This window comes from Gavia stellata, chromosome 8 (genome assembly GCF_030936135.1).
Source record: "Gavia stellata isolate bGavSte3 chromosome 8, bGavSte3.hap2, whole genome shotgun sequence".
In the NCBI taxonomy this organism is placed as follows: Eukaryota; Metazoa; Chordata; class Aves; order Gaviiformes; family Gaviidae; genus Gavia; species Gavia stellata.
Genome location: NC_082601.1, coordinates 23,395,669 through 23,522,224, shown reverse-complemented (window position 1 = coordinate 23,522,224; position 126,556 = coordinate 23,395,669). Strand labels below are relative to the sequence as shown.

At 39.7% G+C, this 126,556-nt stretch overlaps 2 protein-coding genes across 2 annotated transcripts; one reads left to right on the top strand and one right to left on the bottom strand.

Moving 5' to 3' along the window:
* Positions 1-9,903: 9,903 nt before the first annotated feature.
* Positions 9,904-81,991, top strand: TLK1 (tousled like kinase 1). Its single transcript, XM_059820827.1, has 21 exons — positions 9,904-10,054; positions 35,453-35,571; positions 40,821-40,892; positions 47,179-47,254; positions 49,842-49,888; positions 50,254-50,340; positions 51,247-51,336; positions 52,190-52,282; positions 53,505-53,615; positions 55,373-55,509; positions 56,730-56,918; positions 64,154-64,220; positions 67,859-67,956; positions 71,306-71,387; positions 71,673-71,764; positions 71,851-71,940; positions 72,667-72,836; positions 73,984-74,119; positions 76,640-76,751; positions 77,042-77,149; positions 80,264-81,991. Exons 1-21 carry the CDS (start codon positions 9,904-9,906, stop codon positions 80,438-80,440), a joined length of 2,304 nt encoding a protein of 767 aa, XP_059676810.1. The 3' UTR covers positions 80,441-81,991.
* A 20,108-nt stretch (positions 81,992-102,099) lies between these two features.
* On the bottom strand, positions 102,100-118,232 carry GORASP2 (golgi reassembly stacking protein 2). Its single transcript, XM_059820383.1, has 10 exons — positions 118,145-118,232; positions 109,686-109,766; positions 108,656-108,859; positions 108,153-108,239; positions 107,550-107,680; positions 106,807-106,939; positions 106,557-106,680; positions 106,109-106,195; positions 103,949-104,044; positions 102,100-103,149 (listed from the first exon to the last, which is right to left on the bottom strand). The coding sequence occupies exons 1-10, from the start codon at positions 118,205-118,207 to the stop codon at positions 102,830-102,832; spliced, it is 1,326 nt and encodes a 441-aa protein (XP_059676366.1). The 5' UTR covers positions 118,208-118,232; the 3' UTR covers positions 102,100-102,829.
* Positions 118,233-126,556: the final 8,324 nt, after the last annotated feature.

Below are 126,556 nucleotides of genomic sequence, written 5' to 3'. Positions count from 1 at the left end.
GTTGAAATTGTTCTTGGAGTGCATTGCTCAAAATTGCACAGAATGCTCCAGCTGAGGCCTCAGTGGCACTGAAGATTGCAAAATAATTAGGTTCTGCATCTCACATAGTGCACACTTCCTAATACATCCTGGAATGCGAAATGCCTTTCTGCAACATCATCATGTTGTTGACTCATAATTAGTTTGAAATCCACTCAAACCTTCCTATCCTTTTCTGCAATCTTGTTGCCTTGTTAAAGCGTCTTCATATTATATTGAAACACTCTGTTTTATTTTTGTCATGGGTAGTACTTAGTTTCTCTATATACAAAATGAGCTTGTTGCAGTTACACTGTTTCTCATGTTATCTAGATATTTTGAATTCTGATCTGGTTTCCTATGTGCTTGCAACCCCCTTCCAGATTTTTTGCAAATTTTACAAGTTTATTCCCTGTTCTATTATCCAAGCTGTTCAATGAAAAATTGAATAGAATAAGAGGGATGAGAAATCGCTGAAGGATGTTACTGCAGTGCCATCCTGCTTTGTCAGGAAACTGTTGATAAATACTGTTTGGGAGAAATATTTAACTACTTGTGTGTCAACTGTTACTTGATTTCATCTACCCCGTATTTTGTATGTTAGGCAAAATTAGAGAGGATCCAACTAAAAGCTTTGTTAAAGCGCGGATATCACATTTACTGTTTCCTTCTTATTCAATAGGCTTGCTGCCCTTTCTAAGAAGGAAATTAGAGAGGTTTGGCACAATAATAATCCTAATAATAATAATAATCTTCATGCCTATACACTAACTGCCTAATAACCTGTGATAGTATCCTTCAGAGATGGATGAAGTATTTATGAAAGTTAGGTCAATTGAACGCTAATTCCTAAGACAGGCAGTATTTTCATCCTTTCTAGTCTTCTAGGACCTCCCTTGTATTCCACAAATTCTCAAAAAAAAACCAAAAAAAACCCCCACAAACCACAAAACCCACCCCAGAATAGTCATGCAGAGATTATTTTATCTTTTTAAGTGCTCCAGGGTAATTTTTAGCACATTTGCCTATGGAAACACAGTTTATATGATCACACTGTATGACCGCTCAGACCATACCATGCCTTTTGAACTTCTTGCTTACTTTCCAACTGAACTGAGTAGTGGTGGTCTCAAAGGTGCCACATTTCTACAGTTTTTGTGAAAATGAGCAGGTAAATACAAAGTCCTCCATGGCAACAAGGAATTCAGTGTAAATGAAACCATGATATCAGGCATTGGAAAACTCACAGATGAACGTTATGAATATTCCAGCCATAAATTCCAGTCAGAGCTTTTGCTGTGGGCTAATCTAAACAGGAGACAGAAGGCTACAGGGAGGCAGGCATTATCCACTGCTTTCTGAACTACACTTTTGAGTCAGCCGGATTGGAAACTGGCATGTCTTAATATCACTTAACCCATTCACTCCCTTTTCTGGTCTGTGCTTCTTGGACCTTTGTTAAAATTAATTGCTTTGCATATCTGATGCTAAGATTTTTGTAGACACATTAGGCAAAACAGTGCATTGAATATTTTAGTCTTCTCCAAGTAACCTTATTTGCTATCTTTCTTGTTAGATGTTGGATTTGAACCTTCCTTTGTCTCCCTTACTTTGTGCACGCGTGTGCGTAACCTTTTATTGGCTTTTAGGTCCTTTCCTAGTTTAACTCATTTTGCTTCTTAGCCTTCCCAATTTGTTCCCTGTGTGGGCGTGCTGTCCTTTTAAACTAATTTTTAGTCATCTGTTCTTGTTTCCATTTTTTTCTGTGATTCCTTCTTGGTTTTTAAGTTAATCAAATAGCTCCTGATGAAGCCTTGCTGTTCTCTTTCAGTGCTTTCTTTGCATCAGGGTAGTCTGCTGTTAAGCCTTTAATACGCTTCTTTCAGTAACTGTTGGCTCTTGTATGCTCCCATTTCCTTCTGAATTTCTTCCAAAAGATCTATGTACCCATTCATTCCCTAAGCCAACTAAAATATGCTTTTGGAAGTCCATTCTCTTTCTGCCACTCCATGCTTTCTTTGGCATCATTAATTTTTTTGTTTTGTGATCAGTTTTATATGTATACCTTCCACCTTTGTCTTAATCAGGAAGTATTAACTGGGAAGCTAAATAATATGCAAAACAGCCTTTCCTCTGTCTGAAATCACAAGTAGTTGTTCTCAGTACACTTCTGCGTGCGTGTGTCTGTGCGTGCGTGTGTGCATGTGTAGGGGTGGTGGGTGAGAAGGAAAGGTCATCCCAAATCCCCATAGACAGAACCAGGGATAGGACACTACATTAGATCAGACAGAGCAAAGCAGCTCCCCTGTTCCCAGCACAGGGGGCATTCCAGATTGAGGCAGCAGACCAGCTCACCTGGAGCTGGAAGGAGAGAGAGGTGGGGAATCTGTAAATTATAATACTGTCGCTTAAACATCTAATATTTCATCATCTATCAGGCTTATTGTTGATGCCATTTGGCCAAACTTTGAAGGCCTTATTCAACAATTACAAAAACAACCCAACAACCCTAAACTGGTATGACTTTTGCCTGAAAAAGCATCAAGACATGCCCCATTGCTATTAGAAACCACATACAGACATGGCTCTTTGCAAACACTGTCTGTCTCTAATGGCTTAAAATCAAAGGCAACAAAATAAGCTCCAGGCAAGATAGATACTTCAGGAAAGAAAATATAAGGTGTAAAGAGTGAGACAGAAGTATGAAAGATGTGTGGAAAAGCATAAGCTTAAAAAAAGATGGAGAGGAAGCCTGACAGATAAGAGAGGCCTGTTTACCTGAGAGCAGCGTTATAAAAGGAATAGTCTGAGTGTAGGAAAAAATTGCAGGGAATAGCAGAGAAGTAGGTTGCAAGGGACACGGGAAGAAAAGCAATAGAATAAAATGAAAACAGACAGGTGGGGAAAAAGAAAGCATCCATCAGGATGGGGTTTTTCATTTCTTCACCAGGGAACGTTTAAAACCAAATTTTTTTTTATTAAAATGACATACACAAGAAGGGATTATAAAACCGTCCTTGATTCTGACTGGAATGTAGCTAATAACCTTAGTAGTTAGAGCAGGGAGACTGGAGTCGAGAGGAATGTTTCTTGGGTAAAAAACCCCCACTGTTTAATTTTTGTGTTTGGTTTGTAGGGAAGCCATTTGCAGGCTTCTTAGAGATTTGAAGTACAAATAATCATAGCAGAGGTGGATCACTGGGTCTGATTGATGGTGATGGTATCAAAGGTATGATAAATGCAGTTTATGACAATTACATGGATTACAAAAATAGATCTGAGCTTACATGGCGTTTGTGTCTATTTCTCGAATGTAGGCTTAATGTGATACTATTTTTTTCATTTTGGCTTCTCTGCATCTTGATATGCTGGTATATTTAGGGAAGATATTTTTGCTAGTGTATTATTTATGTATGTTTTTGTTACCTTGCAACGCAGAGTTGCTAGCAAGTGCTATATTAAAAAAATTATAAAGCATGTAGTGCTGTATATGGTTCAGGGAGACAGCTCTAATTCAGTAAGCCTCAAAATTGATTTAACCAAGATCTAAGTAACTTTTTCCTATAAAAATATTATTGCTCGAAATCAGTTTTAGAAAACTTCAACTGAACTTGAAAATTAATGTTAGTACAATTGCAACATTCCTATTTGCTCATAAATAGAAATGCTATGTGAAAATCAGGCGTAGAAGCTGTCACAATCTGACAGGCACTTGCTGTCACAGTCACTTGGCATTTTACCTTGTACTCGTGCCAAAACTGCATTTTGAATCTTTTGAGCTACATGACACAGACTGGAAGATTCTAGTCGTCATTCCAGCCCAGGCTGGCCAGAAGCGCATTGGTCTGATACAGGGAGGTTCCATGCATGTGCTCAGCTGTGTCAGGAGAAGGAAGGACAGTGTTTGAGCTACAAACTTCCAGCATTCACCAAGACAGTATTTTCTTCTCCCAAGTTATGTTTTCCCAGCATACTACATTCCATCTAACCTAGAAATGTCATGAATACATCATTCTGATGATGAAATAATTCAGGCATTTTCTACTCAAGCTGCTGTAGCAGCATGTCTATTTAGTTACAAGAATATTTTTCTACTATGATAGTTAAATCAGATTGGCTGCTGGTGTTGGCATAGTTATAGGGTGTGTGTATGTCCTTCTATATATGGGGTAGGTGAGTGCATGTGTACATGTATGTATACATATATCTATGTATAAAATTAATATATATTGGCAAATAAACAGTGTGGCATACTGTAATAGTTTATGCTTTAAGAAAATACTGCTACAGGTCTATTATCCAAAGTACTGGGATGACAGAGAACTAACAAAGAATTTGAAGCCTTCTTAACAAACAAAACCTCAGTTTCACTGGCATTGCGAATAATTACACAGAATCACAGAATCACTAAGGTTGGAAAATTGATGAGCTAAATCAAAGGACTTGACTATTACTTACGGAAGAGAATTGCTTGTTTGAGAAAAGGATAGAAACAAGGCTCTACTGTCTGTCGAAGAAGATAACTTGCTCCAAGTCCAAGAATATAGAAGAAGGCTACATATTAAATATTTCTGATTATATATATGAAAAGGTAAAAAGGAAAGATGTAAAACCCTTGTTGGACGTATTTTAGAGCTCTTAATCAAAAGAAGCAAGTGAAGGAAATAGATACCAAAAGCATCCAAAGTAAAGAGACTAATGATCTCTGATTCCTAACATTTTCCTGATCTCTAGCTGATAGACTGATTTAAGTTTGGAAGCATATAGTTTAATACTTTTTTCCAGGGATGGTGTCATTTATCGTAATTCTGGAAACTCTTGACTTCCATTCCTAGAAGTACAAGCCTGCTAAATTGAGTTCCTTTTCTACCTCTGCTTCTTCCGATTGTCCTGTGAATTTGAGGCCTTTCTTCTAATGACTGACATAATTAAAAAATGATCTTATTTAGAACCTATATGTAAACATATGTTATTCATATAATTGGTTACCTGACCTGATCAGTCACTACTCCCAGATATTGCAGTATCTGCTGCTTGCATGAAACCTAAGCCAGTGAATATCAAATTGATTTTGCTGGGAAAAAGAGAGATAAGACATACTCAGTTATTAAGAACATGTATTATTTGATGTTAATAAATACATATTTTTCATGAGGACACCAAAATGTATTTGCTGCCTGGGAGCAGTGAAGGTGAAGGTCTCAGAATAGGGAAGAAACTATAATTTCTCTGTAATTGGTCCCACAATCATAGCGTATTCTTCCTCAAGAACATCTGTGATGAACTCTAGATTTTACTACATGTAATGTTTGAAATGATGTCTCTTTGTTCTGTAAAGGATATATGTAAAAGTTTTGAAACTGACATTTGACCTGAGTGCACAGTTATCTTTATAGATGCAATGCAGATGTCTCCAGAAACACATTTGTGCTGTAATCTTCCTTATTCTCACTATGCAGCCCATCAGTTCTTTTCTTTAAACCCTTTTCTTCACTATCTGCCAGTTAACTTCTCTTACTTTTCTGAAGATTTAGGGGTAGACTGTGAATTTACTGTGATAAAAGTTGTTGCACAAATAATTCCAGTGGCAAAGTTGAAAGCTCTCACAATTTTATTTTTTTTTCAGGGTTTTTGTTGCTTGGCTTTTTTATCTTTGGAATAATGAAATTTCATGCTGCTTTTCTGTTCTTCAAGTGTCCTTGATTCGAGGGTTACTACTGTGATATACCTTGCTAACTTCCATTTGACACATTCTCACGAGAAAAGTAGCACAGGCGTTTCACTCCTCTCCATTGTGATCTGAATTTTGCGGTCCTCTTCCTTAGCAGTTAGCAAAACTAAATGAGCTTTCTTGGGCTTCGCCTGGAGTCAAGCTTTCCCTTGTAGGTAGGTGTGTGGCACCTTCTTCATATTCTTCCCATATCTACTACCTCAAGTTATGGCTGATGTTTACATAGGAAACCTTGATAGCACACTATTCTGTTCCTGAAAACTAGAAGGAAAGAAAAAGATCTAATATTTATTATTTTTAAAAAAGAATGAGTAATACTTATTCAGTACTATTTGAGTTGGATTTAGTTTTTAACATTTTGGGTGGGTGACACTGACCCGACTGCTCACCACTGTGAGAGAGGTTATTCCATCTGGTCACTGGACCATAAAGTTTTTTTGCAAAATGAAGGCAGGCCATTCAAGGAAAACCATTATGTACATTTATGATGATATGTAATAAGGGAAGTCTTTTAGAATATGTTTGGAAATTTCTAAAAGGTATTAATGAAGATTATGTTCTCTCCTGCTGTGGTACTAGTAAACTGGTAACACTGAAGCAATGTCGCTTTACAAATAAAGGGATACCTTAAAATCAGTGTCACCTCTAACACATGAAGAAAGTAGGTTTTCTATGAACTACAGAGGGGAAATACACCAGCTCCATGTATTTTTAAAGTTATATAGATTGTCTCATCTGGAGATGATCTATATAATTCACACTCTACATCAACAGCTCACAAAAACAAGAGATACAGCTCTAATGTATTACGAAAAGTAGACCCCAACCTGTATCTTGCAGCAGGTACCCATTTCTGCCAAGCAGCAGGCGCTGTGTTTAATGTGTGCTCTGGTGGGGAGTCCTGCAGTACATGCCCACTCACTCCTGGTCCCTCAGTGAGGTGTGTAGTGACCAACAACCCCCTCCCACTTTCCTCTTTTCGCAGAAAAATGCAAACAGTGCTGGTATAAACACAGTTACCCCTAAGTACCCAGTACAGAAGGTGCCTGATCAGAAGAAAGACCCAATGGTGACGTTTGCAGAAAAGCCAGTTGGCCTGTGGTTTTTGTGGTTTGATTTTGGATCATAGCTGCAAGTAATTGCACGTAGGTTAAACAACCTCTCTACAAAAGCTGAACTCGGGATAGAACTAGCCGGGGATCTCACTAGCACGGTGATATCCTCCCGGCCAAGGACGCTTGACTGTATGACACTGCCAGTCGCCGTAATTGCAATTGTATATCTGATTTGTATTGTTATAATTTCAATTTTGATATTTGTATATCTTTACCAATGAGTATCTGGATGGAGTTGCATCTTTCATAGTTTCTATTTGTGAATATATAGATGCTGAATAAATTGTATGTAAATTGGCAATCCCAATGTTTGGTTGGATTACTTCTCTTTCTCTGGGGGCCTGGTGGACACTTTTATCTCTTAATTTCAAACATTGTTTTGTGGACACTAGTTTGGTATTGCACATACACCCATTTTAGAGTGTTAGACAGAAGTAAGGCAGCCGAGGAGTCCGGGTTATAGACCTTGGTTATAGACTATCACCTGGATCTGTCTCTGCAGCAGCCTGAACCTTAACCAACGCATAACCCCTCAGAATAGTGGGGTTATGACAAGGTGCCTTCTAACACACGATGAGATACTGTGAAGATCTGATTATTTTTCATAGTGTTAATTTATGACAGTTTAAAAGACATGTCAGCATTTTTGTAATATTTAAACTGCATGTCTGATAGAAGTAATGAATGGGATCTTCCTCTTCATATCCTGTTCCTCTAGTCAAAGCAACTGATGCTTTATTTAAACAAGGAGTCCCAACCATATCAGTGGAATGACTTGTAGGCAAGAGTTTGGAAGCAAAAGTGGCAGAAAGAATGCTTGTTTATGTATGTTTTTGTAAAGGCAGCAGGAGTTTGTATTAAGTGGATGCAAATGAGTATAAACAAAGAGACTGAATTTCTTTAACTTACTGCTTCTTACTTGGCGGATTTTAAAACCAGCATGCTGCAGCAGGATATACTCATCAGGAAATGAGGTGCACGTTCACTTGTGCTATCATATGGATTATGGGATTATGTTTTGGTTTTAATCTTGCAAGAAGTTTCTACACCAGCTGCTAAATATTAATGTTGCAGTCAGAGTGAACCAGCTCTGTTTTACTGCATGCCTAAGTACTAGCAACTTCTTAGTGTAATTTGCTTAGGTAAAGCCTGAGAAGTCTTCTCTAGGATCAAGTCCTTAAAAACACGTAAGACTTGGTTGAAGTATCAGATCCCTTCTCACTGCCAAAAAAATTTATAGCTGTTACTAAATATATGTCCTGGAACAGACCTATTTAGCAAGCAAACACACTAATTTTTACTTCAAGTTAATACCGAATTGCTAAGAAACTTGCAGCTATGCTGTATACTTGTGGGAGGTGAAGATCTTAGATAATTTGACAGATGTCACTTTAAAAGGAAGAGACAGAATATCTGTGTTGTGCACAGATCTGCAACCCAACATTAGTTATCTATTCCTGCCATTCTCAGAGGGGAAAGTAGGTTAGTAAATGGCCAGGATGTCTCCACCCAGCAAGCACAAAATAAGCGCCATGCCTGGCTAATGAATTTACTTCTTTATATATGCCGAATGTAATATATCTGCAAACCATGATTTTTTTTTAAGTAGCCATTGTCATACGTAAGTTGCACTCATAAATTAAAAGGCTTTGTTCCAGAACCGACTTTGCCATGTGTCTCACATTCTCAGTGAAGATGATGTTAGTTTTAAGGAAAAACTGAAAATTGGGTTTGAATTCCACTACGTCTGCACTTCAGTCTCACTCAAGGCGGAGAGGTAGGTTCTGACAGATGCCCGGGTCAGGGCTGGTGCCCAGCTGGCAGCCTCAGCCTGTTGGGTGAGGCAGGTGAGCGCCGGCGGGGCCCGGCACATGGCTCCTGCCCGAGTTTCAGCTCCTCTGGTGGAAGCCGCCGCTTTGCAGCGAGGCAGTTTACGGCTGGCGAGCAACACCTCCTCCCTCCGGACCGCGGCTTCTCTCGGGTCCCCCCGCGTCTCCACCGCCACACCGTCCTGTTCGGGAAAAGAAAACCACTTGAAATGCGGCAGACCCCCACCAGCGCCTGGAGGAAAAGGTGCAAGAACCACGTTCCCCTAGACCCTGCTGCCAAGTGCCCCGTTTAGCCCCGCTGTTACCGCCCCTACTTACGGCAGCCACCGGCTGGGCTCGCCCCGCGCGGTTCCACGCCGGGGTGGTGCCGGGTGGCGCGGCCCCGGCCCCGGCAGCGCGGCGCACGGGCTCCGCTCCCGCCCCCGGGGCGGCCGCCGCGCCCCGCCACCACGGCCGTGGTGGCGGGGCGCGGAGGAAGGCGCGGCGGGGCCTCCGACGCGGGCGAACCGGGCCGCCCAGGAGACCTGGACGGAAGGAAGCGCCGCGGCCTCGGGGAGGCCCCCTCCGGCCCCGCCGCGGCGGCGGGCGTAGCGCTGCCCGCCGCGCGGAAGGTGCGGGCGGTGGTAGAGAGGGAGGTCCCCGCCGCGGGACGGGCTTGCGCGGCGGGGCCGGGGGGGGCGTCAGCCGGCGGGCGGCTGCGGGCCGGCCCAGGGCAGGGGCTGACCGGCGCGCCCAGGCTGCGCCGCGCCGAGCGGCGGGACCGCAGGGCAGGTGCGCGCGCGGCGAGCGCCGCTCTCCGCCCGCCGCCCCTGGGCGGCTCCGGCACGGCACGGCACGGCTCGGCTGGGCGCCGGCTGAGCGCCGCGCTCGCTCGGCTCGCGATCGTGTTTGCGCATGACCCCTCCCCGCCTGCGCCCTCCCCTCCCCTCCCCGGCGGCAGCGGCGGCGGTGGGGAAGGTTAGCCTCAGACACAGGCGGCTGCTCGGCGGCGGCGGCGGCGACGCAGTGCAGAGGTGCGGGCAGGTTGCGCTGGCCCCGCGCCCCGTCTCTCCCGCGCCCCGCCTGCCTCCGGAGCCCGCTCCCCGCCGGCGGCCTCCCCGCGCCCGTGTCGGGCCGGCCCCCCGGCCATGAGCGCGGCGCTGGGTGTCCCCCCGCCGCGCCGCCTCCCCCGCCGCCCCCGGCGGCTGCCGGGCTCCAGGAAAGTAGCTTGATGAGTGTCCAAAGTAGCAGTGGAAGTTTGGAGGGGCCGCCATCTTGGTCCCGGCTCTCCACGTCCCCACCGAGCCTGCAGGGCTGCTCCGCGGCGGCGGCGGCGGCCTCCCAGCTCCACGGCGCGCCGCCCGGCAAGCCGCCCAAGGAAGGTAACCAGCGCGCCGCGGGGCTGCGCGGGGGGCCCGGCCCTCGGGGAGGGGCCCGGCAGCCGCCGCCGGAGGCCGGTCCCGGGCTGGCGGGGAACGGCGGCGGGGAGAGGCTGGCGCCCGCGGCGGCGGCGGCGCGGGGTCAGCGCTGGGCCCGGTGGCGGCGCGGGGAGCCTCGGGCGCTGGGCGAGCGGAGCCCCGCCGCCCCCGCCCGCGGCTCCCGCCGCCGCTCGTCAGCGCGGCGGCGCCTCGTTGTTCCCCCCTGCCGCCGGGCCGCGGAGGGGCATCGGCCGCGCTCCCTCCGCTCCCGGGCCGTTCCCCCCGCCGCCGCCGCTCGCGTCTCCTCCCGCGCGGCTCTCCTCGGGCAGCCGCTCGCCGCGTCCTCCCCGAAATCGGTTCCCCTCCGCCACCGGCAAAGTGAAAGTGCTGCGCCGGAGGATGCGGCCGTTGTTGCTGGATGGAGGGAGTCGGGCACTTTTGGCATCATGGAGGTGGGGAGGCGAGAGGGGCCGACACCGGAGGGTTCGTCGCCGGGGGGAAGGCGCCCTCGGGGGCGGCCGGTTTTACGGCCAGAAGTGACAGGGCGCCTCACGGCCACCACGGAATGACTGCAACTTTCTCCTGTCCTCCATCACGCCTTAGATGATAATATTTTTCTCCTCCCTCCCCTGCTCCTCCCCTCTTGTGTTACACCGACAGCGGCAGCAGGGTGTTGTGGGTGTTCGCAGGGAATATCTGTATGAAGGTTATGAGCAAACAAGTCCCTTCGCTCTTCCCTTTCGGGTATTGTCTGGTTTTCCTCCGTGCGTTGAAATGTGTTGCCACAAGATGTAGCAGTTACACAGCTAGTGAATTGCGCGGTGCTTTTCGCTAAAATAACTACTTGCTGAACGCCGGGTAGTGGCGGAGGAGAACTTTTATGCACGGGTACTTGCATACTGAGCAGTTGTATAATTTTACTTGATTTGCCCCAGTTTAATGAACACCATGTTGTGTTTCTTGTAGCATCTGCGAAACGTCATCGCCCAAGCAGGAAACTTGCAAACTTAAGATAGAAATAATAGTGAAAATGGGGAGTCTTTGTTTTTCAGTTCTTCCTGTAGCTGCTTGCTTGCTTGCTTGCCTTTTTTTTTCCTTTTTTTTTTTTTTTGGTTGATAAGCGATGTAAGGACTTGGTAACAGGGATTCAACATCCTGAAAATATGTAACGCCGTCCGTGTTTCTCCATTTTCCACGCCAGTAGTTGTCAGACTTGTATCACTCTGTGTCACTTTTGCACATGCTCCTGCAGGTAGATTGACATGAAAAGCTCTAGAAAATACCTGGAAAGGAATTATGGTATATGTTAAAGATGCTGAGTAAAGTGGCAGGCATTTTGTGCTCATCTTATCTGGGAAACTGAAGCTCTTAGAAAAAACAACCACCGGCCACATATGTAGTTTAAGCTTATCACGAGTAGGTTTCTTCAGTGTTGCAACGCTTGTTATGAATATGCGTGCATATAATACTCACGTAGAGTGTATACGTGAGGAATTTTTGCATGTATTTCAGATACCTGGCGTACAAGCCTGAAATGATTATTGCAACACAACTTATATATCTATTTATTTTAAAGAAGAACGGTGTTACTTGAGTACCTCTGTTTAGACAAGGAAAAACACTGTTAGGAAATTAATTTTTAACATGATGATGATAATGCTTTTCACTTTTTTCTTTCTTACAACTCATGCTGTCAGATTTTTCTGGGTACTGTATTTTACATTCCCTAATACAGATTCAGGGGTTACAGAGTAGTCAAAACCCTGGTGTTTGCTTGGCACTGTAATGTACTGTATTTGCATCGTGGTCCTGAGTCGTGGTAATTGTACATCCTTGCTAGGTAGTTCTGTTTGAAAATCAGCATAAGCTGCCAGCCATGCTTGGGTTTATATTTTGCATTCGTGTTCGTGGGATGTTACCGGCACACCTTACTTTATGTATGTACATTTTACAATCAAGTATCTTGCCTGAAATCAATAGGCCCCAAAAGAGAAACATGTCAGTATGCTCATAGACATTGGCTTATATATGTGAAAGAATGATGTCAGATCAAACTAATAAGCATGCAGTATTTGCAGTGCAGTCTATTTGTAGGAGTTTGTGCTCTCATTGATTCTGAACTTGTGATACCTTGTGATGTTAACGGAGGTTATGGGCTTTGGTGCAGTGCACGGGACTGCTGGCCCATTCTGGGTCAGAGCTGCATCGCTGCTAATGCCTGTGCCGGTTTTAAGGGGGTAATATTTCCAGATAGGGTGCATTTGGCGCTTGGGCCAAGCTTGTGGCCCGGCCTGGTCTTCTCATTTGTGGATTCAAATCCCTTTGGTTGGCTTCTGTGACAGTTATGCCCATGTTGCCTTTGAATGCACAGGCCTTCACTGAGTGCACCACGTCTGCTGTGGTTTATCCGACCTCACCTGTGATTCACTGTGAAAGTTTGGCATGAGCCCACATCTCTCATACGGGCTTTTAAAGGTTCTGATTTATTAAGAACAGAAGCCCTCAGCACCCTGATTTAGGAAGTCCTAAAAATATTCTCTGAAGCTCTAATATGGAGAAAGCAAAAAGAAAAGCTCTGGCATATATGACTGTCGCACAGAGTTATTTAAAAAAAAAAAAATGCAGTGCCTTCTCAGTATCAAAAAGGGACTACTTGGGAAATACAGGTGAAATTTAAGAAAATAATCTTTTTTGAAATGCACTACAACATTACAGCAACATTTTTCATTGGAATTTATCTTCTATATCTTGACTTACAGGGGCATTGTGGCTTAGCTGTAGAGATTTGAATTTATGTTTTAGGGTTTTAAAATGAAAGGTCTGGGGTGGACTTGAATACAATTGCATCGGTACACTTTTATTGTACCAGAACTGTCTCTTGTTTGCATTTCAGTATAGCTTGTAAATGTCTCTATTTCTGTCAGTTGTTTTATATGCCAGTAACCTACGTGTGGGATATGTGGTCACTTATTCGAGATCCCTGTAGTAGATGCTGTCAGGAATTTAGGAGGACTGTTATGCAGTATTATTTTACAGACAGTATGTGATTGTGTGGCTAGATCTTGTGCTACAGCTCAAATAATTGCAATCACGCAACTTGGTGTTTGAAGTTTCTTGACTTTTGACTACTTTGCGTGTGTAACTAAAAAGACCAAAGCGTGTAGCTGGAAAGTGCTGTTTTGTACATGGGGGATGTTCAGGCTGTTGCTGACAAGGCAGAGAGAACAGATTTTGGGAGATACATATGAGTGTCTTGGAATAGCTTCGCTTTTGAGGTTGGGGGCAGTGCCACAGTGTCTGGTAGTCAAGCATGATGCTTTGCAAGTTATTTTTTGTGTGTGCTGTTGACTTTGAATGCTTTACTAAAAGCAAACCAGAATGCCAAATACAACTTTGAATTATGACAGGAATGTGAATTTCAGTTTTCAAATTTGAGCCCAAATTAACGTATGATGACAAAATGGTAAATAAACTCATGACATGCATTCGGTGCTCTTTGAAGAGCTAATGCTGTAGGTGTAGCAAATTTTGTTGGTGACCTTTTTTTTTCAATTCGATAAATATATATTATTTGTGTTTATTGTTACCTAAAATGTGATGGCAGTTGTCCGTCTGAGCATAAAGGTACAGTTTATTTCCTCCTGAAGTTTCCAGTCTAGAAAATGTTTCTAGATGCCAGGTTGTGTCACATATGCTACATACAGTATATTAGTCCATGAACATGAAATCTACCTGATCTTATTAAAACTTCCAGGGTTGGTTTTTTTTCCTGTTGTTTGCTTGTAGTGTAAAAACTCAGCTGTTTTATTTGCTTCACCAGTAAGTTCTCAGTAAGTTTGTTGGTTTTTATCATTCAGCTGTAGATTGAGAAATTTCTGGATTTGGCCAGTTTACATGGGAGCAGAGAAGAATGGGAACACTTCATGTTTAAAGGCAATGGGGTATTTTTACTTAGGATGAGCACAGCAATCATAAAAGATTATTTAGGTTGGCTGTAGCATGAGCAGGTGTTGTGTAAGACTTTATGTTGTTCCACTGATATGCACAGATTTCTAGCTTGTGATATTATTGCTGGTTTTGTTGCAGATGTGTTTCTCATAGTGAGCTGATGCTTAGGAGATTTTATATCGTGCCCAAATGAAAAATGAGAAAAGATGACCTTTTTTTTTAATATGGGCCCTTGTTTGAATCTGGTTTTCTAAAAGGCGAGTGCTGCAGAGAATAGAGCAAATTAGTACTTGCGTGATTGTTTTGTTTTAATTCTGTTTTAACTTGCCTAGAATGGAGTTTCCCATTAACCTATTCCATTTTAAATGGAGAGAGAATCAATATCTTTAAGGACAGGCTGTATGTACTTATTATTGTCTCCATTCAGATAAAAAGCTTGTTATTTCTCTCATATTTTTCCTCTATATGTTTTTTTCTTGTTTGCTTTCTTTCAGCAAGTTAATTTTTTTCTTCAGCAAGCTGAAGTAAACTTGCTTATTAGTAATAACTCTGATCTGCAATTAGTCTTGACATTTCCTTGGATTTTCTTAGAGCTGGTAATCCTAAATGAGTGCAAAATTCTGTTGGGACTCCTGGGAAAGGCTACTGTTTATATGTGCATCACAGTCAAAGTTAGGTCTGTAGAATTTTGCTACCTGAAGAATGGAGATTATGGAAATAGGACAGGCTTAAAATAATCCTTTACTCTTTCTGTGTTCTTGATATAAGATAGTGTTTTGAAATAGCACTTGCTCCCAATCCAGATTACTTCCATACTAAATTTCTTGCCCCCGTGCTGAGTTTTTTTACACAAGAAAATGTTGAAGTTAGTAAATTGTGTTTATGCAGTAGAGTATTTCCTGAACTGTAGCTCCCCTAAAACGTAAAAGCACACAAGGGAGAGGAAGAAAAGCTTTGTCTTTATGAACTTTATGAACTTCTTTCTGTTTGACATGGTGTGTTTCAGCTGTAAAAGAGGAAAAAGGAAATTTGGTTTGCCAAATTTCTGAGTGGCGGTGAAGGTAGATAGAGGAAGAAGAGTGGTCAGGGTTGCTGTTGAGAATGCCGGTGCTTCAGTTTTGGTTGCTGGAGAGCAGTTAAACAGAAGCTGGCCACCATAATACAACCCAGGTTCTCAGGTGGGCTTGCAAGTGGAAAACGTCTAATGGTTGCTGAAGATAACAAGGGACAAGTACTTAAGTACTTGTTCAGTACTTAAGGATCGAGTTTGGTAGAAGTAGAGAAGGGTTAGTGAGCATGAGAAGGTATTTTGGATCCTGTATTTCCCTTCATCTTGACTCCATCCTTATTGAGAATGCAGTGTTTGGGATAGAAACTAAGGGTTTGCTTCCTCCCCAGGCACCTTCTCTCTGGAGGTCTTACTCCTTTCTTTCATTCCTGAGCAGAGTGCTGGGATATGCCAGCAGAAAAATCCTGGGAACCAGCCTTTCCCTGGGGAGGATGCGGTAGGTGGCGGGAACATGAATGCTTGTAAGCTTTAATTGACCTCAGTCAAACTTAGTCCCAGAAGAGGGGAACAGAAGGGCTTAAGTGCGGTTGGACGTGCTGAAGATTGACAGGGGAAGGCTGGGGCTGGGCGAGCCTTTGGGAGCGAGTCCGTGCTGGAGGGATTGACTGAAATAAGAGTGATTATATTACTAATTTTAATCATGACTAAAATCAGCGAGCAGGAAATCCTGATTAAATAATTGTTTTTAATTTTATTTTGCATTTGTGCTTAATTATTTTTCCGAAAGAAAAGTTGATTCCAATTGGTCTAATTTGATCATGCCTCTTGCTAGGCAGGAGGGTACGCATCTATATGCATTTATTTAAGTAGTTACGCAGCTTAGATTCTTAATGTTTAAGAAACATAATTCCCCATGCTTTAGACAGCTTTTAGGTGACTTTATTAGCTAAATAAACTGAATCCTAATTGTGCTAGATACATAAGAAGAAACAAATATATCCAAATGTGTTTTGCCTTTAAACCAGATTAAGTAGAATTGTCTGTAGTCTGTGAAATAAGTCAGTTATTTCTGGTCTCGGCACCTTGTGAGATTCGGAGTTAATAGAGTAAATCCAGTCACCGTTCCTTCTTGTTCATCATTTGGAAAAGAAAGGCAGGCTTCCTTGCTTTCCGAGTTGTCAGTTGCTCTTCAGCAGTTCCAAGTGAACCAACTGTTGAAGTAGTTGAACAAACAAAAATGGCTGAAGCGGTTCCTGGCGAAAGCCGCTCAAGTGCTTCAGCGCTCCGATTCAGGCGTCTCACTGGCAGCTTCCAGCCATGTGATGGTTTGGCTGCCAGCAGAGCATTAAAGTTTATATTGTTTGAATGTATTTTTCCCCTGTATGAATTTAATAGATCATAAACTTTAAACCTCACCATAGATTCTTATCACTCCAAGTTTAGCTTAAATGTTTAATGCTGGAGTGTATTTTTTAAATAGCAAATAAGAAAAATTATCCACCCTGTGCTCAAAAGTCCTTTTTAGCTTTAGCTGGAGAGGCTCTGAGGCTGACAAGTGCCCTCCAAGGTTTTAGAGGAAAGCTAGGGATTGTTGGATGATTACACAACTGTGATGGGAATCTGGTCGCTTTGGAATGGGAAACTTAATTTACTGGAGCTTTTACGTGAAACTGAACGTCACAGAGAAGGTCGGTATTCCCTGGGACCGCCTCTGCTTGCTGAGAGGTGGCAGCAGGAGCATTAAGCAGTGTATCTTGCCTCATCATATCTGCGCAGTTTTAAGTGGATGGAAACTTAAAGGCCATGGTGCTTTCTTTATAATGTCCTCAAGAACAAAGCACTCTGCACTTCAGATTTTGAGAGATGAGGATGGTGGTGAGAAACTCCCGAGTGCCTTTTACAGGAAATGAAGCCCGACCATAATTGCTTGGAGATTGGCAAGCACTGGATTCCCTTTCTTTGGACTTCTAATACAGCTGTATCTATAAGAGAAAAGGAAGAAAAATATCTTTTTTGAGGAATAACAGGAAATCTTTATGCTTTTAGAAAAATCCATTGTATGATGTCACATACTCCCCACCATTCAGATATTTAATTTTATGACTGTACCTTGAGCTCAAAGCATATAGGTGCTTTAAGCACTGTGACCTGCAGCTGTAGCTGCTGGTGGATTGCAAATTTTTATTTTCTTGGTAAGTAATAGAACCTCTGAACTGTATGTGTGAAGGCAACAAATTGGAAAGTAATGTTAAATATATAAATAAATATTTAAGTTGCTTTTCATAACTCCTCTAAGTCTGAAAGAATATAATTTAGATCCTGGTCTTCACTCGTTGGGTCTCTGATGCCCTTCGGATCGTGCAGCTTTAACAGCAGAGGTGTTTCCCGTTTCTCTTTTCCACCACTGAACTCTTGGACCTCTTGATTCTATGGAGACAAACTCAGATGATGCTACAAGTAGGATTTCTAACACTTCCTTCTTTCACTCCTGTGGCTTAGGCTAATCAGGCCTGTACACTGCATAGCTGTATTTGTTAAGTATTGTTTTTTCTAGTTAATGCTGTGTTCTCATAGGTTCCACAGTTTTGTCCTATATTTTGCAGCTGTGCTTCAGACAATGCTTTTTTGTGTGTGTGTGTGCCCTAATACCCTCTTTTTAGCTATTTTGGTCCTCAGGGAGGTTGCAGTCTTTGCTATTTCTTAGCTTATTCCTAGTGAAAGTGATGACAGAAGTAGTATCCTTGAAGTTGATATTGTCATTATAAAGCAATTGAAAATTAAATCCACACATTATTAATAATATTTTCTTTAACATCAGTAGAAACATGTATTTTTAAATATATGCAAAATTGTAATTGAAAATAAGTTTATTTGTTTAGACAGGACAAACTTTTTTGGTTGACTCTGGTGACTTAGAGCAAGCTTTATATTTTTCTAAGTGATATCATTGTAAAGACCAACTGTATTTGCACATACAAGATTGTAATGAAACCAGTTCTAATAAATATGTTGTTTGTATGGTGAAAAATAGAGTAACTTTGAAATAGCTTTGGTTTTTTATCTTTTACAAGTATTATGTTACTTTATGTAGGAAAACATTTTGCAGATGTTATGCTGGAGGTCTTAATTCATTGGCAAATTCTTTTAGTCTTGATGAGTAATTATCTGTTTTTAACAGTTCTGTTAAAAGTTGTATTAAAAGATGTATCAGAAGTTTTGAAACTTTTCAAAGTAAAAGTCCCAATACCTTATTGCTAAGGTATATCCAGGAAAATTGTCCTGCCCTGCTTCCCTTTCCCGGCTTTCCCCCCTGGGTGTGTTCCCTTCACCAGTCAGGTGAGAACTTACACTGTGGTGAGAAAAGTGGTGGTGGTCTAGGTGGTGTGATTATTTTCATAAAGTAATTTTTTTGTTTTAGTTGTGGCAGTGGTGATTATAGATTATTAGCAGTATTAGTCACTAGGGTTTTTGTTTGGTTTTTGTTGCTTTTGCAAGTCAGTTATTCCTTGAGTTGACTGGTTTTTGGGAGTGGTTGCTATGTCTTTGATACATGTTTTAGAAACTTTTCGATTATTAGTGTTGCATTTTAGTTTCAGTAGTTTTATTCACAGTACTGAACTATGGTAAAAGGCTGTATCTTGCAAGTTTCCTACAAGCTTTAACTCTGAATAAAGTGGAGTAATTCTTTGTATTTAGTATTATGAAGGGCCATTATGAGGAATGGGATTTTCATATTTTAAAGTTACTATAGGATACAAATAGATGTAATTCCTGAAGATGCGGGTTTAGAACTTTTAAATGAGATACAAAAAGCACTTTTTGCTGTGCATGTTATTGCCTCAGTATGTGATTGTTTTTTGTGAAGTTCATTGCCTATTTAATTTACCTCTACTTATATAATCAGACTGCATATTACTTCTTTCTAATTAAATTGTATTATTAAATGATTGTGATACTAATAATGCCTAAGAGAGGTAACACCAGTATTCAAACTATGAAAGGCAAATATCATGGTCTTTGCTTCCTTGTTAGTTGGTATTTTGTATTCTGCATCCGTAGAATCTTTTTTTTTTTTCCAGTCCCTTGCTTGATACATGCTGTCATGTCCAGAACATCCAAGTGGTTAGTATTAATGAAGAGGCAATTTTATATATTGTGTATGTACACACTTTTATATATACACAAAATGTGTGTGTGAAGTCTTGATGAGCTGTCTGTTTAGTCATTAGGAATACTAATGTTGTTGTTAGGACCCCCTACCCCCATAGTAGTCTAATAAACAAGCTAAGCTTACCAGCTTACACAAAAACTTCAGCAGCTTTTTAGTAAAAAGGTTCTAAATTCCTGTTGTCTCTTACTACGTACTTCTCAAAAACTTGTTTCATTTTTTCAAATGTGTAGTTTTGTTAAACCTGCTGATGAGTATTGCAGATGATACAAAATTTGGCTGCTAGATTAATTGTGCTAGTTTTGCCATATCTTGAGTTTTAGCTTTCTATATTGCTGTTTGCTTTTAAACAGAAGAATAGAAATATGTAGTTCACAAACAAGCAGAGTCTGCTTGTGTATTAGATTATATATAAATATTATATATCTTCTATTTTTCTTCCTATTTGTTATAGTTGCAACATATCATAATTTGGGAATGAAATATTGAAGCTATGACAACAAAATAATTTCCAGTAAATGACCTTAATAATGATCCCCCCCATGTCGTGTGATTGAAAGTTGACCTGATTTGTTCTCCTGGCTAAATCGCAATGTGCTGTTCTCTCCAAGCCTTTCACTTGTTTTTCTCTTCTAGAGAAGTGCAAACAACAGGCACCAGTCTCTGCCAGCGTCTCACACTACGTTCCTGCTGTTTTCCTTAAATCTCTCTTTTTCTTCAAGTTTGTTCATACAAAAAAAAAAAAGAGAGAACCTGCTATTTTTACTTTTTTTTGCTGTTCTCGCGGCTTTGAAATCCCATCTTTTGAAAGGAAGTGAGCGATGAGGCAGCAGTACCAGTGACTGTGAGAAGTTGCAGAATTTGGCGGTGCACGACCATCCCTATGGCTCTCCAGGTGGGGTGTGTGCTTTCTTCTAGACCAGGTCCCTCGGCCTGCCTTCTCCCACCACCGGTTTCCCTTCCTGACCGGTGCTGGGCCACAAGGGTGACCTCGAGTCTCGTCCTGCTCCCCCTGTGCCACTCTAATCTGTCATTTTCCTCCTCAAATCGTTGTCCCCCTTCTCAGCTTTCATTTATGCATGCTGTTGGTTTTGCTGGAGGGAGGGTAGTCTTTGCTAAAGGGAGTGGGTCGATGCAGTAGAAGCAGGAACCTTCCAAACGTTCAAGCATTGACTGCCCACGCTCAGCCGGAGATGCGCTTGGTGACGCGGTTTTGCAAGGATGTAGCCGGGAGTCTCTCCTCTCGTGTCCCATGGCGCGTCACTGCGCGGGAGCTCTCCCGCTGTAGAGCTGGCAGCAATGGTGGGGCTTTGTGCAGTTAGGAGCTCACAGCTGCAGGTGCCTGTGTCTAGAAAGACCGGAGAGGAATGTTGGTTTATCTTTGGTGTCAAAATTCTGCTTGACCACCAGTTACCACTTGAGAAAAGGTGAAATCCAATTTTAAGATTGTTGTGGATAAAGGTCCAAATGAGGGATTTTTGGGAAATAACAGATTTTGTTAGTATTTTTTCAGTTTTTAACAACGGAAATTTGTCATGTTTTTTAGGTTTAAGTCAAGACAGGTCATTACAATTGCTTTTTGTTACATCCATTGAGTCATTGAATCTGTTGGGTTTGTTGTGTGAATGATCCAAAGATATAGTGCAGAAGAGTTTATTTCTGGCAAAATAAGACATTTTTAGTATAAGTTCTCTCATGTGGTAAATAATCATGTTAGCATGTAGTACTTGCAGAACAATATTTTGTTATGTGAAAGCAGTAAATGAAAATAGTGAATTAGTGTTTCGTGTGACTACCAAAATAGGTAGTGTGACTAGCTGTTAAGCATGTAAAATGGTTTCATTAGAGACTAAACTGATTTTTTTTCTAGCAGTTATACCAAAACCTGCATGGTGTACTCAGCCATTTGTGTTTGCATCTGCCACCTTATATTCACAAGTTTTACCTGTGCGTAGACTTCATCCTAAGGGCATGTTAACTGTGGCAACGCGGTATCTGCAACAGCCGCGGCTGCCGCCCCTGGGGGCACGTAGTGCGCATCGGCCGCGGCGGCGGCTCCCGCTGGGCACGGGCAGGGCGAGGAGAGCGGCCTCCAACTCGACCTTCTTTTTTCTCTGCCTGGGAACTGCTGTTGGTGAAACTTTCTCCTTGATGTCTTTTTATTCAGTTGCTTTTACTAGTTCTGAAATTTCAGTTGTCCCTTTGTCAGGGAGATGGCCCGCTGAAGCAGCGGGCTGTGGGGAGGGCCCATGTGGAAGGTATCCCCGTGCGTCTGGAGACTTGTCAGGGCTTTAGCTTTGTCTGACTGGACAGGCACTGGTCTCATTTGGACTGTCTGCCTTTTCTAACTGATGGAGGTAAGCCTGGCTCGGTTCTGGATCCTAAGTCCATCATAGATTTGTTGATAGAATTACTCAGTTTTAAAAAATCTCCCTTGTGGTTAGCTTAGCGTTTCGTTACCCCCAAAGTCAGGAGTGTGGAAGCAGCCATGTTAAATGTACGCCAGGTGAAACGCATCCTGATTTGTCACCTGTCGGTAAGGTGTGCTGCTACCTCCCGGTAGCACTGCCTGTTCTGTCTCTGTCACATCGCCTGTAGGAAGTCGGCTCCGGGAAGCCTGCTTCAGCCATCCGAGGAATTTCATGGTCCTCCCCTGCCTCTGGTGTGAGCTGTTTTAAGGAGAGGTCCTGCTTCATCTCCTGTCAGTTGGGGAAGAGAACTTCTGTGCCCCAGTGGTCCACAGAAGCCAGTGTAGTGTCTTTAACTAAGAAGAAATGTGGTTAGTTTCGTAGGGCAAAAAGTACTATGCAGCTGAATATTCAGGTGCTTCTACATGGTGGATGATGTTAATTGCACATCAGTATTTTTACTGGTGTCTTGAAATATGTTTTGAATATATACCTGAAAATATTTTTTTTTTTTTCGATTTGCAATATCAAAGACTTGTAACTCTGCCCTTTCCTAATTTCTGGTTGCCCTCAGGGCTTTAACTGCATTTATGTTACGAAATTTTATTCACGTGATCAGAGACTTTGTTCCATGAAGTCTGTTCTTTGCTCAGCCTGCAAGATGGGCAGTTCTCAGGAAGGGACTGTGTTGAAAGGAATGAGAATCCCTTCTCTCTTTCTTCTAAACTTGAATGAAAGTGATAGTATAGCAGAAAAGAAAGCTGGTTTAAAATTAGGCGATGAGTGCTGGATAGGAGAAACGTCTGTAATGCAGATTTCTTTGGTGATAATGCTGAGCAACACTAAACCCAAATTTTTGACAGATGATTACATAGGATGTTTCTTTGTTTGTGAACTGGGTGGGTGCTGAATTTTTAAAAATGTTCAGTACACAAGGTTGCAACTGAGTTTAATGTATACTGTTGGTATCAACAGGCTTTGTAGCTGTGCTGTAAGAAGGAGAAGAACAAAGTTTAAAATATTTTTCCCCTTAGCCTTAAACTTGATTTTTCACTGATTCATGTGTGATTTCATACAAGTCTCATTTTTCCCTATCTGTAGAATGGGAGCAATACTGCAAGGTCCTAGGAAAATGTAGGTGTAGTCATTAACATGTCAGCTTTGTGTGCGTGTAATTTATCTATTTAGAGCCGTATTCTGAGAGGCTCCTCCCTACAAGGGACTTTGATGAAATGAGTTTCTTCCCCTATTCAGTGAAGCTTGGATTGCCTTGTTGGTTCAGAGGCTGCTGGTTGAGTTGTAAATTAAAAAAAAAAATGAAAAACCAAACCCACAGAAGCCTAAGAAGCAGTACTTAGTTGCCTGATTCTTTGAGCACCACCTGCCCTCTAGACAGGGTGCCTGCAAGAGAAGAATAGTGACCCATCTGGCAGGTAGCATGGCCCTACCCAGCACAGGGGCAGGGTCCCCGTTGCCTGAGCCAGCTGGTGGTGGGGTGGTTTCTCACAAAGCCTGTGATTCTGCAGTCGAAATCTCTTAATGTAAATTTTTGTTTCAATTTTTAGCATTTTCTATGCTGTGTGTGCCATACAGGTATTTTGAAAGGAGGAAATTGACAGTGTTATTTGAGGTTAATGCCTTTTTTCTTAAAATGGTGTAGTTCAAAAGTGAAAATAGTTCATGAGTCTTGTGGTTACAGTTAGAGGTGAATTTACTGTTCCAGTTTAATCTTAGAGGCGTAATAAGCTTTTTTGCATGTTTGATGTTAAACTGTGGCCTCTTATATAAGTATATGGGGGTTGAAGTTCTAGTTGATCACAATGTTATGAGTGAAATAGAGTCATATATTTGGAAAGACTTAGGATTTTTTGTTTAATGTCTTATTTGTAGCGTGTTCCTTGCCATGTAATGGCGAGAACGATGTAGGTTAAGAGTTATGTACTGTGATGGGCAGTTCGTTATGCCCTGTGTGCTCCAGGGAGCAGAGCACTTGCCTCAGCCTTCAGGGTCAGTGGGCTGTCTGCGCTGGGGAGATTTTGAAGACCGTGAGGGCAGAAATGGCAGTAGGAGCTACAGAAGTAAGGAGATTAGGAAGTTCAGGGAATTAAGAACTGAAACATACTCCTATTGCCACAAATACAGCTTTCAAATACCAAATGACTGGTATTATAACTAAGAGAAGTAAGACAAATTTATTCTGTGAAATTGTTGGGGGTTTTTGGACTGCCATTCTGCCCTATAGGTAACTTCCAGACAAATTTATTTGGGGAAAAGGTGCACAATTTTTATTTGTTCCTTCACAGTTTACTTTTTCTGAGAAGTGAGGGTGCGAACAAAAAACCCTGTGGGAAGGGGCATTGATCGCTCTCTTCCTGCTCAGTAGGTGACCTCTGCTTTTAACTTCCTTTTCGCTCCTTCCTTAGATAGCAGAAACAACTGTTTATTTTTGATATGTGCAAAAGGCCTGTGCCATTTTAAATTCTTCCAGAACAGCCATTTCGTGGACTCAAGCGTTTAGAGCTCCCGGTTTCTTTCCTTATAATTGAATGCAGCAAATGAAATTTGCTGTACTTTCTGGTATTTCTCTAGGTAGATGTTTCTTCTTCAGGACCGCTCCAGGCTTTTAGTCCTTTTCAGCATAGAAATAGATAGAGGGATGGAAAGTAGTGAGCTTTTGTTCAGAATGCGATGCACTTTTTGAGAGTATGACAAACTGGTGTTATCTTGTGACCTGTTAGCCTGCATCGCCAACAAGTGACCCATGAACTTGCAGTGCGCTTCTCCCTGCTCGCTGCCTCTTCCCTGAGGGGACAGGCAGCATCTGGTTTTGCAGCAAACGAAGCTGAAATGGGCAAATTCTGCTTCTCTTTTTCTGTTTGGATACCTTTTACAGAGCTGTCTGGAAGCAACAGTAACAGCTGCAGATTCCTCTACATAGAGGTGAAAAGGAAACTGGTAGAGATAGGCCGGCAGCACATCACCTGCATGTGTGTGGCCCAGGCTGTATTAGTTTTTGTCTCGACATAATGTTGTGTTCGAGGCAGATGTTTGCTACATAGGAAGACAGTCTTTTAGTGTTCTTGCTGCAGATGTCTCGCGTATCTTTGGCCAAGACATTATGTGCTTTCTGTAAAAGACTAATAGGCTTTTCCTACCTTGTTAGAGGGATTGTAAGCATAAACTTCTTGTTTGTGTATTGTATATTTGTTTATCGATCGTAGTAGTAGTACAGTGTAATACAGCTACGCTGATACTGCCCTATGGGACACTAACAACGACTTTTTTACTTTTAATTGACTGAGGATCTCCAGTAGACTAAAGTCACCCAAAGGGGTGCCATCATATTTTCTTCTAATCTTTCTTCTAACTTGGTAGAATACAAACATAAAACAATGCATTTAGTGTAGTTTTTCCTTAACCAGAACATTGTTCTTAACTCTGAAGAGAGAAAAGTTAACTGCTTTTGACCTTACAACTGTGTCATGAATCTTCCCTTCCCAGGAGAAAGCTACATGGAACCTAGATGTGATTGTTTAAGGCTTTACGGGAGACCTTAGAGAGGTTAGTATCACATTTATGCAGGCACAGACTATAGTGGTCAGAGATGACAAGAAACATCAGGAGGATGTATTAGTTGGCTGCCCAGTTGCTGCCAAACTGACAGTTGTCTTGAACAAAACTTTATTAGAAGTACTTCAAATGAGTGCTTCGTATCTCTGATTATTCTGTCACTGTAGCAGATGTTCAAATCAGATGCTGTCATTAAAAAAGAGTTTTACTGAAGATGCATTTGTTTTTCAGTATCTATACATTTATCTATACATTTTTGGTATCTATACATTTGTTCTAAATGGACTAAATGCTTAGAGCAGTGGTTTAGACAGTGCGAGTCAACTAGTCGATAAGCCTGCTCTTGGGTATCACTGTCTTTAGCTGTGAAGAGTGCAAAATGGTCAGTGAACACTATGTTAAACCTACTTGTTTCTTTGAAACACTCTGGCTCTGCCAGTTTGCTCTTAAGTGGTCGAAGTTGGTGGTGTGGAAAAGCCGCCAAAATTCTTCTGCCAAATCAGAACCTGCTCTTTGATCGCTCTTGGCAGTTCAGGATGATTTAGAGAACAATTGCAAGTGAATAATCATGCTTTTTAAAAAAGCAGGAAAATATGACACTTGGGATTACATAGTGACAAGTTTCAAAGGAATGGATGCCGTTCCTTGTAACGAACATATTCAGGATGTCACCCATCTAGTTTGTACATGTTCAGAGTGTTTACTTTGTCAGGCTCGTTCTGCATATAGTATTGTAGCCAACAACTCAGGAAATCTGTTTTTAGCAAATTTTTGATTATTTAAACTCTTAGCTCTATGGGTTCAGAATAAGTCTTTTTGAGTAGGGTGTTTCCAGAAGGGATATTATTCATTGATGCTTCTTTTTGTTGGAGTATTTTTTGTGGTGGCTTTTCTGTTTGATTGATACAGGAGGGCTTTCATGATGGGGTAAGATCTTGCAGTTTGGGATTTCAATGTAGGAGGTACATTCTAATCTTACCTAGCTCAATATTGTTTTTAAGAGCCTAGAAGGGGTTACTGGACATGGACAGGGATTTTGCATATGGGCAGTTCTTCGTCCAAGTGGACTGTTTTGCTATTTGGGCACAGCAGGTGTTTCTTTTACTATGCCCATGAACTGATCTGCTGAGTTCAGTTTTTATTTAGTTAAGGTGTGTGGGATCAGAGGACAAAATACAGTGATACCAATCTTTAGAATGTAGCCTCCCTACTGCTGTTGAGTGGTGGCTATTCCAAGATAAAAAGCTTTCAAGATACTAGTAGTAAAATGTATGTTCTTTCAGTTGTCCTTTTTCCCTTCATCCGTCGCACTAAACACTATTCAACAGACTCAGAAGGGACCTTGTCATGGTTCTGTTGCTCTTAGCAGTATTTGCTATGCTAACGCTTCCTGTACATGGTGCACATGGAGTTATAGTATAAGTTTGGGAAATGGATAGGTAGATGCAATGTTGAATGTTCTATGCTATATCTTATCTTCTCTTTATTAATTATTGTCTACGTGCTAACTCCGATCATTAATATAGGAAAAACCACTGCAAAAATAATGGTGTAGCAATTTCTGGGGCAAGATGGGAAAAATTTGATTTGTGAAGAATTCCTTCAGGAGAAGCTAGCATAAGGAAAAGTCTGGCTAAAAACCCACCTGTTACAGGGATTCATATGCCAAATTAGATGTTGACTCTTGCTTTCTGAATAATGAACAGGATTGGAATGAGACACAGCATGCCATGGAATGAAACACATTGTTTCAGTGAATATTGCAAAAAAGCTTCAGTAGCTTTCAGACCCATCAGCACCATTAATTGTTAGACACACTTCAGTCTTGAAAGCTGCCATAGGCATGCATGTTATCTCTTTGCAGGTTTGGGATGTAATTTTTAAAGGTGCTCAATCAGTTGTGTTTCTTCTTTTCAAGTCTTTCTATTGCCTACAGTAGTGCTTATCTTTCATAGGTACTGTGCTGCACCTCAAACAGGTTGTGCTTACACCTGCGCAATAGGTTTGTTGTCTGTGATGTTGAAGAAAAGTGCAATTACTTTTATGCAATATGTAGGGAAAATGCTGTCACTCAGAAATAAGAGCTGTTGGTTGCCTCAGGAAGCCAGTGCATCGCTCTTGAGCCATATGTGGCTTTCGGGCAATTCAGTTTTACTTCCAAGGGGTAGGACTGGTAGAAGACTCGTCAGAAAGGAGGCATCACTGGCTTGCCGTGGCCTGGTTCAGCCCCAATTACAATAGAATAGACCCTTGGGGAGCTATTGTTCTCTCTGTTGTATGAATCACTCCCTGAGCTCTGAATGAGCCATTCTGAGTTCCCATCCTTGTGGTATATACCCACATGCATGAGTATATGTTGTTGGTTTGTGGCCAAATAAAAGCGTTGGTAAGCAACTTGTAAATTCATCTCTGCTCCTGCTGCCTACAGCCATCTGATGAGACACATAATGGACAAGGGATCTTTAGAACAGGGCACCTAGCTGAAAGGCTGAATTAAACATTCTTAAGTTGTTACCCGCAAATGTCCCCTAGCTGATCTGGAGTTGGCCCAAGTGGTTTATTTATAAGTCTTTCTTCAAGGCATTAGCAGAGGTTGCCTCAGGAACATATTTCTGTGTAATTCACTTTTCCTTTCCAGGTTGTTGGCCAGACAATTGAAGTTCAAATCTGGCAGCATAGAGATGAAGTCTAAAGATCATTACTATTTTTTAGTGTTAAAGAATTGATATCTGTTGTAGAATGATTTGCAGAAAATTACTTATCTATCCAGTAGCCAAAGTTGTCTTTGTTTTAGATCAAATTCCTGGACTGTTGAACTGTTGGGAAAAGTGAAATAAACAACCTTCAAACAGCATTTTTAAAAAGTGAGCTACGGTCCTTTGAAAAAACCTTCAAAAAAGACTTCCAAAAACAAGTAGGCTGCATCCTGGGGAGAGGAGGGACACAGGGAATATTTTCCTGTTTTTTCAGCTCTGGAATAATTAATGTTGAATGGTAGAGTCCAGGTAACCCAACAACCTAACCAAAATGCTCTTCCTCATCAGCTCTTTAGTTCATGGGAAATTGGTCAGAAGTTGTTGTGTTTGGGGTTTTTTTTCTCCCCGTCAGAAAAAAACTTATTTTCTCTATTTTTATATTTTAACAAGTTTTCATCCAACAATTGTACAACTGTAATCAGCAGACACACATTTTATAAAAGCACTTTGGAAGTGGATTGTCAAATCATATTTGTCAAAACCTGCTGTCTTCTGCTGTTTATAGGGAAGATTTTTTTCTTATAATTTGTTAAATTTACTATAGTGCTTTTTTAGGTCGAAATTTGCCAGTTATATTATTTTCCTCCCACAGGTTTTATGTAGACCAAAGCCTGATCTGTCTGCCTGCTAATTACCCAGCTTTTTACCTCCTTCCTTTCACCCCCCCAGCCTCCCATAAGCAGTAGTCACCTTTCGCTTGCCCTGCATCCCTTTACCCATTCTTTTGGACGCAGACTTTTTCATTTTAAAAGGATCAGTATGTGGAATAAAAGTTCTCTTTAGATTATTCTGAAAAGCATTTTAAGTTCACCTAGGCGCCTTAGCAGTGATAAGGGGGTGTGTTTGTTGGGAGACAGAAGTGCCTAAATAGAGAAGATAACTTCAGTGAGAAATACTAGTTTTATACTTCTTTTTCTGTGTTGTGTGCGCTTCAGTGTTACCAGCTCAGGGACTGAGAAATATTGCATTTTCACTGTGCAATTAAAAAGACTCTTGATTAATTAAATGGATTCTGTTCTTTCCTAACCGTGGGCTTAGATAGGTGTGTGTCTCATTAGGAATTTCTTGTCGCTTAAGATCTTTTCAAACAGCTAGTTTCACCTGAACACTGGGATGTAATTTTCCCCTTTTCTGCTGCCTCTACTTCTGCTGTTTTATTTCAACTACAATGAGGGTTTTAAATTCTAATGTAGTACCCTGTACTTTTTCATGTTACTTCTTGTTTGGAGGTTATAGTAGCTACGTAGTCCTCTGTAAAAGAAGTTAGTCCTCTTGGTTGGAAAGCCAGTGATTATAAGCATTTCTGAATTTGCAGGTTAAACTTTGTCATGGGTGATCTGTAGCTGTTTGTTGTTATTTTGTTAAGTATTTTGGAAGAGCTGGAACCCTAGGGTCTTGGTAAATGGTGTCCTGTAGGTTTGGGTTATGTAGCTATGGGTAGGAGTTAAATATAGTTCTGGGATTTTGTTTGTTTGGTTTATTTTAAATCTCGGCAATTGTATCTTGCTGTCTGCCCTGCTGACTGCTGATTTACGTTGAGTGGGACCTTCTTGACTTCTGAGGCCGCAGTACTGAATGACTGTGGCCTCAGGTTTGTTATTCGCATTGGATGGTAATGCACTTCAGAGCCTTCTGCTAAGGGCAGGCTGTGTTTTTGCTGTTATTTTAGAATTGTATTCTTCTCAAATTACTGCCATCATACTAGCATCTCAACTTGTTTTCTTAGCACATTAGTAGTTTTCAAGGCTGTTTTCAATTCTGTGATTCCCCAAAACATGCTGTGGAAGAAGGGCTATTCAAGACATGGTTTAGCAACACAGGTCAACTTTGTGGGGTTTTTTTGATTCATTTCTCAATCTCACAGCCCAAATGTTGGATTTTAAATGGAACAGGTGTGATTTTTTTCCAATTTAAAAGTCAAGAAATTTGCATTCACTCCCTACAGTTTGATGTCCTACTGTATTTTGGATTGCCTTGCTTTTTCACTTTATTAGACTTGTATTTTAGAGCTCTTTGTGTTCCTTCACTGACAGCTTTTTCTGGGTTGCTTTATTCCCCATTGGCTTTATAAGGTACTGAAGCATATATAAAGTATAAGCTGTAATACATAGAAAGTTTTACTATTAATAGGACGAGACCTTGATCAACATGACGATGACTTGCTAGTGTTTACCTAACCACAAAATAGTTTGCTACCAAGTAGTTTGTTTTCTTGGAGGCAGAAACTTTAGCTTCATTACCTTATTTTCCTGGAGAATGAAAAAGTCCTTTCTGGTTGGTTCTGCAGTAAGGAAGGTCCAGAGTTTAAGAAAGGTATAAGAGAGAAGAATGAAGTTGAGTGCATGGTTTGGTTGGTTTGGGTTTGGATTTTTTTCCAAATGAGACAAGAGAGTAGCTCACTTAAAAGGAAATACATGTGGATGCAGAGACAAGTTGTATCTTTATGTTGGTGAAAGAAGTTGTGTGGGCCTTTTTTTTTTTTTTAGGAGACTGCTTAAGGATTTAAAAATCTGTATTTTTACTAATTTTATGTAGTTTGTTTTGCGTTTGATATTTTAAAGCTTTTCTTTTATCTGCTGGTACACGTGTATTCTAGAATGACAAGAGCTGTCATACTCAGTTGTTACGAAGTTAAATTATTAGAGCATCAACATAATGGGATAAATGCATATTTAAGATATTCCAAATTTAAATAAACAGTTACTTAAAGACTTCAGGGATTGCATTGCAATGCTGTTTAACAGTGGGTTCTATACTTGGAATGGTTACCATGCTTAAAGTCTGGTGCTCATAACTTCAAAGATTATTTGATATCTTTAAAGGAATATTGATTATTTAAAAAAAAAAAGAGAGAGAGAGAAAAAAAAAAGCTGCTTTCCAGGCTGCTTTTCTTGCCATCTGAAAAGTGTACCCTTTTTTTTTTTTTCTCCTTTCTTTTACCACCCCTCACCCTTTTAGCTGAATATTAGTTAGCTTTACTGATCTAAAGGATGCTACTGTCCGTGAGGAGACTATGTGGTGGTAATATTATCAATGTTTATGTGAAGTGTTCCTAAAAATATGTTGGATGTGATTCTCATACCATATGTGTTACCATAAAATCTGAGTGCCTACTAGGAGCACATTAAGAAATTCGATTTACATTTGGGCTATTGTTGAACTGTTGTCTTCTCTTCAATAGTTAGGTCTCTGTGTTGAAGTATTTTGCTTTGGCATTAAAAGCTATATGCATATAAGTCTGCCAAAGAAACCAGACCAAACCCGTATGCCTTTCACTTAAGTGAAAGGTGGTTTGTGCTTGAATTCAGGAGGAGGGGGCCTCAATCGTAACCTGGAGGGTTGTTCTAAGAATCTGGCTTCTGCATAATGAACTTTATCTTCATTGTAGAAAGCTGACAATGTGTGAAGCTTTCTTCATCTCGAAGCTGTAATTGATTGCCAGATAACAAGAGTCCGTTCAGGGTAATAAGAGAGTTGAAGATAAAGATTGAGTCTTGGAGCTTGATTCCATATTTAGTGGAAAAGAAAAACATGTCTGATCTGTCAAGCCTTTGTGTTTGGGTCTGCAACTGCTGCTCTGTTGTCTAGCAGTGTTTGGGATACACATGTACTATGATCTCTATCCCAAAAGATCCAGTTTTAGGAGGTGAAGACTTGCAGTTGCAACTCTCTGCTAAACTTTTTCTCCTAAAATGTCAATTTTACTGAGGTATGAGCAAAGAACTGAATCTTTTGCAAGTATGTGTATATTTGGAGGTGTGGGGCCTTGGGGTACAGAGGTAGTTGCACTTTATTATTTTCTGGTCACCAGTTCTGAAAAATTTAAACTACCATGGAGAATCCTCTGATTCCTTACATCTCTGTTTTGCTAAGGTAAAATACGGTATAATTGATTATACCAAATGCTATGAAAAAGCTTATAAATTGCCTCTCTGAATTTGTAACTTTGACTTTTGACATAACCCATTGCTTAACAACTTCTGAGAGGAGTTCGGAGTTCTTTTCAAAAGAGTTCTTGCAAAAAGTGTCCTTTTCATGACAAGAAATCTGTATATTTTATATTAGTTTTTAGACGAGAGGCTGTATATGGTTCTGAAAGATAAATTAATATGGAGGATATCACCGCTCCCAAAAAGTACAACAGCTAGGTAGTGTTGGTAACTTTTTTAAAAAATTACTAGAAGCAGCATTCAAAAATCTGTAGCGGTTACAAGAAAAAAAAATAGTTTTTTAGGGCTCTTTTGTGAGTTTTGGGTAATCTTCCAGGTGATCTCTTTGGAAGATAGTAGAAGTTTGAATAGCAGTGGATGGTAGCAATGCCAGTCGTTCATTTAGCATTGCTGTAAATATGCTGCAAGTACTTGTGTAACATGATTGCATGTCCTTTGAGTTAGTGAGTTGGCTCTCAGGGGTAGGAATGAAGTTATTCAAGTAAGAAGTCTGGGTATATTTTCAAAACTGTAAGTTATGTCAGTCTTGTGGGCAGCAAGGTGTTCCATGTTTATAAAGTCTGGTGTTTAAAAAACGTATTTTTTTTTTGTCCCTTGCATGAAGTGTCTTAAAGCTTATGGTACCTTTAAAAGTAAGTAACTTGCGTTGAGAACTGAAGGATTGTACAGAACTCTGTGTTCTTGAAAAAACAGCTGTGTGTCCGGGAGTGAATGGTGTATTTTAAATTACAGCATGAATGAGGAAGACAGTTTAATAGATCTTCCTAGGATTTGCCCTGTCTTGAAAGAAGGTTTGAATCCAGCTTTTCTGTCTTGTCCTTCAGATCACAAGGATGGCAGAGTGTACATGTTAATTGTGTGTTGCTTTTTGATTCTGGATATTTAGCAAAAACAAAACCTGAAACAAAACAAAAACCCTAAACACAACAACAAAAAAACACTCCAGCAGAAATAATGAAGAGAATACTGTTCATTCATTAGCATGTGTAGGCTCTAAAATCTGAGCAGAAAAAAAACGAAGGATTGTATTTCATCTGTGCTGTGGACTACGCCTCTACCTGATAAATTACCATTCTGACTGGTAAGGTAACCCAGGAGTACTGATCTATTTAGTGCCTTAGTACATGAGATCTGCAGCAGCAATTTTACTCTGCAGCACTTCAGATGAGCCTTAGCTATCCACAGTGATTATTGCTTTCCCCCATTTCATAAAATAAACAGTATACGGTATGGTAGTATCTGTTTCTGTAATATACACATGGTTTGTGATTGCTAGAATTATGTCAGTAATTTTAAGTAAGCTCTGAACTTTTGTGGGCAGTGACTATCAAGTAGGCTAGTAAATCAAAATATTGCTAGTCCTGCTTCATTAAATGGGTTAGTTTGATAAACTAAAATCGGTTATTTCAGAGTGGTGTACACTTAAACACTTTTACTGTTACGAAGCAAAACAATAATCATTTAAACTCGCCTGACAAATCTGGTGTGATTAGTTTCTTACGATCTTTCAGAGCAATACTTTCCCATTAAGGTAGAGGTTACATACATACTAGGAAAGGTATGCTGTAAATATCTACTTTTTTTATTATTAAAATAAGCCTTATTGCACAATGTGTAAATACAAGAAATATTTTTTTGTGCATATGAGAAGCGTACAATTTGTTTTTGGAACTCTTGGAAGCAGTACGCAAGCACATTTTAGCAAGCAAGAGTTTAAAGAGGATTCCTGATTGTTCTGCACTGTGCATACATGTAGTAAAACAGTCTTTACCCCAGAGAGCTTACAATCTAAAACATGTAGAAATTGGAGGAATTTTTACTAGGCGAGTTCAGAAGCGGCATTACAACTGCTGATAATAAGCCAGCTGCAGTTTCAAACTGGGTAATTCCCCTGCATTGCTGGAAAAGAGACCTGCAGCTCTGTATGTGGCTGTGTTTGAGTAAACTCCCCCCACCTCCAGAAACAAAATGTGGTATCCTCAACCTGCCACTTGTGGTTTGATTTTTTTTTTTTTTTCTTTTTTCAAAAGAGGGCTCTGCCAACAACACATTTCCCAAATATCTCCTTCCCAACCATTCTTCTCTTGGGGTGGTTTTCTTCCACCAGAGGAGGTCTGATTACCAGGCTCTGTGGTAAAGGAGCACACTCGCCGTCATCTGCCTTCCTGCAGGAACAAGGGCAACTTGAATTAGCCAGATAGCAGAGCCAGTGCTTTCCCCACCAGGAGACTTAGCTGCATAGCCAGGAGTGGCCAAAATGTGCTGTACAGAATGTTCTGTCTAGTTTTTGAATGCTGAAGGTTTGTGAGATACCCGAGAGTTGTATAAGAAAGTGTCTCGTGTCTTAGGTGAGGAAAGCTATGGTGATGCCTTGGTTGTCAGGATGCTTAGCTGATGGGTAGAAAGAAGTTAATAGGAACACTTAAATTTTGCGAACTGTAGTTTTCATGAAAAGGGAATTCCAAAAGCTTTTTTTGAATATACATAGTTATTACTCACAGTCCTTTATGAAATGCTGTGTTGTCCTGTGGGACGGAAAAGCACAAACTTGATAAGTCGTGTCTTAGTTGAAAAAATATAAGACTAAATCACTTTATATGGTACTTGAGGGATATGCTATTAAAATAGTGCATAAAGACTTTGGCACTAAATATCTTATTTAAAATAAAGCAACTGAAGTGTTTCCAATTGAAGATAAACTGAATGTTCAAGCAGTTGAAAAGATAAAAACAAAGAAAGCAGTTTGTGTAAATATGGAAGGCTGTTTGTCTAGATCATCTCTCAGACTCATTAAACAGCCATAAGTGATTTAAATACAAATTAGAAAGCTGCACATCGTATTGCAGCCTACTCATGTAGGCTGAGCTCATCAGAAACTCCTTTTGTTCCTCCATTTCTTTCCACCTTACTTTCCCTGCTGATGCCAGCAGCACTGCTTTACCCTGTTTAGCAGGGCTCTTGTCGGAGGCACCACCTGTGTAAGGGTCTCTGTTACTCTTGGCTCCTTTCGTATTGCTGATCCCACTCCTTGCTTCTCTGCCCTTCAAACTTCCATATAACCCTGCATTCCCTTGCACGTGTTGGGGACTATGATCTACCTTCTGATTTTCCTTTTTTCCTATGATTCTTACTTTTTTGTCTTGGACATTGATATGTTGGTTGCCTAAACAATGTAAATAATATGGAAAACAAAGGGATTGCAGAATTGGGAAGTTTTATGCTGGAAAGTATTTTGTTCCTGTCAGCTAGTTTTTAATGTATAAATAATTGCCTGGTTGGCATATCACATGCTGCAGACTCCATGTCTTTTACATGCCTCTTAACAGGTTCTAGTTTTCAAGAAAATTGACAAGGCTAATCTGATACACAGAACTTCCACCAAAATTTCTGGACTTCATTGAGTGCATTCGTTATTAAGTAACAGATGGTGAATCATTGTCAAGTTGAGGGTATAAATCCCTTCTTTGCGTAGGCCAGTGGTATGTTTGGTTTGTTTGTAAAATATTCCACTGCAAATATTAGGGAATATAATGAATTTATTTGTCTTTTTTAGGAGCAATGGATGAGCTTCATAGCCTGGACCCAAGAAGACAAGAATTGTTAGAGGCAAGATTTACAGGAGTAGTAAGTGGCAGCACTGGGAGTACTGGAAGTTGCAGTGTTGGAGCTAAAGTAAGTTCTAACAGCAGTCATCCAGATCTACCATCTTTGAAATACTGATTTATTTCACACTGTCTCACTTGTATATTACCCATGTGAATTACTTGCAAAAGTACTGGGTTGGAAGAGACTCTCAGGAAAATCCTTGTTAGTGTGTTATTTTGCTTTGAGATAGGATTGTTTGCCCTGAACCTATCAATGGACATTGAACTGTTCTTAAAAACACTGAAGAATGGGCTTATACAGGCTCTAGTGGACATGTGATCAGAGATGGAAGTTTTTCCTAGTATTTAAGTGGAGTTATCCTTTCTGCCGATGGCCAGCTACTTACAGTTTGGCTTGAAATAGACTCAGGGAGTCTGGTGTGACCTCTGTTTTTAAGATTAAACTTGTTTGAAGACTAATATATCTAGATTTAAAAAGCCAGATTCTTTCAACTTTTAAAGACATTTATATCAATTTTACCTACTTTCATTGTAGACTTTCTGCAGTCTGTCTGTTAGTATCTAAACCAGGATGCAACACTTGAGAAAAAAAACTTATGAATGTTGAATAGCAGTGCTTAATTACCTTCCATATGTCATATATTACACTTCGGTTGATACATCTACAAAATAAATTTGACTTTATTACAAAATCTGTTCAAGTTACTAGCTTCAGCTTCCAAGAATGATTTCTGCAATACTATTGCCTAGCCAGAGGTACTCCATTTTGTATTTGTGCATTAGAATGTTCTTCACCAAGTGTAGTACTTAATAAACTGATGTTAAAAAGATGTAACACTAATTTTTTAGGCACATTTCCCCCAAGACCAAAGTACTTTTGAATTCTGTTTCCAAAGTGTTTGCAGTGCCCTCATATTTTAAGTATTTTACACAAAGTTGGTTAGTATTTTTCACTTCCTATTCCACATTTTAATTACCACTCTAGATTACTACCTGATAGCAGATGTTGACGAAATTTCTGGAGACGTGTGATGTATTGATGACTATTAACAAACTATAAAGAATTGAAATCAGTGTATAGTGATCTTGCATCATATCTTCTTGATTTGTTTTTGAGAGTGACATGAAGGTAACTGTCACAAAGCTGTAGAAAAGGTGACATATCACTTCTGTTTCTACTATCTTAACCAAGAGGTGAATTAAATGGTCAGGGGAGGGAATCAGGGTGGATTGACACAGTGTGGTTGATGCGCTGTTTTTCTCTTTTTATTTAATTGCCTTCTAATTATGACTGCAAAAATGTATACTTGCCATATCTTATGATTAAAATTGGATAGAGACAAACCCAGTAATTCTGGCCCATCTTTGTTTCTTTCTTCCTTGGGGTCTCTAGTACTACTTACTCCCCTAATTTATTAGCTTGTTATAATTGCTCAGGTAATCGCTCATAATTCAAATAACTATTTGTCCTTTTTAATGACTAGATCTGTACCTTCTTTTAACTTAATTTAACTTTTAGTGTATTTATAAACCCTTCTATTAGTGTTTGATACAACTGTGTTGGTCCCTTGCCTTATTGCTAGTCCTTCCTTTTCAGAACCTGTGTACTGCTCTGTCTGTAATACATTTTCTTTAAAAGAATTATCAAGTTTCTTGGGGTTCCTTTTCTTTGAACTTTGATCCCCTGTGATTCGCTACTTACCATTTCCATAAATCTGTTCAAGTCTTCTTTTGTTGTCTGTTGTTCAGCTGTTTTCACTTTTACCCAAATGACATTCCACTTTCAGGTTCTCAGTTTGTTCATCCAAATTAGCCAGAAAAAGAAAAAAATTAAAACAGCTAATTTCCGTTTTTACTCTACCAAATTTCTTGTCCCTGACACATTCCAAGATCTGTTTGAACAGATAATCGTATCTCATCCAGTTGGTTTCCAAATGGATAGCTGGATAATTTATTTTTTTTAATACTACCAAATGCTTTGATAATTGTTTGCAGAAGATACTACTACCACTGTCTTCTGATTGATGCAGATCCTCACCTAAGACACTGTTGTTCTTACGTTTGACCAGAAATATTCCACAAATAATCTTCAGTATACAGTGCAATATCTCTTCTTTTTCCTGCTTACTTTTTGTTTGGTTTTGTGAGGCAGGGAAGTAGAGGGGAATACCAATATCTAGTCCTGTGATTTATCCCACCATCAATAAAATGGCAATTACATCAGTTTTGTTTGTATTTCTTTTATTTCTGACCATTCAATGTATCCAGGCAGATAACATGAGGTGTAATAGCTGATCTAGGCTGTATTTGGAATCTGCCTTTTTTTTTTTTTTTTTTACTATAGTCTTTAGTCTTGATAGGGGATGTCAAGAGAGGCTTATCTGATTTTTATTAAAAAACCTGTTTTAACCTTTTTGATCAGATGTGCAGAGATAACTGGGAAAATGTGATGTATAAATGGGATCTCCATTGGTCTGCTTTCACTTTGAAGGTAAAAAAGAGAAAACTTCCTCTTCGCATACATACCCAAATCCACACGTACCAAATTCTCATTTTCCTAACCTAGGAAGACAATACAGAGGTTGCAGCTGCACTTCCTGGCTATTTTTGGAAACATTCCAGGTCAGAATTCTTCTAGTAATTAAATTGAGATGGACTCTTATTTATTGGGACTACTATTCTGAAAGCCTACCCTTATTTACTGTTTTGCTGAAGAGTTTTGGAATTGTTGGGGAAAAAGCAGCCCATCATGTTCAAGCTTTTTCAATAAGCAAGGGTAGAAATATGACTATATCTTACTGAGGTTATTGTCTTAGCTGACTCCGATGACCAGAGACTGAGAGATTGCAAGGAAGAAGCACATATAGGCATTTCTATACTAGTGACTGCTGGTGTGGGGGAACACACATGGAAATTTTGTGGTTTTAGTTAACATTTCTCCAGAAATTTTACAGAATCACAGAACCACTACGGTTGGAAAAGACCTGTAAGATCATCAAGTCCAACCATCAACCCAACACCACCATGCCCACTAAACCATGTCCCACAATGCCATGTCCACACGTTCCTTGAACACCTCCAGTGATGGTGACTCCACCACCTCCCTGGGCAGCCTGTTCCAGTGTTTCACCACTCTCTCAGTACAGAAATTTTTCCTAATATCCAGTCTAAACCTCCCCTGGCGCAACTTGAGGCCATTTCTTCTTGTCCTGTCGCTAGTCACTTGGGGGAAGAGACCAACACCCACCTCTCTGCAACCCCCTTTTCAGGTAGTTGTAGAGAGCAATAAGGTCTCCCCTCAGCCTCCTCTTCTCCAGACTGAACAACCCCAGTTCCCTCAGCCGCTCCTCATAAGACTTGTGCTCCAGACCACTCACCAGCTTCGTTGCCCTTCTCTGGACACGCTCCAGCACCTCAATGTCCTTCTTGTAGTGAGGGGCCCAAAACTGAACACAGGATTCGAGGTGCGGCCTCACCAGCGCCGAGTACAGTGGCACGATCACCTCCCTACTCCTGCTGGCCACACTGTTTTTGATACAGGCCAGGATGCCGTTGGCCTTCTTGGCCACCTGGGCACACTGCTGGCTCATATTCAGCCGGCTGTCAGTCAACACGCCCAGGTCCTTTTCTGCGGGGCAGCTTTCCAGCCACTCTTCCCCCAGCCTGTAGCGTTGGATGGGGTTATGACCAAAGTGCAGGACCTGGCACTTGGCCTTATTGAACCTCATCCAATTGGCCTCAGCCCATCCATCCAGCCTGTCCAGATCCCTCTACAGAGCCTTCCTACCCTCAAGCAGATCAATGCTCCCACCCAACTTGGTGTCATCTGCAAACTTGCTGAGGGTGCACTCTATCCCCTCATCCAGATCATTGATAAAGTTATTAAACAAGACCGGTCCCAAAACTGAGCCCTGGGGGACTCCGCTTGCGACCGGCCGCCAACTGGATTTAACTCCACTCACCACGACTCTCTGGGCTTGGCCATCCAGCCAGTTTTTTACCCAGCGAAGAGTGCACCTGTCTAAGCCACGAGCCGCCAGCTTCTCCAGGAGAATACTGTGGGAGACAGTGTCGAAGGCTTTACTAAAATCCAGGCAGACAACATCGACAGCCTTTCCTTCATCCACTAAGCGGGTCCCCTGGTCATAGAAGGAGATCAGGTTGGTCAAGCAGGACCTGCCTTTCATGAACCCGTGCTGGCTGGGCCTGATCCCTTGGTTATCCTGTACATGCCCTGTGAGCGCCCTCAGGATGAACCTCTTCATAATCTTCCCCGGCACCAAGGTCAGGCTGACAGGCCTGTAGTTCCCCGGATCCTCCTTCCGGCCCTTCTTGTAGATGGGTGTCACGTTGGCAAGCCTCCAGTCATCCGGAGATTAATTAATTCAGAGGTGATGTAGTTATCCAGAAATGTCATAGATCAGTATTGTCCTGCAAACTGATGCAGTGCTGGAATATCATGCTTTGAAGCAAACTGAGTGTTTGCCTTGGAACTAGTTGTTGTTTCACTTCAAAGTATTTGTTCTGCCTTCCTATATGGAAGAGAATAATCCAGCGGTATAAGATTTTTTTCCTTTTAATAAAAAGAAGCTCTACTGATAATGGCATTTTTTGTTATGTGAATGTGGAACAGACTCTTTCAATAAAATGTCCTTGTTGCCATTCTGTGTTCAAAAGATCTCTCTGAATAAATCAGCCTTAGAAAATGTCTAAATAAATATTGTAACTTGAGACTATTTCGGGGAGGGGGGGCGGGTATTGTTGTTGGGGTTTTTTTTTCCTCACTAGTCTAAATTTGTTACTTTGGGGGAAATGGTTTGTTTTAAGAATATAGAATAATATTGTCAATAGGTTGTAATTTTCTGTCATGGAATGAATTAAAAAAATAAACTTTGCAATAGCCTGGTATCTGTCTTGCAGAAAATTAAACCCTCTTTTTCTTCAAAAAATGAAAATTTTTAGTAGTCTCCAGCACTTTCAGCAATATTGGCTTTTTAAGCCCATTCTGTGGAATTATTTGCTAGAGTTCTTCATTGGACGTTTTGCTATTCCCAAATAAGACTGAAATGTTTTTGAATGTTCTAGGGTTTTACTTGGCTTAAAAGCAATCAAAATACAGAATTTACTGTGCGCTGCCAAATCATCCACCTGTCAAACTTCCTATCCCCCTTGCAAGTCACAAGTGCTCTGTAGTTAATCAATTTTTCCTTGCAAGCATGGAATTTTATTACTGTTACTTGTTATAACTGTGAGTGATAATAGTGGATTAACTGTTTTATAAATCTGTATATAATAGTATTTTATTTGTCTTGGTAGGCCTCAACAAATAACGAAAGTTCAAATCACAGTTTCGGAAGCTTGGGATCTTTAAGTGATAAAGAATCAGAGGTGAGTATACGGGGCAGATTCATTATTACCTCAAAATTTTAATGCTAACAAGTCATAATTTTATATTCCACTTTGATGCCTTATTTTATATAGAAGTGTTCAAAGTAAAATGCAAAGTACACAGATAGGAAAAAGCATACATTACTAAAAGATACCATCTCTTGGAGGAAGAGATACGACTTCATAAAAGTTTCTTTGGGTTTTTGGGGATGAAACTAGCTGCTTCTGCTTCTTTATTATCTATGTAGTCATGCTGTGAGGATACAGACAACTTTTGGAGCTGAAAGTGCTTAAACAGTTTTCTGCCTTTTGTTTAATAAGTAATAAGGTTTTCATCAGCACAGATAAACTTTGACTAGTCTTTGGCTGCATCTTTGAAAATACTCTAGAAACTAGTTTGCTATGTTTTCTTTAAAGATACGGATTTACTCCAAGGTCAGACAGTAGCTATCATCTGCATTTGTAAAAGCTGCAGTTGTCACTGTGTATTTTCTTACCTAGTACCAATTCATAATCCAGAAAATGATTCATACTCTTACTAGGTTTTAACGTGCAGAGTGCAGACTTCCCTGGAGTAGAAGATTTTCCTATTAGTGACCAGCATTGACATAGTTGCACTAATGCAGCTCTTACAATTTACCTATTTTGGGGTCGGTGAGTCCCTCTGACAGTTTTGCTTGTGTACATCACAGATTGCATTGATAAGATTATCCCCATTGTAAGCAAAAGCTTATTGCTAGACCTGTGTTTGAGTATGTGTCATGCCGGAGGGAGAGTCATTTGGAATGTGCTTTCGACATTATTTTCACATGTTAAAGCTTTATTTTGGGGCCTAATTGTTCATTCACTCAGTCACTACGAGACACTGTCTGATGTTTGCTTTTATACTGGGCTGACCAGGAAGTGAATTTAGTTGGTTCCCAAAACCAACACCTTACAAATAAATGTTCTGTATGTGCGATTTCATGTTTTCTTCTTTGAAAAAATCTCTGCTATGTTTTTTTCCCCTTGCCTTTCCCAGCTGGATTCTCCTTTCAATTGTATATAGACTATTTTCTTAACCAGAAGAGTCTGTCTGCCTGCTGGTTTTCTTCATAGCTTTTCCTAGAAATAATTTGGGCAGTGTTTGAGTGGTGCAGTTCTGATGTAGGTGTGGGAATGGAAACGTGCGGCAGTAGCCTGAAGGTTACAATGCATTATTGCAATTCCTTAACAGAAAAATGTGTCTGTGATTAGTCATATGATCTCAGAACACTGATTATACATGTAGTAATTTTTTGGTGTAGAAAAATGTTATTTTACAGTTGGATACATGAGATTCGGAGGCAAGGTTTTTCCAAGGCATGCAAGTTTGAAAGTTCAACCCATGTCTTCAGTCTCTGCACAGTGTTTTAACCTCAAGACATGCTTCTGGGTAGGGATAATCTATTATTAAAAAAAAAAAATTCTAAAACTTGGATTCTAAAATAGAAATAGACTTTTTTTCTAGAAAGTCCCTGCACAGATCTCCAGTGCTCCAGTGCACAGTGCTCCAGGTTTCTTCTGTTTTCTGAAAGATGAGTCTTAATGACATTGAATAATGAAGTATGATTTCTTGACCCATTTTCAGAAGTTGTCAGTTGTAGTCACTTAAATTATAATTGTAATACCAAATATGTTAATAAGTTTTTAGAGTTTTATTCTTAAAATAACATCTAGTTACTTATATGCTGCAATCCTATAAAAAGTACACTTCAGTTCTTAATACTGCAAACAGGTTGTGGGAATTTTTTTTGTGGTTTTTTTTTTAATGGTGTGACAATGAAGGGAATTCCTCTTGTGGATGGTAGTGTAGAAATACAAAGACTTAGTCATATGGGAAGCAGTGCCATCATTTGATGTTGAGAGAGAACTGTTGTATTACAATAGATTTGGGGAGGGGAAAAAAGTAGAAACGCAAATCTCAATCACTGAAACTAATTTCTAGGAAGAATGTCAGTTTCTGATCAAATTGTAATGGTACATTCATGTCACCATTCTGTGCTTTCATCACTAAGTGGCACATTAAAAGAAAGTCAATCTTTCACACTTAGTTTTCAAAACAAGGCAGGCTTCCCACACACCCACCCCTTTTTGTTTTTCTGGTGTGAATTTTTTCCTTTTTACTTTTTGCACATGGGATTGCAGAAAATACAACTATTAGAACTGTAGTCTTTTGGGTTTTTTTCCTGTCTGATGCATGTATGAATAGGGGCAACTTATCTGAATAATAGTTTTAGTTGAGATACTTCACACAGGTAAACTTTGATCTGCAAAATAACTTGAAACCGGGCTTTATTGTGGATTCAGTTCAGCATTGTGAGCGATAAACATTAGCTGGATGTTTGATCTTAATATCCAGACCTGTATTGCATTTTCTTTTTAAATGTATACATTATTTTTATTTTATTAAATGCTTTTTTGCTGTGGTACATAGGTCTTAATTTGAGTGTGTATTAGTTACTTGTAGTTAAGATAAATCCTAAATTGGCTTCCTCAGGTTGTGAACAAGTGCTTCTGGTAGTCTTCCAATATTTTGGCCTTCCCCACTATTCGTCATTAAAGTAGATTACTCCTCCTTGTTTTGGTTACAAATACATTCTTTTATTTATAGTTAGTATTTTCTATTCTCTGTAGATAATGAATTATTTAAAGGAGGATAGCTTTGTGTGTGGCTCGATTTGTCCAGTTTGATTAGTTATTTAAACGTTTTGCTCTGCTTGCTTGTAGCTGTTTAGTTGCTGCAGTTCCCAGTAATACAGAACCCTCATTATAAATGTAATTTCAGAAGTAACTAAAGGTTTGATCTAATTGGAATTTATAATGTGTTGCAGAGGAAAACAGCACTGCTGTATTTGTTTGCTGTAGTTGTAAACCTTTGAGGGGAGGGTAGGATTTAGAAGAAAATAATTGTGGAAAACTACCAACTCATTCATTATGCAAATGGAAAATATTAACAACTAAAAAAATCATAACTATTAAGTATAATGGAGATCTAAGTGTTGAGAGACAAAACAAAAAACACTTTGATTTTATTGCACATTAATTTAAATTTTTTTTTCCTCTACAAAAATAACTTCCTGAGTTATGCTGTTACCAGTTCTACAATAATGGTAGAAAATATTTAACTATACATAAAATATATAAAAATACTTATCTGAGGTTTGTTTTGTTTTGTTTTAAAGGTGATTAACTAGTTGACAATTGGTACTTAGAAATGTTTATTTTATAAAAGAGGATGCGAAAAGCCAAGATTTAAAGCTATAAGTGAAGAGAAGACTCAGGGGAAGCACATTAAAATTGTGGGGTAAACTAGGATCAAGACCATGATGTATGAGGCTCTGCTAATATGCCAAGCTGTGGGTAACTTTAACATAGCTTTACAGTCTAACTTGGGATAACTTCAAAACTAGTTTGTCTTGCTTATGAAATACTGGGATTTTAATCTAAATCTTGGCTGTATGCAAATCTTTCTGAAGTGACTGAAAGTCGCTTCATTCTGTTGTGGTTTAACCCCAGCTGGCAACTCAGCACCACACAGCCGCTCGCTCACTCCCCCCAGGTGGGGTGGGGGAGAGAATCGGAAGAGTGAAAGTGAGAAAACTCGTGGGCTGAGATAAAGACAGTTTAATAGGTAGAGGAAAAAAAACCGCGCGGAGAAGCAAAGCGAAAGAAGGAATTCATTCACCACTTCCCGTCGGCAGGCAGGTGTTCAGCTATCTGCAGGGAAGCAGGGCTCTATCACGCGTAGCGGTTGCTCGGGAAGACAAATGCCATCACTCCGAATGTCCCCCCCTTCCTCCTCCTTCCCCCGGCTTTATATGCCGAGCATGATGTCATATGGTATGGAATATCCCTGTGGTCAGTTGGGGTCAGCTGTCCCAGCTGTGTCGCCTCCCAACTTATTGTGCTCCCCCAGCCTATTTGCTGGTGGGGTGGTGAGGAGCAGAAAAGGCCTTGACTCTGTGTAAGCACTGCTCAGCAATAACTAAAACATCCCTGCTTTATCAACACTGTTTCCAGCACAAATCCAAAACGCAGCCCCATACTAGCCACTATGAAGAAAATTAACTCTATCTCAGACAAAATCAGCACACATTCTTTGTTCATCGGGGGATACTCCTCAGCCCCATTAGTCTTCAGTTTCTTGTAATTCCTATGGTTCCATTCATTAGAAAGGGTTTTGGAGAACATTTTCTAGTGATTGATGCACGCTGTACATTGCCATGTGAATATTGTACTTAGAAAAGGTGAACGTGACCTTGTTGGGTAACCTCATTAATAACCTCATTAGTGTGCTAATACTTCTTAGTTTGGAAGGTTAAATTAAACACTGAAAGAAATCAGAAGAGCTTAAGGAAATAGGCATTTATGAATTATTTGAGTTTCAGTTTTAAAACTATAAACCTCTTTAATGTCTGGTTCTTAAATACAAGACCAGTCACTGCAGTTGGAAACTAGTTTAGGTAAGGGAAATCTTAAATGTTTAGCCATTAATTAGCTTTTAAACAACTTTTTTTTTTTTTCACTTGATATTGTAGGTAAAACTGACTACATTAGAATGATAACTGCAAAATTGAAAACTGGAAAATAAGAATAACATGAAAATGCTTGCTTAAATAGTTTCAATTTAGTGTCGTGGAAAGATAGCTTAATGTTACCTATTTACCTGGCAGTGATTGCAAATTATTAAAGTAGTATTTCTAAGCTATGCTTTCTGCTTTTAGAATCATATAGTCTTAAGATAGACTCCTGGAAATGAAGTTATGTTGTACAGTTTGCTGATGCATGATAGCACTGTAAAAGATACAGATTTTCATTGGAAGAGTTTATTTAAAATAAAATGTGTGTAATTTGAACTTCATTTGTAGCCTGATAATACAACAGTTACAATTGTAAAACTTCCAAACGTGTTTTTATGAAGCTATCTGCAGAGCTAAAACTTCTGAAAAATATATGGTATAGATAAGGAAGACCTTTTTTTGTCCTGACTGTTCTTTTAGAGACCAATAATTTTCTACAGATCACGAGTGGTTCTTTGCCAAAATAAATATTTTAGGATATTTGTAGTAAATTTCTATTTGAAGATATCCAGGTGCAGATTTTGGAACTGAAACAAACTTGAAATGCTTTCAGTGATGGGTTCAAATTTGAATTTTGGTATCATTTGCTGTATTGAGAAAGAATACCTTGAGCACAAAGTGACAAATACAGTGAAATGACAAAGTGATGGTGTCATAAAAAAAAGAAGCATCTTATCACTGATCTCAAATTTATTCTGATATACTCGGGACCATTGATTTCTTGATTGTAAAACGGAGTTCATGTAATGGCTTCTGTGCTTTCTGCAGTTACTGGTATGAGGCTGCTTGGAGGCTGAATGCACACACAGCTGCCATATCTTTTCCTTGAACCAAAGCACCTTGTAGAATTTAACTTACACTGGGGAGACTAACTGGTTTGAATCCTCAGATCAAGGGAGAGCAAATATAATTTAGAGATGCTTCTGATCACAGCCCTTCCTTCTTATCTGTGTTGTACATACTGATTGTAGTTTCTAGGCAACTATATATGATATTTCTGGAATAAATTTTTAACAGATCTGTATTTTTTTACTTATCATTGATGTTTTTCTTTTACTTTCTTGAGATACAAATATGATGGGGAGGGGACGATGACACTTTCCAAGACATTCAAATTTTGAGCAGTTGCCTTCTTTTTTTAAATCCTAAGCAAATTCTAGAAATCTACAGTTCATATGAGTTTGGAGATGACTTCTGCACTTCCGAAAATGAGTAACATTATTGGCTTCCTATTGAAGCACTAGAACTTCGTGTTTATACTGTGGCAATGTGTGGGAAACAACATCAAGAATCAGCTTATTTCACCAAGTATTAAGCTTTAAAACACCCAGAAATATAATCTGAAGATCTTGGTAAAATGTAGCCATAAGTGAAACCAAATTGGGTGTTCATAAACACCAAAATGGATGAAAAGGTATAATTGCTTAACAATTAGTATTTAGAATTGCCTTTTGGGAAATTATTTAAGAATTATTTCTCACTTTCTTAAATACCTTTTCTAGCTTGTATTTATCTGATTGACCAAGGATCATATTATCTACTTTAACTGAGATCTGAAATTACATCCCTGCTGAATTGTGAAATCATGTTTTATGAATGAGGATTTAAATTTCTTTCACAATAATATAGCAATAATATAAATAAATAGAGCTGCTGTTGGACTGTGTTCTTTTTGTTGTTTGTAGACTCCAGAGAAGAAACAGTCAGAACCTTCCAGAGGACGAAAAAGAAAAGCAGACACTCAGAGTGAAAGCAGCCAAGGTAAACTAAAGTGTAAATTAATTAGATAGTTATTGCATGTATTTAGTCAAATTATAATGCACAAAGTTTTGACTGTTAGCCTTAAAAGTTCTGTATTTTTGCTTGCATAAGATAGGTGTTGGGTTTTGTATTATAAATTATGTATCCTGCGCGCCGCGCCCCCCCCCCCCCCCCCCCCCCATTTGTCACTGGAAGGGACAGGCAAGTAAAACCTGAACTGGGCTGGTAATTGTCCATAAGAATCGTGTGCTGCTGCATGTGTAACTTGCAGCTATGATACAACTCTATGTGCTTCTTAAGAATTCTAGCAGCTCTTCTCATCCAAAATACCTTTGTATTTCTTTTCAGTAGGTAAGGGGGAAAAGGGATTACAGATTACAATATCTGATTGCTTGTTTTTCAGGTATACTTAACAACTGAATTTTATTCTTCCTTTTTTGTGGATTATTCTGCGGTGTAGTTCTGTAGAGGGATGGGGAAATCTGGATGAGACCAATTTCCAATTCAGTATTTACAAAGCATAGGGTATTTTGTTCCTTTCTTTAATGTGACTTTTGGGGGAGGAATGGTGGAAATTTAACCTCAAGACAAAAATTCATCAAAAGGGGAGAGGAAATAGTTTTGATAACATTTATATTAGCTGTTTTGGTTTCTGAGCTAGGAAATGTCACTTCAGATACATATCAATGGGCTCCATATCTGGAAGTCTTCATGATGCAACATGCTATTAGTAGAAGAATTACGTAGTTTGCCTAAAATAAATTTCTTTGTAAGTGTTGCTTCATAGAGACCTGCTTTGTTTAAAGAACTTGAATGAAATTTCCTATTTCCATTGTTCAAGTAGCCTATCCTTCCTGCTACCAATGAGAGTTGAAATTAGAGATGATAGAAATTTTAGGAAATTTTTGGCATAGACAACATGATTATAATGTCTCATAATTACTATTTTACTGTCAGCAGCAGTGAAATCGAATAGTCTGCACTGCAGTATTCTCAAGGAACTGGCCTAGGAAACTGCAGCATGTTGGAGTGGTACAGTACAGTTGAAGCACAGCAAATACTGCCATTGTATTGAAAAAAGGAACAAGAGGTCCATCTCTTGTATATTGCATACCTAGGATTTTGACTGTGTAATATGCAACATAATCCATAAATGCTGAAGAAAAGTATTGTTTAGAACATGGAGGTAATTGGAAAGTGGGATAAAATCAGTGTAAATCTATTCATAACTGGCTGTGCCAAAATAATTTTATGTATTTCTTCAGTGTAGAGTTCTGTAACATGACATAGAATAGACTTTTTTATATTGAAAATGAATGCAGTCTGTCTCATTTATCTGGATGAAAGCAAGTTTTAATTTGATATATGAGAATCAAGCATGAAGAAAGAAATCACTAGCAGAATTACAGGGTAGGTGAAGAACTGGCTAGAGGGCAGTAGCAGTGACACATACGCTAACTGGGTAACTACTGGAGGAGTTAGCTGTGTGCTGTTCTAGGTCTTTGAATTATTTTGTCTAAATATTTCTGTTAAAAGTCTTGACACAAAAAGGACTGCCACATGTTTTTGTTTCTTTGTGGTATTTCTTAGTGACACAAAGTTATGCAGCAGTGCCAATACAGAGGCATATTGGACTAGAAAGAAATCTTCAGAGCTGAAGCGATAGAAAAGCTTGAAAATCCTTGCTAAAAAGTCAAAAATTACATTTTTGGACCTATGGATAATGATATCTTAATTTCTTGCAGAAATTTCTTATATAAAGAAAAAAGCTTTGAACAATGGTCCATTGGTCTCCTAACAGGTAGTCTGACCAGTACAAGAGACAAATACAGTCCTGAGATTTACCAGTCATCTTAGGGCCAAATAGAAGAAAGCATTTATGCCATTGGGTGAGACATTGGTGCGATCTCTGGAATGCCACATATGGGTCAGGTCCTCACGTTGAAGAAAGATTAATTCACATTGGTGCTCCTGAAGTCTCAATACTAATTAAGACAAAAGAAATTCTACTCTCTCATTCTGCTCTATGTATCTCCCTAGTTAACCATGTGAGTTAGCCGATTCATAATAGGGTTGGGAGGAATGGAAATACTTGTCATCCTCCATGCCCACGCTGCTAGTGGCACTTCAGGAAATCCTTGGGCTGAACATTTGGGCACAATAACTCACCTGGAGCATATACCATTAATAGACTTGGTTAATTTGATATTTTGAAAGTGGGTGAGGTATTTTGAGATAGTGCTTGAAGAGGGCAGGGACTTAGCACTGAAGGTTTGATCTGTAGGATGAGAGATGAGTTTGCTGTTATCTAGAATAGGTCTAGGCTTGCTGCTAAGTCTGCACTAATCTGGTTTAGGAGTTGAAGTGTGACTTAATTTCTGATTTCTCAATGAATGGAATATGCAAAGCTCTTTGTTGTGGCCAATCCCTTAATTATCTACATAGGGACATCACATATTAGCACATGAAAGAAAAACAATTAACAAGTGGTAAGACTTTGCTATAATTACTGTATAGCTAAAAATGTAAGACACGTCTATGAGTAATTTATTTAATCAATTCTAATGTATTAATGTATTTGTTTCAGGAAAGAATATTGGGGGACGTGGTCACAAGATTAGTGACTATTTTGAGGTAAGGTTTTTGTGCGTTTGTAAAATTTACTTTAGCTTTAAAATATACTTTTAGCTTTTTTTGGATGTTACAAAATTTTTGCTTGTAACGGACAGGCCTCTTGAGAGGATACTTTTTTTCTTTATGTAAGTTTATGAGTATTAAACCTTGAAGTAGAGATGCACTGGTCTCTTGGTGCAGCCTGAGCTAAAACATGAAACCCATTTTCTTTCATGCTTTTCTTTAAATGGCCAAAAGCTACATTAATACGAGTAATACAATCTAATTTACAAATTCTGTGTACAGATTAGTTGTATCATTCAGTAGATGTATAATGGATTTTGATAAGAAGATTGACTAATTGGGGGGCCATATCTTCTCTACAGTACCAAGGTGGAAACGGCTCTAGTCCAGTGCGAGGTGTACCTCCTGCAATCCGATCGCCTCAGAATTCACATTCCGCTCCTTCTTCTGTAAGTTTGTAAACTTCATAACTGCTGGAGACACTTTCATAGTTTAAAAGTAGCATAACTGAAAAAAATCTGTATTCAAGGGAAGAGTTTTCAAAGGAGGGAATCCTGGAAAGAAATGCATTCTTTCAACAGCAAAGAAAAAAACGATCAAGTTAAATATTAAAACTAAAATTTTCTGTTAACGCTGGGACTTTTTTTCTAAAACATAATTTTTAAATACAAAGTAAATATGTAAAATGTTGAATAAATTTTAAAATGTTCTAATGACTTCTATTCACAAGCCTCACACAAGAAAGGGGAGGATTTATGAGGAAACTGAACCCCTAACTCGGGACATTAAAAAACTCAGTTTTATTCCATGTAGTTTCAACTTCAAGCATCCTTTTATTCTTGCTACCACTATGGAGTGTAATACAGATTGTGGAATTTGGCTTGAAAACGGTCTCATTCACACAAACTAGTGGGTTTTGGGAAGTTTCAGTAACAGGATTTGTGTTCTGATCTGCACTAGCTTCCCCTTTCTGGTTCTCCCACGGGAAATAACCACTCCAAAAATAACTCACATTATTTTTGAGTTGTGAAAGCTTAGAATCAGATAAATAAGTCTGTGTAAGACTGACATCACCTTATGTCAGTCTTGTATTGTCTTAAATCTTTCAGTCTGTTTCCCAAAAGTGACAATCTTAGTTTTCTCAGAGAATATATTGCATCCTTTCCTAAACTGCAAGTGATATACAACAGCATAGTGATAGCTCTCAATGCGGTGCTCCAAGTAGTATCTTCTGTAATAAAGATACCTTATTTCTCTATTCTATATGATTTTCCTGCCAAGAATTGTAAACAAGGCTATGTTCATAATTGAATATTACAGTTGTATCTAAAACCCTTGGTTTTCATGCATTCCAGGTTCGACAGAATAGTCCTTCTCCTACTTCATTAGCTTTCGGGGACCACCCTATCACACAACCAAAGCAGTTATCTTTTAAAATTACTCAGGTAACTATTTTTGAATAGAGCTGTCCTATATAATTTCAGACTGTAGGAAAAACTGATAGATATGTTTATTTCTTTGTCTTTCAACTTCTAAACTGTTAAAGGCTTTCAAAAGGTTTGCTTTTTACAATCCACCAAAGCATTTTTCTTTTGAGTTCAGCAGCTCATAATTTAAATCTCTCTGATTAGATTTGTATTCTGCACTTGCTCTGCTTCCAGTGTTGCACTTCGTGAGTACTTAGATGACCACATCGTTGGTAGGCTTTTGCTTCAGATTTTAGTTGTTGTGTGATCTTAGAAGTAGAGGCTGCTCTTTCAGGCAGTATTTGAAGTGGCAGCTGCTGTTGTCATATTGCATTTAAAATATGACATTGACAAAGAAAAGTGAGATGGTAATCAAAATGATCAAGATACAGTTCTGTCATGACTTAAAAATGGAAAGCAACTGATTTATTCTCTCTGCCATTTCTGACGTGATTTGTTCTATCTTTCACAAGTTAGTCAGAACAAGGCTACTTCACCTGTTGACGAAAGTCAGAGAATTTAAAGTAATTAGCTGACATTTACCTTCTTGCCCTGTTTTATATGCTTTTTTGTAAACAATAACTTTTCAATTAGCGATGAAATCTTTTAACGCTGCTAGTGGTTTGTCCCAACTGTTCACAGTCGTCCTCATGAAGAAGGAAAGCAGTTTTGAGTAAGAACCTTCCATGTCATTTTCAAAACACATGAAAATAAGATGTGTTGGTCTTGTTGAATGTTTTAAAGTAGTTTATTTCTCTGCATAACAAACATGAGAAAAATAATGCTGTAATTGCTAAAGGAAAGGATAAATATTTCAAAATGTTCTTTTTAGACTGATCTCACAATGCTGAAATTAGCTGCACTAGAAAGTAATAAAAATCAAGACTTGGAAAAGAAAGAAGGTCGTATAGATGACTTACTCAGGGTAAGTGTTAGACATGGGGTAAAGATATTTATTCAGAACAACAGGCAGTGAATCTGAGGCAAATATTTTAAATGTTTGAATAATCCTTGTTTTTAAAAATTACCCTGGAGTTACCTAAATTAAAAGGTGAAACAAGTTTTTAATGTTGGTAAATTTTTTTGCCTGAAAATTCAAGTCGTCTGTAAAATTAAATGCATAAGGGTTTTTTTTTTCTGCTTCTGTGCTACGGCTTGTTAATGATTAGATATGTTTATAGACTTTCTGAAGGTACAAGGAAAGCTGATGCTGTTTTGCAGGCAGCTGATTAATTCCTTAAGTTCATAGTATAATGTCACATAACAGGTGGTTTTTTTGTTGTTCTAATTGTGAATAGCAGTTATCAGTGGGACTACTGTTGGCAGTTTCAGAATGGAGGTGATCGTGATAGAAATTATTACGGACAATAAATAACTACTTTTAATAAGAAACCTATGCTACACTACGCTCTAAGACCTTTTCTCAGAAAAAAAATCTTCATGTTTGTGCTCTTGAAAGAAGTGTTGGAGAGGTGATACATAGAAATATGAAAAAAAAAAAACCCTGTATTCACAAGTCATAGTCTGTTTAGTGTTTATATGTGGATAAGTACATATTAACCCATGCGATCATACTTTATAAAATTGTACATGTAGACTGTTTCAGCACATGTTCAACAGTATGGCATAGACAAACCTAAGCTTTTTAAAAAAAAAATAATTCTGTTTTAAACAAAATAATATTGCTGTGGGGTTTTTTTTAAGGTAATAAGTTAAGTATAATTGGAACATAGGGAACTTTCTGCTCAGATAATTGAAACTTTTATCATTGTGAATTTTTTGTTTCCTTTTAAATTAAAAGCGTTACGATTTCACATGACTTCAGTAATCAGCTATAAAGGATCTGGAGCTAAAATTAAACTTTCAGTTTAACGCTGGAGGACTGGAAAAGTGTTCGCTACAGTGCTTTTGTATATTATTTGTATGCTGAATGCTCTATAATACAGAATGCAGCTCAGTGTAAATGAAATAAAGAAGGAAGCAAGACATCCTTCTACGGACTGAGATGAGATTTTTGCCTATATATATATGTTTATGCATGTTCCTTACTTTAGTCATGTGAAGGTAGATACCTTTATTTTTTGTGACAGCTGATTAAAAAAATAGTGTTTTGATATATCTTTTCATATTTTGTATATATTTGTTAGGCTAACTGTGATCTTAGAAGACAAATAGATGAACAACAAAAGCTACTTGAAAAATACAAAGAAAGGTTAAACAAATGTATTTCAATGAGCAAGAAGCTTCTCATTGAAAAGGTAAGTTTACTGCTTTTAAAATGTTTGTGATAAAAACTGTTAGAGTGCTGTAGAACTCCAATATGATTCCTTCATTTTCACTTTAACATTTTCACATTAGTCTCTGAGACTGAAACTTCCTATGCATGGTCTCTGTCTGGCAGTAAGTGTTTTTACAAGCCTGAATAGGCAAAATAAAATGTTGAGCCTTTTTCAGATTGTGGAAAATGTGCCTTTTTTAATTTAAGGCGGGGCTCCCATTGTGAGTAGTTCAGATACAGCAAAGCATAAAATGTAAGAATTTAGGATGTGGCCAATTTTCTGGGCAAACTTTAAGATTACAGTAGACGAAAAAATTTCTGAACATAATCTGTTGTGGCGAGGAGATTGATAAATCTCTTTGTGAGACACTTGAGTGGCTGAGATAATTTTAGATCAAAAATGATAAAATGCTATGTTAGCTCAGTATTAATGAAAACAAGAAATTAAGGTGACCATTTACCTTTGTACTACTATGAAAGAATTATTTATTTCAAATTTAATGCCAATTATATTTAAACTAGCAGCAATTTCTTAAAAGACAAGGTTGTCTTAAAAACGAGAGGGTTGTTTCTCTCCCTTTTCTTTAAAATAGCCTTATTTAAATTAAAAAAACACTAACAAAAAGTGAATAGAAGATCAGCTTATTACAAGTTAGGATACAAAAAAGTTTAAGGTAAACAGCCAGGTCTCTTCCCTAACACTAGCTGCTAGATGCTGCTGTCAGATACAAGGGCACAAACTGATCCGTTAGAGGATTAGAGAGAGTTTCCTCGCTAGCATGCCATAAATAAATTATTGCAGTCCTTTTTAAGTTCCAGCATGAGGGGAATGCAGGGAAAAGATGCATCAGATTTTTTCAGCATGATGCTAGATGGGCACCTTCAGACTGAGAATATCCCACAGGCCATTTTTTGTGAAAGGCCATGCAGGCCTCCTCTTTAGTCTAGAAGTCTGTTTGACAGAATTAAGGATCTTTGTGCAACTTCTCACTTTTTTGGGTGTGTGATCTTGGGCCATAGGCATTTCTTAAGAAGCAAGCATTTGTAACAATTAAAGAAGTTTCTGTCCATCAGCGGTGTTCACAGTGCTCTTTCTTCTTGTGCTGAAGCAGACTAGGCAGACTCAGTCATTTATCATATCCCAAGGATGCTTGTGGTACTAGTGACTGATTCTGAAAAGAGCATCTGCTTCTATTACTGTAAGTGAATATCTGATTGCAGTTAAATCTACCTGCAGTGCATTCCCACGTAGAAATTCCTGAGGTCAGTCACTTTGGTACAAGTAGTAACATAGATACTCTGTCAAGGGAGTTTCCAGGCTAAGTATAGTAGGTGCACTCTTTCTGATATATAACCAGGCTCATTTAGTGTAATAGATGTGTACAGACGCAATCTTAATTATATGCCTGTATGAAGCCGATACTGTTACCGGTTTTGCTGTATTTACAAATAAAATGTTTTGCTAATTACGAAGAACGGCTAACTTTATAGGAAAACTGAGTCATACACAAGGGTTTTTTTGTGCATAAATCGTCATTACTACCAGTTCTGACAACTGCAGATGTTTGAGTTCTGCAGAAATTAGAATAAATGGAGTAAAGTAATAAAGGATATTTTTCATCTACTCTCCTTTTATTCCTCCCTTAGAAAGTTGTTGGAGGAAAAAAACCTGAGTGTTTTACTGACTTTTTGAACACTTTAGTATTACTAAATATGAATATTTTTTTGTTTTCTTAGAGCACACAGGAAAAGCTGGCAAGCAGAGAGAAGAGCATGCAAGACAGATTACGCCTGGGGCATTTTACAACAGTTCGTCATGGTGCTTCATTTACTGAACAGTGGACAGATGGCTTTGCATTTCAAAATCTTGTGAAGTTAGTCAATGCTATGTTCTTAAAAGTCTCACTAATTGTTAGTTCCCTCTAGTGGATTTTTTTATTACTAAGGTTCTAGGATTGGAGCGGCTTTTCACACGTTGTATTTTGCTTTGCCTTTTGAAGACTGAGAATACAGTACAGAACTCCTTAATCAACTGAGAGAATACTAAGGCTGGGTGTCTTTGAAAGAGTTTGGTTTCACATGATTTTAACTATCCTTAGAAAAGCATGAATGTAGTAAATGAGCAGCGTGTAATTATTCAGCTCAGCTGGTAGAAAGAGCTATAAAACTAAATCAGTGATTTTTTTCAAGCAGCTAACCATGTATCACTGGTGATCATTGGGGCAGATGAGGTTTGTGAACTTCTCATTGGTCACATAGGTGCTGCCTGCACATCTGTCACTGTAGCAGCTTTTTCAGGCATCTAGCTCCTCAGTGCTCAGTGACAAATCTGGCAGCCTCAGATAGGGTCTAGTGCAAGTGGATGGGGGAAAGCAGCCACCTGGAAAAGAGCTGCTGCAACAGGTATTTCGGCAGAGATCAGGCCAAGGAACCATGAGAGATGGTGATAAAATAATTATACAATGCCTCAAAAGGTGTTCTTTGGTAATAAGTCTGATTCAGTCTTTGGAGATACATATATATGAAAGCAATTCACCAAGATTTTAGTTTTTGAAGGACAATATGTAGTCTTAGCATTATGTGATTGCCTAGGGCACTGGTTTTTTTACGACAGTCTTGAAAACAATCTGTATATGTGTTTTGCATAAAAGCTGTAATTGTTTGCCATACAACCAAACTGATGATTTATTTGGGAATGGTCAGATCAAATTCAGTATTTGGCCTATAAAAATCAAGTACTCTCTATTGACTCTGTTACATTTCTTTTGGTGGTGTAAAAGAAGGTATCCACCAGCTCAGATACTTTTTTTTTTCTTTTTCTAGTGCAGAAATCATGTGTAACACGATCAAAACCAAAACAAAACAACCCCAAAACCAAAAAAACCCTACCACATATTTCAAAAGTAAATTGTGCCAAAACTTTAGCAAAATTTTTCCACCTCATGAAGAACATTGGTGTTCTTTTCCTAGGAAACATTTCCACATGTACATTAAGTTTTCTAAAAATTTCTTAATGCTTTATCAGTTAAAAACATAGTGCTTTAAAAAATGCAAAATGATGAAACTTTAATAAAGCTTTTTTTGGGGTTTACAGGCAGCAAGAATGGGTGAATCAACAAAGGGAAGACATTGAAAGGCAAAGAAAGCTCCTGGCCAAGCGAAAGCCTCCAACTACAAATAATTCTCAGGCACCATCTGCCAATTCTGAACCCAAGCAGAGGAAAAATAAAGCTGTGAATGGGGCAGAAAACGATCCCTTTGTTAGACCCAATTTACCACAGCTGTAAGTTTAACATTTCAATCAGTCTTTTACATAAATTCTCAGATATTGTCTGTGTGAGTTCTATTCAAATAACAGCATAAAAAGACACTCAGTATATTCAGCAGCTATATTCTCACTGAGTACTTGCTGATGTTAGGGAAATTTGCACCACTGCCTATGAAGATGTCGTACAATCGCCCAATTTATTTTTGGTAAAATGACCAGAGAAAGGCCCATTCTGTGTTTATGCAATGTTCCTTCTGTTTTCCCTATCTAGAGGAGTCTTTATTCTGGTTTCCTACTCTTGTAATGTCACTGATACCTATTGAACTTTTCTTGATCCACATTGGTTTAGGAGCCTCTCTTTTAGTTAGAGATCATTTCATTTTTCATATAGCAGTCTTTAGCTGACAAGAAAAGCTTTTTTCAGCCTTTAGTATTTGAAGACACGTCTAAAAACAAACGGAAAAAATCTTTTTTCTTTCCTTTCCCTTCTGAATGTTAGATCCTGAGAGCAACTGTCAGAAGTTACTGATCCCATTTCACATACTGACAATGTTGAAATTTTTTGTCATTTAAACATAAAAATTGAGAGCTATCAAAGAATTCTTCATTTTTTTATGTGACATTTTTTCCTGCAGACAGAAGTGGTATCACTCAAGGCACAGACAAATGTGTTCTTGATGTTTAATTTGAGCATTTTAAGAAGTTGCTGCTTGGAGATACTAGTTACAGCCCTTGATGCTGGGAGGCTGCAGCTGATAGCGTATTTGTTCCTAGTCAGCTTAAATAAAAAGTAAATAACCAGGGTTAAAAAGACTAGCAAATTAATCTGTGTTACTTTGCGGAAGTAGGCTACATGCGTTGAACATGGCCACCTGTCACGTCTCACTTGTGGAGGTAGTAACTTATACCTCTGGGGTTGGGGGATAAATAAATTACTCTGGTTAGATCTGCAAAATACATGTTTGGACCATCAGTTTGAAGGCAGTTGCTTATGTTTTGCATAATGCATCATTCTTAAAGTTCACACTGTGAAATTGGCTGTGACAAAAATACCATGAAAATACCGTAGTAAGGCTGGCAATGTAAGCAAATCTTGATTAGTGTTACTCGTGTATTTTGGTAGAGAGCTGAAGAGTCATCACTCAAATGGATTCTTTAGTAATACTTTGTGCCTACGTTTCTTCTTCTTAGAACATAATTAATACTTCTGAATAGTATGGTAGAGATTACTGTCACGTTAAAAATACCTTTTTGTTTGACTGTAATACCTCTTGTTATTAAAAGTAACATTTAAGTAATGGAAAAGACCTGAAAAATTACAGAACTTCTAATTTGCTAGCTTTTGGCCATGTCTTCATTCGTGTTAAATTTCCATAATTTTATTGCTGCTTTAAGAGGTGATAAAATACACATTTGGGAAAAAATACAGAACACATGTTCTAATAATTAAGTAGAACAAGATGAATTGCTGATAATAGACTTCTGAATATTTTCTGGTGTCACGCAGTTTTAAATAATTTCCAAATGAGTAAAATATTTTCAAATTTTCATTTCATTTGGCTTAACCAGTTACATGGTAAATGGCATGTCAAAATGTTTGCTGGTTATGGAATCGCCCTTTTGTATAGAATGCTAGCATAGATATAAGCTGTTACTGAACCAAAACTGTTTTGCCTTTAAGTATCCAAATTTGATCATTATTTAATCTAGAGATGAGAGGGCTTGCCTATATGATAAGCTTACAAATTTTGTTTCAGACCTTTGAGAAGGTCTGTAATGTGTCCTGAGGTCACAGAATCATTAAGCCACATCATGGTCTTAGGCCTTTACTTGAAAGGGTTTTTTAAATGTTTGTATTTAGGATTCTTTATAATTTTGTATAGCAGTATTATGTGTTGACTCCTCTCTGCTTCTCAGTACAGAATTAAATATGTTTTTTTTTTAATCTTGGTAAAATGATTGTTAGTTGTGCACTTCCATTTCAGAGTAAATTTGTCATCTTCAGTATGTGATTCCCTCCTATTACATTGTGCTTATCGCTGTTCCTGTGTTACTTCGAAAGCAATGATCTTAATTAGTATAGCCAAATAGAAGAGGTTCTGTTTATATGAGGCATGAGGAAATGAAGAGCTGCTTGAGATTAATGAACTAAACCAGTAGTCAATCAGTACAACATATATGCAAGTGATTAGGCAGATATTTTTTAAACAAACAAACAACTTGCTAGCAGTTGTTAGCAACAAATGCCTCTACCACTGAGTTGTTTGCTTTAGAAAATGTCTCCAGCTGCAGCTATTGACAAGACAAAATGATCTATAGCTTTGTAACAAGCAGTATTATTGAAGCACTTTCTGAAAACAGGTGTTAACTGTTTTGAAATGGATTGAAGGTGTTGCCTGAGACATTCTTAGTAAGGGCATTGTTTTAGTTTAGCTGAATATACTATGGTCTCTGATATGAATTTAAAAGCAAAATTCTTGCACTGAAGTTGTTAGCATAAAAGCATCTGCCAGTGTCCTGTGAGTCAATGGTGGGTTTGGTGTTAAATAACATGCAACAGATGAGTCTAAACACTGTCCTGGTTTTCCATCATTCTTTCCCTTTCTGTGGCCCAAACCGAAACTAAAAAGTAGTTTCACTTCTGAGAGATCTCTCTTCTACTGAGCAAAGTAATTTTGTTAGTCTTACATGAAAGGAATAAATTGAAATTTATTTAAAGAAAAAACATTTATTTGAAGTAGAGGTTGCCTTCTTAGCCCTGAAAAAATCTGTTCGAAAACTCCATTCCAAATTCTTTGGAGACATAGATTATAATGCTTGTCTCCACTTCTTGGAAGCAGCTTTTATTTCACTTGACAATTATTTCTAGGAGCAACGTTTTATTTAGTTTAGGTGGTGTAGTCCTTCCTGTGCAGCTTCAGCCATGTCAGTTGTATTCACTTCTGGTCACCTCTTCCTCTGCTTCCCAGTTCCTCCATGGGAGTCTGCATGCATCCTTGTCCCTGCATGCAATTTGGAATAGGAGAGCAGAGGGATCTGGCTGAGTTTGTGACTTGTAGCTGAACAAATGCATCATTTACAGGGAGCATTCTGTTCTGTATGGAACAAATAAAAATATTTTCAGAAACTTTTTCAGGCTGAAGTGCCAACAATGTGTCTGGGCTTTACAGGACCAGTAAAGACAGCTCCTTTCCTGAGGCAGTCTCTTTCTAAGGCAAACATAGAAACAATGGGCAAAAAGACCTCATGGAAGGCTTTGACTTGGTCAGCAGCTGCCCATCCTTGTAGAAATTTGAAGAAATAGAGGGAGAATAAGGTTGGACCAAAAAAGGAGTGCTTCAGAAATTGTAGCCAAAAATTTGTATTGGATGTGTGTATGGCTGTTTGGGGGCATGGCTGCATTCTGCTGTGCCTATGTATCCAGGATGATTTTTTGACTGGGAAAAGGTGGGAGGAGAGATGGTTGTATATGTGCCAGGCTTGATTGTCATGACAACCAAGGAACATCTGGCCGTTTTGGTTTTTTGTCTTGTCTGTACCCCCTAGTAAGAGTGTTTCGATCATAGAAGAAAGTTTTGTCTGAACTTGGTGAGGAAGAAATGCAAAGAAGATTGGTTATGTCTACCCATGCATACTGTGTCAAAGCCTTTGAAATTTGACTGTGAAAACATTGTTAAACGACTGGAAGGCCTATTTTTCCTAATGAAAAAAAAATGTTTAAATTGGTGATAATAAATTTCAGGCCAGGTAAGCTGTCCACTTTCTTTCAGTGACAAGTGAAGGTGTCACACCATGGCCACCACGTTACAGGAAAATTATATTACGTGCACAGAATATGTCCAGTGCTTTTTTTGGAATTTCAGGAATTTGTTGCATGTGTATAATAGTTCATTTGGCTGTAGACAGTTGAAATACAGCATTTATTGCACAATGGGTTTGAGATAACAGTCTGGTCCTGCCCATGAGCAGATTAATTCATGCAACCTACTCCCAGCTGCCCTTCTTCCCCAACACTCCTCAGATTAGCCTTAAGCCTGACTATCCAACTTAAGTTCATTTAGTGGATGGCAGCAGCCTGTTTCTGGCCGACGTTCCTCCCCTGTGCTCCTCAACCTTTCTTCCGCCACATCTGATGAGACCTGTGTGTCTCAGGGGTGAGCAACCCCTTCTGCAGGAAATGATGGTATCTCATAGGTGACTTCTGTTTTCAGAAGGTGCCTCCAGTGTGCTGCTGCCCTGCAAAAGGTGTTGGGTGGGTGGATTCAGGTGGGAAGCGAGGGACTGATGGGAAGCAGTCTCTAGGCTTGGACATTTTCAGCCTGTGCAGCGGGGTGGTGGCGTATAGCCAGAAAACAGCACGCACGCTGTCATTGTTTTACTGCTATTTGTCGTATGCTGTTTTAATATGAATATAAAGTACAGTATATTTACAGATAAAAAGTAATAAACTCCTACTTCTAAAAACAAAAAGTAAATGTTTCTGAATATGAGGGAATAAAGTTTTGTTTTTTGTAAGTAAACGAACAAAATCCAAAGTGACTACGTCTGTGTACAGTTCAGTGTTTTATATGCCTTCCTCCAAAATGTGGCGGTCAGTAATGACAGTTTCAAATTGCTGTGAATCATGCTGTGCCTCTAATAGAGTTAGATTTGTAAGGAAATAGGAAAATGGAAAACAGTAATTTATTGGGATATAGCATGGAAATATGGAAAGAGTGGCTTTAAATCTTAATGTTTTCAATATGACCTCTTAACTTGTGCTCTGTGCTCAAGAGGGCTATTTAAGAACTTTTTGGAAGACAATACTTGCTAGACCTGTCTAGGCACTTTGTCCTAACTCTGCATAGATAGCTGAGGTTTTATAAAAAGGACCAGATTTCCTATATTATGTTAGTTTTTCAGGGGATCTGTGGTTTTAGGACTCAGTGTTCAGTGAAAATTCTGGAAGGTCATGTCATAAACTTTGTATTTTCAGTGTGTTTTACTTGTGTTTCAGCTTTGCTAAGCCACCTAAATACTCTTCTTTCTGAGAAAGACAAACTTTACTATCTGCATTTCTGGAATTGCACAAACTTATAATTTATACTGCAGACAAGAATCTGGAAAGAATAATATTCAACTTCGTACACTTTGGCATTGATCCTTTGCCTTTTTTAATTGATAACATAATCCATGTTAGACTAGTTCGTTGTTTGAAAAAAAAAGTCAGGGATGCTGCTGTGAGTTGTCTAGTGTGGCCTTGATGCTCTCTCTGATAGGTCTAGCCAGATGCATTAGAGCAGGAATTAGAGCATTGTTTTCTTCGGTTTCTTGCTGTTGTTTGGACTGTACAGAGAATGCATTGCCAGCTTTCCTAGGTATTGAGACACCCCATTTCACATTTGCTTTAATGCCTCTTCTTTTAAGATGTAGCATAAATTGTGTAAACCCAGAGGATTCTGCCAGGAAGAGAATATAAGCGTTCGGTCCCAAAATCCAGTACTAAGGGACCTTCTGCCTTTCTTGGAGAAACAAATTTCCTCACTCTATTGCTTTCAGAGTGTTTGGGGGTGTCTGTTGACTGGAATACAAGGCTGCTTTTCACTCTGGTAGGAAAAAAAGATGCAGGATAACTTTGTATGATGCTTCTTAAAAGACAGGATCACTTCCTTCTCAAATTCTGACAGGATGTGGTCATGAGTACTTTTGTCACCTGATCTGAGTTTTTTCTATACATTATAGACCAGAAGGTTGATGAAATCACTACGATCTTGTGAAACTGTTTACAGGTTTTTGGAAATTTAGGTGCTGTGGTCAAAAAAGAATCCAGCAATTTCACTAATATGGAGAATATCTGGTCAACTCAGTCTTCTGTCCTGACCAAGTCAGAAAAGGGGCAGCAAAATTCAGTATTTATGAAATCAGGAATAGGAGAGAGCTCTATGAAAGCTTCAGAACCACCAGGTTTTATCCTGAAAAGATGCACTCCTTTATTAATAACTTTAGAGACCAAATAAATACAGGGTTTAGTATTCTGAAAACTATGGCAAACTTAATCCAAATTTGAAAGGGAGGAAGAACTCTTACAGTTTATTAGATTTCTGCAAATTTTATTGAAGTTGGCATTTGCTGTAAGAGAAATCTGAATCGGTATCCCTCACCTCTGGGGAAACTACTGGTGATTCTCAAGACACTCTTGTTCCTTAGACTTGCAATACGAACAGCATGTATAGACTTCTAAACACTTTGTGTAACTTAATCTTCCCAGGACAGTTGATAACTGAACCTGCTAAAATATGGACTTTGTGAAATCGTGTTATGCTGTTAGTTTTAGTTTTGCATCATGCAAGAAATAGTAGATCTAGGCAAAACAATAAAATGTTTAATTTTAATTTGTTCGTAGGGATTTGTGTGAATCCTGTCAATGAGGCCATACCTCTTTCTCCTTCCCCATCCCCTGTTCCCCTTCATCATACACATATGGTTTCTTCTCTGAAACTTGAAGTCTCTTGGTTTTTTTCTTTGGTGGTTTGGCTTCTGTGTCTTTTTTGTTCATTTGTCAGATGGATACTGCATGCAGTCAGTTTGTGGGTTTCTTAGTTACTAATCCGTATGAACAGTCTAGATCCTCTGGATGATATCTGACTTTGTGTCCTAGCAAGTCTACAGGCAGCGAGGGACCACTGAATTAATTGTAGCCAGGAATCTTTTCTCAAAGGAAGATGAAAAGAGAACAAGCAAAAGGGTCGCGTGCCAATTCAAAACTGAATTTGTGGTCTCATGCAAAATGTAGTGTTAATGAACTTGGAATGTATAGTTTTGCACTATGTTCTTTACATCACAGCTCAAAAATCTAGTGTTATCAATCTTGTCTAGTTGGTTTCTGGATCTCCATCCTTTTGGTTCACTAAGTGTTAGAGTTGAGAACCAAGCAGTGGAGTAGCATCAGCTAAAATACTGGGATGGTGATATGATTCAGGATGCACCCAGATACTCTAACAGGCTATCTGAAAGAACAGAAATGGTCCAGTGGGAAAGGCAGTTAACATTTCAGAACACCAGACACAGAGGCATTCTGTAAGTATGTTTTGACCCTGAAATTGCAAACCAAGATGTTCAGATGGTTAAAAAATGTAGTCCTAGTATTGTGGTAGTAAATAATTAACACAAGATACTGTATTTACTGTAGTATTTAAGAAAGAATGCTTTTGTTTTGTTTACCATCATATCAAAGCTATAATTACATCTTTGTTTTGTTTTGGTTTTTTCAGTTTGACTTTAGCAGAGTATCATGAACAGGAAGAAATTTTCAAACTTCGATTAGGACATCTCAAAAAGGTATGTATATGGTCTGTTAGTCTAAGATTACTTTTTTTTTTTTTCCACCATGCCCAAAAACATAAAAACTAGTACTATCAAAGTAAGGAGAGGGCTTGTTGAGAGCTATCTGATTAGAAAACATAATACTGAAAGTGTTGTACACTTCTATGCCTGTTAGTAGCTTTCCTTTTTTTGTTTGTTTTTGCAACTTACCATAAACACTGGGAGTACAGGGGAGTAGTAGTGAGTCCATCCAGTGTAACACCGTACTGATTCCTTGAATCCTTGTAACAGTGATGATGCCACCAATACTGTTCTTGTTTCAGAGCTCAGGAAGTGTAGTCAGCCAAGTTTGATATATGGGCTTTTTACCTTAGTTTTTGACCTTTAAAAAGGTCCAATTTACAAAGCATTGCATTTCTGAATTAATATCATGTTTTGAGCATCTACAGTAACCACTTCAGTTGTTATTAGTTAGCATACTACCTATAGCAAGAGAGAATATAATTTTCCTACTTTTATGGAAAATCTTTTCTCTGTATTTTAAGTTCTTTTTGCAGTCAGATATTTCACTCCAGTTTTTGACTTTTGCAAAAACAAAAGTACTTTTTTCTTGAAGCCCATCATTCTAATAAATCTGTGTAATGAGATAATTATGATATGAACAAACTATTGCTTATTCAAGCAAAGCTTTTGAGGAATAACCTGTGAAAAGGAATGACAGTTGAAGCAGGCAGAAATATCTCAACAAGTGTGAAAGGAAAGTACCTTTATTTGCTGAGCAGTAGTTGTTGAGATGTTCAGTCAAAACAGGTCATAGTGTTTTCGCCCTTGAAATGTTGCAAGAGTGTGTTTCAGGCCTCTTCAAATATACAAGTCACCTGTTACAAATCCTACTATAATAAACTGAACTGGGCCCCTTGGGAACACTGGTGCTGTTTTTAAAGAATGTGACAAGAAAGTACTTGAATCTGTGGTAGGGAATCTGCGTACAAACTTGTTGGCACTAGTGAAGTAGACTGCCCATGTAGTTCTTCATTGTTAATGCTTTAGGAATAGCACCAGCTTCACATGAAATTCTGTTACAAAAATCTGTAGGGTTTTTTCCGTGCTTTCACTTTTTTGAAGTCTAATGGAAATTTCAAGTGACATATGAAGGAACCTGTTACAAAGTTGTTTAGTATCTGAATTTTGTTTTCACCTTGAGCATCAATGCTGGGGTACTCTGTATAAGAAGGAATTTCCTTGACTAAATGTCAGAGAGGAAACAAATGTTATTTTCTAGGAAATCATGTTTGAATATATCTGAAAATATTAATAAAAATACATACTTGTATTTTAGTTCTTATGTGTGATACAGATTTTGTTGTTAACTAAGAAAAACAATTTTGTTATCTTCTTTTTACATGGCTATATTTCTTCCCTAGTGCTTCTTTGCTGGTTACATTTTTTTCTTCTTTCCTTCTGCATACGCTGTTTTGCTGTCTGCTCCTCTTCCTTTTCACTCTCCAGATGCTTTCCTGGTGCTCTTATTTTTGGTGCCCTGTACATGCTGCCACCACCAGTTTCCTTTTCCTCCTGTTCCCCAGGAAATTCTTTTCCAGCTAGCAGCTTTGGTCCTGGAGAGAGGCTCTTGTTTTCTCACTTGCTTTTATATAGCAGTGACCTGAGGCAGCTAAGCTGGTTCATTCTTGCTTAAAGGTATTCACAGCCTGAGTGTCCTAAATAACAGCTGGAAACAATGCAACCAGCCAGTTCTCTTTGGACTAACGTTGGCCTATGAACCACATTTTGAGAACCACTGAATTGCATAATATATGAACAAAAAAGCCCAAAAGAGGCATAACTGATGGATATTTTTTGTCAGCCTTTGGGAAGAACATAGACAATTGTGTGTGTATAAGTGTGTGGCCTTTTGCGGGGGGAGAAGGGCTAGAATTCTTTATAAAGGACTACTGCGTTTTGAGGAACTGCGTATCATTTCAGGGTATTTAACAGAGAACTGCAAGGATTAATCTAAATATAAAAAAAAGAGTTTAACATTTTATAGACAGGAAAAAAAAAAAAACAACTTGACATTATATGTTAGGAAAAACCAATGGTCCACCCAGATCTGATAGCAGATTAGTGTTACTTAGTCCAGCTTTTAAATTACTAGGAATTTGATTTTCATTTTCTGAATGGAGGTTCATCTAGTGTCTTGTTTTGGAATGAGAGTTTTTTCCTTAGCTTTATGGGGAGGGATTCAAGATATCCACTGAAGTAATCTGGTCCAGACTCCTCAACTCCTGTGATCATTTAATGTGTGCTTTATATTATATGAATACAGTTGTTGTTTCAGGATGTGGGTTTATGATATACAATGTTTGGAAATACCATCTTTACAGCATTTTTTTCTCCCCTCTTCTGACTTCTGCCTCCAACCCCCTGTGCCATGACTTGTTGCCCTGTTGCTTTTACCAGCACCACCAGGTTGTGCAGTCACGGTATAAATTGGATTGGAGAACTGATCTAGCTTTTTTCAAAAACCAAATATGTATCTTCTTGTGAGGTTTGCTTTTTTTTCTTCCCTTTTTTTTTTTTTTAAAGAAAAGATTGATTAGTTTTCCAGTTTGGTTCACCATGTGGCTGTACAAGAGGCTGCGCCAAAATAACAAGAGATGATGTGGGGCACTGCTTCCTCTGGCACTGCTACTAAAAAAATATGTATCAGATGCCAGGTCTTCTTTTTTCTTTTCAGCTAGAATAATTCCATAATTATGAGCTTTCTGGTATGGACTTAATTTTGTCTCCCCTTTATTCAAACTTTCAAGTTCTAGAGGTACTACCTCTGGAATCAATACAACCCTTTCTACAGTGTCTTTCAATGAGTATACATTTTTCACTTCAGTATAGATACAACAGGTTTCCACAAATTAGGCATCATCAATTCTTTACTTTCTTAGAGAATCTGAATGAACAACTATTTCAGTGTTCTCTAATATGTACCATAAAGGTGAGATGATTTTAAATGCTGAAATTAGTTAGGAAATGTGCTCATACCTGATACGCTGCTTTTGAAATTGCTCTCAAAATCTTAGGCAATACACATTCTGCATTTGTAATTTTAATAAGATACAAATTGAAAAGATCTTTTTAAATTAGCTTGCTTCTGGTGTCTTGTATCAACACCTTAAGAACGTTTCTGCTGTAATGACTTATTCTTTTATTCTTTTTTTTATTTGTACTTCAGCCACAAAATATTTTAAATGTCTTGTCTTAATTTGTTGGTTTGTACAAAATCTATAACTGCACATATCTCGTTTTTTTAATCTTTCTACATGAATTTCAGACTGCTTCCCATATAATTTCTCTCCTTAGCTGAGGTACAAAACCCAGCTGCCTCTCATTTCAAATAGCATCCCTACAGTGCAGAACAAAACTGTGAACATCCCATTACCTGTGGGTTCATGGACAGAAAGGTTCCTTGAAACAGGCTTTTGCCTTATCTTTCTGAATTTTTCTGGCTTTAAGAGAAAAGCAGTGCTTTCTTCTTGTTCAGCAGGGTTTTGTAATGTCATGTTCCTCCATCACCACTAGGATTGATGCAGGGGTAAAAATACCCTTTTCAAACGGTGAGTAAATGAGCTTTTATATTTCATTCTTTTCATTTGCAGGAAGAAGCTGAAATACAAGCAGAACTTGAACGTTTGGAAAGAGTTAGGAATCTTCACATAAGAGAACTGAAAAGAATAAATAATGAAGATAATTCACAGTAAGAGACTTAACTGTTGTAATTTTGCATGTCTATTTTTAAAATAGTGCTCTAAAATCACATTTTACCTACAGAGGAGAGGCTTGTTCATAAATTTTTCTTTGGTTCTCTTTGTTTGTGTATATATTTTAAACACCAACTTATTTAAACTTTTAAAAAATATAATTACTTACAATTTGGTAAACTTATTAATGGTTTTATTGAATATGCAAGAAATAACATATATACACAGCTTATAGTGCAGGAGAGCTAAGAGCAGGTCTATGCTAGACCATATTACTAGGCTAAAAAAAATACTTGTAAGGGAACCTAATGCAATTCACTTAGCTGACAATAATGCAAGAAAATGGCGGGGAGATTTGATGCAACAGCAGCAATTTTGTGATGCAGTAAAAATTAGTTTTGGTTTTATTGCACTGTAATTTCATTCCTGCTAGGTACCTGTACCTAGTCTTTTTTATTGCACTGTAATTTCATTCCTACTAGGTACCTGTACCTAGTAGGAAAAAGACAAATGCAAAGTCTTTTGTATTATGTCAGGTACTACTCTGTACTTCAACTTGCGTGACACTATATCGTAATGTTAGATTGTTATTTAATATTAGCTATTACTATGTAGATTTGAAAGTAATAAATATATAACTAAAAAAAATAGTCTGTTTTCCATGATGGCAAATACAAACACTAACACTACAGTTTCACCAGCACTTTAAGCTGGCACTTTTGCTTGAAAGGAACTGGTTCTGCCTATCCCTGACTACTTCATTATGCTCTTGCCCTGTTTCCTTTCACGTGCTTGCAATGGCATTTCTTTACTGAGCAGACGCTGGAAATTGATCCAAGTTAAAACCAGCTCCCGTGGTTTCTTTTTCTGGATTAATTTTAACCCCGGATCAATTTCCTGGTCTAGTTCTTTGCCCCAGTTGCAAAAATGCTTATGCTGCCATGAGGAGAGAGGGCAGTGCAAGAATGAGCAGCCAGGGGGAAGGAGATGATGGGACTGGGTTCATTCTTTCTGCACTAGTAAATGTTTATGAAACGGTAGCCTTAAGACTTCAGGATTTTATTTTATTTTTTATTTTTTAGACACAATAGAATTATTTATACACTAAGACTTTTAAACATTAAAACAACAAGATGTGAAATTGTACTTAACTATTTTAATGGTCCACATACTTACCCTGCAGGAATACAGAAAATTTTTGTTACCATGTGGCTGTAGTGCTAATTGTTAGCTAAATTGGTGATGTGTTTGGGATATGCTTACAATTCAATGGCAGAATATTTTCATTTAAAAATAAATGTCCTACAACAAATACACAAGCAGTTCTTCGCAGGTTAAATTACAACCTTTTTTAATCTTCAGTGTTTCCATTAGAAGAGGTTGGTTTGTTTTTTTAAAAAAGGAATCCTTCAACAAGAAGGAATAAATGCAATAGAAAAATGGGAGGCTTTGACTGTGTAAATATTGCGTATGTGGGGCAAAGAATGTCCAAATTACAGTCCCAGTTGAAAACAGGGTTACAGGACATGGACCAGCAGAACACCATTGCAGCTTCACTGCTCGTTTTCTGCAGTCAGTGTTGACACATGGTGCAGAACGAAAAGCTTTAAACTGTGTGTTCATGGTTTTGTGGGAGTTTAGACTTGAGTATTTACCAAGTGGCCAAGCTGCAGCTTATGCTCATAATATAGAAGACAGAAGCAATGGAGAAGTAATTTAGGTCTGTAGCCCCTGCTGTCTTTCCTAACAGGTCTTGGCAACTTGGCCATTTGATGAGGGAGAGGGTTCTGAAGCAAAGCACCTTTTGGGTACTGACTCAAATCCTGTTGGGTTTTCAGCTTCCAGCTGTGGTGTAAAGCTGAGTCCTCTTTCTTGTTCTAGCAACATTCCCCTCTATGTCCCTCTACTCATGTATGCCCTCCCCATGCGTCCCAAATATAAAGTAGGCAGCAAACTCACCTGTTTGGGGTTCCAGGCTTGACAATGAAGAGTAGGAAATACTGCCCAGTTTAGAGATGGGTAAACGTGTATGTCTGCATGTGTTCTTTACAACTGCACTGGGATAACAGGACAAGTTGAGACTGTGGGTTAGGGCTTCCCTGTCTGGGTTTAGAGCCTGTGTGATGCTGGGGATAACTGCAAGGTGCAGGTTTTGAGCCACGGAGAGCCACACAGAGTAGCAAAAGCAGCAGTGAAGAGGGAAGGTGGTAAGGTTCACAAGACTGGCCCTACTAGAGGCATACATGTAATAGAAGGACCAAGAAAATACAAATCTAAATTTATTGATGTGGTTTTAAATAATTGGGCTACTGGTCGCATGACATCAATCGCCTAACGATGCTACCTCTAAATTTCTTCTATACTGAGTGCATTACTTCATTTTTTTTTTTCAAAATGCCTTTAGCATTGAAATACGTCTTGTCATAGTGAGGAAAAAGAAAGTTTTATGTTTAAAAGGGGCACACAAAGCAAGAATATGCATCTTCCCTCAAATACTTGGCTATGACCGTACCTCCAAAACTGTAGAGAACATGAAAGAATGGGATGAACTATTGGCAGACTAGCCCAAAACCCTTCCTTCAAGTTTTCTGTGGAGTATAACTGGCAGCTGGCCCTAGATTCATGAGTATAGTTGTCCCATCATTGCACTAGAAATGTGATGAGTATTCACCTCCCTTCCCCCGGTTGGGTGGAAGGATGTGTTTTGTCTTCTGCACATTTCAGGAGAGAGTATGGTCCTTTTCTCTGTCCTGCAGCATCATTTTGTGTTTGGAAGGAGTGTTTTCGTCTTGCTTTTGATTAGAGTACGAGCAAGATATTCAGTCCTTTGGTGTGTTTTCCCCATATTGCTGTTTGTTATTTGTCAACTTCTTAGTGTTATATAAAATCCATTTTGTTAAAAAGAGGCAGCTATGTACAGCAAGTCTGGTCATATTTCATGTGAAACTGGAAGAATATCCTCCTTGTCTGTTTCAGAAAGCTGAAGTTTGAGACTTCTCTAAAATCTGGCACAACAGAGAGAGAGCCCTTGAATCGCATGCTTAAATTTAAGGGTGCTTTTTTTATTCTCACAAAAATAGAGAAAAATAAAAAAAAGTTTGCCAGAATTGACTGGTTTGACGATGGTGTTGTGATAGCATTTGTAGACTAAATAGTCAAAAGGTACTGGAATTGACCATGTTGTGTAGTTGTGCCATAAAATTACACACAGTGTAATATTGTTGGGCATATTATATATTGCTAGTAAAAAGAAAGCTCCATTTGAGAAGTAATACCAAGAGGTTTACATTTCACACTCTATTTGTGTACCTTAAATAGAATTAAATGATTTTTTTTTCTTTCAAGATTTAAAGATCACCCCACGTTGAATGAACGGTATTTGTTACTCCATTTACTTGGCCGAGGTGGCTTCAGTGAAGTATACAAGGTAGAGTGTGTTGCGTCTGCTAAATTTAATGTTTGATCCATGTACATTTGTACATTTAATTTTGGGGGGGAGAGAGGGGATCTAAATAAGCAGAAGGATCGTAATGTGGTATACTCTTTAAACACTGGTTAAGCAAACTTCAATTAACCCATGGAGGGAGGTAGCATTACAATAGATTTGTCAATAGACTTGTGAATTACATGTCAGGTTTTTTCCTCTCTGTGTTGGGTGTTATTTTATCATCTTTTGTTATAACTTTCACATATTTGTGGGTTTCTTTTTTAGGCTTTTGATCTTTATGAACAAAGATATGCTGCTGTGAAGATTCACCAGCTTAACAAAAGCTGGAGGGATGAAAAGAAAGAAAACTACCACAAGTAAATATTAATGACTTACGCTTCATATGTTAAATTGAATAGCATTTTATTGATTGTAGAAGGTTAATGTATCCATCTTCTTTTAGACATGCCTGCAGAGAGTATAGAATACACAAAGAACTGGATCACCCCCGGATAGTTAAACTATATGACTACTTCTCCCTGGATACAGATACGTAAGTAGATAAAATGATACATTTTCTAGAACTTGTGAAGGATTTTAGTGCTGTATGTTAGATAAACAGAAATTAAGAGTATTTTAACAAAAATAATATGTTCTTGCTTTCAGCCAGAGCGTTTAGGGTTTCCTTAAGGGGACTTAAAAAGAACCACACTAGTTGCAGAATTTTGTGTCAGCTAAATATCGTAGGCCTTCTATAAAGTGATGAAAACAGTGTTTTGCAACACCTGACTAGCAAGCCGTACAGGATGTCCTGAGGGTGAAAGGGATGTGCAGTGCTGTAATGTTTTGGGGCAGAACAAGGGCTGCTGCAGGGCAGCTCTGAAAGCCTGCTGTAGTTTAGACAAGTTTCCAAGACTAAATGACATCAGGAGCATTATTAGCCTAAGTATAGCCCACGGTCACTGGGCTGCAACTCTTTGCGTGAAATTGTGTCACATCTTAAGTGATAGTGAATATATTTTTCTATTGAGTAATGTGCCTACATAAATAAGGGGGTAGTTTTTAACTTAACCTCTCGTCAATATGGATGCATTTTCTCTTTTGGTGAGTATGAATGTTCTGATTGATGTCAGTTTTCATAAGCTAATAGTTATGCCATGTAACTATTCATATAGTTTAATATTCAGGCAGCCAGTATCAAAACTAGGTCGTCATAGTCCGTTTCTGATTGCGCAGTTTGATACGTTATTTAATTTTGTCTTTCTGAATTCTGCCCCAGGTTTTGCACGGTGTTAGAATACTGTGAAGGCAATGACTTGGATTTCTATCTCAAGCAACATAAATTGATGTCAGAGAAGGAAGCTAGGTCCATTGTAATGCAAATAGTAAATGCACTACGGTATCTCAATGAGATCAAGCCCCCTATTATACACTATGATCTTAAACCAGGTAAATGAGGAATGTTATGATTGAAAACGTCATTTTTTTTCAATCCTTTATTTTGTTTAATTCATGCCTGAAAATACCAACATTATCTTCTGTATGTCAGCCTTATTGTAAAAAACTGAAAAAAGTGTGTACTTTTCTTTCTAGTTTTATTGCCAAAATCATCTGTCTTTTCTTTGGAAAAATGTTTGTCATAACTTTTCTTCTTTGTATTATTTTGATTTGAATTTGTAGAAAAAAAAAAGTCATATAGCACATAGATACATACATTGGTATTTAGCAATATAAACAGATAAGATCATTAGTTGGCTCAATCCTGTCTGATCGTTGTGGAATGCTGATGTGTAAATAATTTTTCTCTTAAGTATTTCTTAGCCTGTAAAGGATTGAAATAGGTAATCAGTCACTTTCAGCATCCCAGCATAAGCACTTCAAAACAGGACTTTACAGAAGTTTTCTTTACAATTAATAATAAGCATTGTCATAAGCAATGTATTCTGCCTTGACTCCATGGCCTTTGTTTTGCCGCCTTGCATGAATGATGCTTGTATTCTTCATGTACTTTAATCTGCTACACTTCCAAGCGTGGGGTTTGTAATGTAACTCTTGTGCCAGCCTGTTTGCTTGCTGCTGTGTAATAAATTGTTCATATAGATTTCTCTCATGTTATGGAATTGTACGGAATGTATTCTTAGTCTCATTAGTTTTTGTTCTCAGAGGAACTTAATCAAATAACTTCTATATCAAGAAATTATTGTACCACTTTAACACATGGAGTAAGATTCATAGTATCGCACCAATTTCTTGGCACAATTTTCTGGCATATGCAAGCTCTGAAACCGGTAGTGTAGGATTTGTTCTGGGCAGAAAAATAAGAAACTTCATTGTAACTGGTATACTGCTACGTTTTGGTGTTTCCTTACTACATTTTGGTGTTTCCTCGCTGTCCAGCCAGCTCCCAGCTGAGGGAGCCATTTCAGATGATGATGATTACCTAGAGAGTTCCTGAGACTGCACTGAAACGTGTCATAGTCAAGTTACTCTAGACTTGAGGGTATAAAGATGATGTTCCTGAAAACTGAACCTGGTTTTGAAAATAAAGCATTCTGTTAGCTTTTTTGAGTAATTTGTTTTTTCCTGCTCCGGATAGGTAATATCCTTCTTGTAGATGGAACAGCATGTGGAGAGATAAAAATTACTGATTTTGGCCTGTCCAAAATAATGGATGATGATAGCTACGGTGTGGATGGAATGGATTTAACTTCACAGGGAGCAGGAACTTACTGGTAATGCTTGGTTTGATTTTGCTGTTTGCGCTCTGTGTTATTGTTCAGATTCCATAAATGCTCTCTTATAAAGCCAATTTGGAGAGAGAGCTAGGATTAAAAATATTCACATGGATGACGCAGATTTTTGTGCAGTACTGTGAATGTTGATATCCCAAATGTTAGAATGGTAACATAACAAGTAAGATAAAAGAGTGTGAGTGTGCATGGTTTATTTTTATATATATATAAAAAAATGTGGAGATGATCACTATGGTTTAGAAGCATGGTTTCCCTGAAGAAGCAGGTGTTTAATCTTTGGCTGCAGGTGGCTGAAGACGTTTGACAGAACTATGATGATTCAGTGTGGGTGCTTAGTCCTTGGAAATCTTAGAGCAGGGATTACCAGCAGGTAATGTCCTTAGGACAAAAGAGTATTTACTCTTCCATCCTAAAGGTTAATGACAGCTCAGCAGCTGTGATTTGTTTTCTGTGTGCACTTGCATGCTTGTCCAAAAACCCGAAGTTTTAGAGCTGCCTACAGAACAGGAACGACAGTAAGCATTTCATTGCTTACAGAAAAGCTGTTTCTAGAATTTGCTTTCTAAAGATGCAGCTTCTTCATGGCACAGTAGCCCTTTGAGCCTGGGTGCATGGTAGCTGTGTTAGGGTGGGTGGAATAGAAAGCCTGTATTGGCCAGGTTATTACTTTTGAATTCATTTGCTCTTTCTCTCCTCATTCTGCCTGTAGCAAGATCAGAGTCAGGAGCTGAAACTTAACTCTAAACAGAGAAGCCGGTGCCATTCCCATGTGCTCTGCAACTTTCCCCTTATTCGGAAGTTGCATGTAATAAAGTTTTTTGCCTTTTCCTTCAGAATTTTTATAAAAGAAAACACACATGCTCTTGCATGAATGCTAGTGCACAGATGCTGTGAAAAGATGATTATTCAAGCTGAAGTATTTTAGAAGTGTTAGGCTTTTGCTGCTCTTTTTAATGCTTTACCTATTTAAACACCAGTTTAAATATTTTATTGTAGGAATGTATGTCAAAAAATTTTGGCCTTTGGATTTAATCTAAAATGCCACAGGCACTAGTGGTACTATAAACTAAGAGATCAAAAAAGGTCTGTGACCATTACAGGTTCATGATGAATCCCTGTGTTTCTAATTCACACTTTACTTGAGCCCAGAATCTTCATTAAGGAGGGAAATATTTTGAGTGAGTTTGAGGTGGGGGATGAGTCTGTTTAGAGCAGATTGCACTAACTGTCAGCAGCATAGTTCTGGAAAGTATTTCCACAGTCATTGGGTCTGGTTACCTGCCTTTCCAGGCAGTTGGGTCACAGAATCTCTTTTGTAAACTTACAGACGTTTGTATTAAATTTAGTTAGTGTTTTGTCCCCAGTAATCTGATTTGAAGTGTGTTCCGTAACCTCAGTTCTCTGATCATTAGAAACCTAATCTTCTAATTTACAGACTGTGTTTATTTGTGGCCAGTTTATACTTGTTTGTTCCTGTGCCAACACTGTCCTCCCTGAAGGAGGTTGTTTCCCTTCCTGGTACTTGCTCCTTGGTGTTTTTATAGCCTTCAGGTTTTTTTCCCTGGATTGTAGGCTGTCCATTCTTCAGATCATTTTAGTAGCTTGCTTTGCACTTGCATTACTTCAAGCTCATTTTTCTTCAATCTTGTGGTCAGAATTGTACACAAGTATTCCAGAAGAGATTTTGTGATACTGTGTGAAATTCATATTTGTGTTGCATTCTTATCTCATTTTTCTGCTTATTTCCATTTCCACAAATACTTCTTCAAAATTTCTTTCAAAGCCTTACATGCTGTTGATGAAAGAATGTCTGGTCTGTAGTTGCTCTAATAGTTTTTATACCTTTTTCAATTTTTAAATATTATAGTCAGTAATACTTAACTGCCCCCATATTGATGTTTGGGAGGTTTTGTTTGTTTTTTAAAGGAGGTTCCATTTCACCAGTTCTTTTGCAGTTCAGGAATGGCACAGGAGCTTCCTCAGCTTTCAGGTCTTTAAGTATGGCTTCCTGTAGATTATAGGAATGGAAATAGCAATCACATTTGTCTACCATATTACCCCTCTGGTTAATGTCATCATTCTTACTAAAAACTTAGGTAAAGGACTAAAAACTTAGGTAAAGTTCTTTAAGCTGTATCTACATTCTCTTTGATTCCTAACCAGGCCTTGCTATAAAATGCCCTATATGGCTTTCATCTTTTCTTGCTCTGATAGAGCCAATTAAAAAAAAAAAAAGTGATAATGCGTGATTTAGGTAAAGAATGTTAGTATTTGTGCTTGTATGAAATAGACCCTCTGACTGCCTGGCTATAGAAAAAACTGTTATGTCAGTTTTGATGGGTGTGCAAGGTGTTGAAATGCAGATCGTAAGGCAACTGTACAGTTGTCAAAAGATCAGAGATGTGTACGTGAAGTGTTTGTATAATTTGATATTTGAACAAGTTCCAGTGATGCCATACATCTACTTGCAGACACTGAGATGCAGGTTTTGTTTTCCAGGTACTTGCCTCCAGAGTGTTTTGTAGTTGGCAAAGAGCCACCAAAGATTTCTAATAAGGTTGACGTATGGTCAGTTGGAGTGATCTTTTTCCAATGCCTTTACGGTAGAAAGGTAAGGAAAATGTTGTTTGAAAATCTTAGAGTTTTAGTGTAAATTCCTGTTTCCAGTAGACTGTGAATTATAGTAATAAAGATGTGAATCTACGTGGAAAAATACTTACGTTACTTTTTGGTGTGCATTGATATTGCAAGAAATGTAGAAAATCTTGACTGAAACATTTTTATTTACGGAATGGTTAGCAGTTTGTATTAACACTGCAACAACTTACTATAGCATAAATATTTATGAAATCAAAGTAGTTGGATAACTCTTATGAAGAAAATAATGTGCTTATTTTTCAGCCATTTGGCCACAATCAATCACAGCAAGATATCTTACAAGAAAATACAATATTAAAAGCCACAGAAGTTCAGTTCCCTGTCAAACCTGTTGTAAGCAATGAAGCCAAGGTAACTTTTCATATGATCTCTGAGTAACAGTTAAAACATTCATCATAAAAGATTCAACTATAAAATTGCTGTTAAGAACACTGTGGGACGTAGTAACTAAACATGTAGGAAAACACAATGGACAACTAGTATTTTGATATTTTTATTTAAGCAAACTTATTCTGGGACTTCTCAAAGTCATGTACTTCAAAGCGAGACTCTATATATATTTCAGAAATTTGCAAGCGGTTTTAAAGTAGGCTGCCTCAAAAATGGTCTGCTTTGCTTTTTCCCAGAGGACCTTATGTGTCTCACTCAGGCTGTCTCACTAGAAGTTCCTGTGAAATACTTCTGCTAACAGTAACAAGCTCCTTGTGAAAATAGTGAATGTTGTTCTCTGCAGCCTTGTTGGCTTGAAGAACTATTTGACTACCAAATACCTGGAGGATACGCCTGCTAACACTCTTCCGCTTGATAGGTCATAGTATGTGTGTATTAACTCAAAGCTGAGTTTAGAAACATAAATTCTTAAGATTAAGAGTCTATAAGATGTGTTGATGCTGGTTCAGGAAATAAGACTGCCAAAATAGTTGATCTGCGACAAGCTGTGGGTGGCAATGTTGCCTGTATTTAAAAATCTTACTTTTAAACATCTGTAGTATCAAACTCATCTCCACAGACCAGCTATTCAGAAATAGGTTAAGGTGGTGTCCTGGTTTCAGCTGGGATGGAGTTAATTTTCTTCCTAGTAGCTGGCATGCTACTGTGTTTTGGATTTAGGATGAGAATAATGTTGATAACACATTAATGTTTTAGTTGTTGCTGAGCATTGCTTGCGCTACGTCAAGGACTTTTCAGCTTCTCACACTGCCCTAGCAATCCAATTCTGTGGATGTGGAAGAAATCATTATATATGTGTTACTTGTTTGTAAAACTGTCCCAATTTTTGGACAGTGCTCATTGGAAAAAATGCCAAAATAGTAGAATGCATATTTCAAGTTTCAGCAACTAATTAAACATACTTATATTTGGGACACAAACTGCAAAAAAAAAAAGGAATGTTAAGATTTAGCTTCTAAAGATTAAAAGGAAAGGAAACCTATTTCTAGAGGGAGTAACTTCCCAAGAAAATCAGTGCTTTGGGTACATAAACCTACTGTTAACAATTTGTGGTGTATTTCCATTGGTTATATTTTCTAAAAGTAGTGTTAGTGAGCGAGTTGCACTTAAGGTTATGAAAATTTGGTTGAAAAATTGTAGTTTGTCCTGGGTCTTTTGTTCGGCTGGGTTTTTTGTTCGCTGTTTTTGTTTTTTCACCCCCATTTGGAAAAATTATGTCCTTTGAATGCAGTTGACAAATACACATCATATAACTGATAACATTACATGTTGATAGTTTATATCCCTGTCTTTTAACTTTGCATTTCTTTGTCATTAGCAGCTTTTATATAGAGGATGTCGGGAAAGAATAGACAGTTCAGCATGGAGAATTGGCAACTTATGTTACATTCTCTGTGTATTCTATGTTCTGTTTGTTTGTTTGTAAGACTAAAATAAACTTTCAGTGTTCTCCACTCTTATTAACATTGTCACGATAGCTGTGAGAGAGAGGGAGAAATTATTCTCTGGTGGAAATGCTATAAAACAATTTCAGACTAACTTGTAAATTCAGACCATTTATGATGACTGTGTAGAATTCAAATTGTCTTTCAGATTTATAGGTCTGGCAGTTGGAAAAGAACAGCTTATAAACTGAAATTCTGATTTGGAAGACGTGGAGATGAAATAAATATGGAACCCGAAATTACATTGCTAGCTAGTTTTCCGACTGTAACTGTCCTTTGATCCTCCTCACTTTTTCCTATTTTGCGCAATGTTCTCCTTTGCATTACAGTAATGTGTCTACAGTGCCACAGAAGCATGAAGTATTTTACAAGCATTTTAGACACAAACTGTTACTCTGAGGATCTTGCGAACAACTCTTAACAATTAATTTCTTATGAAGGATTTCTTGTGAAGAATTGGATATAAATCCATAATGTCTAAGAACATGTGAATATATATTAACAGATGTGCATGATTTTTATTTGTACACTGTTCATGCTGGGTATGTGAATGATAGAAGTAAATTCTAGCAGTATTCTTTGGAACTTGTATCACAGATTTTTTTCCTTTAATCTCCAGTTTTTAATTGGAGCAAAGAACAAACAGCTGAACAGATTTATCAAAGAAAAGATATGTAATTCTTTTAAATTAAGTTCTAAATTAAGTAATGATGTGCTAATCAGTTCTGTAGCAATAATAAGGATTTTCTATCATTAAATGTTGAAGCCCAAGCTCTCAGGAGACCAGATGTTCTGTGTATGCTAGACATAAGACTTGACAGAAACTTTCTTTTTCAAATGATTGGCAGACATTGTTATGGACCTAAATGTAGGACAGCATGGTGTCTCAATAGCCCTGAAGCTAGATACAGAATTTTTCAATTGTTTAGATATTTTTAAGCAGATGGGGTTGAGTTTTTTCTGGGAAAGAAGTTCCAGCTAGGTAGTGGTTTCTTAAATAGTCTATTAGTTATTTAATGCCTATTGAACACGGCAACCACCATTGTCAAATTTCATGTTTTGCTCTATTCCATCATGGCACAGGTGGTAATGCCTGCTTTCAAAGGTCAACCAAAGCGTTGAAATTCTGCCCCTGCATATTCCATCTACTCTTCATCTACTGCACAGCTGAGTGGGTTTAGAAGCTCCGTGGACCTCCTTTATACTTTTTCAATCCTGTGATATTTGCCTTCTGGTTTTAACTAAGCTGTTCAAGGACAACACATGCAGAATTCTAATTGTGTGAGATGCTGATGTTTTACTTGTAAATATAGTTCCTAAACATAGAAATACGTATTTGAACTGTGATTATTTGAAGCCAATTGATTTGCTGGTTTTTTTTTTTTTCTGCTGTGATGTTACATTTTTTCATGAGCCTCAGTAGTAAAATGTTACACTGTCATTTGAATTGAATTACATGAGAATAAGAATTTGTTTAGAAACTAGTTTATCCAGGAGGACATGCATTTTTGCTTGTAAGCAGACGTAATTATTTGGAATGATACTGTAACTTTTTATATTTCTTTCCTAGGCCTTTATCAGACGCTGTTTAGCATACCGAAAAGAGGATAGATTTGATGTCCACCAGCTGGCTAATGATCCTTACCTTCTCCCTCATATGAGGAGATCAAATTCTTCAGGAAACTTGCATATGACTGGGCTAGCAGCATCCCCTACACCACCTACTTCAAGCATTATTTCATACTGAAATTTCTCCAACCGAGGAATGGCATGATACTTTTGTGTGGTTTCCAGATGCAGACTTGAGCTTGAAAGCATTTGAGTGTTTTTACACAGGACAAGTTCGATAACTGTGTTTTCAGACTGAAGTCCTCCTACATAGTGTCATTTGTATGATTGGAATGGATCACGGACTGTGAATAAATGTACCCTTCTGAGAAATACCTTTAAACATTGAAGGATGACACTGCCTGTTACACACTAACAGGTATACTGTGTTTAAGACTGAAGAAAAGGTTTTTAGTTTTTTCTGGGGAACATTGTAAATAATCTTTTTAATACTTAAAGTACATTTGGTTGATACTGGAAAGTTCTAACATGAAGGGTAGTTTTTCATTATTTAAATAAAAAAGGGTAGTGAGCAAATTTGAAAACACAGGAAAAATTCCGTGCCTGGTTATAAACTAAATAAACTGCCATATTTCCAAGACATTCATCTTTTGAAACCAAAGTAAGGAGTGTGAGACGGTCAAAGATATGTTCTGTATCAGGTTCCTCAGATAAAATTGTAGTATTTTATTTGGCAACTCAGGCTTGTACCTCCAAAAATGTGGTATTTCACTGAATTTAGATTGGAAGGGTGATACGGAATTCCTGGTACTTATTTCTCAAATAGATTGCTAATTTTGAAATCTGCTCAATTTTCTAAAAATACTCTACTTGCTGTGGTATTGAAACTTGTGAAACCTTCCAGGCTTCTAATAAAAGCAAGCAACAGTATGAAACCAAATGCAAACAGGTCATGTATAATGTTCTATGCAGGAATAATGATAAATTCCCTTCTAGCTCTATTGTAAATTGTTGTACAGATGTCACATTTTCAGTTAAATTTCAGCAACTTATTCCTGTACAAATGTTTAAAGTATGGCTTTTTCTAATTGGATATTGTATTTTTTTTAAGTCTCCCTCAAGATGCTTTTAATTGCTGCTAAATGATGTTGCTTTTACTTTTGCGAAAGAATCAAATGACCTCCTTAAGGTGCAAGTCAACTGTACGTTATAGAGAGAGTAAGAATAGGTAATTCATTAACAATCAAGGCATGTAAACCAGATCTGTGTTGGCAATATACAGTACAGTTCTTTAAGTCAGTTTATTGCGTTCGCAACCTGCAGAGCGCATTGATACTAGATGTAGAAGTTGCTCATGGTTATTCTCTATTTCTGGAAGTTCCTATCAACAAGGAAATGTTTCTTGTGGCTTGTACAGATATTTTAAAATGTGAAACATTTTCTAACTGCCTTGTATGGTAGAAACTTATTTTTCAGAACAGTGTATCTCTCTCTTACTCACTATTCTTTTTACTATCCCATTCTTGATGCTGAATACCTATATGTAATTTTGTCCATGTTGCAGAAAAAGGAGGCTGTATTACCACAGGTTTTCATTTAGTATTGTACAGTTAAACTGTTGCTCTTGTTTCTGATGTTGCAAGCCATTTTGTTTTCATTGTATATAAAGAAACATTAACTGTCTCTTTAAGATGCTGCTGAAATTGTAGAGAATGTAGCCAAAACAGTAATAAACAATGACAGTTGAAATTTCAAGGTTTTTATTGCGTTTTTACGTTTCAACAAAGGGCAAATCAGCTAACCGTATCACTGAGCTACACTTAGCTATTTAAAGCAAACTCTCTTTAATTACAAACAAAAGGCCAATAATAGACTAATTAATTTAAGTAACATTGGAGGTGAAAGGGGAGGATTCCATGAAACTTAAAACACGTGTCATAGTGAAGTAACCAAAACATCATTTCACTGAATAGACCTCACAGAAACAACTTCAAGTATTTCAGCGGGTCCTTCTAGAATTCTTTTAACCGTGGCATAAAATTAGACTCAAATAGTCTGCCTTATATTACACCAGAGTACTGGGACTGCATCCTTTTCACCATCTGTAGTGCAAGACCAAGTGCAGGGTTCAGGGAGAATGTGCCATAGCTGTAGGCTCACATAAGATATCATTCCTTCTTACTCAGCATGCATCAATATCGGAAGTTAAATCGAAGAATGTTTTGCCTAAGGAAAAGATGTAGGATTGTGTTAACTGTATTTTTAGTTATCTGGAATATATTGTGGTTACCCCTAGTAAAGGGAAGTTTGGCAATATATTAGAGAACTACTTAAGTAACTGGAAATTTTACAGCTGGCTAAAACTGAAGGGGTTTATGCATTGCACTAATTATGTACAGACTTGTTTTTACTGATGTTAGCAACTAGGAATAGGCTGTTGTGGCTGAATACATGACACTTCAGCTTTACAAATACACATTCCTGAAACCTAAACACTTGCATTAAACAAAGTTCCATATAGAAATACGTGAAAGAAAAGGAAAGTCACCATCTCATCCTTTGAATCAAACCTGTGAGATTTTTACCTCCAATACACACAGTTGTGTTTGTGTTAGCATCTTAACGGTACTGTTAATAAAGGTTTTGTACCCCCACGTGGAGTCATTCTGTGGTCACAAGATAACATCTGAGTTAGTGTGTTTGGTGCCTGGTATTAAGCAATTTGTGCTTGGGCTAGAACTACCCTTGAGGCTGAGTCTAGAAGCCTGAATTACTGCTGCTTATGGAGGAACGCTGATCCACTCCTAGGTGACTCGTGCATTGGTTGTTCAGTCTGTATTTCATGCACATTTTACTAATTTCATCATGTATCATCCATCACTAGATTTCCTAAGCTCTTCTGATTTAGCAGCAGGTAGACGAATGAAGTTAAACTTCATCAGGCAGTTTTTAATGAACCTCGGAAATAAAAGGCTTCATTTACTTTAAATTCATAAATACTTTAAAATTTCTGCATTTACTGAAAGATACTAAAATGCTACATTGTTGTATAATAAAAAAAACCCCTATGTATGAAACAGAAGTGACTGTAAGAGAAGTTCTGCCCTTTTAACTATGATTATGGTGCTACAGGACGTTGTAGCCGGAGTTAACAATGGTTGGCTTGTTTCTGGAAAACCACCATGTTTTGGCACTATTTTATTTTGTTTATATTTGTACCAAAGTTGTTCACTGCGTAACATTACTCACCCTTAACTTGGTCTATGCTGTTTCATAGATACCATTTTCACGGAGGCTAGTTATTTTAATTTTCTAAAAAGTGCTTTTAACACTTGCAAGAAGACTGGAAGGGCATCGTGTTGCTGGCCAGCTGCCCAAGTGCTATTGACCGCACACACTATGGCTATGAGCAAACCGCTGCATAATTAGAGAGGCTTTCAAAAGCCCACAAAGCTGCGAAGCCTCTCGGTATGCGCGTCACGGGTGAGCGAGGTGCCGAGCCGCTGCCGAGGGGTGCTCTGTGCCGTGCTCTGTGCCGCTGGGACCCCACGCGGGAGCCAGGGGCTGCCGATGACGGCCTGAGCAGGTGACTGGCTAAGGTGTGTTTTAAAATAGGCAAGCCCTGGAAAGGAAAGCATGCCCTGGGATTTGAAGCACCCTGAGTGCTCCTGCCCCAGCTTTGACGTCTTACTGAACACGAGGAAACCACAGGTCTGAAGCAGGGCCGCCAGCACGGCCAGGCCTGTCTTCCCGTCCCACAGCTCTCCCAGCCACGCAGGACGCCGCACGTCCAGTTTGGGGAGTGGGTGCAGGTCCCCCACAGCACTGCCGCTCCAGTCTTGCTCCGGATTTCAGCTCTGCTGGGGCTGAAGCTGCTCCTGTCACGGCACAGAGGAGCTGCGGCAGCTGAGGGGCCCCACTGGGCAGGTGGTGGCAGTCGCCCCCTCCTCACCCACCGCCATGTTTTCTACAGCGGGCCGGAAGAGTGAGGGACACTGCTGGGGGAAAGGGGGCCGCCAGGAAGGGTGAGAGGTGTCTCTGGGACATTTATTTCTCTTCAAAGAGCCCCCAGGACTTGCTGGTCTTCTCCAGAAGTGGGAGATTGCATTGAGAAGGGGGCTGGGGAGCCTGGCCCGGTGGGGGTCCTCAGCAGGGTGTCGGGGCAGGGACGGCCTCAAAATTTGGAGGCACAGTGGTAAAAAGTCTCCTGATTTCAGTGTCTAAAACACTTCAGTGTCACAATTGCTGTTGTATTTTTAGAAAGTATTTTTTCTACGTATCAACTGGTGTCAGAGGGAGAACCCTGGTTTCGCAGGTGTGGGGTGCCTGGCAGCACAGACTGACAGTGTTTCACTGTCATGGTCTCACGCTGTGCCTGCCAGCCTGCCATGTCTGCCTGCCGCCACGTCACCAGGGTCAGGGCACTGTCATTTCCACAGTCCCAGTGCAATCCTACCGTGGGCTTCGGGGTGTAAATATCTCCCCTGAGGCCTGGAGCATACCCAGTTCCAGGCAGCCATGGATTGTAGAGTTGAGGACTGTGTTGTGTTTGTAGGAAAGGTAAGGCTGCAAATGTTTTCAGAGATAATGAATAATCCAGCAATTTCATGTCTCTGTGACCACAGATTGATCAAAGGAGTCTAATAAGATAAACAGAGCTTCCCCTGAGTCACCAACCTGGGGGCCTGGCATTATGTACCTGCCATCTGAGGCCAAGGTGTTTCCAGGTGCCCTTTCCACAAACAAAGCAGGTTTTACTTGGTCCTCAATGTTTACTAGGCAAGGGTCCCTGAAAACCTCTCTAGTCTCTTCCAGTACCCAAGTTTGGCTCGAGTTTACTTATACAAATTTGTCCACCTTATTCTTAAAGATGCCCATCAGTGGAGGCTGCATTACTTATCCAAGCTATTTACTCCAGTTTCTCCTAGCATCCCATCTTTCTTGCTGCTTATTAAGCCTGTTATTTCCAGTCCTATGCACTATGGCATGAAGAACAGTTCCCTGCCATGTGTAGTACATGAGCCTTGCTATCTGTGCACCCTCCATGTATTTCGTTTCGAACTTCATGCATGCTTCTTGAGTATCCTTTGGAGTTAAGAATATTATCCTCTGAATGAGTGAGGTTCTTGCATTATTTATTTCAGATATTCAGCGCCTAACAGAATGTTAGGGAAACTCTTGCTGTTGAATAAATTAATTTTTTCTATTTTGCCTTAAGTAATTGATCACCTTGCAATCTTTCCATTGTGCTATGTTTCCCAAGCCAGTAAAATTCTATGCATAAATCAAGGGAAAATGCTTTCCCTAGAAGTCTCATTTTGTATCTAGTGTCTCTAAAGCTAATCAGGTGTCATTAAGAAATTACATGATGTTTGAATTTCGGAATCCCCTTGTGCAAATCTGTGGGTATCTTCTTCCGTGCATCATTAAAACATGCACAGGGACTTTCTGTTTAAAAAGTGATGGAGATCAAAGCCACATTTGCTATATCCTCAGAGGATGTGCCACCATCAGGTCAGCTGGCGAAGTAAGGTGTTTTCTTGTTCTTGCATGGAAGCTATGCCGTGGTATTCACAACTCTGCAGCCCAGTGAAACAGGTGTTTCCCAGGAAGAGACTGCCATGGCCTCAGCCCCAAGCCCTGAGCCCAATACTGTTTCTGTAGTTTGGCAGTTGTGAAAAAACTGTGTGTTTCAGTGTGAAAAAACATAAGCAGTCCCTGGACATCACCCTTGTCTTTGCTGTTACTCTTAGGAAACCTGTTTACCCATACACAGGGTTCAAATCAGTTTTGCAGGTGGCCTGGGGTTGTGGCTTCCTGTTATTTTTAGTATTGATGCATAATTGCTCCCTTCACTGGGACTGGAAGAACGGTCCTTAGCAGAGTCATTGACTTCAGTAAGGTGTGTGGGCAGCTATAGCTCAAAGAGGCACAAGCAGGATCCAGTGCTTCAGCACTTAGAAGTGCCTGTCAGTACCTTGCTGAATCGATATCCTAGTTTATTTTTTATGTTGAAATTCTGAAATATTTATAGTTCAGGACAGAAGAAAAGGAGTCTGTATGCACTCTCAAACCAGCTTTTTCTAAATAGTGTTCACTAATAGAGAACTATGATAGTTTAAAAATTCAATTGTATGCAGCTTTATGAAGGGCAGTATATTGCGTTAACTACAATGGCTGTATGTACAAGCACAGGTTGGTTTTTTTTATTATTCTAGTTGAAGGGATAAAAGTGCCACACACAGCTACAAGTCCATGGCTTGTATATAATATATGCAAAGATGATATTTCAGATTGTAGTTCTCCTAGGTAGGATCTGGCAATATATGTCTCCTATTGCCCAAATGCCTTTTAACCTAAATTTATGTATTATCTGCACACCTTTCACTGCAATGGAATAACTGAAACTGGGGCTTGTAGAGAAGGAGAGTTTCTTCCAGACCCCAGGCATTGGTCTTGCAACTTCTAGGACAGCTGGGGTAGTGCTATGTCCAGGAGTGCTCCAGTATGTCACATGCAGCCATAGTTCATGATGTGTGGAGGATGCATTTCTGAAACGTGCAATGGTTAGCAATTGTATGGATAGCAAAGATTTCAGTAAGAATCAGTGTAATAGTGGGATGATGTGTGCAGGCCTTTGAGCAATACTATTCGAATACACAGGAATGTATTTTGCAGAATGAGCTCTTTCCTAGTCTTAACCCACTAATGCTTCCAAAAAAAGAGTTCTCAGTGGTGTGAATGCAAGACAAAGACAGGAGAGATGGTTTTGTGTGTCTTAACCTGTTGGGACATGCTCAGGGCTTTAGCAGGCCTAGAAGGAAAGCTGGAAAAGGGAAGTGACTCCCCATTAGCACTGGTGAGAGCTTTGCAGGACAGAGCACCAAGAACTGTGCTGCTTTGTGCATGTATGAGCAGATCCAGTAGATCTTCACTTGCCTTCATTGGTAGAACAGCAGTTTCCACTAAAACCAATGGGACTAGCAAGGACTTAAAGGATTCAAAGAAGTAAAACATGTTCCCCCATGCTCCCAGATTTCTACCTTCTACCTCATCTGCCCTTGGGATGAGCATGACAGAGGAACAGGACCTGCCAAATGGTCACATACATGGGACTGACTTAGTGAGAAGGCGCAGCTTCTTTCATTCTCCTAGGTTTGTCTCTCTAAACAGCCACATGAAGAGTTATTGCACAGCTTTGTGCATTTTCATAATGAAAAACTTTCTTCATGACAAAAATAATCACTCTAACTAACTAGTGCACAAATGGTTCTTTTCAGGCTTGCAGCTGTGGCTCATTGGCAGCTGGCAGAGATCTCCTCACTGATTCGAGTACTGGAATACCTTCCCTGCATGCCCTTCTATTGCAAAGCCAGGTAAGTAATATATTAGTTGGCAAACTACACATGAGCACTTGCCTGTGGTGATTTTGGAGCATCTTATTCCATTGGTTAAATGTCAATTCACGTACATTATATGCTACACGAAATCCTCATGTTGCTTGTAGGGTTACATAAGGATGTATCAGATGCTGAGCCTGATCTCATAAACTGTCTTCTTAGAGCTGTCAGATGCCAGGATAGTTTTATTACTGAGCCCAAACACAGTCCAATCTAACAAATTAGTGTATCATAAAGGTTATTGTCCTATCACCCTATTAACAAAACCAGTACAGATAAAATAGAATTAGTCCTCTCTCATCCTTTATCATCTGTCAGAATTCCTGTGTTTTTAATGAACCTCATCCTTTTCCACTTATATTAATACCTTAATATATTGCCAAAATGAAAACCTTAATATATAGGTAGCACGTTGAACAAAGCATGGTCCTAATGGTGAAAACTGTAAAGATTGGGGTTTTGCTCCTTATCTCAGACCACTGAGAAGAATTCAGCTGAATTACGTTGAGATAGCTTTTCTATTTTCAGGCATGCTTTGATGTTCTCTGTTAACATCAGGCAGCAACGTGAAGGCCTTTTTTTTTTTACTCAGTGCGTCAGGTCATGTTTTTCTCCTTTCAGGTTTTGCAAATGATTACTTAGGTTGCAAAGGATTTTGCTAGTTTTGTGCTAAGGAGCAACACAGATGGGGCACAGAGATTATGGAGGAAAGCCAATATGAGCCATTCCTATTTGAAATGGGGGAAAAGTAAGCAGGAGTCAGCTAGCCAAGGCTCCAGACGGATGGTGTGACTGAAATGACACTTCAGCTGTGCTCACTTAGATAACTTGCTGTATGTCCAGAACACTTTCAGACTCAGGCAGTATGCACTGGGCGGATATAAGGTGAATTGCTGTAATAGCTAGTGGCAAAGTTTTACATTGTGTTTCATATTCAGCTCTACAGAAAGCAAGCCCAGACCACAAGGGGAGAAGTAGTGGTGCCTGAAGCATCACATGAGCACTTTGCTGCTCATAAATCGGCCTCGGCCCAAAATCAGGGAGGTACATCAAAACTCGGCTTGCCACTGGAGATTTGCATCAGACATACTTGCCAGGAGCGCAGGGGAGAAGGAAGCACACGGTTTCCCAGCGCTGACTAGATGGCAAAGCAAGGTGCTGTATTCAGACTGCTAGATATCTACTTTACCTGTCTGCACCTCACACTGGCGTGATACAGATCTTGGGCATGGCAATACCAGAGCAGCTGATGCTGTGACTGAGTGGTCAGGACTGCTCATCCCCCTGGGATATTGGACCAGGTCTTCTCAGTCTCCTGCAGGCAGAGGATTTAAATACTAATGACACTAATTTTCCTAGAAATTGGCATGGGGTATCAGTATTTGCTAGCATTCGGCTGTACTTGGCTAGCTATTGATTCAACAAATACTAAGAGAAAAGTGTTTCTCGTACAGCTTATGTAAAGCAAGGAAGAGTAGCTTGTAACAAAGCATGGAGGAGAACTTACTGGTTTATACAATCCATCTGACTTGCAGCAAGAGTCTTGAAACAAGAATCTTGTTTCCGGAGTGAAGCTTGACTTTTATTTGGAGTTCATAGCAGTATTGAGTTGTAGTGTTTGGGAAAAGGATCTATAAAAGAACCTAACTCTTAAAAATTCTGAATTTTGTCTCCTCAATCTTTGTGTTAAGCTCTAGCCTGTTATTAAGAAACTTTGGACTTCTGGGTGCTGAAATACTATAATGATCAATCTATAAAATGCATTGATTGATACCTAATAGTTTGAAGCAAGGTTCACAGAATATATTTATAATTGAAAATAGCTGGAAATATTGTAATTCAGCTCTTCTCTCTGCTCTGGACTTCATTCTTATTAGTGCCATTTGTGTCATTTGAAATGACACAATCACAACTCGGAAGTCTTTTAAAGTATCATTTTATAATTTTCAAGTCACACATTTCCTTGAGATGGTCATTGCTTACAATTTTTAACATGTTATTCATAGGACATTATGCTGATAAAGGTGAATTAATGATAGGAGGTAGTTCTAAACTAATTTCTAATACGGTGAAAGAAATAGTGATAGCTACTACAATATATAATCTGCAAGAGAGTTTTTCACTTAAAAAATATAATGTAGTAGTTACTAACCTAATAGCATGGCTGTTATATTTTGGGGCAATTAAATATCCCTTTACCATTTAAAGATTTTGTTGTATTTTTGACCCAAGACAAATATTTAATGTGAAATTATCTGAGTGCTTCACATAAATTGATTCCATTAGGGTGTTGTTGTATGTTAGAAGTTTGTCTCAATAATTAAAAATGTTGTTTTTGTGTGTCTGGAGGGAAAAATGCTATTTTATAGCTACTGGACTGAAGTCACAAAAGGTGTGAGAGCTATGATGCTCTCAGTCTTGGTGCAGGGTTTAATACCACTCAGTTCTACATTCCTAGATGGACATGTGGTTTTTGCCGTCAACGTAAGCTAACCCAGCGCTCACCCCTGAGCCCTCTCCAGCCACGGCCTCCCTTGCCCCCAGCCCAACGACCATGCAGCTGTGTGCTAGGTCTCATCAGCTGGTGGGCCTGGGTGAAAACGCAGTGCTCTTTTTGGCTGGGTTACTTCTCAGCCGGGACCGAGAGCTGACCCAAGGCCCCGAGCAGCCGCACAGGTGCAGGCACCAGCTCACACCAGGTGTGAGCACCAGTGGGCAAGGGGAGCAGGGGGAGAGACACTTCTGGAAATGGCAGCATCTTAGCTTGGTGCAGCGCAGGGCTTCGCTTTCAGCTCAGGCTGCCCCGCTGCCTGGCTGTGCTCCCTCTAGAGCCCCTGGAGGAAGAAGGGCTTCCCCAGAGGCAGGCTTACCCTCACAGCTGGCCTTTGGTGCACTGGCTTTCCCTCAGGAGGAGCACCTCTCTTGATGGGGCAATCTGCTGGCTACCCTACCAGTATTCTCAAATTTTCATTGTGTGGACATCTTGCCAGAGATTTTCTCCTTCCCTTCACAGTTGCACAAATAACTTCCTTCTCCAGGCATGATCCAACAGTGTGCTGTATCCAGCTGAAACGACAGGGGGAAATTCAGACACAATGCAATAAAGCAACTGGAATTTGTTTGTCATAAACCCCAAGGGCATGTTCTCATTAAAGCAACGAGTTGTATCCAGCAGTTATGTTCTTTCATGTTTGCATTACACCCTTCTAAACTGCCAGAGATTAGAGCCTGCTTTCAGTGTTGACTGTGGGTCTCTGCTGGATTTGACGGGGAGGAAACTTTTCAGCCAGGGCTTGGAACAAAGAGCATTCCCTCACACGACAGCTATTAATCCTGTCCTTGTGGGTGGCATACTAGTTTCATTCACTGACCAAAATCAGTCACGTTTAAGAGGAGTGCAAGGGGGTGAGGAGAGATTATCTCTCACCGGACAGACAGCAAACAGCAGAGATGTTCTGCAGAAGCAGGCAAAGCCACCAGTAGATGATGTAGGAAACATCCCCCTGCAAGTCAACACCACATCCCATGGGGCCCTCAGGTAGCTGGTTAGTTTAGTGTTTCTTTTGTGTCTCATCACACAAATACTTGACAAAGCCAATGCTTTTTTAGCATATGAGAGAGACCTAGCACACAGCCCATGCTGGTCTGTACTGTCTGCTGAGGGATTATGAAGAACCAAAATTTCCCAGAAACAATGATCACAGCAGCCACCACAGTGATCTGGGTGCTACTAGCATTTAAGCATTCAGCACCATTTCTGCATAATTACCTCTATAGAATAGGAGTTACAAAAACCCACCATCTTTTTTAAGTGTTCCCTGACTAAACTAATGTAGGAAGAACCTGGTGTTCTAATTATCCCATATCCCATGGGGATGAAAGTGATTATCCCTGTAGGTCCTGCATGAATTCAAGCATCTGAAGCTCGTATATAATACTGCATCTATGTGCACTATCCTTTGGACACCCAAAACTGAGCCTACACTGAGCATCAGATGCCTTTGTGCACTGTGACTAAGCAATTACATCTGTTCTTGGCAGATATGGACTAATCCAGGATGCAAATGTAAAACGTTTTCATAAGTGCAATAAACTTGTAGTTTTGAAGGCAGTAAAATTCTCACTCAATCAATAGTCTTTATATGTGGTTAGATTAATTAATTGTATTTCTGAGTCAAACAAAACCGCTGATAAAGGATTAGCAAAGACCGGTGCCATGCTAGGCAGCATGTTTGCACTCACTGTGCTTTTAGAAATGCTGATGATGTTTTGGAAATCTTCGGCTTCTTAGATGAGGCTTCTTAACACTGAATTTCTAACCAGACTTGGAAGGGAAAAAGGGTGTTCACTTCTCTCCTCCCTGCTGAACTGGCCCATTCCCTCCTTTTAGCATTGGCTGATGCAGAAATGCTTGTTTAAACCCCACCTTTCTCAAACTGGAAAGATTCCCTCAGTGATGTTTTCAACTGGTACAGTTTACATGGTCTAAAAGTAGGCTTCCTCTCAGTAAGCAGAAAACTGGCTCTGGGGGCATTTTCTCCAGGGAGTGAGGGAGTGGCTCTCCTCTCTTTCTCAGCTCAACCCCTTGGTAGAAGACCCAGATTTAGGGGGGCTTTCTAGAATCTTTCTGAAATCTACTAATAACTGGACCGAGTCAAGTAGTTAGAAATAATATTTGTTACCAGGTTTGTAGTGATAAACCTATAAAGATGTTGAAGTTAATCCCAAAGAAGGATGGATTGGGTCAAATGCTTGACCAAGTCTGGGGAGATAAAAGACTCAAATTCCTGCAAACTTTGATGCTTTGCATTTAAAGAAAGAGATAGACAGACATGCATACATTAATACATAGCACATGCATATTGAAATTATACTGCCTCTGCCTTGTTAAGAGTATAGGACCCCGTGGCAGGGACTCTCTCCACGTGTTCACAGAGACCCAGCACAGGAAGCTGAGAAGTCAGCTGAGACCTCTGGGCTCTCACAGCAATGCAAATATCAAACATAAGCCATTGCTTAACCAACATTTTTCACTTCTAAGGGGTGAAGTGTCAGCATCTTCTCTATTTATGACTCAAGTTAACAGGTTCTTGAAACTGTTGATCTTACAGGAGAGGGAAGTATTAGATATGGAGAGGATCACAACAGTGGAAGCAAACACTTGCCCTTGTGAATAGTTATGAAATATATTTAGAATTTAAATCCAAGCATAATTAAACAGTGCTAATGAGACAGAGGGACTTATCTTCATTTGGCGTATAATTGGTATTACTGATTTCCTCATTCATTTTTTCCTAGTTTTAAAGCCTTCTTGTTCCAGTGAGATTTGATGGTAAAAGTTACCCTGCAGAGAGAAAGTGTATCTGGCCTGGAGCTTGAATTCAGCTGGAAGCCTTTTAAGGGATGCAGCTTTCTTGATATCATCACTAACTGACAGCAAAGACACCTGTGAATGTGTAGCCAACAGTCAAGCAAGGCACTCTCTTTGCAGTGTACCCTTGAAAAAATGCCATTTCACACACTATTACAAAGACCATAATGGGAAAGAAAATCTCGTCCCTTACTGCCAGTGAGAGAAACAAAACAATGTAAGAGTTTTAATAGTTGTAGGTATATAATCCACCACTATCAACTGAGGTTTGAATTCCTTCTCAAAATATGCTCCAACTCATCCAGGAGTGTGAAGCTTGCACAGGAACTCCTGGTGACATTTTGTGGTGGCCACACTGTGGAAGGTCAGGGTGGAAGATGGTAATGATCCTGCCCAGCCTTAGTAGCTCTGAGCCCATAACCAGAGCAGCAGCCTCTCTTACAGCTCTGTTCCAACAGCTGATTTTATTGCTGAGCAAAGGACAACAGCTACCTGCAGCAGCAGGGGCTGGACATTTTTTTTGACATAGTCAAAGCCAGTAGAGAGAGAAGTGGATGCAATAGGCAAAGTCAAGTTTACCAAAGTCCCATTTTGCTTTTCAGTTGTGCCTTTGATTGGACTCAGGCTCCTTTCTATTACGTACTACTGCCTCAAATGGATACAAATTTTTGGAGGTTTTAGTCCCCATCTGTGGCTGCAAACTGCAGCAAAATCAGCTGTTTCCCAAGAGATGGCACAATAATGACTGTGACTCTGTACATTTCAGTGCTGCCATGTGTGCCAGGGTGTTCGTGCTTACTGGCTGACAAGGGTGCTCAGAAGCATCATTCACTTAAGACTTCTCTGTTCTTCACATCCTAGTGGGAGTGCTCGCAGCCAGCTGGAATCTGTTCTCAGTGACTGCCTGTAGAATAAAGATTCTCCAAACCCTCCTCCCTCCAAAGTGACCACCGCTAACTAAATGCCCATCCACCCACAGAGCCAAACCAGTTCAAAGAGGAGCACCACAGTGTCTGTGAGCAGGCTCTGCTGGATACGAAGAGGGTAGAGCAAGATTAATCCCACAAAACAGCAAATGTTTTTCAGCTTGCTCCAGTAATTGAGCACAAGCTTATTTTTTGCGTTGCTGAACCCAAGACTGTTTTGTCCTTTTCTGAAAGGGGATTTGAACACTTCCCTGTTAAGATTATTATGCAGAGTAATCTGAGACATAGGAATTACTACAAGCATTTGGTCTAAAGTTCCCTTTGCTCAGTTTCACTGGACCACTCTGACTATATCACCTGCAGTAAATACCCCTCCCTCTTTCTGAGGCTGCCTCTTTTGACGACTTAGGGCTCTGTTGCTGTTCTAGGAAGTGAGACTTGCAGCTGTCCTTCCCCTTCGTCAGTGCCTAGCTGAGCTATTCAGTCAGCCTGCTGGCTACTCATTCATAGTCAGTAATATTGGTTTTAACTTCCCAGGGGAACAGATCATTTTAGAAGTTGTTCCGCACTCCCACAAATATCTTCATCTGCTTATATATTTCACAGAATGGCATGTCTGCTCATCCTGCTTTTTCACATTAATAGTCCAAGTGTTCAAGCATCTAACATTGTCTTGTGGGTGAACAGCATTGAGAAATACCATTGGTCACCAGAAGAACTGAGAGCAGCAGCAGCGAATACAGCTGCTCCATGTGTGAGCAGTCCAGAGCCACAACCACTTGTCCCTTGAGCCCAGCTGAAAAGATGCCTGTTTTCAAAAGCAAGATTTCTCTCTGACTGAGCTGTGGAACAGAGGTCCTGACTGGCTACAGCAATGAAAAAAAAATCCCATGGCTCTCAAAGTATCAGTGAATGAAGTCTTATCAAATTCGAAAAGCCTGTCACTGCCTTCTGCTGCCTTAAACAAAATTTTCAATTATATTCCTTTTAAACCATGTTAGCTTAACTGCTGGGGAGTCCCATTGTCAAGATTAAACAGATGTTTTATTTCCTGCCAAAGGTGGGTGAAATAATAATCACCAGCTCTGCCTCATTGGCTGCCATGTAGTCTGGAAAGGTGCCATATGCCCAGCACTCGGAGACTGCTGCAGATGGGAGGCTAAGGGTATTATTTATTATTATTTGCCTAATCAATTGAAATACTGTCTTTCTTTCAGAAAGCACATTTCTGGTCTTTATAAGGTGATACGTACAGGACACATCAAGCACCCTCTTCTAGTTAAGTGCATGTGCTGTTTAAACAGCCAATATCCTCCTTGCACCGCACACAGGGCTAGAAGCAAAGACCTTGCACTTGAAACTGCGCTGTGCTCCTGAGCTGTTCTCAGCATCACAATCAGTCGTAGAGGCTGTTCGAGTTCAGCCCCGTGTGCGATAACAACAGCTTTCTACTACTCTTAATCCTTTTGAAGAGTTCTCCTTGAAGAGAACGCGGTGCCGCTCCTCCAGCAGGCAACAGGTGTGAGTGCGAGCAAGCTGCTTGTTGCTAACCTGCCTCTTGAAAACTGCTGCTGTGCCTTCACAGTGACGGGATGCGGTGTCTTGGGTGTCCGGCGCAGGGCAATGTCTGTGGGCGCTCTTTCCCACCAGCTGACTCGTGATCCTCCCTCAAGCCATCCAGCATCTTCCACTGAAGCCACAGAGCTCTGAAGTCATGGGGGGGTGACCTAGGTGTGCAGAGCACATCAGGCAGTGGATGTGGGTGCCGACTTCCACTCCATTCTTGGAAGGTCCAAGAATAAGTAAGTGCTTCAAAAAGCATGGGCAGGGAGGATGGCAAATGAGGAGTCCTAGGCAAGAGGTGACAGTGGGACCCCTCTGCTCTGTGGAGTAGCCAAGCAGAGTGCCAAATACAGTGATTAGTAAGGAGAAAACCATCTGGCTTCTGTCCTTTAACAGCTCTCTTTCGGCATCTCTCTTCCTATACAGCACAAGAAATCTTGTGGTTTTAGCAACCCTTTTTAGCCTTTCTGAATGATACTACAAAGCCCCATCTAGAAATTACATGGGTGAAGAGAAAAAAAGGGGAGGAAGATGCCATAGTGGACAAGAATCTGAGGTACCTTCAGGCCTTATCCTGAAATATTACCTCTGTAGCGCAGGATATGGCAGCAGCCACTGAGACAGCAAGTCCTTTAGAGAAGGGGCTAGTAATGTACTTATTGAGAGATGGTGTTGAGCTGTCAGAGGCAGAAGTTTGTAGGCTGACAGGTAGGCATTGCGAGGACAGGATTCAAGGCTGAAGTGAGTACTTCTGCAAGTTGGTGAGAGGCTCTGGAGCAGACCACGCTTATACTGAACTCCAGCAATGTGAATCTGCCAGAATCGTGCATGAGCATGCCTCCGTATGAGTGACGTATGGCAGTTTCCAAGGAGCATTTGAAAAATATTTCGTTCAGTTCCTCAAAGCTGTTGATACTTCACCCCAAATTCCTCAAAGTCTTCCTACTCCTTTATGATGTGTACTTTTAGGCTAAAAATACTCAGAAGCACAATGCAATCCAGAAGAACATTATTTTTGTTACTTTTTTTGTAGCTAGGAATGAAAATGGTCAAGAAGTGGGTTAGGAACAGTAAGTTCCTTTTCATTATTAAACAGTTAGTGCCCAGAGACCAAGTGTGGGGTTTTTGGTGGTTTTTTTTTTTTTTGGTCTTCTCTCTGAATAGGTGTTACTGGTAAGATGGGTAAGAAATGTTTCAAATAAAAATGTAACCTTGAAACAAAAGGTAATTGTTTTACAAATTCAGCCATTTCCAGTGCCCAGCATGTTATTTGGCAATACACAGACTTCCAGTTGATTTCTATTTTCTTAGCAGTTGCAGTTGCTCTCTGAAAGGATTTTACCCATGTACTGTTTATATGTACAAAAACATCTCCTATTGTCAGACTTCAGCGCCTTAGTAAAGTAGTGTCACTGCCTGGGACCACGCTTGTTCTGTTCCCTGTTTCGTGTGAACACAAACTCATCTGAAGGCATAAACAGTGCTGCTAAATAGCTTCTCTTTATTCTTACAGTTCTAGCTTTTAGTATCATAGTTGCTAAAACTTGACTGATGCCTAGTAACTGTTAATACTGAGCTGCTGTTTATAAAAATTTCAACTTTTTTTTCCAAGTTCTAATGTTTCTTAAATAAGTTGCACCATTTCTCTGAGCTAGCTTCAGTTCCCAGATTCTTTCTTTAAATTGTTTAAGCACTGCCTGATGGTACATGCCAGTCCAAGCACATGGTATGTGCACAGCTCCAAGCCCATACAATGGGTACTTAGAAACACCAGCATGGGAGGTTTGAAATCTTCAGGTTGTTTTTAAAGACTACTATTTTTAAGAGTCAGAAAACAGAATTTCAGGGGAAATCAGCTTGAAGGATAAAGGTGAGATGATAGCAAGATGGTCACTGCTAAGTCTTAGCTACTCAACTGTCTATACGCTCGCTCTCACTCCAGTGCAAATAACTGGAAGCTACTTCTCTTATAACCAGGTGAGAATGTAGTGGTGTTGGCCGAAGATTTGTTATTTGTGACTATTGTTCATTTAGGAGCAAGAACACTCCAGCGGAGGATGTTGGCTGATAAATTGTGAGGGCTGGGAAGAGATGTCTTCAGGGAGCAGGATCCAGGCAGTGCTATAATATCCTTTCTGCACATCAGGAGGTCCAGACAAGTCAACCCTCAGTGACCCTTATCACATCCAGCACCCTTGTCAAATGTAAAGCTCATAGCTCTGCATTGCTTTTGCTAATATTATAATTTCCATTGCAGGATTTTCTTACATAACTAGTAAGCCTATGTCGACTATAGGCTTCTCGGCTTGAGTTCATCGCTCATGTTTCCTTTTTTTAGCTTCTGTTGGGGTTTCGTAGCTCACCTAAGCTGCAAGGGCCATGAACAAAGTACGTGAATATGCAACCACTTGCTGGCAGAGTAAACAGCTCTCAGACAAGAGGACTGTTATTAAAATGGGTTGTTTTGTTGGCAGAAGTGGCTTTCACTGTTGCCATGGGTTGCCCAAGGTGAGCCTGACCTCTGTGGTCTCTGAACCTCTCTCTTGTGGGTGAGCTGAGCAATGCTGGAATGCAGCTTTTAAGACGGATTAACTATGAATCTAACACAGGAAACTGTTCAGAGAGAGTAAAAATACTACATTGCACAACTAAGGATGAAACATATCTTTTGATCCCATAGGATAAAAGTTCCAAGGCTGGGAATGTGATTATTTGATAGGGCCATAGTCAGCTTGTCAGTGCAGAATAATAATGTTTGCAGCCTCCTCTTAGGGCAAAATTCTGCCTTTCCAGGTGCAAGGAAGGGCAGTGGAGAGGCAGCCGCATGGCCGATGGACAGAGACGGGACTGCACTTTCCCGCTTCAAGTGAGAAAGGTAACAAAACCATGCACCCCACCTAACCCTTCCCTGTCAGAGCAGGTCTCCACAGGCCTTTGAACTCTACGTCTTGATGCAGTTTCGCGTGCCAAGTATGTCATAGCACAAAACCAGCACTTTGGTACTAACTTGCAACTGAAATAATGTGCAAAGGCTGTTCCTGAGAAACACCAGTAATCCATCCAAGTGAAATTCTGATTTGCTAGCTGCAACACAATGTATTCACAAGGCCTAAGGATAAACATGAATTGAGGCTTCTGGAAAAGGATGTATTTGTTCCTTGCTCAGCTTACTACCTCTCTAGCCACCTTCTGCAAATCTCTTATTCTGTAAAATGGCAGATTACTATGCTTTAACTCTTTCACCAGGGCTGCAGGGGCAGAACTGTTGGAGATTCACCTGAGCTAAATGAAGTTTTCTGTTTGATTGGGGCAGTGGGTTGTGGCTAGCTTGGCTTAACTCAGCAAACTGCCAGCAAAATTCTGGAATTTAGAAATAGCTTAAGCTCTGACCATTTCTGCCTTTTTGAGATTGGTTCTTGCACCTTAAGTATATCAGTTTAAATCTGTGCTATGGTAGGTGTTGGCTCCTCATTGTACCACAGCTTAAAAAAAAAAGTTTCTACCACAGATGTTACAGGCAAATCAGTTTGAAGATTTTTGCTTTCTGAGCTAAAGTTACTACTAGAAGGTGCAGGACAATGCAAGGCACTGTGTGCTGGACTGCACAAATATGTATTAAGCCATTGGCGCTACCATGGAGAATGTACACAGCAGGACAATGCATGAGTTAGTTATGAACTACAAACTCTTACAAAGAAACACTTTTGCAGTGTGATTCTTGCCTACCATTACAGGACTCAAATCTAAAACGAGACAGATTCTAGGTGTCTAAGTCCAAGTGATGAACCAAAGAATCTGAGCTTGGTGCCAGAGGGACCTCCGTGGAAAGGAGCAATTGTGAACACATTTATTTGGCTAGTACAGACAAAGCCCGTGTATAATTGAGGAAGACAGGGCGCCACTATCAAACATCACCAGTCCTTATCCTGTCCCCTTCAACTTAATTCCATAATCAGCACTTACATCACTGAGAGGTTGGAAATATTACCCAGGCCTCTCCTTCAGCATTATAGTATCTCAGATGAGTCCCTGCCTGTAAGGATCTGCTTTCTTCAAAACAAACTTTCACCCTGCCCTGTGGCTAGCTTGGCTTAACTCAGCAAACTGCCAGCAAAATTCTGGAATTTAGAAATAGCTTAAGCTCAGCCCATCTCTGCCTTCAAATCAGGTGGTTTTACAGTTATCTGGGATTCCTTAAAGTACTATCATTCAGCATCCAGCTGGCATCCATTTGACTACAGTTGCTGCTGAGGGTGGGGGCGGGAACCAACAAACCACCCTCACTGCTGAGCCTAATCCTGTAAATTCAGCAAAAAGAAACTATTGCACGCCATCTCGTGGCCCTGCACAGCTATTTCCCAGGAACAAATGTTGGAGCTCCAATGGCGACAGGGAGGTTTAATGTTGGACAGGACTGATCTTAAAAGATGGCTGTCAGGGGCTCAGAAACTGCCCACTATGTGACCCCCATCAAAGCTATGAAACCTTCACCGTTAACGCTCTGTCCACACTCCTGCCTTGACCTTGCAGCCTGAGCAGCTGTTTCCTGGAGCAGCAGCAGAGTCTCAAGCTGCAAAAGGCACCTCTTCAGCATGTGCTCACGGTTTCTCCATCGGAGCTGTGGAGAGCCCTGCACTCACAATAAACACATATACCACTGAACACCACTGGCCCCAGAGCTGCCTTTGGTGGAGCAGGGAGATACCTTACTCATTTTACAGTATGTCACACACATGTTAATGATTCTTCATTATATGCAAGGCTGGGGATGTTCATGGTACATCTGTCTTCTTGTCTGCTGTCAGTACTTGTTAAAGAACTCCATGTGTCAATGTTTTAAAGAAAGCTAGTATGCCTATTCATAACTGTTCCTTAACAGCTGAACACATGAACTCATGGAAACAAGATTACATTGGCTGTCACTCCCTTGGTGTATCTCAAGTCCTTATCCCTCCCTACTCTCTTTTTTGGGGAAAAGTAAGTCATTAAGAGACCCTTGCCAGAAGTGATTAAGGGACAATTTCAGTAAGTCTAGCTGAGGGCATTAAAAAACAGGGACAGAGTGCCACAGTATGACTTCAAGGTCACTGCTTCTATTTTAAGTGGTAAGTTTTTGACCTCTCAATGTTTACGACTTTTTAGCTGGGAGGTTACAGCTTAGAATCTGCACCACTGAGTCATCTCCAAATTTGAAGTCATGTTATCTTTAGCAGAATTGCTGATGGTTACACTTAAATGCTGCCTTACTTCCACTGCCCTCATACCTATCAAAAGGCTGGATCTATAAAGTCGGCAACAAGGAACCTCAAAATAGCTAACAAAAGTGCATGACTTCAGGTTAAGCATCTTATTTTGTCTGCTACTAGAGACAACTGCACAACACCTACAAAAGTTTGCAGCTTGCTGTTGGAAAGCATAGAAACATGCCAGCTAACTTCAGATCTTACTCCAAAGGACACTGTGCCATACTGTAAGAACAAAAAAAAAACAAAACCAAAACCACCCAAGGATTCTAGTTCAAGGCATCCGATTACAATCTGCAATTGCTCTAAATTTGGTATGTGATGAAACTTCTATTCCTACTGTTCTTGGGTTAGATAAGGAAAATCGTAATGATGAGGACTCTAGCTGTGTAAGGAAGTTATAGGAAAGACTGTTAGACCTGCAAGGCTTTATGAAGCTCAATACTAACAGACTTTCTCTATATACAGCAAAGAAAAGAGGGAACACCCTTCTCATGCCAAGGTTTAGTTCTGAGGTGACACTGGATTTACAGAGGTAAATCAAAAACACATTCTGAGAAACAGTGAGCCCCCTACTTAACAAGGCAGAGGGATTTCACACTCCAAGCAGCTGAGGAAAGAAACCGCTCACAGTGTGAAAAAAAAGTATTTGGAGTCTTGACACAGGCTTTTGACACAACAGGTGATGAGGAAATGTGCAGTAGTGGGGCAGAGGAAAGACAAATACTTAAGTGATAAAGACAGGACAACAGATATTAGATAATGTCTCAAAGAATTAGTTCAAGTGGAAGCCTTATGATCAGCAGTTAGGTGCAACTACTATTCCAAACAGTGATCAGGCACACTACATTGCCAAAAGGGATTATGTAGCTATTGAGACAGACTTTAGCTCCAGCCTGCTGATGATACGGTTAAAGTTTGCATTTGCTTGTAGCAAACAAAAATGAAATACCGGCAGTATAGAAGGACTGCTGTAGTACAGAAGAGCTTTCCACATGAACTGTACCTGATACAAGGAGCAACGGCTATCACCTGGAGTACAGCACACACACCAGTTTATACAAGTGTATAATCTACAATTTTCATCCTGAACATCAATTTAAAAAGCCAAGTATGAATCATATGCAGGCAGATTTCATGACTCATTGCTGCAACGGATCTAACCACTAGTGCTGATCCTGCCTGCCATTAAGAAGTCTGCCATTCCCTCTTGGATCCACTCCTCTAGAGGGGGGCCCTTTCACAGATCTGTGCTAGAGAGAGCTCAGCTAAACACAGTTAAATGAGAATTTAAGCATTAAACAAATAAATGTGCTATTTTGTCACACGAAGGATAAAATTCCAGGAATTTATTGCTGTATGTATGCTTAATCCATTAATTTGTCTTACAGTAGTCATGAAGTGCCAAATTGTGTGCTACATTTAACATTTCCTGTATTCCCTTCCAAATGCCATTTTACAGTGGGCGTATGAAACAACGCAGCAGCAGTCACAAAACATGGCTTGAGAATCTCTCAAGAGCTTAAAAATAAAGATTTGTGTACAAGCTGAATAACAAGATGTCAGTTAACAGGTCACTCAGCAACTTTAATAGAAACACCTTTAGGTGGAAGTTTTGCAGTGTTAAAATTTACAGCTCAGAATAAACATTCTCATCCCCACTGTAGTAACAAGATACTTGCAAAGAACAAGAACTATGGTACGTAAATGTCACACGCAAGAACCGCTTCATTTCTATCAGAAGCAAAAATTGCTAATTATAAGCAAGGACAGACCTAGCAGGCTAAGGCTGTCAGCCTGTATTAAAAACATATACCTCCAAGTTTGGCAGTGGAATTCTATTTACCACCTTGACTTTTTTTTTGGTTACATACAAGTAGTCTTCCTCCCCTCCCACCACACACACTTTATAAACCCCCTTTTATTTTTATTATACCTCCATATTATTTACAGGACTCCTAAAGATTAAGTACAAACTAGTATGAAATTAATGATAGCTTGCTCTTCAAATATGTATCCCATGGCTAAATAAATACCACGCCAATCCAACAGAGTGATCTGGAGTTATGATTCAGAAGCTTGTGTATCTGTGACTCCAGATGTTTTCTCATTAACTGTAGAGGATTCACTTGATCTGTCAACAATAGTTGCCTTAGAAGTTGGGGTAGCACTATCCAAGGTGAGCGCAGAGGTCTGTTCTACATTTACAGTAGTGCCAGGGTCGACGGAAAAGCTTCCAGCTTGAGTTATGGATGGAAGCAAATCTGTAGGCACTGTAGATGCCTCTGTGACCAAAGGAAGCAGAGGAACACATTTGGGTGGCATTGATAGAGGTGTTATTCCCATTAGATTCAGAGGTGGCAAGGAGGGAAGGGATGGCAAACCTAAGAAGAAATAAAAAAATAAATTTAAAAAAAAAGGCAGTGAGCTGCTGTGTACCACAGACAGATCTGGAGACATTCTCTGTTTGCTTAAATTTTTTTACCTTCTCTAATCTCCTCTTTACTCATGGAGAGGAGGAAGCTTTTTGAACTTAGTGTGAGCATGATATACATGCAGCACTGACTCAGCAGGCTAGTTTCAAGCCTGATACTTTTCAGATTTCAGAACTGAAGCATCAGAATAAACTCAAGTTTGCTTCCACCTCCCCAGAGGACTAAGTATTTAATGCTGTTGATTAGATTTTTCTGGCATTCACTGAAATCACCCAGAAACAAGAAGTTAACAAGAACCTTACTCCATGTAAACTTCCATTTTCTTTTTGCTTGCTCCATGAGCATCTTCAGCAGTTTTGTTTTATTCAAAACCATAAATCTAGTACTTAGTTTGTATTTTGGCATTCAGTCAGGGTGCTTCGATCTCCTCATCTAGCATACAAGGAAACACCTCTTATTTTCTTCTACCCATAAAACTATATACTTTCATTCTTGGCACAATCTCTTTTGAGATCATAAATCAGGTAATCTAAGATGAAACAACTAAATACAGACACAGGTTTAGAATTAGTTTATCTAAAGACGTATTCCTTGTCTACCTAATCTGTGCACTACTGTCAACTCCCATCTCAGGCAAACATTCAATTTATCTTCTTTAGGACTCCACCAGATGGCTCTAAATTAGAGTGTCACAGACCATCAAAGAGAGACCCGCTACTACAGTGTTTCAGTTTGCAGAAGCACATACCAGGCTGTATGATTTCTGGAACGATGTGTGGTGCAGGTAAATTAAGTTTGGACAGATCAGTCAGGTTGGGAAGCCCTGCTGGTAATGGCATCAGACCTAAGAGAAGAGTGGAAAAGTTACAGCTGAAAACTTAAAATTGTCTTTTTCTAACTGTTTCTGAGATCTTATTGATCATTTAAAGTTATTTTATATTGCTTTACATCTTGATTATGATTTTTACATATAAGAATGCAAATTCACCTGAGTTGCAGCTTTTACGTTGCACAGGGAGAACAGATACCTATTGCAGGAAGGCCAGACTAGCAAATACATAATCCCAACCTTTCAGATTTTTGAGGAAAGTAGAATCTTATTTCAAGGTATTAGTAGGTTTGCATTCCAAGTTCAGCTTTTAACAAAGGTAGTTATTTCACCGCAGCACTGTACCAGAAGCCCTCCATTCCTAATTTGAATGGCAGAAGATAATAATAGGATGAAATACATAGTATTTCTGATCTCTAGTATTGATTACGCTATTATTAGTCTTTTCTACTTAGTTCATAACTAGAGTTAAATACAAAAATATATAGAAAAGGCAAGACAAAGTAACTCTCAAAGTCAGGAAGGACCGAAAAAAAGAAGAGAAACATATGATGAACACAACACACGCCCTTCCATAATTGTGTTTGCTATGGAACATCTTGCCGCTCCTGAATTTCCTGTCTTAGAAGGGCTGCATTTCTGGGACAAGGGCTCTATTCCTACTTTGTGTGCAGCTCAGAGAAGGCTAATTGTTGATACTACAGTAATAAGATGGAGAGGAGAAAAGCAAGCCCACTGTACAGAGATTCTGATTAAAAACCAGTCATCTTTACCTAACTGTGAATTCATTAGCCACAAAGGCTGACATAATCTGACTCAAAGAGCTTTCAGCTCAGCTACAGACAACTTTGGTTTGAACTTTAAAATCTGAAAAAAGCTGAACTTCACACAAATTCACTCAAATTTTAAACCTCCGGTAATTTAATACTTAGAATTTCACTAGTATGGCCATGCAAATTGCAAGATATATTCTAATAGCTTTCAAAAAAGCAATTTGGAGAACAAGGTGAAGGAAAATTTCTATCTGCAGTTTTTGGGGAAGGGGTGGATAGGGGGCTGGGGAAGAAGAGGACATTAACAGAAGCTGAACTTCTTAGGAGTTTGCTATTTTCTCTAAGCAGTAAAGATTAAAGTTCTCTGCCCTCATTTACATGCACTTAGCTCTACTACGTATTTTTTCTATGTTAGAGAGCATACCTCCAAGCATTACTTAAAACTTTTGGACACATCTTTATCTACTTGTCTCATAGTATACGAAACATAAAATACAACTCCTTCAGCGTTTTAGAATGCACGATTGAGTTCTGTACCAATGCACCAATTACACTGCAAAATCCTATACAATCCTCATCTTACCCACTGTGAATAATTCTGGAATACTAGTGCTTGAAATGTTCATTATTATCACGAAATAATGCACACCACTTTGTAGACAGACTCTTACTTTTGTTATACCAGTTTAAATTAGTAAATAATTCAGAAACAGTGACTGCAACATACAGCTCTATATTGTTAGCCCTCTATTTATACCAGGAAGAATGATCAAGCTGAGTATTAAAATGGAGTTTCCTAAAATGGAGGTTTTATGGGTGAAAGGAATGCTGAAATATCTGAGAAGGCATGTCTCGCCTCTTTCTTCTGCCATGATGTCAGAGTGCAAAGGACAAACCAGAAACTGTGAAAAATTCCAGTTTTATTTGCAAATAAAGTATTTTGCAACATACAATTTATGATCTATGGAAAGTAACAGCATATCAACTCAAGAAATGTTGCAAATAGCAAAGCTAATACCTTCCTGAGAAATCCTGAATGCTGCATCTATTGTGCAGGAGGCCCTAAAACGTAAATGATTGTAAAGTTTGTCACCAACTCAGTCCTCTGTGCTACAGACATGCTGTGCACATACTAAAAAAAAAAATTCTTAACATTGTAGAGGTTGTATAGAGATCTTTAACACAAAATGTGTAAGTTGTATGAAGTTATACCCTCCCGCCCCCCAAAAAGCAGTGGAAAAGACATTTTGCTTGCTCACTTAAGATTCTTGTTTCAGAAATGTTTTAAGAAATTTTACCTACTGACCTGGTAATGTAGTTGCTGGGTTAACTGGTGGCACAGAGGTAAGGGACTGACTGACTTGTGGTGGTAATAATGGAACTGTTGGAACACCTGGTGGAGTATACAGGAAAACAACATTAATTTTAAGCATACAGCATTTTGGTTCCATTCCTCAAGGAGTACAAATAATTGCTTACAGGACAATTCCTATTTGTCTTAACCACAAAATGTTGAAGAAGAAAAACAGTATTCTAAATAATACACATTGCATTTCTGATAGAAGTTGTTTGCAATTATTTTGTGAGCCAGTAGGGCACAATTACAGTACTCTAGCCTTTGCTGTTGAGAAAAGTTTGGGGAAGAGAAAATTTTATTCTCTTTTCTGCCTTCCATTAAATTGATAGAAACATCTGTGAATACAAAAAGGTCAGAAAACCCATGCATTTCAGAAGTCAGTTACTTCCATACTAACCTGTACTGAGAACGTTACTGACAGTAGTTGAGGGTGAACTAATAGAAAGCCCTGAAAGACTCTGTTCAAGGCCTGCTGACCCAGAGGGTAATGTAGCTGAGGGATTAACTGATGACAGCTGAACCTTATTGAAAGGAAAAAAGAAAGTTACATCATTAGGGTTTGTTTCCACAAGAACCAACAGAAGCACAAAAGCAAACATAACATCATAATCCATTTTTACCAAGCCAAAGAAGTGACTACAACTTACCTCTGTGAAGCCATCTTTGAGGGGACTGAGAGATGCACTAGGCAACTGTCCCGGGAGAGAAATTTTCTTTCCCTCTTCAAATGGGCGTGTAGGTATCCTATGCAAATATCCATAACCAATGCCACATCCTAGGCTTTTAAAATATGAACATTTAAAAGTCAGTGAAGTGACTTTAAAACTACAGACTCCATAGCAAGCAATGCATGAATGACTCAAGATGCCAACAAGTTTCAAGGTAAGTTCTGTACAACTTTCCCCTCCTCCTGCAAAAGTTGCCTCATTTTCTATGGAGAAACAATCGATACAAGACAAGTGAAAGCAAATTCTGTAGCTTTTAGCAATAAATATTTAGCACCAAAAAATTTTCATTGTTATTTAAACCAAGCAGCTATATCAGGTATGCAGCTTGGAATTCAACTTACTGTTGCTATTTGCAGTCCTCTGTTCTGGCTACTGTGCAATACTTTTAAGAATACACTACAGCCTAATGACTATTTGAAGCCTAATGCAGAAAGCAACCGTTGCACCTCATGCATTTTTGCACTAGCTAATTTACTGTGTAAATACACAGCCCCATTAGTAACTAAATCCAAATTTCAAGTAAATATAAATTTATTATAGCAGAAACACCTTGGATATAACAACACTCTTTTCCTGTCCTTGTAGAAAACTTAAGCAAGCAGCTTTTAGACTAATGCTATAAGAAAATCGTCCCATCCCCCTGTAACATACTGCCTCCTTACCTGCCTTCTCCACCCCAGGCAGAATTCGGAGTAATCACCACTTCCCGACAATTATCTGTGTCTGTGTTGTACACATAAAGTTTTAATGGCTTTGCTTCATGCGTTTCAATAAGGGAAAAGAGATCTTCAGACTGCAAAAGGATAAAAATTAATAAGGGCTTTCTTGTCCTTATTTTATCATTTGACATTAGAATAATCATCTTCCTAGTCCTAACTTTCTATAACAGAACCTGGTAACTGCTTTGTGTTGCACTTGTTGCAGTGCTGCCGTTTTGTCACAAGGCCAACTTCAAAACATGCTTTGCTAGCGCAACTCAGGCGACATGTGGCACAACCCAGACTTCAAATCTGCTATTTGAAATATTAATATTAGAGTACAAAAAAAAGTTTCTATCTGACTTCATGAAGATATTTAAGAGTAGTTTTTATTTCAAGAATTGCATTTAAGCACAAAGAAGAGGCACCATGCCAGAGCTCCTTCTTCTCTCCATTAACTTACTTCCATTAGCACTGAACAGGGACAGATCTGGGGATGTTTCAAACCGCCTTGGTACAATTTTTTTTAGTTTTAAAAATATCAAAATCTTATTTTTATATACTTACCTCATTCATGACGGTATCTGCTCCAATAATATAGTCACTATGAGGTCTAAGTCCAGCTAATGCAGCAGGAGAATTTGGTTCCACTTCCTAGTTTTAAGATGGAAAGTTACAAAGCACTATGTAACTGTCAGGGTGTAGCAGAACAGTTAGATGTGCACTTCACACACGTTCTGAGTCAGACAGACAAACTAGTCAAGTTTTCAACACATTTAATAGAATAGTCACTGAACTAGAGAAACAGTGGCTCGATGACAGTCTCTTTTGACACCGTTACAAGGATCTCTGAGTATTGTTCAAAACCACCAATTTAAATACAAGATTTGATAATATACTCACAGACATACAGCTCTAGTTTGAAAGTCTTTCCAAACCGAAAATGAAGAGAAAAAAGACCAATTTGATCTCATGGCTTGTGTACCCCCTTGCAAGTTACTTTTCAGTAAAAAGATAAAAAGTTTAACAGTAAACAACAGTGAGAAAAATACTTGGAAGTCTGTACATACCAAAACATGCCATACATTTTCATTGGCCCCATCAAAGCTGCAGAAACGAATGCTCACACCCAGCAGGCCCTGTCCACCCCACATGTTGCTGGGGGTCACTGACGTTTCTCTCAGTTCCAGTGTTTTGCTACTGTATACTAGCATTTTTACAGGTTTTTCAACATTTGCTTTTAACAGGTCCTTGAGAGTGTCATTGTCTTTATTCTGCAAATGTTCAAACAAGAGCTTGGTTTAGTGTTTAACACAGCAAGAATCCAGTTCTATAGCAGCACTTTTCTATTTCAAAGGTCCTATAAACAACGTGCATTATCAGAATATGTATCTACAGCTACTTTATAACAAGCTTCCAGTCCCTTCACAATTCTAGAATACCACTAGAAAACCTGGGATTTCACAGTAACAGGTCATGATTTCCAAACATGAAAGCACTTTAATTAAACTTGTGATACAATGCACCTTGCAGCTCTTCAGAGGCTTTCATGAATTCAGCTGTACTGGTGGAAGACCTTACCTACAGCTCTTCTTTTCCACTGCTATGATGGTTTGTTGTCCCACTACAGCTCTACTTGAAAACTTTCTCCCATGATTCCTGCCCAGCTAACAGCTTTGACAACAGCTCCTTCAATCAACCTGTTTTGACTGAAATGAGTTTGCATCACATAAGCAGTTTTACAGACAGAACTAGGGGGGCACTAATACAAGCAGCTAGTGGTGGATCAGTAGGTAGTACTATCTTCTGCTGGCACAAATGTCTGCAGAGAGCATATCTGTCTGCATCCTTATTCTCCAGCTACATTTTTGATAGAATTATAACTACAGGGTGAAGGAAATGGACTTGATGATCTCACAGGTCTATTCCAACCTTAATGATTCTGTGAAATTAATTTCTGATGCAGTTAGGCTTTCTCATTTTAAACGAAGGAGAAATATTTTATATACATTTAAGTAAAACAAATGCATTGGTTTTCCTATAAAAATAAGATTCTCAAAACATTGTTTATATTCAGTTATAAAATAGCAACATACTTACCAATCTTGAACCATTAATGGACACAATAAAATCAAAGAATGGCTCCAATCCAGCTCTATGCCCCGGTGAGTTTTCTTGTACCTAAGAAAGTTAAACACGAATTTAGCAAAAGTCTACCAATGCTGATTCATAGATTAGAATTGTATTTCTACTTGTGCAAGTCGTAGTTCTAGAAGCTACTGATGTTTCTATGTATGATTTTTAAATGTTCAAATATAAAACTTTTGGACCAAAAAAATCCCTCCCTTGAGAAAAAAAAAAAAAGAGAAACATTTTAAAAGAATCAGTAATTTATAAGTTATCGAGGAATGACACAACAGTAGCCACTCCCTGGGACAAGCACTGCTTAACAGCTGCAGCAAATAAATTGTAGATATTTATTTCAATAAAGGAGATTATTGTCAAAGGACAAGCTTAATGAATTCTGAAAAGGTTGGTTAAAAAGCAGTATCCTTCCACAGCAGTACCAACGTTGGACCTTGCTTTTTATCTTACACTTACTAGAGAAAAAGGTGTAAGCATGGGTTGTTATCTCATGATTAAACATCACCTGTTGACAGTCCTGAGACAGAGGGCATCTGTACAACCAATGATTCATTAACATACCAACAAGCTGCAAGAAAAGGGACACATGCAATTTTGCAGCCATGGCAGCTCAAATAACTCAACCACTCCACTAGGACAAGGCCTAAGTATTGGATACACATTGCTCTCAGAAGCTTAAAGTATGATCTAATTCCAAATGGAGTAACTGAGAGACATTTTGCCAGTGTTCTTTTTTCACTGTTACATGCATTGCTGACAAACAAAAGTAACTCCAATATAGCTATCAGATTTTTCCTACAGCCTTTGCAGCAAAGAATATCTTTCTTTATTTGTAAGCTGATTCATTTTACCCGATGGGTAAAATGTGCTACATTCATCTTCCAAAAAGATCTAAAAAGCATTCCCCTTTACAGTGTGGTTTCTTACATTACGTGTTATTCCATCTGACAGAACTGGTAGTTTTTTCAGTACCGGTCTGATTCTGCAGGAATTTAGTTTTCTTAATATGACTCATCTAGAACAAAATATTCTAATATGGAAAAAAAAAAAGCTTGATTACTACTAAAACTGTCCTCTTAGAGTATTTCTCTCTTCCCAACACATTCACAGAATCAGAGCTTGGAAAAAACTCAAATTACTTGTGGGTAGCTTTCTGTAACAGATGCCAGAAGCTTAGAACATTAGTGTCACATAACCTAAACATTCATTAAAGGAAAAATAATCTGGAATCAGTAGTTCCAGAGTCACATCACACACACTGATTGCTGTCTAAGATTTGTAAAGCAGCAAAAAAGTATGAAACCAACATTATCCCAGAGTAATAAAAATCACTGAGGCAGCAATAACATCCCCAAACCCCACATTTATCATTTCTAACCAGAAGCTGAAGTGCGTTTACAGAAGTGTCTCTTCAAGATGCCTGCATGCTCCTTGGAAATAATTTCCTACAACTAGGGGTACAGATATTCTCCCCGGCTGCCAATCATTAACTGCACGGAACCACAGCTCTCAATCACCAAAGTAACTTGCAGTCCCACTAACTAGATCCAAACTACTGCCTCCGTGTTACTTAGTCAATCTATCGGTTCAAGATGCCTCTCGCCAAGAATAACTAGAGATCAGATAGCAAGCCGTGCACCAGGTAAGAGGGTAAAAGTACAAGCTAAGCTCTATTGTAGCAGACCCTCTGACACTAGCTGTGTAGAAACTCCTGGGCACATTGTGGATATTACTTTGACATTAGTGGACTGTCCCTAGAGCTCACTTTTAACTTTAGATATTAAAACTTTCAATAATGTAGAGCCACCTCAGAACAGCCTCCACAAACAGAAATTTTCGCTTATGAGAAAAGCCACAGAGAGGCTAAAATATGCTACATGAATTATTCTTCTCAAATGTAAAAAGCATTTACTTACTAAGTTGGGTACTCGAGGCCTTCCTGCCAAAGAAAGGTTAAATGAACAGTTTCATGAAAACAGAATTAGAGAATTCTGGTTTCCTATGGACATGCTCCATAACTGCATTCTCAGGCTTGAAGTTTTTCTTGTAATTAAGTCATTCAAAACATCCTCTCCTCTGATGCAGTTTTTCTAGTAGCGAATGTAGGTAGGATGAGCTTGTGCTGTTTGTTGTTCTTACCTCAATTTAGGGAGGTGACGTGACAATAATAGCCTCTCTCTCATTCCACCACCTATTGCATGACATATAAGAACTTACATTTTTGTGGTTTTAAAGAGTCTGACATAAAGGCTTTATACCAAAGTGAAATCAGCAGATGGTTTCAGAAGTTATTGGGAAAACAAGAATTTTAAAGACAGAACACATCTTTCTAAACCTCATCATTAAAAAAAAAAAATCAGTAAATCCAGCAAACTGAAAATTTATTCAGATAACACATCAGATTGTTGGGGCTGGATATATGTCATGGCCTTGAAACTAAGAAAAGCAATACTTCATTCAGCCAGTAGGACACCTGCAAAAGCAGTCCTGACATGGTCCACTTGTTATTCAGAGATTTTCCTCCATTTCCAAACAAACTTCTTAAAAAAAAAAAAACAAAAACAAAACAACCAACAACAACAACAAAACCCCTAAATCCTGCCACAATATCCCTCCCCCACAACCTGCGACAGATTACATCCTGAACACTGTGAACCAACAGTGACCAGTATTCAATAAAGTAATCTTTTAAAATGAGATGGAGTGCCTACAATAAATGAGAATTACATGGGTTCAGCTTCCATCAATGTCAAGCTTGCTGACACCTAAGATGTATAGATTTGGTATTCTAAGTAAATTAATTTATAGTCTGTTCAAAACTGATGAAGGCACTGAGAGAGTTCCCAAGTTCTGAACGTTTAGTTTGCAGAAAGTATCTTCAGATGTTGAACACCTTCCTGCAAATCCATCACAATCCCAAACATCTCTGCATGGTTTGTCTCTAAGTGGGCATGTAAAAACTACCAGGAAGCTGCATCTAAAGGCAATCAAGCTATTATAGTTGCATCAATCATACATGCACCTCAGAAGCATGTAGTTGCATCCCTTCTGTCATCACATTTCCTCATACTGCCATGCACGGGTTCAGTCACAAAAAGCTTCCTATTTCCCTAGCTTGTTTGGGCCCAACGTCACTGACAGAAAAGCATTTTTATGCCTGGCAGTCCCAGAAATGCAAAACAGAAGTTCCAACTTCACTCCACATGAAAAGTCTCCTCCTTAAAGGAGCAACATACTCAGCCCTGCACAACAATCACACCGACCCCATACAGTTTTTATGTCACGCCACCTTATTTTCAGCCAGCTACTTGCACAATTCATCACCATCACACAGTGCCAAATGCACAACACAGCTCTCTGCTCAAAGCTCTGTGGCCATCATTCTCTTCCAGGAGCTACAGCCACAAAGGATAACCAGGGACCTTAGGAAATACAAGAGCACAAAAACCTTCTTATCAACGATGGAAATAAAGATTCCATGTATATGTACATAAACTCTAGGCCTCCTGAGCAATCTGGCTTTGCACAGCTTTGCTGTATGCCCCAAGTAGGTATCCAGTAACTTGCCTTTGTAATCAAATAAGGACTGAGAAATAATCAAGTAATACCATTCACAACAGATGCCACTGCAGGCAAGATACCACCCATAGCAGCTTGGGAAGCCTAATTCTCTCAAAGCCAGCTGTTATTTCAGACATATAAGTTACAGACACCTGTGGCTAAATGCCTTGACTTTCTAACAGCAGAGAAAAACAGTAGAACAGACTACCCGGAGAAGCTGTGGAACTGCCACCACCACCAGCGCTTTTTAAGAGCAAGAGCAGAAAACCGCTATCAAGAATGCTGAATGTCAGAAGGCAGAAAAAGGCTGTGTGACTATTTCAGCCTCATACAATGCTGCAGGACTTCAGTTTCTCACTGAGATGACAGCACTCAGACAGAAGGGCTGCTGAGCACATAGATTACACACTAATTATTTCACTTTGAATTCACTGTCAAGAATTAAACAGGGAAAAGGTTTCAAGGTCAAAACACTAATTTTAATCTGCATTACTAAAAAGACTTCTTTTTTGATAAATATGTAAAGTTTCTCTTTGGTGAACACCTTTCCCAACACTATCACTCTATGCCTACACAGTATCTATTGGACATTACACATTATAATAAGGCTGCTCAGCAACACAATGGAGACAAATTTAAGCCCCAAGCAAGCAGTGCTACAGTAAATTGAATCAGGCATAGAAACCCTGATTTTTAGAGGCAGATGAAGGCACTCACCACTTCTGAAAGTCAGCTAACTTATACTAGTGTCCACTTAAACTTTCAGAAGCTTAGCTTAAAGCACTAAATTCACAACTGACACGGAGCAGAAGCTCTGAAGCTCCCCCCCCCATAAGAAACGCTTCCTAATATTTACTTTATTACCAACAAAATGCTGAAAGAAGTTTTTTTGTAGTTCTTCCACCCACTCTGTAATTGGTAATAAAATTTCATTATGTATCAAGTATAAGCAATTCCTGTTAGGTCTGACAATCTATTTTATTTCTGTCAGCAATCTTAATACATTACATGGTCTAACTATTGAACTTCCTTATGAAACACACAGTTTTCAAGAGAAAAAGCTTTATAAGCTTTTTGTAAGAAAACAGATTTCCTATATGTAGCATCAAATTTTATTTTAGCACAGAGAATTTAACTAGAGCTTTTAAAATGTGAGCCTCCCTTAAAAAATAAGTCATCTCTTTATGGCAACATGCTTGTATCTCTACTACAACAAACCAAAGCACTCAAGTAAAAGTTAGAAATCTAAACTTTGGGCACTGCTGTTCAATATATGTAGGGCAAACAGCGCATAATACAGTAGCATAAAAACCTCTCGCAGATAAAAATTCTTACATCATCCATTACTTGAAGAAATTGTCAAGTCATTACAACAGCCTGGGCAAACTACAGCAGTTTCACATTGCTGAACAAGCAAGCTATTCGAAATTTTTCCTTTGTTCTGTTTTGAAGAGCAGAAACAAATGCATACTGAGCAATACATAGAGTCAGACAGTTGCTCTAATCAGCCACATAACCTATGTTAAAGGAAACTTATGGAGGAGAAAAACAAACAATGGAGAAAATTCCTAGAGATAAATAGCATTGCATGCTACCAGCCTGGGAGGTACTAGTTAAAAGAAAGACTTATGAGCATATTACATGAATCAGTAAATGGAATTCTAACAGCAAAAGCACATATGATGAATAAAAATGTATTGCAAAGAATTGTTTCAAAAAGATTACTGATTATTAGGTCTACCTATGAAGAGACTAGGGCAACAAAACCATTTGTAACTTTCTCTCCCTCTTAAAAAAAAAAGGCTACATTTCAACATCTAGAAACCCCAACAGTGCAATCCACAGCAACTTTTCCTATCAAGTATGCATTTGATGAAATCGCTTCCCTTTAACGGCACTTCAGTCCTGGAGTGTTCCTATTGCCTGTTACAAGTGCACTGATAATAAAGCTCACAATGAAAGCGATATTGCACCAAATATTAGCAGGAACAGCCAAAAAGATTTAAGTAATTTGCAAAAATTAATGATGGTATTTCTCACTTGCTGTATATATTTCTGCTCCTGTCTGAAGCGAGCAGAACAAGAGACTTGCTACCAGTTTTATAGGGAGGCAGCATGTACAGTCTAAATAGTCTCACTGTAAGAAGCAGTCTCAGTTTGCACATCCCTCTGGCAACTTGTACTTGTCTCCTACAGTCATTCTGAACAACGTTAGCTCATTTGTTTCATGGCCTTTTAAACACATCTTTTTCATTTTTCTGCCCTACCCAAACAAATTCTTCCAATAATTGTGAAGATTTTCTGACATTTCTCTAGTTTTCCAACAACTAATGAATTCTTAAAAATTACCACTATATACTATTTACAGAAGTTTGGTGTTATCAAAGAAATCTGACCTTATCTGAATTAGATCTGTAACACTGAAAGACTACTGCCATTTTCCTTTCACCATTCTCGTTTATCTGATTAAAATACTGAGCCCAGAAAGAAAGTGCACTTGAGAATAAATTAGAAGAAAACAGCAGTACTGCTCAATCCCAAGTTCTACCAAAGGTCGGTCCACACATACAGAACATTTGTGCAGAGCTCCTTTAACAATGTGAGCTGAACACATCTGTCTTTAACAAACGTATTACAGAATACCACCTAGAAAATTAAACTTGGAAAAACTATAGAGGAAAATTCTCATCACTTGTATGCCACATGCATTTCAATATAAACTTTACAAATTGTAACTGCAAAACTTCAGAATTTTTCTCTACTCTGAATCTACACTCCCAACTACACATGATCCTGGTCTAACAGGAGTTAGACCAGTACTTATGATGCAATTTAAGATGCCTGTCCACAGAAAAAAAAAATAATTGCTCATTGTTGTGGCATCTGAAGATATCAGCAGGAAGATAAGGCAGTGAAAAAGTAGAGACATCAGCCTGTTTAAGACAACAGGCAGGTCCTTTCCTGCATTTAGTGTAAATACGGCTGTCCTCTTAGAAATCAACTTCTTTAATGTGCACCTACCCATTACATTCACAAAGACTGGCAATCAAACACTGCCACTTCAAGTCATAGCAAAAACATTACAACCAAAAGGTGCCTAAATGAAAACAAAATGTGCCAGATTCAAGCAAGATTACAAGAAAAAATGAGTAGATTATACTTCATAAAAGAGATGCATCTCAATTTACTAATGTGCTTTAATCAAACAGCATGAACTGACAAATCGGACATAACTGATATTCTAACTGCAGACTACTTACTGACTTTACAACCCTCAAAAGTAAAAAGCACTTGATATTTATGCTACAGTACACTAAAATAAAAGTCTGCCACTTTTACCAAACTGCGAAAGTGGTTTTTTGTGGGGGAAAAGACAAAACAGGTTGTCATATATTTGTAACATTGGATTGTTATACATTAGTAACATTAAAAGGGAGAAACAAACACCACCATGACTTTAGCCTATGTGTAAATTTTAATAGATGAATGTTTGGATTTGATCAGAATGTTAATGTTTTCTTCTCAAAAGCATTATGCAGCATTTTTTAATGCTTGAAAGATGATCTCCGTCCTTTTTTCAACGTGGTATTCTACATATAGTTATAGCTCACTGCTAGCAAGCTAGACCAAGTAAGGAAGCACTAATTCACGTGAGTCGAGGTCTTGTGCTCTTTTCACATGTCTAAAATGCGGGGCTAGCTCTAGACAGACAGCTGACTCAAGACAGTCCAATGGCAACGACAAACTAGCCCAGCACAGTGTCTAAGTAAGGGTACTCACACTCTAACTACAGTGGCAAAAGCGCTAGGATGTGGGCAAGGCTATCAGTAACTCCGGCAAAGTTACGGTATTGCCCAGCGCATCAGATTCAAGGACACAACCCAGGTACCATTCTGCTCACTGGATGTGAAACACATGCTAAAGAAAGGACTTCCAAAAGGCTGCTCACAAGACCTTTAATGCAGCCTACCAAAATATTTTGTTGCACACAAAATCAAAAGTTTGTGGCCACAGCATGAACAAAAACTATGTAACTATGAAAAATAGCAACATCGCCGTCACTAGGAATGCAGCTCTGGTGGGTGTGGCACCTGTCATTTAAATACCTCGACCTAACACCCCTGGAACTACTGTCGGGGGGTGAAGCAGCTACAGCTCAGATGACGATGCAAGGACCAAGATAAAGCCTGCCGTGTTATCCAAGCCAGGCACCTAAAGGGTTGCCGTTCTTAAACTGCAGTCTGAACGCGTGCAAGCTAGTGTGCCAACAGCCTTTCCTAGAGGAGAAGCAGCCTTGCCCTCAGAGGCTGCCCAAAAAGCAGCATCACCTCCCACGCACCGTCCCTCCCGGCCTGTTCACAAGCTGAAGCGCTGACGGCGCAACTCCAGGCGCAGCCCGGGCCACCCGGATCTCTCCAGCCGGGGAGAGGCGGCTCGGAGCGCGTCCGGACTGCCGCCGCGGGCCGGGACAGGGCGCAGGCCGCGGGCAGCTCCGCGCGGCTGAGGCGAAGCCCCGGGCAGCGGCAGCGCGGGGCCGAGCCCTTCTGGCGGGGCGCCCGGAGAGCCCCGCGCGGAGGCCGGCGCGGCAGTTCGCCTCCCCGCTCCTCCCGGAAAGGGAGCCGGCAGCGCGGATTTCGCCGCTGCCACGAGCCGCGGCGGAGGCCCGGCCACGAGCGCCGGGAGTACCGGCCGCTGCCGCTGCCCAAGCGCCTCCCCGCCGAGCGCGGTGGGGCCGCCCGGCCCGGAGAGCCCCTCGGGCCGCTCGAGCGCAGACCCGCGGAGGGAGAGGCCGCCGGGCCCAAGGGCTGACGCCGGCCTAACGGCCACCCTAACGGCCTCCCCACCGCCCTTACCCGCAGGACGTGGTAGCCCTCGGTGCCCCCGCCGGGGATCTCAACGCTCTGCGAGGCGCCCATGGCTGGGGCGGGCGGCGGTGGCGGCGCTGTTCCCCGCACAAAGCCCCACGCACCGGGGACGTGGCACTGGCTCGCTCCCTCCCCTCTCCCGCCCGGCTCGGGAGGGGCGGGCGAAGGCCGCGCGCGGGGCATGCCGGGAGGCCGCGCGGCAGCCGCCGGCTCCCGTCGCAGCGCCCTCTGCCGGGCACACCCGCCGCCGGCAGGAGGAGGCGGCCGAGGCCGTACGGTGGCCGCCCTAGGACAGACCTCGCCTGCCCAGCTCCCGCGGAGGCGGAGGCCGTACGGTGGCCGCGATGGACCACGTCCCTCTCGCTCGTCGCTGGCGCGGCGGCGCCGCCTGGCGGCCGAGGGCGGCGCTGCCAGGCGCGGGACGGGGGCGCGCCTCTGCCGGCCCGGGCTCCCCGGGCCGGGACACGGCGGCGGTGCTAGATAGGAATGGTTATATAGTAGTATTAATTATATTAATAATGCGCAGTAAAGGGGTGCACAGAACGTAGCGAGGGCAAGCTGGGGCAGGTCATACCTGCCGCTGGCTTCTGTAACCCTACAGCTCTCGGTGGAGTTCAAGGTACATCGGAAACACCGGCGGGCTCTGACCGCTGTTCCTGCCCCTGGGACAGAGCCGCTCAGGTGCTTCGCAGCGAGACAGGAGCATCGGGGTTGCCGGGTGCACGTGAAACCACCCGCTAGCTGGAGCCGAAGCGGAAGGATTCACGCATCGGTGCGGAGATGCTGCCCCAGAGCGGCATTTCGAATTAACCTGTCCCGCGGCACGCCTCCCCGGCAGACCTTAACGAGATAACGGGGGAGATTCTCACTGCAGATGCGCGGTGTGTCGTGACACGCAGCAGAGATCCACTCTCTGGCTCCTTTGTGCGGGGGGAGCCGCCAGTCGGTGACCGCACCGCGCGTCCAGCGTCAAAATCCAGCCCTGAGCCAACTTGATGCCACAGTGCGGCTGGAGGAGGTGGACGGTGGTTTTTCAGGGAATACCGTGAATCTAAGATTTCTCAGAGAGAAGGCGGTTGCATAGCGTCCCTTGCGCGTGGAAGGCCCCAGATGAAGCTTTGGCACAGGCCGCCCGTGCAAACCGGTGCCTCCTGGTTCTGGCACTACAGAGCTCCAGAGAGAGGTGACCTCTTCAAGGAGTGCTGCCGCACTGGTCGTTTTCAGTAACGCAGAAACAGCATTTGCTAGTGAACTGGAACACAGTGTTAGAGATCCTCAATGGAGCACAGAAAGGAAATTCAGATTAACACGATTAGAAACCCATACCTCACTTCTTTTGGGCTCATTTCCCTCTGTATTATCATAGTGTTTTACCGGTTAGTATTAAAAGCCTCTCTGCGTTGTGCTTGGGGTTTACCCCAGTGCTGCCTGCAGAGATGACCGACCCCCTTCCCATCCTTGGCCACCTCGCTGTGCCCAGGTGTTCCCACCCGAGCAGCCAGCCAGTGTTTCTCCAGGCACTCACGTCAGGCATAGCCAGTTCTGGATTGCCTCTGCATGCCAGCTCAGGCTTGCTTACATCCCTGCGCAGTGTCTCTCCTCGTCACTACAAGAAGAAATCAACCCTAGGATACCCAGAGGCAGCAATACAAAGTAAGGAGGCAAACTGAATAATACACAAATAAACAAACTGTATCTTACAAGAATTTCTGTGCTCTTAATACAGTATGAGAAATTTGTTACAGTGAGCTGATGAAGTAAAAGTCACACAAACAAGGCTAAAAACTGTACCAGCTTAAGCAAATCTTATGTTTCCCTGCACATGCCATTTAGATTTGGAAGGAAAATCACAGCCATATTATTTTCTTTCTTGCTGTTAGAGGTTCATGATAGACAGCAATATAACACAGTGTAATTCAGGGACAGCAGCTGTGGTTCACCATCCTTTATCCAAAGCTTCCTAAAGGATCCATAGCTGGTGGCAAACTACCACCCACAATCATTTTTTTGCTCTCTTCCAGGAGAGTGGCTCCTGTGTGACACCTCTCCTTATGCTGCTCGGTAGGCACTGTCGATTTTGTGGATTGATTGTAGGTTTTCTGTGGCCATAAGGCAGGTGCTAGCCAGATGTTGTCCTCCTGGCTGACTGGCACTGTGATGCCAGCTCCTCCTTTGTTGAGAGCAAATATACAGGTGAAAACCCTCATTTGGTGAAGGCTTCTCTAGGGTATATTCAGTTTCATTGCCTTTGGACTGGAAGACCCTTGAATTACTATTGCTGTGTTAAGAAAAAAACCCAACAACTCAAGCAACACTGCAATAGGTTGCTTCTCTCCCCAGCCAAAGCCCCATAAATTCCAGAGCGTTTTTAGTCCACGCAATAAATTTCAGTTACAATTCTGTTTCCCCACGGATTATGAAGAGGTGAGTGGCTCTGGAGCTGCTAAACATTTCATGAATGGCAGGCATTTCCTATGTTGGGTCAGATGTAATAATTGTTCCTGTGCTTCACTGAAGACACTAAATCCTCACTTCACTGTGTTGCATACCTCATCCTTAAAAAGTTGTCTCTCAGCAGAGGTTACTATAACATGAGTACTACATCACAGTGAAACACAGTATAAAATACCTCCTAGAGGCCCTTTCCCATGTTATTAAAGATTGCAAAGAAAAGATCTGAACTTTGATTTCTTTGTGAAAAAAAGGTGACTGTTATCCCAAACTTGATACTTCTGTCTACCAACACCAGAACCAAAAAGAGTAACAGTGCTTTGCCATTGAAAAGTTGCCGTTTTGATGAATATGTGCTTGAAAATCCTTGAAACAGCCTTAAAGCTGGGATTGGCCAAATTGCTCAGTGCTGATTTTCTGAGCCTAACTTCTAATTATCCAGTTCCCAGTAAGTGGCAAAGCCAAAACTACCACCTACAAAGTAGAAGGTGAAGAAAGTCGGTGTCACTGGCAGTAACACTCCTGCGACCACGGAGAGGTGTCTGAGGGGCTGAGGAGGTAGAAGCACCCTGGATATTTGCAGCAGCTATTGCATCCAGCTGTTTGTGAAAGGGAATACAAATTATATCTATTCCGTTTGCGGTTGCAAGAATGAAACGTTCTCAAAGGAGGAATGCTCTTCATGTTTCCTAAAGGTGCTAGTGGGGAAACAAGGTGACAGAGATTTTGCAACTCCATGAGTCTGCTCAGACAGTACACCCTCTGAGAGCCAGTCAGTGCCATCGCATCAGTAGTCAGTTTGTCTTATTCTCACAGAACCAAAGAAATTCTATTTCTTTCTTCCTCAGGGGATCTGTAAAAGTTTCATGCCTGCATGTGGTGAACCCAGAAATGGACAGCCATATTTTGTTCTTCTTAATCACTCAAGTCAACTCCGTTCAGAGAAATATGAACCTGGCCCCTCTCTGGAGACATAAACTACATCCACTGCTGCAAGACCTGAGGTGCTTTTTTGTAGGAACTTTTGCCTTACCACAGCATCTCAGCTTTTCATCAAAATGCCGTCGCTCCTTTTGGGCTGGTTCCACCTCGGCGAAGAAAGATGTTCTCTGCAGATGTCCATCGATTCCCATTAAGGGCTGAACTAAACCACCTCAGCTTTATCTGAGAAAATGTCTTTGAACTTGGTCCAATGTTCTATGGCAAAAGGCTAGTCCATAAAGAAAAAGAAACATTTAGAACCCTCTTAGTGAAAAAGACACAAGACTTACCTGGGAAATAGGGAACAAGATTGCCTGAAAGTATCACTTAAAGACCTAATGACAACAAACTCCATTTGCAGAAATTAACTAATATAACCTACCTGTTCCTTTCTGTGTGTTTCTCAGCAGCTGCATTTCAAAAGTAATTAAAGTTAATGAGCTGTGCTTTGTGGTAGAATCACAAAAACTTAATTGGCATAATTAGTTGTGAGATAGCAAGTGCACCTTCCCGGATAACAACATGTCATCATTTGATAAGAATAATAATGAATTTAATAAATAAATCAGGGGCCTTCTAATATGTTAATAAAATAATGAAGTAGAAGGCACACACGTGCAAATGATGAATTAGTAGTTTGGAGACTGCATACGATTGTCTGAGTAAGATGGATGGGGAAGTGACCTTCTTGAAACTGCCAGCCACGGCTCTTGGCTAAAATCCAGTTTGCAATAGATGAAACAGCCATGCTGCCCTTTGCAGAGAATGGGTTGCAAACGCTTTCAGCGGGGGCCAGCATCCCTCTGCAGAGCAGGATATACAGTGGCTGAAGAAAAGCTTTTTTTTCTCCCCTCCTTAAACCCCTCTGTATTACTATTGGTGCTGGGCAAACAGGATTGAAGATGGACAGAGAAACCCAGGCATGTGTAGCAGGAAGGGAGCTACTGAAATACAGTGTACAAGCCAGGCTGTTTGACCCAAATCATTTAGAGACTAAGACAGGCAGAAAATGATGATTTATTGCAGAAATGGCCTTAAGCTCAAACATAGACAAATACACCAGAACAAAAGCTTTTGAGGCATTATTAAAAATCAGTAAATAGAATAATTTTAATTAATGGATGCCTTTAAAATTAAGTTAAGTGAATACTGCCAGAGTTATGGGAAGGCCTGCATCTCCAGTGGATAAAGTAATAAAAGGGATTGTCCCAGTAAGCAAATGCTAAAAGGAGATAGTTTTAGGCAGAAATAGAGCAGCAGTGTCCAGTGACTGGGAAGAGGATGGGTCATAAGATAGCTCTTGGTCGTAACATTTTTTTAACCCTTAATCAATGTATGACCTCATTCATTCCTGCTCTTAATGTATTGCCCAAGATGAGGAGTTGCAGGTCAGAATATCTACTTGTTGAGTCCGGTCTCAGCAGAGACAGACCAGGCTTGGAAGGAGCCATGAAGAGTCTGATGTATGTCTAAGAACATCTCATCTGTTAGCGGTGCCCAAAGAGATTTTATCTCCTTTACAAGCATACAGGGAACAAACTATGGCTACTCGGAAGGCATGCACCTGGCTGTGCACCCTCAATATGTAGAACTTCACATTAGTAGAAGGCATAAAGCACAGATCTTTCAGCTTTACAACAAAAGTAGCTCTAGATTGCACAAATGGCCGGTAAAAGCCTGGTGACACATACAAGCCTTACATCTGTCTGTTAGGCTGAAGGAGTACTCACATACGCTCCCCGCAGTCTCAGTTTAGGAGCAGTAGGTGTTTTGGAACTGAGGTTATCTAATTAAAAAAAGTAAGGTAGTGATGGTCAGCATGTGCTCAAATGTGAGAGGTGTGAGACTGAACTTGTTCTTGATCTGCTGCTGGGAACAGCTGTGAAAAGACTAGACCATGTCTGAAACGTAAAGAGAAGTTAACAGTGAAGCACTTTGAATGGAAGTCAAGCATTAGTGAGCCTCAGACCAAATAAACCCCTGTAACTAGGCAGGCTGTGATTAAATACTATGGTCTGATGCTCTAAAAGTTAATTAAATATAGGAGTAATGTGGGGCTTTTGTAAAGCTGTTTTTATGGTCATTAGTTGCTATGCAGCTGAAAAGTGAACGAAATGCGAGGGAGGAAGGCACTAGCTGGACAGGTTGCTCTCAGGCACAGTCTTCCCAGTGAGAATGCTGCAGGGCTGGTTCTCCCCTTGTGCTCTGCAAGGCACAAAAAGACCACTCCAATCTCAGAAAGCCTAGTTGTGACCACTTGATTTTTTTTACCACTATAAAAATCCACCAATTTTCATTGCATTATTGCTGATTTACACTAATGCACAAGGGAGGGGGGAAGCAGTTTCTGTGAAATAATTAGGAGTGACTTGTATCCAGCAGAGAAAGAGCTGGAGGTAATAAGCCTTCAACTGAAAACTCTAACTTGATAATATTGCAACATGCAGCAGCTTCCTTATGTCAGAGGGAGGGAAGGACCACAATGTCAGCAGGGTCAGACCTAGCACACTGCATCTCTGTAAGGGGAATGCTCAGGTGGCAGACAGTTGGCAGAATTGCTCACTGCTTTTCCTCCAGAGGTCCTAGCATGGGCACATATTGGAGATGTAGTCAGTGTTGTCATGCTCTGGTTATTATCAGGCACAGCTCCTCTGGCTGCTGTAATTTGCACTGAGGACTGCAGATGCTGTCAACAGATCAGAGGGAGAGGGATTGTGAAGTTAATCTACAGCCCTCTTCCCCAAGTGAGTTGAGACCAGAATCAAGGCTTTTATTTCAGAAACCAGAAACTCATCAAAACCAATTTGCAGAGGTGCTATTAATAGAACGCAGGAAATTAACTAAAGCTTTCATTACTTTGAGTCTTAGAAGTGATTGACTTGGCTGTAATATGGGTTAACTCTGCCTGTCATCCCAAAGCTGCTGAAGACCCCGTAGTTCTGTTTGAGTTAGACACTGGTAAGTAGATTTCACACAAACCTGTAAGGAGCACAGGTTTGACAATTAAAGGTATTATAGTCGTAGGTTTCTGTCAGAATGGCTTTTTATACAATCTTTACTTGCTTCCTGTGGCCACAGTGGTTTCACCTGAGACTGTAAGACTGTAGATGAAACTTCAAAATAGACATCTTCTGCTCCTGCAAAGCTTTGAAAATGTGTGCCTGAATGTTGGAATGGGCTTAGGGAGCCGTATTTAATGTCCTCACTCCTCTGCCTCCAGAAGTTATTACTCTAAACTTGCTGTCCTTATTCTGGCTTGTTGTCCCATTTCAAATAGCCATCAGACCCTGATTTCTGGCCTAAAGGATAGTGTTAAGCATTTTTATGGAGTGTATGACTAAGAGCAGGCATAATAGAGGAGAATAACCTCTAAATACACGTATTCACAATAACAGATGCATTGGTGAATGGTTAAGAGAGGGCATAGAGTTTATGAAAAATGTCAGAATGTTTCAAAGATTCGCTTGATTATTAACTAGGAAATAACACAATGTAGATGAAATCACAGACAATAGGTTTGCTTCACTGTTAAAACAGAAAATAAGCCTCTAAATTATATTGGGTTGAAAACAGGGTTCATAATAGAAACACTGATAGAATCTTAATTATAGAAGCAATTGCACAGACTAAGGTTCTGGCCACCCAATTTAGGAATTAGAACGCAAGTATTTAAGAGGCTTAATAGGCCTGCTACTATTCAGATAGCAGCTGGCTTTGGGAGTACTGAGCTAGGGATGCTGCAGAAGAAGGGTTTATGATGGAGGATAAATTAAGTAATTTCCAACCACTTCATTACATGATACTTACACGCACTGTCAGTCATTTTTGACCCAAGTGGTTGGCCTAAAATCTGGAGTCTTAGAAACTGCTTACAGTAAGAGACTTGGGTGGCAGTCAAGGATTTGCTGCCGCAAACCTTTTTATTTACCAAGGACATGTTAAACCCTGTTTTCTTAAACATAATAAATCAAACAAGAAATATGTTTTTGCTCACAGAATCCCTTCTGCAGTGTGTCTTGGGTGTCCCGTGCTTTGTACAGTGATATGTACTATTGTAGCTATAGTTCTATAAAGGACTTGAAATTCTTTTTTCTTAAATTAAGAAGTCAGCCACACTTTGCTTTACCTAGAGTTTTTCTAGAGCCCTTTATCTAGACTTCAGACTGAAACATAAATGACAGACATTGGTATACATAAACAAACAAACAAAAAAGGCCTGCTTCTGAGTTTCCCAACTCAGATTTTATGCTTTCAGATAAAACAGCAGTAAGACAGAAAAGCAAATATACACTTGACTGTATTACCAAACTGCCAGGATCTGCTGAGGGATGTTTAGAACAGCTGTTGATGAAGACTCTCCTGGAAGAAAACAATATTGAAGAAAGGCTTATGCTGAAAAGACCTGTATTTAAGAATGGATCATATAATAAATCCTTTAGTGTCCCATCCTGAATAGTGCTCCATTTGTTGTACCTGCCACAAAGGTTGAAAACATGGCCCTTCTTGGCAGAAAGTCCAGACCTTTTCTATAGGCCTTACAGAGTTATTGCAAACACACTGAACATTAACAAAAGAAATTGCACTTGGCTTGACAGACTTGAGCAGGCAGAAATGTCAAATATAATTCTTGAGTATTAGGGATAAAATAAATCCCTGTGATGGTCTCATCCCCAGTATTTTATTTTATAGATTTGGCCTTCATAGATTTGGCTGTTAGAGTATAGGAGCAGTTCTAAAAGCCATAGGAAACAGGAACTGCGTATGTACCAAGGCACAAATACCGGGGAGTTGCCTCTACCAGAAACCCTGGCATTTTCTTCTGTTTCCCTAAATACACAACAGAGACCTTCTGAAACCATCCAGTCTAGAAACGCTGTTGTATGCTACAGATGTGCTATTACTGGGCTTCTACCACTTTGTCTTGCCTGTGACAGGCGAACAGGGTGAGAGAAGAAGAAATACAAAGGT

Coding starts and splice junctions, on each gene's coding strand:
- TLK1 (XM_059820827.1), top strand. CDS start 9,904: ATGAGTGTCCAAAGTAGCAGTGGAAGTTTGGAGGGGCCGCCATCTTGG. Junction 56,919..64,153: donor AGACCCAATTTACCACAGCT/GTAAGTTTAACA, acceptor TGGTTTTTTCAG/TTTGACTTTAGCAGAGTATC. Junction 74,120..76,639: donor CAGGGAGCAGGAACTTACTG/GTAATGCTTGGT, acceptor TTTGTTTTCCAG/GTACTTGCCTCCAGAGTGTT.
- GORASP2 (XM_059820383.1), bottom strand. CDS start 118,207: ATGGGCGCCTCGCAGAGCGTTGAGATCCCCGGCGGGGGCACCGAGGGC. Junction 108,240..108,655: donor AAAATGTATGGCATGTTTTG/GTATGTACAGAC, acceptor TCTTAAAACTAG/GAAGTGGAACCAAATTCTCC. Junction 103,150..103,948: donor TCCAGAAATCATACAGCCTG/GTATGTGCTTCT, acceptor ATTTCTTCTTAG/GTTTGCCATCCCTTCCCTCC.